Source organism: Amblyomma americanum, chromosome 5 (genome assembly GCF_052857255.1).
Source record: "Amblyomma americanum isolate KBUSLIRL-KWMA chromosome 5, ASM5285725v1, whole genome shotgun sequence".
In the NCBI taxonomy this organism is placed as follows: Eukaryota; Metazoa; Arthropoda; class Arachnida; order Ixodida; family Ixodidae; genus Amblyomma; species Amblyomma americanum.
In genome coordinates, this window is record NC_135501.1 from 168,033,595 (window position 1) to 168,177,101 (window position 143,507).

At 46.5% G+C, this 143,507-nt stretch overlaps 7 protein-coding genes and 3 long non-coding RNA genes across 10 annotated transcripts in view; 3 read left to right on the forward strand and 7 right to left on the reverse strand.

Moving 5' to 3' along the window:
- LOC144135242 (uncharacterized) overlaps nt 1–10 on the reverse strand; it is a 2,482-nt gene extending 2,472 nt beyond the window's left edge. The window contains exon 1 of the mRNA XM_077667976.1: nt 1–10. This exon is cut by the window's left edge and continues 2,472 nt beyond it. The gene's annotated coding sequence lies outside the window, so the exon portion shown is untranslated.
- An 8,228-nt stretch (nt 11–8,238) lies between these two features.
- On the reverse strand, nt 8,239–40,397 carry LOC144134322 (neprilysin-1-like). Its single transcript, XM_077667260.1, has 9 exons — nt 40,392–40,397; nt 39,396–39,575; nt 36,781–36,864; nt 35,961–36,123; nt 29,415–29,714; nt 26,434–26,631; nt 17,186–17,415; nt 12,813–12,956; nt 8,239–8,722 (listed from the first exon to the last, which is right to left on the reverse strand). Exons 1-9 carry the CDS (start codon nt 40,395–40,397, stop codon nt 8,369–8,371), a joined length of 1,659 nt encoding a protein of 552 aa, XP_077523386.1. The 3' UTR covers nt 8,239–8,368.
- A 4,819-nt stretch (nt 40,398–45,216) lies between these two features.
- On the reverse strand, nt 45,217–51,449 carry LOC144135243 (uncharacterized). Its single transcript, XR_013315414.1, has 3 exons — nt 51,349–51,449; nt 50,026–50,118; nt 45,217–45,449 (listed from the first exon to the last, which is right to left on the reverse strand). It is a non-coding gene; the product is annotated as an uncharacterized LOC144135243 (long non-coding RNA).
- Nucleotides 51,450–63,611: 12,162 nt separating this feature from the next.
- Nucleotides 63,612–64,943, forward strand: LOC144135245 (uncharacterized). The gene is made up of 3 exons (XR_013315416.1): nt 63,612–63,821; nt 64,604–64,675; nt 64,911–64,943. It is a non-coding gene; the product is annotated as an uncharacterized LOC144135245 (long non-coding RNA).
- A 1,327-nt stretch (nt 64,944–66,270) lies between these two features.
- Nucleotides 66,271–97,499, forward strand: LOC144134323 (endothelin-converting enzyme 2-like). The gene is made up of 11 exons (XM_077667261.1): nt 66,271–66,368; nt 68,078–68,382; nt 69,724–69,864; nt 72,211–72,387; nt 81,181–81,340; nt 85,763–85,867; nt 87,880–88,191; nt 90,635–90,775; nt 92,751–92,980; nt 93,472–93,585; nt 97,041–97,499. The coding sequence occupies exons 3-11, from the start codon at nt 69,757–69,759 to the stop codon at nt 97,389–97,391; spliced, it is 1,698 nt and encodes a 565-aa protein (XP_077523387.1). The 5' UTR covers nt 66,271–66,368; nt 68,078–68,382; nt 69,724–69,756; the 3' UTR covers nt 97,392–97,499.
- Nucleotides 78,841–80,469, reverse strand: LOC144135244 (uncharacterized). The gene is made up of 3 exons (XR_013315415.1): nt 79,743–80,469; nt 79,497–79,624; nt 78,841–78,980 (listed from the first exon to the last, which is right to left on the reverse strand). It is a non-coding gene; the product is annotated as an uncharacterized LOC144135244 (long non-coding RNA).
- Nucleotides 97,500–103,044: 5,545 nt separating the features above from the next.
- On the forward strand, nt 103,045–108,364 carry LOC144133005 (peptidoglycan-recognition protein SC2-like). The gene is made up of 4 exons (XM_077665789.1): nt 103,045–103,325; nt 104,661–104,858; nt 105,465–105,670; nt 108,187–108,364. The coding sequence occupies exons 1-4, from the start codon at nt 103,256–103,258 to the stop codon at nt 108,316–108,318; spliced, it is 606 nt and encodes a 201-aa protein (XP_077521915.1). The 5' UTR covers nt 103,045–103,255; the 3' UTR covers nt 108,319–108,364.
- A 10,499-nt stretch (nt 108,365–118,863) lies between these two features.
- Nucleotides 118,864–123,434, reverse strand: LOC144134324 (uncharacterized). Its single transcript, XM_077667262.1, has 3 exons — nt 122,954–123,434; nt 120,112–120,375; nt 118,864–119,097 (listed from the first exon to the last, which is right to left on the reverse strand). The coding sequence occupies exons 1-3, from the start codon at nt 123,188–123,190 to the stop codon at nt 118,864–118,866; spliced, it is 735 nt and encodes a 244-aa protein (XP_077523388.1). The 5' UTR covers nt 123,191–123,434.
- Nucleotides 123,435–126,413: 2,979 nt separating this feature from the next.
- LOC144135246 (uncharacterized) lies at nt 126,414–130,661 on the reverse strand. The gene is made up of 3 exons (XM_077667977.1): nt 130,290–130,661; nt 129,477–129,737; nt 126,414–126,918 (listed from the first exon to the last, which is right to left on the reverse strand). Exons 1-3 carry the CDS (start codon nt 130,524–130,526, stop codon nt 126,667–126,669), a joined length of 750 nt encoding a protein of 249 aa, XP_077524103.1. The 5' UTR covers nt 130,527–130,661; the 3' UTR covers nt 126,414–126,666.
- Nucleotides 130,662–135,114: 4,453 nt separating this feature from the next.
- Nucleotides 135,115–138,846, reverse strand: LOC144135247 (kappaPI-actitoxin-Avd3b-like). The gene is made up of 2 exons (XM_077667978.1): nt 138,694–138,846; nt 135,115–135,486 (listed from the first exon to the last, which is right to left on the reverse strand). The coding sequence occupies exons 1-2, from the start codon at nt 138,749–138,751 to the stop codon at nt 135,299–135,301; spliced, it is 246 nt and encodes an 81-aa protein (XP_077524104.1). The 5' UTR covers nt 138,752–138,846; the 3' UTR covers nt 135,115–135,298.
- Nucleotides 138,847–143,507: the final 4,661 nt, after the last annotated feature.

Genomic DNA, 143,507 nt, shown 5'->3' on the forward strand with positions numbered 1-143,507 from the left:
TTCCACTTCAAAACTGGGGAAGAAATAATAAGCGTACGTATAAAGAGTTATGAACTCATTAGCGGTGAAAGGTCAAATATGTTATGTCAAGTTTACAAAGTTAACAGCAGGAGTCGCAGACGATGCTCGCAGTGGACGAGGTTCAGATAGAGAAGCAAAATAAGCAAGTTTGCTGAGCTAGCGTGACTGCGGCTATCGCAGAACATGGCTAGATAGATGTCAATGGGACATACTTCTGTCCATCAATGAAGCTTAAACTGGCCTTGTGGAACACTTTCTTGAGCATTACGGTGCCTGTTGGCTGCGTAATTTTAATCTGAGCACGATCTTGAACCTTACTCACGCGAACTGAGCGTAAATGACATAAATATCAGTACTCCAGCTCGAAACTTCTTGCAGCGGACTGTAAGCCATGTACGCGGAGTGACAGCTTCTAGTATAACGGTGTGGGCGTTACGGTTGGGTGAATACTGTTAACCTTCGAAATCATTTTCTTCAGCTCACTACTCTAGCTCTTTCTCTTCCATCTTTCACTCCCTCCTTCATCCGTTTCTAAGGGCGCGTTTGAGGTGCCCTTGAAAGCGGTACATTGCTGCGCCTCTCTTTCTGAAAAGAAGTTTAAAAAAATGGAGGATGCTTAAGCTTCGTCTTTAAGAGTGAGACGCGACAACGTGTCGCAGCGTTGCCGAGGAGTACACGGAACGCCATCGACCGTATGGCGCGACGCGTGGCCCGTTGGACAATTTAAAGGAAGGACACCTGTCTCGCATATCTCGGCGGACACCCGAACCGGGCCGTAAGGGAAGGAAAATGAAATGAGGAATTGCTTCTAAGGAAAGGATATGACGCCTGACTCCCATTTCTCGCTGGACACTTGGATCGCGCCGTAAGGGAAGGGAAAATCGATCAATTAATCAATCAAACAACCAGTCAATCAACCGACCAATCAAACAAGCAATAAACCAACCAATCGATTGATCAATCAATTAATCAGTCGACCAATCAATCGATCAATTAATTAATAAATACATCAATCAATCCATTAATCAAACCACCAGCCAATCGATCGACCGATCAATTAATAAATCAAGCAATTAATCGGTCGATCAATATATCAATCGACCAATAGATCGAACGGTCAATCAATCAATGATAAATAAATTGATCGATCGATCAATCAATGAATCCATCAATCCACCCATTCATACATCAATCAATTAAACAATCAATCAAACAATCAATCTTTAACGCTATCGCGTTAATATCCCTTCTCTTACGGCGCGGCTCAGTTGTCCACCGAGATGCGCCATTTTTCGCTCACAGCCAAGGACGCCGACGAACGGTTTTTTGAAGTGTGACAGACCCGCCGCGGTGGCTCAGTGGTTAGAGCGCTCGACTACTGATTCGGAGTTCCCGGGTTCGAACCCGACCGCGGCGGCTGCGTTTTTATGGAGGCAAAACGCTAAGGCGCCCGTGTGCTGTGCGATGTCAGTGCACGTTAAAGATCCCCAGGTGGTCTAAATTATTCTGGAGCCCTCCACTACGGCACCTAATAATAATAATAATTGGTTTTTGGGGAAAGGAAATGGCACAGTATCTGTCTCATATATCTTTGGACACCTGAACCGCGCCGTAAGGGAAGGGATAAGGGAGGGAGTGAAAGAAGAAAGGAAGAGAGAGGTGCCGTAGTGGGAGGGCTCCGGAACAATTTCGACCACCTGGGGATCTATAACGTGCGCTGACATCGCACAGCACACGGGCGCCTTAGCGTTTTTCCTCCATAAAAACGCAGCCGCCGTGGCACCTCTTTCTTCCTTTCTTCTTTCACTTCCTCCCTTATCCCTTCCCATACAACGCGGTTCAGGTGTCCAACGATATACGAGACAGATACTACGCCATTTCCTTTCCCCCAAAACCAATTATTATTATCGAAGGGTGACACGACTATTTTAAGCCTTCCGCCAAGAACCGCATCACTGTCACATGAAACCAGTGACGCGCTATTCCCAGAGTGCGATGATATCGCGACGAATTGGACAGTTTAAAAATTGGTTATGAGTAAAGGAGCAGTAACTGTCTCACTCTTGCATCCTGCTGGACACCTCAATGGCGCCGTGAGTGAAGAGATGAAGGAGGGAGTGGGTGAAGAAAGAAAAGAAAAAAGAAGAAATCACCCTTGTGGAGGGCTCCACATTAATTTACATCCACCTGAGGTTCTTTACCTTACAGTACACGGGAGTAGCCGCCGCGGTGGCTGAGTGGTTATGGCGCTAGGCTGCTGGCCCGAAAGACGCGTGTTCGAGCCCGGCCGAGGCAGTTGAACTTCGATGGAGGCGAAATTCTAGAGGCCAGTGTGCTGTGCGATGTCAGTGCACGTTAAAGAACCCCAGGTGGTCGAAATTTCCGTAGCCCTTCACTACGGCGTCTCTCATAGCCTGAGTCGCTATGGGACGTTAAACCCCCATAAACCAAACCATAAACCAGAACACGGGAGTCTCGCGTTTGGCCTCCATCGAAACGCGGCTACCTCCTTCAGGGATTGAACAGACTTAATTAGCGTTCCTGACTATTCAGTCGAGCGCCTTATCAACTGATCCATCCCGCCGGCCAGCTCTATCGACTGGGCAGTAATACGAAGATATGGCGACAAAAGACGGGGAACTCGCCTGTTTCAGCATCGCAGAGACGAAGTCCTTCGGCTGAGGGTCGGCCAACAGCAGCTCGGGTAGTGCGCGCTTCCAAATAGCTCGCGGAGCACCCGCGCGAATTGAGGCGTCGTTTTTTTCTTCCACAATCTCACAGTTGTGATGTCAGTGCGAAGAAAAAGTAGAAAGAGAAAAGCAAAAAAATTACGAGACACTTTGGAAACTAAAGCTTTGAGAGATGAAAGTCGACCGTTCTACGACAATTTTATTTAAGCCGTGACGACTGCCGGTGGATGTGACGTCACATCGCTCCCGCGGCTATAGCTATACCCATATTATACATTTTTCGAGGCTTGTAAGTATTATTTACGCTTAATTACACATTTTTTTAAAATCTAATTTGACACAAATCCGACTTTTTCCCGGCAATTCTGTGACAATCTTCACTATGCCTTGACGATTTCCGGTGAATGTGACGTCACATCGTTTTTATGGTTATATCGATATCTAAATTATACATCTTTCGGGAACCTAAGTATTAAATACGTTTAATTACACACTTTTCTATCTGACAAAAATCCGACGCTTTTCCGGCCATTATGGGACAATTTTCACTACACCTTGACAACTTTCGGTGGATGTGACGTCACATTGTTTTTGTGGCTATGTGGACGTCCGCGCTATTTCAACGCAATTTCGACATTTTTGCCTATAATTAATTAATCACTCTACAGTCATCACACCTGGATTCTAGGTTCATTTTTTCCTCCTTTATCTGAAGCAACCATTCTTTTTCTGCTATCTTTTTAACTCCCGAGTTAAACGTGTGACACCCTCTGCGAACGGACGACAGTATGAGCAATTAAAGGCTTTCGCCTTAAGAAAAGTACTAGAGCTAAGCTTACCGGCTTAGCGCATTATTCAGCGAAAGCTGGTTGGAGTTAATAGCCACCCGTTTCTTGGCCGATCCCCCAGTGTGGGTATGTGCCATCTTTTGATAGGCTAACAACAACAACAACAGCGCCGTTTCTGGCAGGTACACTCTAAACAAGATATACGCCCATGCGGGAGTAATCTGTCACAGGACAGATTACTCCGCTTGGGACGTCCTTTCTTGTTTACGTAGTGTTGTACATGCATGCAACGGGGATGTTGTTGCTCTGTTGCTCTAGCCTATTACAGATATTTTATGCAAACGACAAGCCAACTTGACACAAATAGCTACTTGTCTTTGCTTTTTTATTTTCGCTCACTTTTAGCTCATTGGCTTCGCCTCTCTTCTAGAGCACATTTAGGTACTTGGTTTAGCCTCTCTGTTTCGAACACTTTGGCGATGGGGTTCGCCGTTTTGTAAGCCAGCACCACCGCCAGCGGCGCGGACTTGCATGTCCAGCTCAGGTATCAACGCGCCTTCGACTTCCCCGTCGGATTGGAGAATACCCCCGTGAATTTTCCAATAATAATAATTGGTTTTTTGGGGAAAGGAAATGGCGCAGTATCTGTCTCATATATCGTTGGACACCTGAACCACGCGTATGGGAAGGGATAAGGGAGGAAGTGAAAGAAGAAAGGAAGAAAGAGGTACCGTAGTGGAGGGCTCCGGAATAATTTCGACCACCTGGGGATCTTTAACGTGCACTGACATCGCACAGCACACGGGCGCCTTAGCGTTTTTTCCTCCATAAAAACGCAGCCGCCCGCGGTCGGGTTCGAGCCCGGGAACTCCGGATCAGTAGTCGAGCGCCCTAACCACGGAGCCACCGCGGCGGGGTCCGTGATTATTCCAGTTTCTCCTTTTTGTTTCTGATTCGAAGACGTAGCAATTTGCATCGGAGGTGTGCCCCGTCCGAGATGGTGATGAAGGACGACGAATTATGGATAGCGACTCTTTATCAGGAAACAAAGAGAATAACTGAAGTTTAAATACAGAACTTACGATATATGTTTACAGCAAGGTACGGCAAAAATGAAACATGGATGGCTAGGCATAGCTAGCCACCTCAAGCCATAGCGCAGCCACGGACGCCTCAAGCCATAGTCTGAACAACCGGACTGACTCCCGGGCTCAGTTTTAAAGCCTTGGTGTCCAGCCCATGTTCGAATCACAATCCAGTTCTTACATTCACTGCGCAAAGATGAGCACGGACACGAGGGGAGACACCACAAAGCGCCGACTTCAATAACGTTTATTGCTGTTCGCAGCGAATACATATAGCATACAGCGGGCATGCGCAGCAACGAAAAGGAAAGTCATGTGGGACTGGTAGCAGCGCCAAACCGCAAGGGAAGCACATCATCATAGGTACAGGAAAGAAAACATAAAGCTAAAACCTAAAAGTCAGAGCGCAAACAAGAACAAAAACATAATACCCTAGTTAGAAATTCCTAAGACACGACGCTCCTTATCCCTTAACGGTGCTGACACAGTAATCTCCTTTTTCTGCAATCTCCCCTGCCTCAACTATCTCCCTAGCAGTTTTGCTGACATACTTATGAAGGATTGTTGTTCTTTTCAAAAAGGGACCACGTTTCTTACGCTGTTGGCAATCACGGCAGTGTATGCCTAGATGACGGGATGCCCGGATGACACTATTGCTGTGTTCCATGAGCCTCTCGTTGAGACATCTGCCAGTTTGGCCAATGTAGGCTCGGCCACAGGGCAAAAGTATAGAGTATACTACGTCTTTCGCGCACTCTACAAATGGTTGCCTGTACCTAACAGTGCAGGAATTGCTCCCAGTAACGGTGGAATTTACCCTCTTGCACAGTCTCGACAGCTTCTCTGGTGCGGAAAACACCACATGCACACCTGCGCTTTTCCCTATTTGCTTGAGCTGGCGGGCGATGGTGTGCATGTAAGGTAGTACCGCCACATTTTTTCTCCAATCTGTGTCAGCCCCGCCGATGTCTGGTACTACTTCCCTGCTTTCTTTGAGCATGTTCTCGGCAACCGATAACAAGAGTGTGCATGGGTAGCCAGAGCCGCTTTGTGGTGTCTCCCCTCGTGTTCGTGTTCGTCTTTGCGCTGTGAATGTAAGCATGAAGTACCAACTGGCCCAACAACAAATTTTAAGCAACCACATCCAATTGCAGCTAGCGCCAACATGATTGGTCTCTTGCTGCATGCAACGCCCCGTTCAACTTTGCTCGGACTATTACTCTCTCCCAAAACATATGTGAAAGAAAAACAGAGCGTCAAATTATTTACAACCTACCAAAGCCATAGTGACGCCAACCGCGATTGGCCCGCCAAACTACCGAATTTCCTTTTCGGCCAGTGTCGTCCACGATCTGCCATCGAATCCGGCCTTCTCAACGCTAAGGTCAAGGGAACTTGGCAGTGTCGTTTCCACGCGTCTTTCTGGTAGAGGTCCCTCCTTCTACCGCGCTAAGCCGCCGCCATCCCGGCCCTTCCGTTTTCCCGAGAACCCGCCATGTCGGACTCTAGCTGCGTTCCAATACTCTAGACGTCTAACAAGACGTCTAGTGTGACGTCTAGGAAGCAGTCTACATGTCCATGTATTGGAACTTGTCTACTGCTCACGCCGCCTCGCGGCATAATAATGTAACTAAAGCTTATGAACAGTTGTACTACTATTTTTCACAAACTGAGCAATAACGATAATTAAAAACGTGTTTTCAACAAGTTTACACATTTCTTCTGCAATGACTTCGCGCGTAAACCGGACTGGTGGATGTGCCTATCGGTCAGTCTACTTGTAGCAGGCGGGGCCGCTCTCCGAAGACGACGCTAAAGAGATATGCGATTATTCTTTTATTATTGATGCTCAACTGTACATGCTCCTCGAACGTGCTCGTCCAGACGGTCCTGTAAACATAAGAAAGAATACGAAAGACTGTAATCAATATGCGCGAAATGCGATACGGCTAATATACACTGCAACAGGAAAACACATACGTGACATTAAACCTGCTGTCTGCCGTACGTGGCACTCGGAGACAGCGAGAGACCTAAATACAGCAGCGATCTTTAATCCTGCAAAGACTAAAATCAATTCGCAACATGCCGGTGTATTTGTTCTGAGTGTGTAAAGATAAAAAAGAATGCACGCGAAAGAGTTGATGCAACTAATACAGCAACAGGAGAACACATTTGTTAACCGTCACGCCAGCCGTCTTAACGCCCGTCGAGGAAACCAACGACAGCGACGAGTATTCTCTAAAATCAAGGTGCTAATTAAGATCCGGCATCGTCAGATGCCGGATCACGTAAACAGGCCTACAGCGTCCGCTGCTGTAGCAAAACTCTCAACTGCACGATTTTCTCCTGCGTGATTCACTGCTAGGAATCGCACGTCTACGAAGATTAATTAGCCACTAGTTTGCGTACCAAATAACATAATGTAATGACTCACGTTTTTCCTTTCCTATACTCCGTGTACAGTCCGACGCCCGCAAGAGCCCGACTCGCTCATCCGCGTACATCAGCTCCGCCATCTTTAGACAGCAAGTTAGCCTGCAACGATGTGGACTTCGGCGAAGCAGTCTTATGAGACTGCTTCGCCGAGAAATGGAACGCGTCCCAAGATGGCGGCTGTCCGGCTAGACGTCTAAGTAGCCGTCTACTTGGGAGTATTGGAACGCAGCCTCTGTGATCTCTTCCCCAGCGGCTCGGCTGTGAACGGGCCCGATGCTTACGCGTTTTTTATCTTTATTATTATTATTATTATTATTATTATTATTATTATTATTATTATTATTATTATTGATGAACTGACCGATGCATCGAACCCCGTCCGCAGCCTTCTACGTGCGCGAGTGTGTGCGACAGTGGCGCCATCTCTGGGGACGACGCGGAAGCCGTTGTTCTAGCGTACGGCCGCCTCGATCACGCGCGCGCAACCCCGACGCGCGCGCCCATCCAGGTGGCCGTGTCTAGCGTTTGTATGCCTGTCCTGTACGAGTGCTGAGAGCTCGTCTCGTTACATCTCGTTCGGTGCCTGGATGATCTCTTTCGGCTCCCGGATGACGGAAAATCGGTACCCGGATGTTAGCTCTCGGGTTTGGCTCGACGTCACCTCAAGGTCGCCTGCGGCCTGAGAGAAGCGCAGTGGACGGCGCATCTTCTTCAGGACCCATTGGTGTAGTAGTGCTGGTGCTTCGCCGCCTCAGGCATCTATGTCTGCGAGGTCATCGCGTGGGATATCTTCGATCAGAGGTCGGAATTGCTTGCGACATCTAGACCTACTATTGTAGCTGCTTAAGTTCACAATTCGTGGCATTGACAGAATTCCGCTGGCTGACAGTCAATCTAAGGAAAACCCGCTGCCTAAGTTGACTTAACTCTGAAAAATGTTCTGAGTGAACATAGCAATTTATAATACTTATTGACCCATTCGCGTGTTCTCAATTCTCTTAAGTACAAGAACAAAATATCGCACCTATGCAACAGAAGGGATGTTATGCAACGCATCCAAACAATTTAACATTGAACACTTACACAGTATAGCTAATGAACACATGTATATGGTGTAAGAACAAGAATGTACACAAGTACATGTATAAGTATTAAAAAGCACTAGAAGTTCGCAAGGTCTTCGGCGTAAGAAAATGAGGCTGATACTCAAATGTACAAAAGGGTGAGTGCGGTGAGGTCAGTTTACGGTAAATACTACAAAAACATCATCTTGCAAATAAGAGGGGATCTTACAGTGTGAACATTGCGTGACCACTGGCGTTCCTACTACGCCCGAACTACGGAGTTACCAAAAGTCGCACCTATTCTTGGGGTTCATCATGTCACCATACCTGCAGGCGAACGCCTCTGCAAACTCGGGCATGTTTTGTAAAGGCACTATGCAACGGGACCGGCTGTGCCAGTACCGGTTGTTGTTTGTTCGCATCTTATTTTCTTTGTCCGAGTGACACCACTTTATGCAGTGTGCCACAAAAAAAGTCTGCTCGGCGGTGAGCCCGACGTATGGCACAGTCCTTGTGCGCCGTTTTTCCGGAAGATGGCGGTAGGCGTCGTAAGCCAGGAATATGCCCGCGAAGTCTGCGAAGCCTTCCGAGTCTATATCATCGTCCAGTGTTCTTGCCCGCGCATCCGATTCAGCCTGCATGCGGATTAGACATTATGATAGCATTGACAGCGATAATACTGAACGTTCCAAGCCATATTCATACTACGAATGCCAATCATTCATGCGTACTGTTCACCTGATGCCGCTCTGCAAAGCCGTCCTATGTTGATCACAGAAAGCGCTTTCTAAATTTCCGAGTATTACCAGCTGATGGATGGATGGATGGAAAAACTTTATTCAGTGAGAGAATTCGAGGCCCGCAGGCCTCCCGAATCTCCGCGCGACCCCACTCACGGTCTAAACGTTCATGTGGTGTTGGTCCATGACATATGCGGCCTGGCTGACGGTGATCTGCCTGGCCACGTCCGCTGAACGTTGTGAGGTCTCCGAGCCCTCCCAGAGGCACCGGCCCGGCGGGGGGAGGGGACGCCGGACATGATAGGAGGATGTGGGTAAGGGTGGCCTTGGGGTGGTAGTGCAAAATGCATAGGTGGGTACCGGCATAAATTTAGAAAGATTGGTTGGTGTAGGCAGCGTTCGCGTCTGCAGGCGACGCCAGATTGACTGTTCTCGGGTAGTGAGGGATGGGTGGGGTGGCGGGTATATTAGGCGCTCAGTGCGGGAGTTTGCGGAGAGCTCAGCAAAAGAGTGCATACGCTCATGTTGACTAGTTGCGCTGAGTTTCTATGGGAAGGAGTGCTCACAGCGCGGACGAGTGTCCCTGTTTAACTTTTATATTTTTTGTGTGTACAGAACCTTGAGAAGATCGTTAATATAAACGATGTTCGTTCCCATGCCCAACATTCTCGGACAAAAATTTTGATTATTGGAAAAGTGTGAGATACTGTCATGTAAATATTGAAGGTGATGGTTCCTTCTTTCAATGTGTAACAAAATCTCTCTTTTAAAGTGTTTCCATCGCTCGCATCGAGTAGTTAAGACTGCCATAGAAAACGAACATTTGAGGATAGCAACAACATTAATAGCAAAAAAAAAGAATTAAGCCTGCCGACGGGAGATCTGCGGATATATTGATTGTTATAGTGAAATCTTACAATATAAGAAAAAATTGCATTTATAAACATTTTCCCGTTAAAAATGCTTTTATCCAGAATTATTGGGCATGAGTAGGTTAACAAATGTTTGCATTTCAGGGAGAGTCTGTTCAGAATCCACCTGAGTACCACCATGCTGGCAAAAAAAAAGTTTTGCTGCCTTCTCATCATCTTCTCATGATCTTCGCTGTCGACTAAAAATTTCTTGTGTTGTGATCTGTGGAGACAGGCGTTCACTTATAGCGGCATTACTTTGCTCAACAATAATGAGCAATTACACACCAGGTACCCAGATCCTTCAATGGAAACACTCTTAACAAAATACACATCAAAACTATTTGCCTCAGTTCAAGAGTTGCTGTGAAGCCCTGAAAAAGCCTTCTCTTTCGCGCCCATGTCCGACATTCTTGGACAGAATTTTGAATACTGGAATATCGTAAGATACACTTATAGACATATTCAAGGTAATCGTCCATTCTTCCAGTGCGTAACCAAATGTTTCTTTTAAAGTTTTTCCATCAATCGCGTACAGGGAACATTTTTGACGAAAGCAAAAACGCTAATGGCAAAGAATCGAACCCGACCCCGGTGGCTGCGTTTTTATGGAGGCAAAACGCTAAGACGCCTGTGTGCTGTGCGATGTCAGTGCACAGTGCAAAGATCCCCAGGTGGCCGAAATTATTCCGGAGCCCTCCACTACGGTACCTATTCTGCTTCTTTCACTCCTTCTTCCTTTATCCCTTCGCTTACGGCGCGGTTCAGGTGTCCAAAGATATATGAGACAGATACTGCGCCATTTCCTTTCCCCCAAAACCAATTATTAATTATTATTATTATTATTATTATTATTATTATTATTATTATTATTATTATTATTATTATTATTATTATTATTATTATGCCTATAGGTATATAAGGCAGGAGCCATACTGGGAGCTGAGTTTCAGCTGCCTTCCAATCAGAAGTGCATGCTGCGGGACGGCTGGCATGGTTCTATCTTGCCGATTCCTTGGCGACGAGCAGCTACCGACCTTTATGGAGGGCCGTTGAAATATTCTGCAGATGCTTAGCTCAGCCTGCAGCGAAAAGCCCCTGTGGTCATCGCATGCAACGTTCGTTTCATTGAGAGGGTGCTAGCATGCTGCATGCAGGCGTATCAGAAGCTAGCCACTCGTGCTTCGACAAATCTTATGCACCGAAATAGAGTGGGAATGCACTTTTCGCAGTTTAGGCAAGAATTTACTCTCGCGCGTTGTTGGAATGATTTAACACTGGCTCACGAAGCAGCCACTTGATGCATTGAGGTAACGACTATGGCTAGATTGCATGTTGGGACCGAATCGATCCACATCTCGAACCAAGAGAGTTAGTTTACACCGTTTAAGTAGAACGCCAGAAGCTGGGCTGGTTTCATATGAAATATGTGAGGGCACCTATGTAATTGTAGTTCAACAAGATTAGGTTAACGGCTGTCTGCAGTTGCACTATTGTTGCCTACATCGTCAGCCTGACAGACCCTTCTCTCTTTCTTTTCCTCGCTTTTTCGCGTCTAGATCTGAACTTTGAGACTGACCTTTAACCCTTACTTGCATCAGTCCTTTATACCGTGGGTATTCAACAAAAATCGAGCCACTTAGTAATAATTGGTTTTTGGGGAAAGGAAATGACGCAGTATCTGTGTCATATATCTTTGGACACCTGAACCGCGCCGTAAGGGAAGGGATAAAGGAGGGAGTGAAAGAAAGGAAGAATAGGTGCCGTAGTGGAGGGCCCCGGAATAATTTCGACCACCTGGGGATCTTTAACGTGCACTGACATCGCACAGCACACGGGCGCCTTAGCGTTTTTCCTCCATAAAAACGCAGCCGCCAATTAATTTCACACATTTATGAATTCGATCGTCTTCTGAAATGAGACGACGATTGCTTGCAAGAAGTTCATAATAGTGCGTCTCCGAGAGCATATCGGTATACTGCGGCCGGACTGAGAAGGGAAAAGGAAATCAGTATATTGCGGGAAATATCTATCCTTAATGTAATGCACTAATATGCATTCTATGTTCTTAATAATAAATGGTTTTTGGGAAAAGGAAATGGCGCAGTATCTGTCTCATATATGGCGGACACCTGAACCGCACCGTAAAGGAAGGAATAAAGGAGGGAGTGAAAGAAAGGAAGAAAGAGGTGTCGTAGTGGAGGGCTCCGGAATAATTTCGACCACCTGAGCATCTTTAACGTGCACTGACATCGCACAGCACACGGGCGCTTTAGTGTTTCGCCTCCATCGAAACGCTGCCGCCGCGGTCGGGTTCTTCATTGTTATTTGCCTGCATTTGCTGGAAAATAACACATGATTATTCTCGCAGGGTTGTTTTTTCGTCGAAATATTTTCAGTGGTATTACACACGAATATTGGAAAGGTTTTATTTTGCTACTTTTGCTGCAACCAAATTAATTTTATTACCGTAACAACTGACTGACATCGCTGAGAAACATTTTGTAGCGATAGCTATACATTATACGGTAGCATTTCGAGCCTTCAGCGTGGCGGCGCCGCCACCCCGTGGTTGCGTCGCCACGCTGTCACGTGGTTGGTCACGTGGTGCGGAGCAGCTGCTGGCGGCGCGGCGCCGTGGCTGGTCACGTGATGCGGAGCAGCTGCTAAGCGGAGCAGCCGCTGCTGCCGGGGGCGCGGCGCACCGGCGAAACCGAGCTGCAACAGCTGTGCGCATGCGCCGTGTTAAGTGGGACGAAGAAGGAACACCCAGAGAAACGAAGCGGCGAAAGACTGACTTTGCAATTCAACTCAGCAAGTTCCACTCGGCCAGCTGTAGCTATCGCGTCACTCCAGGTTTAACCCGAGCTACACCACCGGCATTTTTTTTCTCGTTTTATTGTGGGATGTAGCATTTTGCGCATATGACATCCCTTACTGTAAAAAACGTGCCAATGCATCGACGGTGTGTCTAAATTATTAAATGAATATTCGGCACTTCAGGAGTGCCCGTAAACATGCGAGGCTGATTTCACGCTGGTAAACGGCGCACATAGCGCTTTGCCATTACGTACCTTCTGATAGGAGGCACGAAGGCAGAGCACCTTCTTTGTATAAGTTTGCATCGTTTCCGTAGCCATGTAGTAGACCGGACGTTCTTGGTAGTCAACAGCGATGCCCCTGACGTCGAAGCCGTGCATTATTTCGTGACCGACAATCTGCGAACATTGTGCATAAGGGCAAAATACACTGCACTCCATCTCAATCTACAATGCGGGAGGAACCGCTATAGAACTGTTAGAAACAAGCAAAAAAGTGTCTCTAAAGTGGAATAATAATAATATTTGGTTTTTTGGGGAAAGGAAATGGCGCAGTATCAGTCTCATATATCGTTGGACACCCGAACCGTGCCGTAAGGGAAGGGATAAAGGAGGGAGTGAAAGAAGAAAGGAAGAAAAAGGTGCCGTAGTGAAGGGCTCCGGAATAATTTCGACCACCTGGGGTTCTTTAACGTGCACTGAGATCGCACAGCACACGAGCGCCTTAGCTCTTTTCCTCCATAAAAACGCAGCCGCCGCGGTCGGGTTCGGACCCGGGAACTCTGGATCAGTAGTCGAGCGCCCTGACCACTGAGCCACCGCGGCGGGGATAAACTGGGAGAAGAAACCATTCTGGAAAAAATTTGGCATTTAGCACAGCCTGTGCTGGAACTTCTGTGCACGTTTGTGTCAGTTGCATTGGAATTTTCGGTACATCAACCACCATCTTCGGCCTGTTAGAGTCGGAGGTATCTGCTATGTCTTCAAGGTGGCGACATTTGCATAAATTACTTTTTATTTTTGATTTCTATTTTGTCTGCGTTTCTGTCCAGAAACTAGATTGTTCACAAACTGGTGGGCACGTTGTGATGTCATAACAGGATCACTTGGCCTCCCTGAACCAATCAGCAAATTTCGACATCGGCGCGGTTTCGCTGTGACGACAACTGCTATTGCATCAATAATAAATTACTGACAATTATCACTCGTTTAGTCACGGGTTCGGACCCGGGAACTCTGGATCAGTAGTCGAGCGCCCTGACCACTGAGCCACCGCGGCGGGGATAAACTGGGAGAAGAAACCATTCTGGAAAAAATTTGGCATTTAGCACAGCCTGTGCTGGAACTTCTGTGCACGTTTGTGTCAGTTGCATTGGAATTTTCGGTACATCAACCACCATCTTCGGCCTGTTAGAGTCGGAGGTATCTGCTATGTCTTCAAGGTGGCGACATTTGCATAAATTACTTTTTATTTTTGATTTCTATTTTGTCTGCGTTTCTGTCCAGAAACTAGATTGTTCACAAACTGGTGGGCACGTTGTGATGTCATAACAGGATCACTTGGCCTCCCTCAACCAATCAGCAAATTTCGACATCGGCGCGGTTTCGCTGTGACGACAACTGCTATTGCATCAATAATAAATTACTGACAATTATCACTCGTTTAGTCACGGGTTCGGACCCGGGAACTCTGGATCAGTAGTCGAGCGCCCTGACCACTGAGCCACCGCGGCGGGGATAAACTGGGAGAAGAAACCATTCTGGAAAAAATTTGGCATTTAGCACAGCCTGTGCTGGAACTTCTGTGCACGTTTGTGTCAGTTGCATTGGAATTTTCGGTACATCAACCACCATCTTCGGCCTGTTAGAGTCGGAGGTATCTGCTATGTCTTCAAGGTGGCGACATTTGCATAAATTACTTTTTATTTTTGATTTCTATTTTGTCTGCGTTTCTGTCCAGAAACTAGATTGTTCACAAACTGGTGGGCACGTTGTGATGTCATAACAGGATCACTTGGCCTCCCTCAACCAATCAGCAAATTTCGACATCGGCGCGGTTTCGCTGTGACGACAACTGCTATTGCATCAATAATAAATTACTGACAATTATCACTCGTTTAGTCACAGAAAATTCTGAGTATCTTTGCACCAGACGCACGCCGAGTGGTACGCCTTGGGTTCAAAATGCCAGAGCCGCTTACCTCATGTTTCGCGTGTTTCATAAAAGCGCTGGTGTTCAATTCAGGTACGATTACCGAATTTAGGCGAAAAGTGAACGCACTCTCATTCCTCCCCCCTCCCCTTTCAGAAAAAAAAAAGCTGAAAGTTTGGAGGCTGGGATGCATTGATTTTCAAGTTAATAGGTTCACAAAAATTTTGAAAAGGTAGAAACGGGACTAAAAGCAGTCTGGTGGAACAAAAAAACTACGAGACGCTTTAGCAACTAAAGTGTTGAGAGGCGAAAGCCGACCATTCTGTGACAACTTTCACTATGCCGTGACGACTTCCGGTGGATGTGACGTCACACCGTTCCCGCGGCCATATCGACACCCGCGATATTATGATGCAATTTCGACGCTTTTGCCTATAATTTATTAACTTATTACTATAGAGTCATCAAACTTGGCTTCTAGGTTCATTTTTTCCGCCTCTGTCTGAAGCAACCATTATTTTTCTGCTATCTTTTTAGTTTCCGAGTTAAACGTGTGACACCCTCTGCAAACGGACGGACGACAGTGTGAGCCATTAAAGGCTTTCGCCTTAATACTTCTGCAGGCCCTACTCATCTTATGAATAAAACAAAAGGCACTTTTCAGCCAGTGACAACACAAATTGGAGGCCTGGGGTGACGGCTGCCACCTCAGAAACTTGTTGGTTGACAAAAATTAACAGGCTATTACGATAGTCGGTAATGGGAAATTTGACAGCACCTCTTCACACGCCACCAGCCACCAGGTGGCATGGCAGGTGACTTGTTACGTTGCTAGCCAGCCCCTGGGATTTTCCCGTTGCGTCCACCTTCCGGTTGTCCTTTTATCCGCTCTCGCCGTGGCTAGATGGCGCTTCGCTCTGCTACTACCTGCCAACACTCCACCTGTCAGGTGGCGCGTCTTACGCCGACGACTCAGAACGCAGGAACGGGAGCCTGAGAGCTGCGCTTAAAAGTAGCCGAGTGCAGAGTTTAAGCGCTGACAAGGAACACGTTTTCTGGTAATTTGGAGCCCGTGTAAGAAGCCCGCTTTCCATACCCTCTGGTGGATGTAGCGAGAGTTTGATGCTCCTGGCGAAAGGCTTTAATAATTTGTTTTATATTTACAAGCAGCAATGCCAAGGGGGCATTATACCTAAACCTAAAAATTAATTCTCTCCCTCCCTTCCTCTCGCCACCTCACTACAAATTACCTAGAGCCGTCCCTGTCTTGAACACGGTTTGCGTGTTGGAGCACGGTCAAGAACTTTAATCCGCGTGTATAACTCGCGTTCTGGACCGTAAAGCGGTTCAAAGAGAGCACAGCTAGAGTTCACGCTAGCACAGCTCACCACTAAGCCGAAGCTTAACTGTAAAAGTTGGCAACAATCAATCATTGACACGGTAGATCGAAGGGAGAAACCCTTCGTGACCAACCTGGTTATCTACTGTTTTCAGATTCCTCGCAAAATGATCTTATTGGCTCTTAATTCGTCCCATGAGGAACCTGTGGTGCCAAGGTGGCACTGCAATTGTTCCATTCGGTGACTCAAAACTGCTGTTGTCAGCCGCTTGGGCCGCTGCAAACGCGAGAACGCATTCTGCGCGATTAGATACCCGCGTTTGGCTGACAGCATTCATTGCCTAACTTCTCTCGGCGTAGCCCAGATAGCTGACGCACGGCACGTGCGCCTTCGACAGAGCGCAAAGGCTCACGCCAATAAGCGCCTGAAGGTGGCGCGGAAAAATACTAAGAGTACTACCCAAAACTGCTTGCTCTTCTCGCTAGGCAGTGTGTTATGGCGCTGCAATCGGCACCGGAAACTTCAGCGCAAGTTCCCCATAGATAAAGGTATAGAAACGTCGATATTTCACAGACGGCGTTGTTTTTTTGACACCCGAAAGAGGGCGCCAGCTAGCCTTCACTATCATCATCAGCTGCCTGTGCGTTAAAAGAATGGGGTGCTTTACTTATGCGACAGAAAATAAATTGCACTTTTTTTCACAGCCATACTAGGGGGAGGGGGGGGGGGCTTCACTGTGCAAGCGCCTTCAATACAGGAGTAAATACGGTATCTGGCTTTTCTCCATTGCGTAGCAGGAAAATAAGCAAGCAAATAGGGTGCGAGAACAATATACTCGTATTTCTACGGCTGTCCGCGCCGCCAGATGGCGGCAGAAGATGTGGAGCTTCTGTTTTCAATTACGGACACCAAGGCGACAGCATTGATGCTGCATAAATTATGATGGCGCATGTGGCAGGGGCATAACCCATGCCGTGACCATGGAATTTAATTAATGCCTGAACAATTTATTTCACCAGGACTCCTTCATTTTTTTCACACCTATCACAGAACTGCGGTATTGCTTGAGACCTATTCTACAGTTTCCGCAGTGTTGTTCTTAACGTCAGGCTGCAGACACAATGACCGACGCGTACCTGGCCGAGACTTCCGTAGTTGAACGCATTCGGAGCGTCCCTGGTGTAGACTGGCGGCTGCAGTATTCCGGCAAGGACGATGATATTGTTGTGCTGGGAATTGAAGTAAGCGTTGACAGCACCAGCCTTGAAGTTCCCGGTCGGTTTCCCCCTGATGGCACGATGCGTCAGGATGCGGAGCGAGTTCAGATACGGATGCAAGAAATTTCGGCCAACATCCGGATAGCCAGCTGCATGAACACCAAAGAAAAGAAAACTCAGGGGGGCACTTTGTTGACTTAAAGTGCGGTGAGGCGAAAACCTTTAGCGCTGTGTTCCTCCTTGTGTCACTGATGTGTGGTTAAAATGTTAATTAAGTATACAGTTGTTTATGAATCTTAAATGCTGGAGACACTGGAGGGCGTTTGGGAGGCATCCGTCTGGTTCCACGCATTTCCGCAAACACTCTCCAGCATCCCTGACAAGGAGAACTACGCATGCATTGGCAGGCAGTAGCGTAGTCGTTAGCATGCTTGGCTGCGGAACAGAAGGATGGTGGATCGAATCCAATTGTGCACCACAAAGATTTTTTTCTTATCGAATTGAAGAGCGTAACGGATGGACGGACGGTATGACGTCACTTCCGTTGTCGTGACTTCCGTTTGGCGATGTGACGGACGCACAGGATCTCGAGAGGGGAGTATGAGCCATTAAAGGCTTTCGCCTTATAAAGAATTCACTTGTATAACGCGCTGCCGTAGATAGAAGCAGTCGCCCGCCTGGTTTCCTCACGGCAAGACAAAATCATCTCCTACTGATATCCAGTTCGCCCTGTCCTGTACTAGTTTGGGCGATGGTACCCTTGCAAGTGTTTTAATGACATTTTGTGACAGAAATTCCTTGATTTAAACCTGCTTCCACATACTGGAGAATTCGCTCAAAACTTAAGGAGGCGAAGGCATTCGTTTGTGAAGCTCATTTCCTTTGTCTAATCATATTAAAGATTACCAGAAAATAACACGCAATAGACGCCACTAAATGTTACAGCTACTAGCTCTCTGCCGATGTTTCTTGAGTGTCTCCAGAACCCTTAATTAGCGTTCACTTTACTTAATTAGGTTACGATTTCGATGACAGCCGCGAAAGCAATATTAAGGTTGATATTCATATTTATGCGATTAAGTCTTTCCAACGTCCGTGTGTCCTTCCATATGCCCTCCTTGCTTATTGTAACACTCTAGTGTGCTTAGTTATTGTGGCGTTATGTTCCTGTATTGTGTATGGTTCATTATTGTGTGTACATATTACTTTGAGGCCGAGTTACTTCAGCTTCATATCGTCTGTGCACGCGGTTTCTTCAAATTTCTGAAGAGTAGTTGCCGGTGCCGCTACCGGGCTTCATCCTCTTACTTAATGTACATTATATATATATATATATATATATATATATATATATATATATATATATATATATATATATATATATATATATATATATATATATATATATATATATATATATATATATATATATATATGGGCAGTAATGGGCAGTATATGGGCAGTAATTGGAGATTCACAGACTAAGCACCTCTTCAACCACTTTGACGCCGCGAGTCGGTGCTCCCCGGCCTTCATTACCCAACCTGGAGCCAAGATCAGCGACCTCAAGAATCTACTGGACTTCGTTCCTTCAAGTGTGATCGGTGTGATTCTGCATTTGGGAACAAATGATCTCAGCAGCGACGACATCCAGACCACGATCGAAAGGTACGCAGAAGCCTTCAACATCATCCGCACTGAGCGATCCAAAATTCAAGTAATATATGCAACGCTGGTACTACCCCGCGCCCCTAACCGCCGGCGACGGTCCAGTAACTGGCGATTCGTTGATAAATTCAATCGCCGGGCTGAGAGGTTCAACTACCAGCTTTCTGAACTTTGTCGACGAGAAACGAAAGCGTTTTTCCTATCCACCATCCAGTGTCCTCGCAGCAGATGGAGTTCATCCAAGTTTTGGTGGAGTTTCCATCTTGTCATGGCATATTTATAACCTGCTCCTTGACTACCAGCGAAATTTCCTGATAGAATGGTAAGACCACCGGTCGGCAGGAGACGATTTCAGCCGGTTCCCCGCGCAGTGTCACACCCAGGTGCCTCGCACCTACTCAGAGGTTCTCAAGAGCCACCAGGAAGAATACATGCAAGCCGGAGACCAACGGTTCCCGACCATCGCGGAGACGCAGCGACAGGAAGAGGAGGGTAAAACAGGGGTCCTACAAGGGTGCCGCCCCAAAAAACCGCAAGAAAACTCAGGGCTCTTCTCCGAGATGGCCGGTGCAAGATCAACCGTGACCCAACGCAGGGCTCTACTGCCAACACCAACGCGGCAACCACATCTTCGCAAATTGGAGAGTAAGGTTGTCCCTGCTATCCCGAAGTCGCCCAGGGACACCACACGAGACAGCACCGCCGAGAGATCCACCTCAGCAACAAGCTTATCCGCTGGAACCCACCGACAACAACCACCATCTAAGGCCAACCATGTGCATACCCCCACCACTCCCAGCACAACACCGAAATCCGGAGCGAGCGGCGCCAGTACTCCAGCAAGCCCAGGCGGAGCATCAGGCCATTCTAGTGCATCGCAGCGTCAACTGGCTTCCACGGTGGAGGGCCAGGTTGATACGATATCCAGCCGGAAAGAAGAGCTTCCCAGCACCCCTCTATCACGCTACGATCTTCGAAAGCGCTGCGGTTCGGCACAACGGGTTCGTCAACAGTGACATTCAGGCCGCGTGAGTACGCCGACTCTCTCTCACTCATCCTACCGACAGCCTTCCTCAAATAACTCTAAATTTTTAAAATTAAGAAAAATTGTGGATAAACGAATTAGGCATGAACTACATATTCATAGCCTAAAGGCCTATCTTGAATCAAAAATCGTACCAAAAGGTTTACAAGTGTCGCTAACACCATCAATGGGTGACCTGTGTGAAGAGGAGAAGGCTAATTGGAATCGTATACTACAATCTGCCTCTTTAAATTTGCTTGTAGTTACCATTGGCCACTTTGAGAAGGCGTTGGTGGCTCTGAGAATGGAAGAGAGTCGTGCTCATCAACAAATTACCCTTACCGCGCTGGAGGCCACAGAGCTTATGTTCTTTGAAGAAAAGAGAGCGACTGAGGTACGCAAGACCAAACACAAAAAATTTATTCGAGACGGGGTTCCAGAACACGTGTGGTCAAAATCAATAACAAGCGAAAAAGAATCAAGAACGGAGGCAGCTACAAATATTAACCCCACTATTATAATAAACTCCAACAACAAATCCAGTAGAACGACACAAACGTCAACAGTTCAAGAAACACGCGTAGAACGATCTGAAATGACAGCATCTACTAATAATAATCTTGCGGTTCCAAGCGCCGACTTTGCTTTCCAGCACAATATTATTAATCTATCAACCAGGGCCTTAACGACAGAGGAAATATCCGTCCTTTCTCGAGGCCTTACATTCTGCCCTACCACCGGTAAATACAGCGAATTCTCGGTGTTAAAAGATTTGGACAACTTTGCACGAATGTTGCGACTCCGGGAATACTTCTTCGATCGGGCGCGGGTTACCGCGGATAGCAGAGAACTCGTCGTTACTAACCACCACTGGACTCCTAGTATAGGAAGGGACAAACACTTGGACATGTACATTAACGCCGTCCAGAAAGACATTATTTACGCCTACAAGAACCAAACTCCAGGGAGGCAGAACTTGTCTAAAAACGAACGGGATGCATTGAAGGCTCTGAGCAGAAGGACAGACATAATCATAAAACCAGCGGATAAGGGAGGTGGTATAGTTGTCATGGACAGCGAAAAATACATTGAAGAAGGCTTGAGACAACTCTCTAACATTAGTTTCTATGAACGTCTTGAAGCAGACCCAACTGCGCAATACCAACATTTTGTAGCGGAGACCCTGGGTCAACTTGCGAAGAATGGGGACATATCCCTACGGTTATCTAAAGCCCTCACCGCACCACACCCGTCGCCGGGCCGATTCTACATGTTACCGAAAATCCACAAAAAGAATAATCCTGGCCGCCCTATAGTATCTGGCATTGGCAGGATTACAGAACCAATTTCCGGTTACATTGACACACTAATTAGACATATTCCAACAACACACGCATCATACATACGCGACACAAACCATTTCCTTCGCGCAATAGCAGGTCTCAAACTCCCGGAAGGAGCCTTCCTGGCAACACTAGATGTAGTCTCTCTCTACACAAACATTCCTCATTCCGATGGCATTAAATCTCAGATCGAAGCGTATGAACAAAACAGAAAGGAGGAAACCCCTACCCCACGTGTTTTAGAAATACTGGCAAAAATCGTACTCGAATATAACAACTTCGAATTTAACAATGAACACTATTTGCAAATTAATGGCACAGCCATGGGTACAAGGATGGCACCAACCTACGCCAATATCTTCATGCATAGTATTGAATCCAAATTTCTGAAAGATTGCCCCATTAAGCCCACCCTATACAAACGCTACTTGGATGACATCTTTTTAATATGGACTGACACAGAGGAAGAACTCGTACGTTTTATTGAAAACTTCAACCTCGTCCACCCCAACATATCTTTCACTTACACGTACTCCAACACCAAAATTAACTTTCTAGATGTTGAGATTTCGGTAAACAAAGGCTCACTTACCACCGGTGTATATAGAAAACCGACGGACCGCCAACAATACCTACACTTCCAAAGCTGCCATCCTCGTCACTCTAAAACAAGCATCCCATACTCTCAGGCACATCGATTTAAAAGAATATGTTCCCAAGACGAGGACTTCGTAAAAAATTCCAAACGCATGCGAGAAGTCCTCATTAAGCAACGATACCCCCCCGCCATTGTCGACGATGCCATTGAAAAGGCATCTAAACTCAACCGAGAGCAAATACTGGAGGGATGTCGCTACAACGACGAAACAGACCACCGGGCCAATCTCGTACTTACATTCACCAGTAACCCGCCTAACGTAAACAAAATCCTCAGAAAACATTTCAACATCCTCGAACAAAGCGAGCGCCTCACGAAAATTTTCACTGCTCCCCCTCACGTGATCTACAGACGACCAAAAAACATTAAAAATATTCTTGTACACTCAAAAACAAATACCAGCCGGTTTTGGGGTGCCGGCCCTGTGGAAAAAGTAGATGCCAGGTCTGCAAACACATACAAACATCAAGCTGTGCAGTAAGCACAGCTTCAGGCTTCAAATGGGAAATTAATGGCAACTTTGATTGTGATTCCTGCAACGTAATATACCTCCTAGAATGCAGTGTGTGCAGTATGCAGTACATTGGACAGACCGTCAACCCTCTACGAATTCGCTTTAATAACCACCGCGCGCATATCTTATCATTACCCAACCTTCCCTTGTCAAAACACATTAATGAGCGAAACCACCCATTTGATGCAATTAAGTTAACAGTCCTACAGGGTGGGTTCCACAACACCCGGGAAAGAGAACAACGCGAGTCGTACTTCATTTACAAATTTGAAACAATTCCTCACGGCATTAATGAAAGTCCAGGTGTATTGTCCTCCATCCGCCCCTTGCAGGGCCGTTGCTGACATTACGAGAGCCAGCTTGACATACCTCGGTCGTTTCTTGCCAGCGACATCTTTTTCAAGCTCACACAAATTTCTTCATTCCCTACCCCATCCTGCCCCTATCTTCCCAGTTCGATTACCTTGACGACGGGGTGCAATTGAAGAACCCTTGCCTAATTGCTCACGCCATTCACATTTACCTCCCACACCACACTTGGCCGAACTCGGATGTTTTTCCACTTTTTTTCTTTTGTGGGTGTTTTCAGGCACAGTGCACGTGTGTGTAGTTAAGCTCACGGCGCCCTGATTCTACCTTGACTCGGGCTGCGGAAATGGTTCCAGATGACGGAAGTCTCCTGTCCTGTCTGCATTTTATTTTGTTTATTTGTTTACTTTTTCTGGCCAGGTCACGCGAGTGCAAGCATCTCCAATTTATATATGTTGGACAATTCCGCCACCGTCTGTTTCTGTACACCTTACTCGCTTAAATGCTCCCGCCATTGTCATTTAGCCGCCACACGACACTGGCATGAGCTCGGATGTTTTACTGCTGTGTGTCTGGGTGTTTTCATGCACAGTGCACGTGTGTTTAGTTAAGCTCACGGCGCCGCTGATTCGGCCTTGGCTCTGGCTGCCGAAGTGGTTCAAGATGACGGAAGCTCCGACCCTGTCTGCATTTTATTCTGTTTATTTGTTTACTCTTTGTGTACGGGGCACGCGAGTGCACGCGTCTTTAACTTTTGTGTGTAGGGCGATCCCGCCACCGTCTGCTCCTATCCACCTTACACGCCGCCGCTCTGTTGCCTTGATGGGTAGCCATTATCCTCTCCCGCTCCGTGTTTTCCTTTTTCTTGTTTCCCTCGTCCGGGGTCGGCTCCCCGCGGCTTCGGGGTGGGCGGCGGGGTACAACACGTTTTTCTTTTTTATTTGTTCCCCCTTTTTTCCCTTTCTATCTGTATCTTTTCTAGTATTCTTTGCCACCGTTTGTTTCTTTTGTTCATGTGTCGTACATGTGTGCCAGTGCCAACTCCTTAAGAAGAGGAAGAAGACCCCTGTAACTTCAGTCTTGAGAAAGGACAGGCTCTGTCCGAAACGTCGACTCAAAATAAATCTATGGCTAAATGAAGCGTTTTCAACTTTGAATTATATATATATATATATATATATATATATATATATATATATATATATATATCAGAAATATATATATCAAAAATCATTCTTTCTGTCATTAAGTCGTCTAAGTTGCATTGGTCACAGGACAGGCTCCAGAGCTTGAAACTGAGAAATTTCATGAAGCAAAGCTATCACAAGGCAATGCTTCGCATATCAGATTTTAAAAGGTTTTCTTTGGCATCTGCGCACTGCGACCTTTCGTTCAAGCAACGTTATTTCTCGCGTTACATATTCCTCCCTCCACAATAGTAATTAACGGATGTATTGGCCAATTGTAAGGTCTTTCCGGGGTCGCCTTTCTTGAGCAGGTAAAATGAAGGAGATGGAAATAAAGTAGTTGTATAGGTGACTAAGAAGCGTGACGCAGAATCGAAGAAGTTATGCAATTTTGGGAAAAATTACAAACATGCAGATTTGTCCCTTCTGCACATTTACTAAACTAAACAGGGACCTATGTACTATTTGAAATTAGCATAATGCAAACAAAGCACGCCTGCGAATAACACGCAGGGACATATATATGTGCCTGCGCTCAGGTGATGATGATGAGTAATTACACCGTCACTGAAATTACTCCATCTTGGAAGTTTCCCGTAAATACGTTTGACTAGGGTAAATAAGTCTGCATGATCTATAAGCAATTTCTGACATGTGGAAACTTCAAAGAAAATCGAAAACACATCATTCGGAGAAAACATTGCTTCTTTTAAAAAGCTAAGGTTTGTGTACTGTTTTGGAAATGTTGCGCCATTTTAGTGACATACAGCCGTATATTTAACGCACAAAGGCGTTAATTCATATAAGAAGCCCCGACAGGTTAGGGATTTCTTTACTGTCAATATCTTATTTTTTCAGGGAAGATAAGTATGGGTAAGCATCATGTTGCAGTTGTAAGGATTTACAGTTATAAGGAACAAAGTTCTCGAGTTAATCCTACATTCTGGACTCTGTTTTTCACGTGAATTACACATGCACAAGAAGCAACAGCAGCGTAGGGTGGCGGCGCAGAATAGCAACCGAAATGGCCATAGTTAACGGGACACTGAGGAGAAATTGAAGTTGGCTTGTATCGATAAAATAGCAGCTCCTGATCACAAAAACGCCACTCTTACTGAAAACAAAGCTCTTGTAATGTAGAAAATAGCAAGAACCAAAATACAGGTGTCGCCGCCGCAGGCCAATCTCGCAAGTACAAGCGTGATGACTTCCTAGGACAAGAGGCGCCACCTTGGAGGAATTTTCCTTACTTCATGGGGCAACGAATCTCTGAGGCTGGCAAAGGAACGTTGCGCACCGCATCGCTAGCCGTCAGAAATCACGGAGTCTGCGTTTACGTCACGTGTCGCGTCACTCCGTTCTGAGACGTCTTAAGAGTTGCCGTGGCATCATAAGTGTTCCCTGAGTTTGAATCAGAGCGGCGGGAAAAACTTTTTCATCTTCGAATCCAAATTTCTTTGAAATAAATGCATCTTTCGCGCCCGGACAAGCGGCAACGAAGCCATGAAATGCCGAACTATCAGATTTTGCTAAGAATAAAAAATTGATAGAGTTCTCCTCAGTGTCCCTTTACGTTTAATGCGATGAAGAGACAACGGAAGCATCCATGTCCAAGATTCGTGGACAAAAATTTTGAAGTTTGGAAAAATGTAAGATACTGGTATGGAAATATTGAAGGTAATGGTCCATTCTTGCGATATGTAGCAAAATCTTTCTTTTATAGTGTTTCCGTCGCTCGCATCCGGCAGCTGAGACTGGCACAGAAAACCAATTGGGAACGCTTTTTACGACAGAAAAAAGAACGTTAACAGAAAAAAAAAACGAAAGCCTGCCGACGGGAGATTTGCGGATATATTGATTGATATAGCGAAAGCTGACAACATAGAAAAAAAGATACGCTTACGCACTTTCCCGCTCAAAAATGCTTTTGTCCAGAATTGTTCGGTATGACCGCCACTTATGCCCACACAGAGGCGAATCCTCGCATAATGTTTCAAGAGACAAATAGCTCTTGTTTTTCAGATATAAAGGTGATTTCCCAGGTCTTAAGCCTGACGAAGCAGCGCTCTGACGCAGTTGGACAGGTCTGCTTTTGACTCATCTTGTATTAGAGTGGCTACAGCAGTGTCTGCATCTGTCCGTCGCGTACGTGCAATTAAAAGGGTTTTAAACGACGTGCGCGTATGCGTGTATTTCAGCATTTAGTATACATTTGTAAACTATTTTTGTTAATTTGGCTAAATCTAATGTAGCGATTGTGGCGCCACACAAGTTTGGCGTAAGACACGAGAACCATTTCAATGGCCATTGAGATTTGCCGTGTAGCAGCGACACAACTCCTTCGAGTTCGATGGCGATTGAGAATTTCGAAGACCCTCGATTCGATGGCCATTGAAACTCAAAGCAATGACGGTACACAAGGGTTCAAAGGACGAGTAGTGATGCAGGGCTGCGTAATGCGCACCAAAGGTAGCTTCAAATAGGGACTCGTTGGCATATTCCTGTGGGTAGCCCATGACGAGGCCCAAGACGTCGGCCTTATCCAAGGCCATGCTTCGAACGGGGTCCGTAATCCAGAGCGACTTCCTTAGGTTTCGGTAAAGGGCCCGGATCACGCGATTGGCCAGTCGAGCGGCAGTCACCAGCATTGCAGGCGGGACGACTGAAATACAGGGCGTTCGTTGTGGAATCGAACACGCGACATCAGGTGAAAAGACGAGAAGCGCTCAGCTGGACTGCTTGAAAGATTCCAATCAATCGTCTATAGACTGTCCACGTATTTCAAGCGGTAATGGTCACCTCTAACTTCTAAAAAAACGCGAAGAATCCTCAGACCACGAACAGAACAAGAGCTTATTTGTAGCGGTTTGAATTTCAAGCAGGGCAGGGAAGATGCTTTGAAACACACATACTGAGGACGGATTGGGGGGGGGGGGGGGACAATACGCGTTCACCCTTTTTTGCATTTCTTGCAGCCGCCTCCGTTGCAGAGAACCTGCTCTTTTGTACGTGCTTTCAGACAGCACAGCGTATTCAGGAGCACTGTGCTTGTATTATTATTTCTGACGGCTTTCATTCTGGCGTTTCTGAAATTACTTTGAAATTTATAAATGCAGTAAAGATACGCGAAGACAGAAAGGCAGATGACGGGAGTTGCAAGGTTAGTGACCTCTAAATTTTAGCAGTATAGCATGACGTCACAGCTCGTGTTTTCTTCAGCTCGCTGCACATCACGCGAAAATTGAAATGAAATTTTGTGCCAGAAGCCTCCAAGCAGCTGCTCCGACATGCGAAAGAATAGGCGACACTTCGTATCGAGAGAGAGCGGAAAGCCTGCACAGACTGTAATTTTCATCACAGGCATCATGATTATTTTTACGTGACTCTCATCCTAGAGATTGAAATTTCCAAGTATTTCTGCCTTGCTGCAGAACGCGCTAAACTTAACAAAACCTTACGTGTGGTCCTCTCTGTCTTTTGCTAATTACAAAGGCAAACAGAAAAGTACAGTTGCATTTTCTGTACGCATTAATGCAGACAGGCTCAGTGGCAACCTGCGTTAATAATAATAATAATTGGTTTTTGGGGAAAGGAAATGGCGCAGTATCTGTCTCATACATCGTTGGACACCTGAACCGCGCTGTAAGGGAAGGGATAAAGGAGGGAGTGAAAGAAGAAAGGAAGAAGAGGTGCCGTAGTGGAGGGCTCCGGAATAATTTCGACCACCTGGGGATCTTTAACGTGCACTGAAATCGCACAGCACACGGGGCGTCTTAGCGTTTCTCCTCCATAAAAACGCAGCCGCCGCGGTCGGGTTCGAACTCGGGAACTCCGGATCAGTAGTCGAGCGCCCTAACCACTGAGCCACCGCGGCGGGAAGCAACCTGCGTTACCAAAACGATCGCAACGGGCGCACTGTCGTGAGCCTAGCACTACCCCACGGGGTGACGGTCTCACGTGACTGGTCATAAGCTCTCACGTGACTGGTCATGCGATCTCGAGTGACCAAATATTAATGGTCTACGCTGTCACGTTACCAGATATGCCAATGTACACTGGTGAGCAGCCCTGTCTAGAGCGCGCCGACAGTGCTCTGCGGAGTAAGTCAGCGCCATCTAACGTTAGGCACTGGGTTTGAGTTATGCGTCCCGTGCGCATGCGCGGCAAAAACAGAGGGATGCCTGCTCATCGCTTCCTTGTCCAGCCCCCGCATTGCAAGTTCGTTTCGCGCCGCCAGGGCCGCGCTGCCTGCATTTGTGATGATGTGACGGTGGCCAGGGCGTCGTCTTGTTCCACGAGTGTAACGAGACGCCCGGGAAAGCAAACGCGAGTGATAGCGGATGATCGCGCGTTTCTGCATCTGTACGGATGCCAAATGCAGTGTCCCTTGTAGCTGATAACACAGCGCAAAGACACGCAGTCGAACAATACACCTGCAACGCATGGTGCGTGGTGGTAGCACGCTAACCTTGTACGGACAAAACGAAAAAGGACAACAAACAACCAACTAAGCCCCATTCCCTCACTCTTAGCCTGGTGCGCGTTTGAAACGCGCTATCATCCGCTCTCACTTGCTTTTGAAGCGCGCGGTCACCCGGTATCACTTGCACTTGCTTACCTAGGCGCCCTTGCGATTCGCGCGAAACACGTTGGTTTTCCGGTCGCTGTTACATATCACTCATCGCGCCCTGGCGGCGTGAAGCGCAAGAACTGACAGGACAGGATGCCGAGAACCCACGAGCAGGCACCGCTTTATTTTGGCCGCGCATGCGCACGGGACACATATTTCAAACCCAAAGCCTAACGTTAGATGGCGCTGACTTCGCAGAGCACCGCCGGCGCGCTCTAGACAAGGCTGCTCACCACTGTACAGACAATGCGAGTGTACAAGAGCAATACCTGAGCACCTCCGAGAATTTATCGCATGGAATACAAACACATGAATCTGCATGCCAACTGGCGTGAAATACATATATTCCAGCTAACATGCGGAAAATATGAAGAATTTGTGTGGCAACGGGGTGTGGTGTGGAGGTGACTCGTCGTCACTCGATCTCAAGTTGATGAACCTCGAAAACGCTAAAAGAACTTTTTCGTTCTGTTTTGTGCACTCTAGGTTACGCCGCCGCGGTGGCTGCCGCGGTGTCTGCGTGGTTATGGCGCTCGGCTGCCGGCCCGAAAGACGCGGGTTCGATCCCGGCCGCGGCGGTCGGATTTCGATGGAGGCGAAATTCTAGAGGCCCGTGCACTGTGCGATGTCAGTGCACGTTAAAGAACCCCAGGTAGTCGAAATTCCCGGAGCCCTTCACTACGGCGTCCCTCATAACCTGAGTCGCTTTGAGACGTTAAACCCCCTAAAACCATAAACCAAAACTCTAGGTTACCTGCATGATTCCCAGCCCACAAATGTTGCCGAATCAAAACACAAAACGTAGTAATACGCACGGTTGTTGAGATATTTCTTCGAGACGGCCAGTGCCATGACGTCAGAGACTGTTCGATAGCAGAACTCTTCGAGTGTTTCGCTCTTGGAGGCCGCAGTCTTTCTCATCTCCTGACCATGGGCTAAGGGCAGCAGCCGGTGGATGAGGCTCCAAGCCAACAGGAGTCCGGAGTCGCCACGCACCAGACGGGCGTCCTCCGTTATCAGCGCGATGACTGCCGGCGCGTTGTCCACCAGCAGGACCGGATCCTTAGCCTCGAACGTATTTCGCGAGTGAATCGTGATCAACTTCTCCCATTGGGCTGAAAGGAAATGAGTGGTCGGAAGCGTCAGTTTTTTTTTTCAGAGAAGGTGTTATAGAAGGGCCCACTAAGTGCTCGTGTTCAAATGAGAATCGCATAACCCTTACAAAAATTTAAACAGTCAATAGAACGTCCATAGACTTCTGTCTACAAACTCTATAGACTCTCTAAACAAAGACACGGGAGCGCAAAAATGGCAACACGGACGAGTAAGGGAACAGGACGAGCGCTGCAATTTCAACAGGATTTATTCGAGGAAGAGCGTTTATATAGCCCCTGCCCTTATCCATGCTCTTAATCGCAGTTGACATACAATCACCTCTCACAGATGTACATCAAGAAACAGCACTTCACTGTGGCGAAGAACAACTGACGTGTCACTGATGCAATAATCACCTCGCTTCTTGATATAGAAGGCTTCCACGAGCTCACGTTCGGTCTTATCTCGGCTTTTCAAGAGCACTTTGCATTGCGATAGTCGAGGCTTGCAGGCTATACGCTTCTCCTTCGAGCAGGCTTGGCAGTGGTCAGGCAGATGGGCACCTATAGCCTGCAACGGCAGATTGGCACCTATAGCCTGCAACGTGTAGCCTGCAAGCCTCGACTATCGGAATGCAAAGTGCTCTTGAAAAGCCGAGATAAGACAGAACGTGAGCTCGTGGAAGCCTTCTATAGCAAGAAGCGAGGTGATTCTTGCATCAGTGACAGGTCAGTTGTTCTTCGCCACAGTGAAATGCTGTTTCTTGATGCACATCTGTGAGAGGTGACTGTCAGTGGCGATTAAGAGCATGGATAAGGGCAGGGGCTATATAAATGCTCTTCCTTGAATAAATACTGTTGAATGTGCAGCGCTCGTCCTGTTCCCTTACCCTTACTCGTCCGTGTTGCTATTTTGGCGCTCCAATGTCTTTCACGAATACGAACCAACAAGCCCAGTTGCAAGTACTTCTCTAAACAAACCCTAGAGAACAGTCTATAGGCAATACAAATACTATAGACAGTCTGTAGACAATCTATAGATTTATGGCCATACACTTTTAGTAGACATTTGTCTATAGACAGGCTACGGACTACGAATAGACAAAGATAAAAAGCTATAGGAAGGCGATATAGTCTATAAGAAGTCTATAGATTGTCTATAGACCATTTTTATAAGGGAAACCCGTAAAGAAGACGTATTACGTTGTTCAAAAACAGCGGCCGACGCCGTCGCCTTTAATCGCATTAGCTTTCCAGGAGCTCCAAAAGCCTGTATATAAAACACAGCCGCTTGTTTCTACTTTCGCTTGCCGAAATGTAAATGACAGGCATGTGTAGCAGAAATGAAAAAAAAAATAATCACAATGGGGCTATCCTTATCGATGCAATGGCAAGCGCTTTTTGAGCAGAGATACCGTAATAGAACAGACCGGGAAGCTCACGTCACATAGCCGCCACTTCTACGTTTAGGGTCTCAGCCAATCGGTGAGGACCGAAGTGGACGTGCCCGCTAAAAGGAGATGTCCAGAATACGGGCCGTGGAGCGACTCCTCATTTGGCGGCAGAAAAACACGCTGAGCCGCGGACATCAAGAAAAGGGGGGAGAGGAACTAGTCTTTTGGGGGCTGAATGCGTTGTCGTATGCCTCAGTCCTTCATACGACAACCTGGACATAGCCTCCCAAAAGAAGCAACATTTTTTCAAGTGGTGCACTTTGTCTGTTTTACGTCTTCTGATTTCGAGTATGCATTTTTCGGAAAATGCCACGCATCCACTTGTCAGAATACACACAAATATTTAGGGTTTATGGGGTCCCAAAACGACTCAGGCTTTCTGGGACACCGTAGTGAAGGGTTTCGGAAATTTCGACGACCTGAGGTTAATTAACGTGCACTGACATCGCACAGAACACGGGCCTTTGGAACTTCGCCTCCATCGAAATTCGACCGCCATGGCCGGAATCGAACCCGCGTCTTTCGGGTCAGCAGACGAGCGCCATAACCACTGAGCCACAGCTGCGGCTGAAAACGTAAATCACAGAAAGTTTCCGCCACAGATATTTGTCACTGCTTTAAGATATCAAACAAAGGAAACATTTAGAAAAACCCAGTGGAAGCAGCTTTGTTATCGGCCCTAGTAGTCTCTCAGGACTTATTTTTATTGCTTGCCTAATGGGAAAATAGCCCCGCTAATTAAGTTTGTGCCAATTTGGCTGGTTTAAAAATTTTCATCACGACGGTATATATAGACAGAAAGCAGGTGGATGATGTTAACCAATAACCGGCTTAACTAATATCCCATAGTTAAGTTTTTAACTATCACAATTAAGTAACTGGCTGCAATTAGAGACTTGTAGACGGTCGTTAGAAATGGCCGCATCAGTTTTTAGAATGTCTGAAACAGGATTAGCCTTGACGCCATTGCACTACAAAATTTTGCTGTTTCGACTAGTTAGTCTACATGAACCGGAGGAATTTCTTTGCGAGCATGATTTTCGAAATGTCATGTATTATGGCGCGCACGCACGCACGCACGCACGCGCGCGCACGCACACACACACACACACACACACACACACACACACACACACACACACACACACACACACACACACACACACACACACACACACGCACGCACGCACGCGCGCACACACACACACACACACACACACACACACACACACACACACACACACACACACACACACACACACACACACACACACACACACACACACTCACTCACTCACTCACTCACTCACTCACTCACTCACTCACTCACTCACTCACTCACTCACTCACTCACTCACTCACTCACTCACTCACTCACTCTATCTCTCTCTCTCTCCCCACTCCGGCCTCTAAAATTGAAAGAGACGTACAACCTTAGCCATTGCATCATGTACAATTATATTTCTTAAACTGCACATACAGAAGATTACCTAAAGGGCAGTCAAAACCCCGTAGCTTCAGAATGGCAGTTTTAATCTGAACGAACAATAACTGAAATTCATCGTGTTTCCAAAGCTTAAAACAAACGACCAGAACTACGGCACTTTACTCAGCAAGGGCACAAGGGCGCGCTGCCGTCTCCTAAGCATGAGTGTTACACCGCGCCCTATGCGAGAAACAGATGACTTCACTCGAACATTGCTTGAAGAATGAATACATTTCCCTGAGAAATTTGGTATGACCAGTTTTAAGCGGAGGAATGCTAGCGAGGATAGATAAGGACCTGCACCATGAAATTCTTATCAAGCGATATATGAATGGCAAGTCCAGCGTACCCGCTGTAAAATAGTTCTTTACGAAGAATCCAACTCTTTTGACAGTTGTCCACATCTTCATGACGTTGGCTTTCCGGGCACTGTCGATACCTTCCCGCACTGCAGCATAAAAAAGGATTACTGTGAAACACCTTTGTGGAACTTGTCGTCAACAGTGCGGTTTTGTATCCTTCAATATAAAACAGGAAATTCTAAACATTAACAAGAATATAAATACGAGGACTAATAAATGAAACAGAATCTGAGCAGGCAAGAACCCAGAAAAATAGGTAATACTGGATTTTCACTGCCGTATATTGGAACACTTATTGCTGAGAATATCCAAATGCGCAGCCCGCAATACAATGTAGGAAATAATTCATAATTATTTTTTTACAATACCCTCAATTGCGGAAACATTGTAGAGGGGAGTGTGTTTGAAATAAAAGTTTTAGAGGGGAATGAATGCAAATACGTGGTAACATTTGCTAGAACTGGGAGAAATTGCTAGAAGACTTGCTAGAAGACTGCCAAGTTGTCGACACACAATTTCTAGGAGAAGTATTAATAACCGAAATGCAACCATACTAAGTTCAGTAACAACATAAACCGTTAACGACGCGACATAACATTGATAAACACAAAAGAATGAAAAATGCATAAAATTACAAGTAATAAAACAGCAACTTTAAGAGGGATATTTAACAAGGAATAGAATATGGTGTGGCAGATCCATTAAAAGAAAAAAACACCATGCCATGTACTATCACACTCATATTTCTCATTGAATAGCAAATTAAATTAAGTACTGAAAGTAAAAGAATGTGATGGCCGCGTTTAGGGAATATTCCGTAAAAAAATAAAGCCCTAAACGTTTAGATGAAGTTATCATATAATAAAGTGGATAATGCTTTTAGAAAACGTGCATATAGTTCATGACGCATGCGATATCGGCCGGGAGTCGGCTCCATCTTTTTGCAATACGCTCATAGGTATAATGGCGAAGACTTCATTGGTGATTTTGAAGAAAACAGACGCATTTTTTGTGTATCATGATAATATTAATGATAATTGGTTTTGGAGGAAAGGAAATGGCGCAGTATCTGTCTCATATATCGTTGGACACCTGAACCGCGCCGTAAGGGAAGGGATAAAGGAGAGAGTGAAAGAAGAAAGGAAGAAAGAGGTGCCGTAGTGGAGACTCCGGAATAATTTCGACCACCTGGGGATCTTTAACGTGCACTGACATCGCACAGCACACGGGCGCCTTAGCGTTGTATGTATCATGATGTCCATGATGGTTTGTCCATGATGGTTTTCTAGAGCGCAAACATTGGAAGACACAAGGGGCAGATACTCGCACTCTTCTATCAGCTCTCGCAGAGTAGCCGTCCTGTGTATTTCACAGTGTACGCTAATGCTACGGAAATGCCATGACTAAGAAGTAAGAACACACCCATGCCACAGTGCCCGGATTCCTAGCCCAGGGGGAGGGGAGGGAAAAAATTGCATTCTCTGGTTCCATTCTGCGTTGAAGTTATTTCGCTCCGACAAAAGCTCTCCTACCCAACAATTCTGGACAAAAGCATTTTTGAGCGGGAAACAGCTTATGAACGCAAATTTCAGTATAACAATCGATATATCCGTCGAGCACCCGATGGCAGTAAAATTTTTGTTGATATTAGCGTTTCTGATGTCGTCAAAAGTGTTCCCCATTAGTTTCCTATGGCAGGCTGAACTGCTCGCGATGCGATCGATAGAGACATGTTATAAGATTTTGTTACGCATCAGAAGACTGGACCATTGCCTTCAATATTCCCATAACAGCATCTTACAATTTTTTAATATTCAAAATTTTTGTCCGAGATTGTTGGACATGTGTACAACCAGGGTTAATAATAATAATTGGTTTTGGGGGAAAGGAAATGGCGCAGTATCTGTCTCATATATCGTTGGACACCTGAACCGCGCCGTAAGGGAAGGGATAAAGGAAGGAGTGAAAGAAGAAAGGAAGAAGAGGTGCCGTAGTGGAGGGCTCTGGAATAATTTCGACCACCTGGGGATCTTTAACGTGCACTGACATCGCACAGCACACGGGCGCCTTAGCGTTTTTCCTGCATAAAAACGCAGGGTTCAGAGACCGTAAAATATATTCCAGTGTTTAATCCTTTCGAGGTTGTTTGCCCTGTCACAAGCATCATTCCCTCAGAGATCAAGAATTCGTACTTCGGAAATGAAATACAAAGAAACATGGTCTACAGTGAGTTCACTATCCGCTGCGACCGCTAGTCATTCCCTAAAGAGAACAACGATAATTTCCTTATAGATAACTGCAGAAGAGCATAAGCTGCAGAGAGCCGACCAATTCTTCGAGAACTTAATGAGCTGTCTTTACTTCCTCATAGGCTAACTGCAAAGGAACACACACCGCAGTCAGTATGCTAGTGATTTGGAGGCAGACTGCATTCCCTTAACCACCAGTCCCTAAAAGAGCAAACAATACTCTCTTACACAAACTTTAACAGACGACAACCCGAATTTAGTATGGTAGTTTTTTGCAGAGTAACTGCTTCGCCATAATCGTCACTCTCTCAAAAGCAACGATTACTCCTTCACACTATACTAGTAAACTACATAAAATGATGATAATGAACAATTTCAATGGCGCAAAGCCAGCTTTGGCCAGAGCGCCATGGTACAAAGTGCTTTAATTACTCAAGGGGGTCAGAAACCCATTTCCAAGTATTTCACCCAGCAGAAGCCAAACACCAGGTAATGGGAAACAGGAAACAAGAAATGGGAAGAACGTAGTGAATGGGCCGGACCTCTGGGGCATAGTTGCGTCACTGCAGCGACCAATTTCTTAAAGAGCAACCGCTACTCGCTCAGAGACCGACTCGGAAGATGACACAGTAAAGGTTAGTCATACTACAACAGCTTTGGGCTAAGAGTGCATTTAAGTAATTTAGCCCGCCTTTAGGAAGAATGAATATACGCACTGACGTGCTCTGCTTTGACGATGCGTCGGCTGAGCACCGGAGTTTCCAGGTTAGGATCGTAGAGGTGAAGCATGGTCGCGTAGAATCCCGCCAACTTCCAGTCGTTTCGATGAGTGACGTAGTTGAGTTGCATCCATGCTTCGTCAAGTTTGTGGATCTCCACCTGCGATGCGTGGTGGGATCCTCTTTTACTGTAGCTTTTGACAGCGCAGGATAGGCGTACGGGCTGATTTCCACCAGGACACAAAAACACGTAACTTTAAAGAAGAGATCATTGCGAATGTCGCTGGGGTAATTATCAAGATCGCTTTTGAGAAAGTTGAGGTAAGCCAGGAAGTGGACCATAATACAACATTTTGGACGAGTTGGTTACCTACATTCATTATTACAGCGCAAAGACGGCACAGAACAAGAAGGGGACACAACAGCGCTGCTAATTAACTGTTTTGAACAAGGGAAGCTTCCTGCCTGCCTGTCTGTACTTTGCTAAAACGTCGACACCTTCAGAGATGCAACGGTCTGCTTCGGTCTTCTCCGCGCGTCGGGAAACTTGTTTTACCATAGCCAAGAGCTCCGGTCTCGATGCTTTTGGCTCGACCGCAAACTTGGGCCCCCGGCCAAGGACTTGCCTGATGTTGTCGGGAAGGGAGATGCCCTCCATGACGTGGATTCGTTGCCCGGTAACTGGAGTCCTCTTAGGAAGAAGTGCACGAAGCGCTGGGAGGGTCTGTTGCCAAAGGAACTCGGTGGTGCGGTCAATGGACCGTGATAAATGGTGCCACTGTGCATTCGAATGTTCTGGCCCAGCATGGAACTGTACCAAAACCTTCAAGCGCTCCTTGTGCGCTCGCACTTGCTGAAGCCATTCAGACCTGAGAATCTTGCAGTCTCCTCCCATGGCTAGCTGAAGGTTGTACGCCGCCAAATAAGGCTGATACATCAGGTGGCAGGATTCTCTTGCGAACGCAAAACCCGAGTGAACGTGCTCGGCAAGCCGCCGCGGCGACTACTGGTATCACTTGAAAGAGATCAGGAACACATGTAAAAGAGCCCTTTGTACTAGAAATAAAGTTCCATAATACAACATTTTGGGCGAGTGGGCACAGAACAAGAAGGGGACACAACAGCGCTGTGTGTCCCCTGTTGTGTCCCCTTCTTGTTCTGTGCCGTCTTTGCGCTGTAATAATGAATGTAGGTAACTAACTCCGAGGTAACTTGCCGAGGTAACTTGCCGAGCACGTTCACTCGGGTTTTGCGTTCGCAAGAGAATCCTGCCACCTGATGTATCAGCCTTATTTGGCGGCGTACAACCTTCAGCTAGCCATGGGAGAAGACTGCAAGATTCTCAGGTCTGAATGGCTTCAGCAAGTGCGAGCGCACAAGGAACGCTTGAAGGTTTTGGTACAGTTCCATGCTGGGCCAGAACATTCGAATGCACAGTGGCACCATTTATCACGGTCCATTGACCGCACCACCGAGTTCCTTTGGCAACAGACCCTCCCAGCGCTTCGTGCACTTCTTCCTAAGAGGACTCCAGTTACCGGGCAACGGATCCACGTCATGGAGGGCATCTCCCTTCCCGACAACATCAGGCAAGTCCTTGGCCGGGGGCCCAAGTTTGCGGTCGAGCCAAAAGCATCGAGACCGGAGCTCTTGGCAATGGTAAAACAAGTTTCCCGACGCGCTGTTGTGTCCCCTTCTTGTTCTGTGCCGTCTTTGCGCTGTAATAATGAAGAAAGGAAGTGGACGCTACCAGAGGTCAGCTCTGGTCTGAGATAGAGATGTGCTAATAGTATAAATTTTTAAATATGAAACCGAAAATCACCCTATTCTACTCGCTGTACGAATCAGATACTCAAGTTCACAAAATAATTCAAAACTGTTCAAATATAGTTCTTAAGATGGTTTATGGGGGTTTAACGTTCCAAAGCGACTCGGGCTCTGAGGGACGCCGTAGTGAAGGGCTCCGGAAATTTCGGCCACCTGGGGTTCTTCAACGTGCACTGACATCGCACAGTACACGGGCCTCTAGAATTTCGCCTCCATAGAAATTCGACAGCCGCGGCCGGGATCGAACCCGCGTCTTTCGTGTAATCAGCCGAGCACCATTACCACAGAGCCACCGCAGCGGCGTCGTTCTTAAGAGTATGAAGCAATAGCGTTAATGTGTTAATTCCAATATATGCGTAATTGATCGTTCTCTACTCTACAACCACTGGTCGTTGGGAATCCTCATTCCACTCCCGGCACAGTGGTGGAGCAGTTAAGCGATGTGTCACTGCCCCGGCAGGTTGCTGTTTCAAACAAAGCCACCGGTGGCTTGAGAGACGAGGATGCTGAATTGGGCGCAATGGAATGCATGCATTTCTGGACGCTTGAGAGACCCAGGTTGCTCGGGAAGAGCAATCTTGGTCTCATAACCTGGGTGAGCAACCTGCTCTTCCCGAGCAACCACTCACGACTAGTAATGAATTTTAACTGCCACCTGCTACGGTGGGCAGGTTGCGTTGACGGCACGAGATCACGTGATCTAGGGGTTGGTCAAGAAAGGCGACCTGCTAACACCGCTCACGCCGCCGCCGATGACGACAACGACGACGCCGGGTGTTCAGCTGAACGGGTCCTCTAACGCGATAGAACAGTTTCCGAACTTTTGGTATGACGAAGGGCCGCAGTCTTATTTGACGACTGCTCGGAAAACAGGGGCCAATCCGAAGCCGTAGAGCATGCCGTCGTGATCGCTGTGCCCACCAATGAGAGCTCAGAGCCACGACGCGGCCCGATGCCTTAAAGGTGCACTAAAGAGGAATCTGAACTCCTCTACACACACACACACACACACACACACACACACACACACACACACACACACACACACACACACACACACACACACACACACACACACACACACACACACACACACACACACACACACACACACACACACACACACACACACACACACACACACACACACACACACACACACACACACACACACACACACACACACACACACACACACACACACACACACACACACACACACACACACACACACACACACACACACACACACACACACACACACATATATATATATATATATATATATCACCAAAAATCACCAAAAATTGAAAAACATAACAGGATTTAATTCACGACGTTTCGGCCAGCCTGGAGGCTGGTCCTACAGCCGAAACGTCGTGAATTAAATCCTATTATGTTTCTCAATTTATGGTGATTATATATATATATATATATATATATATATATATATATATATATATATATATATATATATATATATATATATATATATATATATTATTGAAATAAAACAGACGTGGTGAGGAAACACTACTTTTCTTGACGTTAGCCAAGGAGAGTTTAGAAACTGATATCAACGAGCTGTGGTAAATCTTTGCGTACGTATAAGATGTACTGAGACGGGTGCATAGGTTCCTGGAACACGCCCAACTTGACGAAGGCTGGAAGACCATACACCAGGGACAGCTGCGCGATCCGATCCGAGACGTCGAAATTCGGGTCGAACTCCGTACTAGACGGGTCGAGGTCGAGCCGCTGCAGGAAAGACTTCAGCCACGGTAGCTGCGCGTGAGACAGCAAGAAACGCGTGCCAATCAGAGGGTTCAAGAGCGCCACGTGAAACCTTTTTGACAGCGAAGCTGTATACCTCTACCGTCCAAGGAAATTTTCGTGTCGTCGGTGTCGTCAGCAAAATACGCCAGGCTAAAAAGTGAATGCTACTTCGGGTGGAAAGAAGTACCCAACACCATATAAACGTATGTATAAGCATAAAGCAGTCGCAATGTTAAAAAAATAGAAAAATAAAATAAAACAGTATAAATAAAAAATAAAAAGCACGTAATAATAAAAAATATAAAAAATAAAAATGTGTTTATAGATGGTAAATCTCCTTTGAAAACAGGCATTCTGCATACTGTTCAGTAGGCGTTTTCATTAAGAAAAAACGCTAAACAAGCATCAATACCACATGATGGATGATAAGGCGCGTGTGAACGATGGGAACACCGTTTCACCAATGCAACTCAGCCAGCCGCCATTCATGGTTCATGCACTGATTTAACCTTAGCAAAGAACACCTCTACAGTTAGAACTGAAAATCTCAGTATATATCATACTGATCATAAAGCAGTCGTGAACGCCGTTGGGAAGTAATAAAGGGTAATATAAGTACATTTCACTTGTCTCTGTTTTCACCCTTTTTAGAGCCAAGAGTGTGAATTTTCAATTGAAGTCGCAATGGGTAATTGGGTGCCGTTTTACAGCTTCGCTGTCCAACCACCTTCACAGCATGGATTGGAGCCACAATATTTTTTTGGGGGGTCATATTTCAGCATCTGACCACTGCAGCGTTATTAGTCCCCCCCCCCCCCCCCTCACCTTCATTATTTTGAATTCCACTCTAAGGCTCTCTACACACAACGCTAATCTGAAGAAAAAAAATCTGCGTTTGGCATTAGCGGTCTCATTAAAGCTCGCTCATAATTTAATTGACACGAACCCTTAATTGCCACGAAAATTTCCTGTTACCCTTCTATTATGCATTTTTCAAGAGTCACAGCAGTTACGTAATTTTTGCATGGGGACTCACCGTTCCCTCATTTCATCTGTGCAACACTTACTAACCAGGCCCTCTCTATTGCCCATGCAGCTCCTCTGCTGATGCTGTTTCCTTGTTACTGGGTAACATAATCTCAATTAGCTATCTATTTCATTATCACCGTGGGATTGGGGTGTTTTAGCGAATAACGCGTGCACTATATCTTTTTGAACAATTATTCTACCCTATGTTGTATACCAATGATATTGCTAGGTTTACAGCTAGAAACAGTTTTATACTCCCGAATGGTCACAGTAACTAAGCAAAAATGACCTCCCATCTTCACGCCATTTTATTCGGAGCACATTGCCTTTTGCATTTAGAAATTTATATTTGTTTAGTTTTGAAGCGAAACCTTCACTGCGCTAGGCAAAGCCGATTTCGCCATGTGTTGCCGGTTGACTTTCAAGTGAGCCAGAGGTGAAGTGTGGCTATAGGCCTTACCACATGTGGTCCACCGTGGTGTTGCGCCACTTGACCTTTGACCTTTCGATTCGCCGGGAGAGGGCAGTAGAGTAGGCCGCAGCGTTCATTGGGTGACCAACCTCTCGCGATGAACCATTAATTTAACTGCCACCTGCCAGAGTGGCAGGGTGGGCGCGCTGCCTATCCCGTGTGCGGAATGCACTCAACGTTACAGACGCCAAGCCGCGTCTAGCTGCCCGATGCACCACAGCTTTCGCTCTCTAACCAGATTCAGCAGTAGTTAAATCGTAGCTAATTTTTTCAAGGATAAGCCAAATGTCCCGCCCTCTTCCCGATCCGAAAGAGAGGGCTATGCATACCTCAGAATTTCTCTCGTCGGAGCCTAGACGGACGCAGGCCTGGTATAAGCCCGCCGCCTTTTCCGAGGCACTTTGACCACTGGGTGGGATGACAGTGGTGGAAAGGATTTCGCTGATTCCTCGCTTCGTGTAATTGGTCAGCTGTTAAGTGGACGACAGAACAAGAAGTATCAACATGAGATAGTGAATTTTTTGTTTATATAAGAAGGGGTTGAGGCCAGTTGGTGGTGCATATTTATTTAAGAGCAGCGAATAAGAATTGGACGAAATAAGACGATAAACATAGACGCACTAAACAAAATCCCGAGGGACACTTAAGACTCGTCACGTGCTTTGAATGCGAAAGCATTGCCTCATCGTGACGTCTGTTGCGAGGTTCATTAAAGGTTTCTCTCCTTTTTAATGACACATCTCCTCATTAGCATACAGTCGTAAGTAATGTGACAAGATGTAAAGCGGTTTTGTGACCTATGAGTTGCGTGCTCGGCTAACAACTTTGGAAGAAATTGTATTTTTCTTCTTTGCTGTAACGTCACTCTCCTATGTTCTACTGATGACGTCATATGAGGGCATGGTGACGTCACTGAGGAATTTCGTGCCATGGACGGTGACAGACGGCGGCTTTTGTGCTAATGGGGCACATAATCCTTTCGAGTTGAATTATTTGATGTTTATTTGCTGGAGCTGCACATCGGCTGTAACGCGCTGCATTGGAGGGCTATGGATTATAAGATTTTTCTACAACAGCTCGCACCCTAAGCAGCTAAACTACGCGGTAACAACGGCGGTATACGACACTATCGGCCAGACAAGCACAGCAATGGTGGGAACGGCAACACGTTACCATATTGGCTGTATCAGCCGTACGGGCGTGCTAAAACTCTCAGATTTCGACCACCTGGGATTCATTCGACCACTGAGCCAACGCGGCGGCTGGACTTGAGGGAACGGAAGAAGCTAGTGAAGAGGCAGTCCATTAATTAGTTAGCGGTAAGAGGGAAAGTACAGGAATTCAGGATATCGCTGCAGTACAGATATTCGGCTTTAACTGAAGACGACGATCTTGATGTTCATACAATTAACGATAATCTGACAGCTATCTCCAACCCATGAGGGCGTCTAACCCTACCGACAGAATAGAACTGGAAGAGTCATCCAAGTTAATAAATAAGCTTAAGGTAGCCGACATAAGGGAGTTAAATATGGAGAGAATCGAGCATGCTCTAAAGAACGAAGGTAGCCTAAAAGCGGTGAAGAGGAAACAAGGCATAGGGAAAAACCAGATGTATGCATTAAGAGACATGGGGGGGGGGGGGCAATGTCATTAGCAATATGGATAAGATAGTTAAAGTAGCCGAAGAGTTTACACAAATCTATACAGTAGACAATGCAATCAGAATGTTAAAGAGAGAGACAGTAGCGCACAGCAATGCGTCATCCTGCCAGTAACGAAAGAGGAAGTAAAGAAAGCCTTAGGGAAAATGGAAAAAGGAAAAGCAGCTGGAGAGGATCAGGTAACAGCAGATCTGTTGAAGAACGGAGGGGATTTCGTGCTAGAATAATAATAATTATTAATAATTGTTTTTTTGGGGAAAGGAAATGGCGCAGTATGTCTCATATATTGTCGGACACCTGAACCGCGCCGTAAGGGAACGAATAAAGTAGGGAGTGAAAGAAGAAAGAGGTGCCGTAGTGGAGGGCTCCGGAATAATTGCGACCATCTGGGTGGTCTTTAACGTGCACTGACATCGCACAGCACACGGGCGCCTTAGCGTTTTTTCTACATAAAAACGCGGCCGCCGCCGTCGGGTTCGAACCCAGGAACTCCGGATCAGTAGCCGAGCGCCCTAACCACTGAGCCACCTCGGAAGGGTGATCGTGCTAGAAAAACTAGCCACCCTGTATACACAATGCCTTATGACCTCGACCGTACCGAAGCTTGGAAGAATGCAAGCATTATCTTAATTCATAAGAAAGGAGACGCCAAGGACTTGAAAAAGACCGATCAGCTTACTATCCGTTGCCTAAAAGGTATTTACAAAGATAACCGCTAATAGAGTCAGGGCAACCTTAGACTTTATTCAACCAAATGATCAGACAGGCTTTCATAAAGGATATTCCATAATAGATCATATCCACAGTATCAATCTGGTGAAAGAGAGAGCGCAGAATATAACAAACCTCTATATATAGCCTTCATTGATTACGAGAAAGCATTCAACTCACTGGAAACCCCAGCAGTCATACAGGCATTGCGTAATCAGGGTGTAGAAGAGCCTTATGCAAAAATACTGGAAAATATACATAGCAACGGCACAGCTATAATATTCCTCCATAAAGTCAGCAATAAAATGCCAATAAGGAAGGGCGTCAGGCAAGGAGACACGAGCTCGCCAATGCTATTCTCCGCCTGTTTACAGGAGGTATTCCGAGGCATGAATTGGGAAGAGTTGGGGATAAGAGTTAATGGAGAATACCTGAATAACCTGCGATTCGCTGATGACATTTTCTTGCTGAGTCACTCATGAGATGAACTGCAAATCATGATCAATGAGTTAGACAGGCAGAGCAGATCGATGGGTCTAAAAATTAACATGCAGAAAACCAAAGTAATGTTCAACAGTCTAGCAAGGGAACAGCAGTTCACAACTGGCAGCAATGGGCTGGAAGTGGTGAAGAATGCTTAGGGCAGGTAGTGACAGCTGAACGGGATCATGAGAGGGAAATAGCTAGAAGGATAAGAATGGGGTGGAGCGCATATGGCAGGTTCTCTCAGGTCATGAATGGCAGTTTGCCAATATCCCTCAAGAGAAAAGTGTGCAACAGCTGTAGTTTACCGGTACTCACCTACGGGGCAGAAACGTGGAGGCTAACGATAAGGGTTCAGCGTAAGTTAATGACAACGCAGCGAGCCATGGAAAGCAAAATGATAGGAGTAACGTTAAGAGACCGTGAGCGGGCAGAGTGGGTGAGGGAACAAACGCGTGTTGATGACATCCTAGTCGAAATCAAGAGGAAGAAATAAGCTTAAGCAGGGCATATAGTGAACTAAAGATAACCGCTGGTCCTTAAGGGTAATGGAGTGGATTCCTAAAGAAAGTAAGCGTAGCAAGGGGCAGCAGAAGATTAGGTGGGTGGATGAGATTAAGAAGTTTGCAGGCAAAGGGTGGATGCAGCTGGCAAATGACAGGGTTAATTGGAGAGACATAGGAGAGGCCTTTGCCCTGCAGTGGGTGTAGTCAGGTTGATGATGATGATGATTAGATTATTCACCGCGACAATTTTGCAGTAAATGTTTGCCCTAGAGACGTTTCGCCTGAAGGCCGCTTCATGCGCCAATTAGCCGAACGCTGCTTCTTTAAATTATAAAAAACAACATCGCAGAAAGCATTCAGTATTCAGAAGTAGTGTGTTTTAGTAATTGTTTCGATTCGCTTTCTTCAGAGAGGAGTAGCACAAAAATGGTCAAGACATAGGGAGCGTGTCTAGGTGTTTACTTAATACGCACAAGTTATCGTTCCCACGTTATTGTGTTTATTCTTCCTTTCGTGCGTTAGGATAGGTTGAAGTAAGATATTTTGTCATTAGTCCTGAGTGCCTAATTGATATTATTTGTTTAAGTAACAGACGCTATAAATGAACCTTTTTACGGCTTTTCTTTTCGATCAGGTGAGATCCACTCTGAACTAAGCTTTTTCTTGTCATTGGTTCGGGAGTTCTTGTATCTACAAAACCAGCGAGCCGAGAAACCGCTCACCTTCAATATGGCATCAATGCCGCCTTCGAATCTGCTGCATACGAATGCGTAGAAGTCGTCGCACGGGTCGTAGCTCCAATTCAGCGAGGCGTTGATCAACTCTGCGGCAACCAAATCACCGGGCGAAAAAGGCGGCGCTGTAGACTCCTGCTCCGTTTGGGCAGTGGTTGTTTCTCGGGAAGTAGGCTTAAGAGTAGGGGTCTTTTTTCGGGCGGTGGTGGTTCGTCTGGCAGTCGTCGTCTTGGGGGTCCTCGTCCAGTCAGGTACAAAGGGCCGCGGCAACGCTGTCGTGTACGCTGAGGAGGTGTAGAGAAGAGCAAGCCTTAGAGAATGATAGCACACAACACGGCCACACATTCGTTTGGCGGACATAGATAAGGACATGAGGGGACCGTCAGGTTATAGATAGGATATAGAATAAAATCGGACGACGGTTACCCCGCAGCAGATGCTGACCTCGAAGCCACTACAAAAATTTCTAGAGGTGCTCTCTGATCCGGAGTTCCCGGGTTCGGACCCGACCGCGGCGGCTGCGTTTTTATGAAGGAAAAACGCTAAGGCGCCCGTGTGCTGTGCGATGTCGGTGCACGTTAAAGATCCCCAGGTGGTCGAAATTATTCCGGAGCCCTCCACTACGGCACCTCTCTTCTTTTCTTCTTTCACTCCCTCCTTTACCCTTCCCTTACGGCGCGGTTCAGGTGTACAACGATATATGAGACAGATACTGTGCCATTTCCTTTCCCCCCAAAACCAATTATTATTATCAAGTCTGCTTAGGTGCATTAATGCGAAACCATTTCTCTTACTGCGTGTCTTATACCCCGGTCACACGGGCACTCTAAAGGCACTTTGAACTAATGCTCCTTTACGCTCCCAAAGGAGCACTACTTCAAGGGAGTTCGTCCGTGCTACACGGTCGCGGAACGACCTTCGCAAGAACTTTTTAGCGCCCTCTTCGGCGAAAAGCGTTATTTAAATTGCAAACCTACTGCACATGTAAATGCATAAATGTCACATGTTTTTTAGTAAATTAGCTTTATAACCGTATTATGTTAAAGCAACGCAATTTTAACTGCAATAATGACACGATTTTCCAAGTATAGAGCATAACATCACGGTGCTGGCCACACTGAGCCCAACTCGCTCGTATATCTGGAACGAGAGTATGGCGTAGTGAGACTGCCACAAAACAAATGATCTTATATTTTAAAACACCACTAATCTTATGAAGTGAATTTATAAAACGAAAATTGAACGCTTCTTTTCTCAATTTATTTATGCTGTTAACTCGCTGGGAGAGAGAGTACTCCCTTGAAGCCTCAAAGGACGAACTCGAGCTGCCTTGTTTCGAAGCTCCTTTGAGCTAGGTGTCCTTTGGCGCGTCCGTGTGGCAGCGCGCGTTCGTCCTTAGAGTAATGGAGCATTAGTTCAAAGTACCTTTACAGTGTCCGTGTGACAGGGGTATTACTTCCCTCATACGCGTCCGCCATCTCGTCTCCGTCATCTTGCCTACGCGCGCGCCATCTGCTGGAGCAGCGACGTACATTGTGAGGGGGGGTTTCAGTGGGTGACGCATGATGGCGCTACGACTGCATTTTTATTAAGTTCGCGCGGCCACGCTTCGTCCCACAACTTCCGTCCAAGGTGCCTGTCCACAGCTTCCGGTGACGCCACTCATGAGCCAATAAATGATTCTGTATTAGAAAGTGGCTGGTAATCGCAGAATAATAGCCGCAGCGCTGGGCCAATGTTGGGAAAAAAGAGCACTTATTTTGCATGTTTTTACTGACACATCCATCTCATTACTTTCAGTCTAAAGAGAGATTACCTCTCAAAATACACTACATGTCTAGATGTTAGAGCACTCCGTAGAGTAGAGATATAAACGTGTTTAGACGCTCTACAAGTGTTAAGTTTATCTCAAACGGGACAGCTTACGTTTCCAGCAACTGATTTCGTGTACACTGAGTTCACGCAATACGCGTATGATCATTCAGTGAACAGTAAATGCACACAATTTAATGAATGCACGATCTGCCTTGAAATCTCAAATATTTCCAAAAAATGTTTAGCATTTATGTAAACACATGAAAAAGAAACCACTCTCACGCAGCGGCCTTCACTGTCTATGCTTATATATGCGTGACACTGATAGAATTCAGTTAACATGCAACTGCATAATCGGTTCCCACGATGTGCCGACTCTACTGTGGACCAAACACGATGACTGCAACGTCAACAGCAGTGTCTGAATCATAGTCATAGTGTGTAACGTGCAAAGTTGGCTTGCAATTCTGAACGGCATTTCATACGCATGTGAGGGACCGTAGTGTGGTAATCAAGCTGTGCACTTTTTCTGCTTGTGCATAAAAAAAAATATTAACCGTCATTGTAGTGGGCTGGGGGGGGAAGGGCAGCCGCCTCCTTTCCTGACGCCCATGAAGATAACTATTCAAAACCACCACGCCACTAACCGATTAAATAAATATATAGCGTGCTGTAGAAATCTAATGCTAACACATTGTCCTCCACATGAATTGCATTGATCACCCATTAATTATTTATCCTTTAATGATCAAAGCCCGAACTCAGTCCGCTAATCATGAGGATAGAATTTCACAGAGACTGGTAGAAAGATATCTTACTTGCTGGCAGGATTCGAACCCAGCACCTTCGCATGGCCCGTGCAGCGCTCTACCGGTCAACTCATATCACACGGCGGTAGCTGTCTCTATCCTGTTTTCTGCTGTATTAGGGTTTCATGTAGACTTGTCTTGAGATTGCTGGCTTGCGCATGCACCCCGAACCATAGCTGCGTGGAAGGCACTTCCGGCGTTTGAGACGCCAGAGTCTCGAGGTGGCGAACTTTGACCACAGACTATGCAAAGCTGGACACCCTGTACCTGCTTAGTCCCTGTTACTTCGCAGAGGGAATAAATGTTATTGATTCTTAGCAGGGCGGAAAAGCGCAATCAAATTGGGGGGAAAAAAACCCAAGAGGGCAGCAAATATACCAACAGGACGGAGAAGGGGGAAACGAAAGCCTCAGCGAATAATACCAAGTTCTCTAAGCTAGAACAAGCACCTGACTTGGCATAGATTTTAATCCCACAATGTCATGGAATACCCACATTAGCAAGATATGCATCACCCTCTCTAAATTCATAGGTATCATCGCTCGTAATAAACATATTTTGCCCGCGAAAACGAAGCTCGACCTTTATTACGCTTTTTTCTTCTCATATATAGATTATCGTTACTTGGTATGGGGAAATACTACTGTGTCAAATACACAAAAACTTTTTACACAACAGAGAAAAATTCTACGGATCAGTACAAATGCTTCTTCTGACGCCCCGACTCGCCCCATAAGACAAAGGTATAAAATTATTCCGGTTAATAAGGTATTTGATTACAGGTTTGCCTGGTTTTATAAAAAAAAAATCAAGGCACGAAACGGCCCTTTTTTGAGCCGCATTGTTCCTCTTGTACCATATACCACACCCTATGCAACTAGAGACCATGGAATGCTTGCAATACCCAGATGCAGAACAAACTACGGTTGTGCGATGTTAAAATATATTCTTTCGAAATGTTTGAACACCCCTCTCTATAGAAATTTAGCAAAAATGACTTCTTCTGCACTTAGGGAACTGTTCATTGACTAGGTTGTATTTTGTTACTCTGTTGAATGTTTTTACCTGTCATTTCTCTTTTTTTTCTTCTTTCTCTAACAATGTCTAACAATGTATAATGACTCTCATGTGTAACTGTCTCTGCTAATGCTGCCGACTTCTACGGGTGACGAAGCTTGTCAAGCGGTCATTGCGAACCGGCTGTTTTTCTTCACCCACGGTTTTTGTACGACAAAAGCTGAAATAAACTTGAAAAAAATATTCAGAAAAGGATATTATACAGTGGACAGTCATTGCACAGTAAGAAACTTCCACTTCTTTGCGAACAGCATGATGCCGGACCACCGCACCAAGTGGATGTGCAAGAAATCCTCTTCCTAAAGGAGGGAGATCTGGGAGTTTGACTTATGCCACGGTGGAATTCACCGAGCTCATTAAACAAGTGTTAGGGGTGAAAACTAAGGTTTAAATGAATGCGAATCTGCTGATAGATGTCGAACCGGCCAATAAAAAGTGCAATGAGGTACTGGCGTATATTGCGTTTTACGCGGTCAAACACCACGACATTAAGTTCCCGGCTCCATTGAAAAAAAAAAAATCGTACCCAGAAATTCTGTACAAAAGTATTTTTAAGCGGTAAACGTTTATGAACGCAATTTTTTCATATGATGTAAGATGTCACTACAACAATCACTATTACCGCAGAGCACCCGACTGCAGTCTTGTATATTTTTTTTATTCACGTTTTTGCTATCGTCAAAAGCGTTCACCATTCGTTTTCTATGGCAGTCTTAACTGCTCGATGCGATGGATGGAAATAGTTTAAAACAAAGATTTTGCTACATATACGAATCATGGACCATTACCTTTAATATTTATATAACAGTGTTACAATTTCCCAATTTTCAAAATTTTTGCCCGAGAAAGCTGGGCTTGTCTTACCCTAAGCGTGTTTTCTCAACACGATTTCCTACGCTCCGCCGAATAAGCCTATGTCGAAGTCAGCGCTCGGAAGTGTTTCAGCACTGCACAGTCTTGGATTCACTGCCAGAAGGAACCCCACCAATACAGGAAGTGTCCTCGTTATGACATATTTCCTAGAGGGGCAGATGCCTTCACGCGCAAAATGAACGAGGCGTGCAAGCCACGGGGACAGTCGGCCTTGTACGGGTTCGCCTCGATGCGTTGCCTCTTGGTTTTCTGGACGCATTCCTTCAAGAGGGCAATGGGTGATTACCATTTCTTCCGTCGCCGTCAGCATCGTCGTTGTGGCTTGCTTCGTCTCTCCCGGGGGTCTCAACGTCAGCGTCGTCGTTGGTACGGTCGGCATCTGCGATGTCATCGCCGTAACGGGAGATTACGTGTCTGCGAAGCAAGCGCACTAAAACAGCACAAGTCTCCGTTTTTTTGTGGGCGCTGTTTTACTCAACCAAAGTCGGAAAATTCCAGGCTCCAAGTCAGTCTTCGACCTTTGAGTAACCTTGACGAAAGCGGCGGTTTTCTTGCAACGAATGGTGGTACACGAACAAGGCTACACAATCGAAGCGCTACTGACATCAGCGGTAAGTTTTTGCGGTAAGCGCAAGAAGCGATGATTCTGGCGACGCGATGCGGCGTACGGCCGCCGCCTGCCGCTGCATGCCACTAGCCCACTAGCCCTAAGCGACGAGGCTTGGCGGTATATAGCAGAGCATTTCAGCAGTGTTGGCCGGTTGCGACCGCTTCAGTGATCAGCCATTTCGCTTTATCACAAGAGGGCACCTGCCCTAGTACCACGCTTTTAAGGCTTAAAGAGCCCGAAGCATATAAAGGGTTGAGAACAGTTCTTTTTTGGTAACACATTGCGTTTTACGGACCCTTGAAGCAATGCATTGTGGTGCCCTAGATCTCTCAGGTGCTGAGACTTCTAATGAACGAGAGACTTGCCCAAAAGCCCGTTTTTCTGGTCCACAGCTCATACCACGTTTTTGTTGAACTGTTTAGATGCGTGGGGAATGAAGTCTCGGAACCTTCTTCACTGAAACAGCGCTAGCAATACGAACTTCGACCGCAACATCGATCCTAATACACGAATGTACCCACAACGCCGCCCACTATTGGCTAGTCTATGGGCCAAATTTTGTGCAAACCCACAACCAGGGCGGCGCGACGAGTGGCAGCGATTTCACACCCCTTATAGCTCATCGCGCGAAACCATCGCAGGGAGTGTCGCCGCGGATTTATCCGCTCACACGCTTAGCTCTTTACATTAATCGCACTGAGAACTGGGCTCCCGCAGTTCCTGTAGTCATCGATGTACGCATTGCATTACTGACGTGAATAAACGCAAACCCCGGGCTACGAAGCCACTGCATTATTCCCTCGACAAGAGATCCTGGCCCCATACGCAATTTCAACGACTCCTTTTCCCTCAGCTAGAGATACACTTTCAATTCCATTTGAATTTCGAGGATTGGGCCTGTACGGTATAGTGGACATCGCGTGTTTCCTTTTGAGAGGTTGCGGGAGGGATGGTCGGCTCGCACCTGTAAATTTGATGCCATTCATAAAACGTTCTTACCGCTGCGTGTCACTTCAAAAGTGACGAATCCGGCCAGACTGACAACTCCCACTGCTATCAGGGAGAAGATGATGACGGCTGATGCCTTGAGGTCGGTGTCCTTGTCTCTGCATAGGTCGTTTTGAATTACCTTTACGTGCAAGCGTAGAATAGAAAGATAGGAATGATTTAATAGACACTGTGAAATATATGTCACTGACAAGGAAGCTGGTCCAGCATATTCGGCTGGGTGCAGCGTCAAACTAGTGAACTTAAATGACCGATTATTTGAAGGCTTGTTGAGTTCATCACACTCAAAATTGCTCCAAAAACTTCTGGAATATTTTTCTCACTGAAGACGCCGACAGGCTGCAGGCTGAGTCCATCTTAATTGTAAACATTTGTGATTAATTACCCAGCCTAAACTACTTGCCCGAACACTGTAACCCGGTAGTCGGAAGGCGCGTCAACACCATCCAGCAAATTCACGCTTCCAGTGAAACCTTTACTGTTATTTTATTGTTCTGAGAAGAATTTCATCACTAATTAAGGAAGCTCCAGATCATTCAATTTCGATCCCACACTGTCCTTCAATTCCCCTAAGTTTACTTCCGATGTTTCATCACACTCAGCTGTAAGTGCATGCGTGTGTTCCAAGTGCTGGCATGTCGTAGACTGAGCTACAAGCTCAGCTCTATAGTGTTGATAAAATATCCTCGAATAGACAACTTAATGAACACTCCTTGTACTTACAGTACACCTCCTGACATGTGAACGACCAGAATGGTAAGCAGTATAGAGAAACTCCTGTCACGCCATGTTCCAAAACCTCGTAACAACCACGTAGTATTTGTTGACGCTTACCCCAACGACACCTAATGATATAACCAATATACTTCTCAGCATCCGTATGCAAAGTTTTAAGTCACATAGTAAACCTCATGATCACAACCGGTGTTTTTCCTGACGACCTAAAGATCTCTACAATATTTTTTTGTTTTTTTAACGTCCCAAAGTGCCTCAGGCTATGAGGGACGCCGTAGTGGAGGGCTCCGGATAATTTCGACCACCTGGGGTTCTTCAACGTGCACTGACATCGCACAGTACACGGGCCACTAGCATTTCGCCTCCATCGAAATGCAACCGTCGCGGCCGGGATCGAACCCGCGTCTTTCAGGTCAGCAGCCGAGCACCAAAGCACTGAGCCACCACACTGGCCTAGGTCTCTAGACTAATATATAAAGGTGGCGACAGAAGCGAAATTACTAATTGTACATCCATTTGCGCTCAGCCTATAGGATCTAAAATTTTTGAAGCAGCCTCTTTAGATTTTTGAAAAATCGTTAGTTAGAAGAAGCAGTGCTAATAATTAAAGAAAACAATGATAATACTGAAACAAGAAAATACACGTATGGTATGTTTTTGAATTTCGGAAAACCATTTGACTGCGTTCAACACTCTGTTATCCTACGTAAGTTATACGATTACAATGTTCACGGCATTTACTTCGCACTGTTTTCTAGTTATTTACATAAACGTTTTCAGCGTTTTCAACAATACGGAGAAGTTGGCCATCCAAAAATATGCTGCCATTATTTATAACTGCCATTGCTGCCATTATTATAGTTATACCTGCATGGTAAAAGATATCAACATATCTACTTTTTATTCGAGTCTGTAAAGCTACGCTCGTCTGGGGAACTACGACTACGGTAATTACCGAAAGTTGATTAAGTTAAAAATGAAGTACTCAAAGCAATTGAAGGATGTCTATGCCTGCCACATAACTCATCGACAATGCCTCTTTTCATTAAAAATGTGTTCTCAAGTCAGATAAGTCATATCTACTTCGATTATTTCAGCATACAGAAACAACTATAAGCCTTAATTCCTGACAGTTTCTCCACAAAAAAACACCTCAGAAAGGAAAGGAAATTAGTTTATAAAATCCGGTCTAATTAAGCGAAACAGACATTTGATACCAGGTGAATACATTTCTAAAAAAATTTGCTGTATATCTTCACTCCATTTCTTTTGCAATCCGGCTCAGCGAAAACATTAAACAATTCTTCACATCATTTCTTGCACAAATCGGTTCAATGAAAACATTACACAATGCTTGATAAGTAGTCATATTGAGTCTTTCTAAACTGGCACTAGCGATTTCCTTGCAGTTTCTGTGCGTGTGCTATGAATATCTGCTTTGTTTGAAGACTGTATACTGGGATTACGTTGCGACATAGTTATATGTTTTGTGAACCCTTTGCAGAAATCGCGGGTCTGATCCCGGCCGCGGAGGTCGAATTTCGATGGAGGCGAAATTTAGAGGCCCGTGTACTGTGCTATGTCAGTGCACGTTAAAGAACCCCAGGTGGTCGAAATTTCCGGAGCCCTTCACTACGGCGTCCCTCATAGCCATAGGCGCTTTGGGACGTTAAACCCTCATAAACCAAACCAAACCTTTGCAGAAATACGTCCTTTTTTTTCTAACTTACATTTTGACTGTATCAACATTACAAAATGGATTTTTTGTCACTGTCTTTCGGTCTGCACAATGGAGCTGAGGCCTTCATGAGGCAAGGCAGCCTTTTGTCTCAATGGCCGCTTCCCAGAGAAAAAAAAGAAACAAAAAATTTAATTAGAATTGGAACATGTGCACTAAAAAGTGGTCATGCTGTATATCATTCGCTATAAGGATATTTCGCTTGTCTTATCAATCTTGCCAAATATTAGCGTAAATATTAATATTACCGTAAATATTACCGGTCGGTGCAACGCGCAGGTTTCTTGCCCACTCCTCGTGTTTGCCGCTGCATTTGCTTCCGATTGCAAATGCCACGTGGCCACGTGTGATACGACCTCACGAAGGTCCTCATTGTTCATTCGCAAAGCACCTTTACGAACCCTGCGATTCAGTGCTGAATCCCATAGCAAGAATTCTGCGACTGAGCCTCCTCCAGTCGTAGCGTAGGGAGGCGAAAATCGCAGCAAGTGTAACGGGCCTACACTCTAAATGATCCTGTGTCCTTTCTTATTAACGACCACATCTAGTCCACGCAGTGACTTCTTATCAGCTAATATACTAACTACGGGGCGAGGCAGCCCTGCGTAGATTTTAAGGAGAATTTGTTTAACGCACAGTGGCTCCCGGGACAGTTCTCTGCGAAGACCACAGCAGGCAGGCATCTCCAGGCGGCGACATTGCGTGGACGTGTGTGATTTTGGCCCTGCTCGGGGCTTCAAGTAAGTGTTTTGTTGGGGATGTGGTGGAAGAAATCAAAGAAGACTTACTCGTCTTTGGCGGCTGAAAGGCGACAAGAGAACAGGTTGAGGCCACGTGGAAGATGGTTAGAAAAAATTGTGTTTTTTAGGGAAAGGAAATGACGCAGTATCTGTCTCAAATATCGGCGGACACCTGATCCGCGCCGCAAGAGAAGGGATAAAGGAGGGAGTGAATACCAATCTTCAGTTTACATCGTGGAAGGCTATATACACGCGCGTCTGGAAAACTGGTCATCATGTGACTGTTTAATTTACATCGAAGGTTGTTTCACACATTTAAAAGATATTACGGCGTGAGCCGTTACACGCAGCCCAGTCTTGGCCTTCGGGTATAACTAAGGTCCGTAAATTTGGCACCACATGTGGCAAAATCAGCAATTGCTGTCCCGCGGTACGTGTACCGCGTATTTCAATGGCGGTTGCCAGGGGGCGCAACCACCAGAGGGCGCGGAATGTCCGCAAGGTGCCTGATCCGCTAAGGGCGCTTCAGGGTGGAAGCTTCAATACGCACGCACGCACTTCAGGGTGGAAGCTTCAATATATACGCACGCACAAGCCCAGACCACGGTCCTTTTGCCGCAAAAGGACAGTACTGTCAGCGCACTGAAGAAGGGAATGCAATCTGAAGCTACGAGGAAAGCAGCTAAAAACGGAAAGCCAGTACGCGTGAGATTGCCGCGTGCCGCGTTGCCTCGACAGATTTGCAACCGATGACAGATCATTCCGTATCTTTTAACTAAGCCGTAGGGTGGTTAAGCCAACGCAAAAAAATTGAAAGCCATAATTTTTAAACCGAGTGGCAAACAGGCTATAATGCACCATCTTTTAACACTCGGTACTGCTACTATTGAAGTTGTCAACCAACATAGGATTTTAGGAGTGACATTCTCGTCTGATATGAAATGGACACACCACATCGATTTCTTGCGCAAATCACTATCATCGGCTGCGGGAGCACTTGCCAGATGCCGACATTATCTCCCGGAAAAAATAAAGGTTCACATTTACCACGCATTATTCACGTCACATTTAAACTATTGCTCGCTTGTTTGGGGAACAACAACGATTAGTAACATTAACGCAATTTTCCTTCTACAGAAAAAAACTCTTCGTAATATTGCTAATGTATCGTACTACCATCCGACAGAAGAATTGTTTGTGAGGTATAAAATAATAAAAGCAAAACATTATCTAGAATTTTGTTTACTGCACACTTTCTTTTACGCAAATAATGCCCTTCAAACGTTTTTAAAGAACACCGCAAGTTTACGTAAACAAAAAAGCGATGGTCGTACTCGCAGTTGTGACAGATGGTTTGTACCACACCGCCGTACCGATTATCTCTGTCAGTCCCTACAGTACCTACTTCCATTTCTTCTGAACGATTATGAAAAGAAGGATGTATATTTCGAGACCTACAGTAAAAAACAACTGCGACAGTATTTTGTAACCCACTAAACAATCTGTCTACAATAATCATGCTAACTTTGTATTGTATGTCAATTCCGCTATGTTTTCTGATGTTCAGGAAGAATTGAGGCCGAACGCCGATCACCTGAAATTCTCATTAACAACGATTGTTTTGTTAATAATTGTACTGTATAGTTGTTCGAATGATTGTTTGAAGATATGTACTTACACTGTAATTTAGGTTGTAACCACTGCTGCCTTGTATGGGCCCCCAGGCACCTTTCAAGCTGTCGTAGAACAGCTTTTACGCCTGGGGGCCTTCAACCTCGAGTTGAAATAAATGCATTGAATTGAATTGAATTAATCAATTTTTTTTAAATCTGCAGCCTAGTTCTATTTAAGTTGAGCTTTTTACTAAAGAGTTTTACAAATAGTTGGAGGCCCTTAGATATCTCTTAACTGCGGGAAGATAAAAAGCTTAAGGACACGCGACCTAGGTGGCGATGTAACGGACGGACGGTCACCGCGAGTATGCGCCATTAAAGGCTATCGCCTTAAATCTTCCAGTTACTAGCTGGAATCTCGGTGGTAATCGATGAAAAAAATTACGGGGAAGCTTAATTATCCTTATGCGATGACAGCGCGTTAGAGTTAGGTCTTTTCCTTGCTTGAGGGCCAAAATTACCGGCTTAGCGCATTAATCAGCGAAAGCTGATGGACATTGGCTGACTGGCCCTCCACTTTCCACAGCAGCCACCCGCAGGGTTGTTACTCTGGCAAGCACCCTCAGGTTGCGTTTTCCTCCGGCTTAGTCTGTCGTCTGTTGTTGCAGGGAAGAAGGAAAAGGAAACTGCACAGGCCTGCCCACTGGCTCAAGCCGAGCCACAATCGCTACCACGTGCAGATAGTAGAAGAGTTAAAAGATGGGATAGAAAGACAGGATAGTAAAGACGCGCTAAAGACAAGGCCGATCCCGGAGGCAGTGCAATACCGGGCCAACCGGTGGCGGGAGTGAAGCATCCTTCAAACTCTCCGCCACATTTCCAAAAATAAGTCCAATTGGGCCCGTAACAGATACTCTACGGGGTCCTCAGATCCTATCCCGGCTGAGTCACAAACTCTTCCAGAAGAGTTTGTCCGGCTGAGTCACAAACTCTTCCGTTAACGGCGGCCACCTTCAATGTTTTTCCCGTCGTAGCCATCTCCGGCCTCTCTCTCTCCTCTCTCTTACAAGTGGAGAGGGTGATTTCCCTGGATCCACTTAGCCCCCTTCCAACCGCGCAGGTGGCAGGTCGTCGGCAGGTGGCAGCTGGCAGGTGGTGTACACAACACTACAACGCCATACACCGCTTTTTCTAACCGTGGGGCTTCGAATGGAAAAACGTTAAAACTGCTATAATGTGAAATTTAAACCAATCGTGAAACAATGGCTGCTGTTGTCCTCGTATACAACACGGATTAACGAGCAACTGCAGGTTTCTGCAGTTCAAGGCGGAGAATCCAAGGGAACAATTTCAAAACTGGCGCAGAGCCTCGTGGTCTGTAAGGCTTAGGAACAGCTTCATCACACTAGCGTTTATAACTGCCGGAGAACTACGATAGCCTTTTCATACCTTACAACTCGCAACTGCGCATGAAAGTTCCGCGGAGCACTACAGGAGACCGCTTTCAATGGCGCTAAGGCTCCCCGTACCGCGGCACTGCGTAGATTAGAGGCTATAGATAGCGTTCTATATAGTCTTCCCCATTAACAGACACATGCAACTCTATATCAATTGGACATAATCGTTTTTCTTTATGTTTTAGAACACGCACAAACGCGCTACGAAGGCAAATAAATTTCGGCTAAATTTGCGTTTTTCATACTATCGTCAAGGAAGACAGTATGATCGCCTATGATGCTTTCGATCGCCAGTCTAACAACACTTACACGAACATATCCTTCGCGTTCTGCTCATAACTGGACGGTACCTTTCGTACGAACGACGTTTGGCGAGCAAATGCTTGCACCTACTGTGCCCACTCTGTTATACTATTTTCGCCAAAATAAAGTTAACAATGAAAACGTAAATTCATTCTTTCTTTCGCAAATGTAATTTTTCTGGTTTTCGTGAAGTGCGTTTCTCCTGTGTCTTTTAGATTTTTTTGCGGGTTTGTTGCTATGTACAATTGCTGTTATTCGCTGATCATGTTTATCATTCATATTGTGTCTTTACCTTCAACAACGAAAAGACTGAACAATGCGTAGTAAGAGCTACAATGTCTGTAAATGTACTGGGATGTACTGCCCAAATTGTAAGTGCACCAAATGTTACTACCGACACCTCGCAGTTTTTCCATGTAATGGGGCCCGAGCGCCGTCAAGTGAATTAACGTTCACTTTTTGTCTCGGGTCCCTCATTTCTTACTGAAATGAAAGTAAACTTCAAACTTCAAACAAACAATAAGTTGTACCACAGAATCATTGCTGGTTCAGATTTACTGAGCTGTTTTTTTGCGGCACTCCTAGTACATCAATCTCTCTCCAAATGCAGTGACGTCATCTGGCAGGGCATTCGTCCCATGGCCCTAATCGGCGCTGTCACCTGTAATATAGTGTGTAAAATTTGCACTCAGAGAACGGCCCTTAGCCTAAGCGGGGACCTATTCGACTGACATAGCTGTCAACCTTGGTTTGCACGTTATAGCCCGGCATCGCAGGTGGCTAAGGTGTGCAAGCCTATTTACCGTGACGTTATGAGAATAGGCCGGCGCCATTCATTTTGAGGGGAATTCTCCGCTTCGTTCTTGAGTTTTAACCGACTCTACCCGTATTGACTTCGCATTAAACCTTGGATTAAATTTGTGACAAGGGAAAACAACTGTTGAGGGATCATGGTAACACCAAAAAGGACCTGTAAGAACCGGGTGTATTCCATGTCTAAAAATGCTAGCCAACAAAAATGTCAACACGAAGCAGGAGTCTATATCTCCAGATCACTTTTTTTTTAATACAGCATTACACAGGAAGAGGTATTACACAGTGCGTGCACAGAACTCCTAACTACTCTTTACAGGAAAAGATGTCCACATGCCTTTCGTACTTACACGTAGCTATCGGCGTTACTGGAAAATATCGTTGGCGGGGGCCAGCGATGAGAGGCACATCGGATTCGATCTGCAGCGCATCCTCTGAAACCGTAAAGAAACAAAGCAAAGCGTGTAGGCAGAAAAACAATCAAATACAGCATATTCAAAGAACGAAAACGTCAGAGAGGTAAAATTTAGTTTATACGGACTAATGCGTAAGCATTAAACACTTTTTAGCATCGTGACAGAGCTAAGAAAGGAGTCTGAACTGAACCATTAGGCTTTTCGCAGCAAAATCAGCGCCGAAAAAGTAATCGTCTGTATAGTGAGCCTGCACTAAATTTTTTTTTTATGGTTATGTTCCAGTTCAGTAAATTGGACACGCTAAGTGACACACATAGCAAGGCTGCCAACACTTGGAGTAGCATGCCAGGTTAACAACCGGGAACACGAAATCACACTAGAAATATAAATCTCGAAACAGCACCATGTACACGACGCAATCAACGTTGTCACATTCACTACATATGCAAAACGCAGCTTATTTCACTACTTTCTCTTTGTGTCTAAGAATTACCACGAAAATTGTCAGATGTTCAATTGACCCCTTACAAGAACACTCGGAAACTCGACAAAGCATACTTTGGGACCCCTAGTCCTTCGCAGTGTTGTAGGCGTTACCAAAAAAGTATAACTAAATACGTTACTTGTTACGCTAAAAAAAAGGAACGCGTTACTGCCCTACGTTACCTACAAAAAAGGTAACGCGTTACCGTTACCGTTACCGAAGAAAAGTATCGCACGTTACTTTCCCGTTACTTAATAGCCATAAATTTTAATCAGGGCGTCTTCGCTTTAAGAACTCACAATAAGAATTTCATAAACCTCATATTTCACATAAAACTTCTAGCCCAAACAACGATTTTACTCGAAATCCTGATTTAACGAGAAAACTTTGCACAAATGTGCAGGAGCTGAGAACTGTTGTAGTGGCCTAAAGCTTGTAATAAGGGACTAATTACTAATTGGCATCAGCCCAAGCGCAGCCAAACGGCTACAAAGGAAAGCTATACAGCTTTCTCAGCCGTTTGGCTGCGCTTGGGTGGATGCCAATTAGCAATTACTCCCTTATTACAAATCTACTCCACCTTGGGGGTTTCCCCTAGACATCTGACCAACAGTGGCGGAAAGTTGCCTGTAGAGTTACATGTGAGGGCTTCTATCTCTTTGACACATGGTGAAGCCATTTTCTGAATGCGGCATTAAACATAAACTGACACTTCATCCTCAATTATAACTTCACAAATAAAACAACGCTGAACTCTCGACAAATTTACAGTAATTCTGAAAAATGTGATGTTAAAAAAGCTCGGCATGCTTCCACTCTTTAGAGAGTTGTGTGTGTGTGTGTGTGTGTGTGTGTGTGCGTGTGAGTGGTTTCGGAAGGGGAGGTAGGTGAAGGCAAGTGCGTGGATGCGTGTTCGTGCGCGTGCTTCGTGCTTCATGGCTATTATGTGTTTATTTAGTTGGGTGCATCGTCAAGGGCAGGTGTTTTCTGGTATATGTGCGAGCCGCAACAAGGGCCGTCGAGAGCACCTGTACACTTTGATAATTTACATCACTTTAGGTGCTCTGCGCTTTATTTTTCTAAAAAGGGGGGTGGAGTGGGTCACGACTGGAACAAAAAGTAACTAGTAACGTGACACCTCACATTAGCGAAAAATGTTAATGTAAGTACGTTACCCGTTACAGTTCCGAAATGGTAACCAGTACGTTACTAAGTTACCGAAAAAAGTAACGCGCTACCGGTAACGGCGTTACTTGTAACGCGTTACCGCGAACGCTGGTCCTCGTCACAAAAAGTGCAGAGAAAGGTTACATTCTCGACACCACCGTGCGCAGCCGCAGGCGTTGCTGCCCAATAATTCTGGACAAAAACATTTTCGAGCCGGAAACCTTTTATGGACGCAATTTTTTCTTGCAATGCGAAATTTCACTGCAACAATCAATACATCTGCAAATCACCCGACTGCAGTCTAGAATTTGTTTTTCCTATTAACGCTTTTGCTATCACCAAAAGCGTTTCCCATTGGTGTTTTATGACAGTCTTAACTGTTCAATATCATCGATGGAAACACTTAGAAAATATTTCAAAAGAATGAACGATTACCTTCAATATTTCCAAAACAGTATTTTCCAATTTTCAAACTTTCAAAAAAATTTTCCGCGAATGTTGTACATGTTTTGCGTGCTACAATAGGAAAAAGTGAAATAAATAATGTTAGTTTATGCGTATAGCGGCAGGCTAATAACGCAAGATTGGTTACAAATCAGGAAGCTGTGTGAGAAGTATGACAGCGTTCGCCATTCGCTCGCAAGCGGTCTGCTTACCTGAGGGGGAGGCAGAATAAAGGCGCGGCGTTAAGGGAACGGCCATGAAATGACCAGCGCCCGGAGGGCCGAAGACTGGAACGCTCCGTACTCTGGGACGGGTAGGGGGGGGGGGGGGGGGGCGATGAGGCTGGTCGAGCAACGACAGCGAATGGTAGCGATTCCCTGCAATGAACAAGATGGCTCAGCTGGCATGGGTCAACGTCGGCCCACTGCATAATATACACACCTTCAATTGTTCCTGCGGCCGCAAATGCTGGTACACGTCGCCTGAATCTTAGAACGCCGTTTTGGGATAAGACCACGGCAGGAACAAAGCTCACTGGAAAAAAAAATTCTTCTCTTTCCTCTTCATAGATGACAGTGCAACACTGATGGCACCTCGAAAGAAGCCGAGGTAAAAGAAATGTTTTTTTTTAAATAACTAGATTGCCGCCGCATGTCAACTTTGTAGGCTGCCTAATAAAGACCGTAATAGATTTCTGCTGCTCTTGGCATCGCTGTTAACTATTTGAAAAGTGCGTTTTAACCGCTAGTATCATCATTATCAATGTACTCTATTATTCCCCTTAAAGTATGAATTTTTCATTTTATTATCGTGGTTTAAATTCCACCATGTCAGTGTCGTCCTTCTCAAATGACTAAATCAAATGGTTGCTGAAAGGGAACCTACAGCCTGGGTGAGACTGAGCCTGTTGTAAGCTGCCGGTTTACTTTGTGATCATCGTCATCATCCTGACAACAACCACTGCAGGGCAAAGGCTTGCCCCATATCTCTCCAATTAACCCTGTCCTGTGCCAGCCATGCCCCCTTATCCCTACAAACTTCTTAATCTCTTCCGCCCACCTAACTTTCTACGTCTCGTGCTACGCTTACTTTCTCTTGAAACCCAGTTCGTTACCCCTAATGACCTTCGGTTATATTGCCTTCGCATAAAATGCCCTGTCCAATCCTATTTCTTCCTCTTGCAAAAGCACGTCTTGATTTCGACTAGGATGTAAGTTAGAGGCGCTTGCTCCCAGTGGCACTCTGGTCTTCTTCTGTGTCTTAAAGTTACACCTATCATGTTCCTTTCCATAGCTCGATGCGTTGCCCACAACTAATTATATTAATTAGTTAGCCTTGCGATTATTAACGCGCTTGCGTTAATGATCCCGTTCTGGCGGAAATCCGGCGCCGTTATCGGTGTCGGCGCTGTAAGCGAAAAAGTCGGTGGTCTGCCACCTACCACCCAGCTCGCGTGATCTTGTGACGTGATGACAACCTGCCCACTGTTGGTCGGGGAGAGAAGCCTGTGTCTCACAAGCCACACCGGTGGCTGTGTTTGAGACAGTCACCTAACGAGGAAGTGAAGCATCGCTTGACCGCTGAACCACTGCGCCAGGAGTGGTGTGAGGAATCTCCGCGGCCTATGATTTTAAAGTAGATAATGCCCAATTCCGCATATATGGACATGTAGGCCGGACCTAGGTGGCAGAAGAGTATACTTGCGCGGGAGGGATCTCTATGTTATTCTACTGCACTCTTAAGAGAAGGTTAAGCGTTATGTGATGATGAAAGAACAGTATCCGTGCCTGTGAAGTGGTACGCAAAGAGGACCCCAGCCCCATGAAGGGACTCAGGGGGCGTCACACCCATAAGGTGAAGGACAAGTGTCCCTCAAGTTTTCCCCCGGGCATGCAGATGCTCCAAGTAACGACACAACCTGCCAAGAAGGACTTTGTGCGCAGAGAACTTTTGACAATGACGTTTTAGTTAGGTGTGATAGTGCTTCAAAACTGTTCAAATGTCCTCAGATGCAGACTAACGCTTCAAAAAACATTTTCTATACTCGCGGACAGCTTTTTTGGCTATGCAATGGAAGCTACGAGGGCTAGGCGCAAGCCTTTCACAAGCACGCTCTTATCACGCTCTCAGCGTTTACGCTACGGGCGCGCGCCCATAGCTTCCGCAGCACAGCCACAAAAAGCTGTCCGTGAGTATACGTAGTCTCAAAGATTTTTATAGTTTTTTTTTCATTACTGCTTGTCTCGAGATGTGATCGAGGACCGCGCGCTGCAAGTGAAGAAGAAGCTGCTCGTGAGGAGAAGAAGAAGAAGAATGGAAGTGTTCTTCAACGGTCTTCCTTCGCACATTACTTGATCAGTGCCAAAATCATAGCGAATGCATCGTAGTTTATGTTATCTAATATATTTCCGAGGCTGTCAACGACGACACTCCGGTCTTCTGGATCTAGTCATTTTCCCACAGCCTCAAGACTGCGTGGAAGAGTCTGAGGTCCACTGTCCTGTACTCCGCCAGACTCCGATCCCCCACGCGAAGCCTCTCGGCACGAAATCAGGTGAGAAGACGTAATATGAAGCATCATGATTGAAATAAAGCGCGTTGGGTGGGCTCATTAGTCCCGGGGCTCAATGGCCTAGGCTGCAGTGATACCTCGGCTCGTCAAAAGCTTCTGTCGGACATGGTCAGGTTCCCACAAGGCAGCCTTCTAAGCAATTAACGAGTAATCGGCGAGGGGGGATAACTGGGGATTAGAGGAGCAGGTCCATACCTTGCTGTATGCTTCTGCGTGAGCTCCGCCTTAAAGGCAGTTAGGGGAGTAGAGAGAGGGGTACCAGCTTTGTAAAAGTGCTAGGGTGCGAAGTGTGTTGGTGTGTAAACTTCGGTATATAGTGGCCTCTAAGGTAGTTAGTGTTGAGGGGGTGGAAATGTGCTTCGTGTGAGACGGTAGTAATCTTGGACCTAAATCAGCTTATGTGAGTAGTCGCGAGGAATACGCATGATCAGGGGCTATGGGGGCTCGAGGAAGGAGACCTCGGGTGTTTTGCGGGGCGGCAAGATTGCCGGTGATCACCGGCAATCTTGCCGCTCGTGATTCCGAAACATCAAATGGTCGACCATTTGAGGTTTCGGAATCACTAGCCTTGGCTGGTTTAAAACTCACTTGGCCCACCTATCATAGCAGAGAGGGCAAAAGCGTGTCCTTTCGCTTCACTTGAAGGCTTTACTCTTATAACTAGCACATATCTTATGTATGCTAGACGTATTTAGCTATCCACCTCAAAAGAAATAATGACCAGAAATCGTAGTTTCTCAGCAGTGCTTCCTTTTGACTTCCAGGACACGCTGGCCTCTTTCGGTGCACCATGCTCTTTAACGATGACGTCGCCCTGTACGTGTCCCCTGTGCAAGGTAAGTCACGAACACGCCTATTTGGGCTGCAGCCTAGTGTGTCCCAATCGTGCAGTAAGCCTTCATGGATGCCGTGTTTCCGTCAGTGAGGCAAGAGTTCATATTTTGCGCTTACGTTTCAAGGTTGCGCTGGCAGATACAGCGTCCCACGGCTCTACTTGTAGATACCCTATTTCAGGGTAGATGTGATCTTCCCTTGAAGTCAGTGGTTCTGCACACTTCCTTCTGTTTCCAGGCGTCAGCTACACCGAGTTTTCAGAGATTTTGTGTAAGTACTTTTACATTAACTTTATTAAGCTATAAGTACACTGTTCTCTTCTAAGGAATACTTGTAACAGTTCAGTTCCACGTGGCATCCATCTTACTTCATCGCTAAAGACCTAGCGAGTATTGCAAGGAAGCAAGGCCTAAACCAGGTGGCAAAGAAGCATATTACTCACGTTGCCTTCCAAGCTGGCGTTATAACTTTGTCGTGCCGAGTAGCGGCACTGCGCATATGCAAGGGGGAGGTTGGCTGAAGTCATTCCGAAAAGCACAGTATCAACTGGCTTATTACTCTTGTAAGCCTCTTTGGACTTCTTTCACATTTCAGCCGCCGAATACGAGTAAGTTTTCTTGCGGCCTTTCCCGCCGTACCACTCACTTTCCACGCTTAGCTATGGATAAAGCAGGCTAGCTTAAATCCGCGAGCAAGTTTCAATAAATGGTCGGCCTGCGATGTTCCCCTTCAAACATAGTACGCCCAGTAACGGAGACTACATGTGTTCCGAGTACCGTGCACTATATACCGCGACCGCTTATCAGGACATCTGCCTGATGCACTTGACGCCTCGGTGCCATCCGCGCATGCGCACTCACGAATAGCAGCTGAGTACAAATGATGACAGTACACAGTAGGCACTATGCTAAAACTCTTCAATGTCTTACGGATGCGACCTCTGAAAGATGCACTGCAGTGCACTGCAGTGCCGGCAGGGTTTATTGGAAGGAGCCGCAGCGATTGTAGTTCATTTTAGCGGCACTTCTCACGAGTGAACAGACCTGAATAGACCTGTTCTAGAAGCATTAGGCCTAAGCAGATGAACATGGTTTGAGTACCGACACACATTGAGTAGAATGCAATTTTCCTGCACAACCATAAGTAACTCGAAATACATCAGGTCACCGTTCTTCCTCCATCCACTTGCTCTCTTACGATGCTGCACCGACCATTCGTATTGATGGTGGAGTGGCCGATGTGCGCCCTCTGAGCAGCGCTACAGACTCCGTTGAATCAGTCCTTGGTGCACAGCCAAGAAGCATGTTTCGTTACCCCTATTCAGCTTTAACAATGAACAAAAGCGTTCGGCATAACTGTTCATAATGTAGGCGAGAGCAGCCCAAGTTCTTTCGCGATTCTTATAGCGGTCTAGACTGCCCTCAGGCAGCACAGGTCCAAGCTTTCCTCCTCTACACAACTAACGTCGGACAGATTTGCACCGTCCACGGCGCCCTGCCGCACCGATGCCCACAACCCCAACTCGAACTTATTCAGAACTTTGAAGCGGGCTTATTCAGAACTTTGAAGCGATTCGGCACTGATATTGCAGGCACTCTGACCTCAAGACGAAGACCGTTGGCTTCATCTATTGCCTGCTTCTCATCGCAGCTTTTGGAGTGGCCGCTATTCTCTACGTTGGAACAGTGATAAGTGGTGAGAAAGCTATTGTGAGAGCAATCACCAGAACACCAAAGCAGTACAGCCAAGAATTTTCGTATTGGTCAAGAGGCAAAGTGCAAAGCCTTTAAGAGCGTGAGCTCTTACTATTTACGTTTGTCAAGGATGCGTCTGTCTGCAATGAAGGCCAAATTGACCAGAACAGTTACCACGTGGCCACACTATAAAATGACTCATTGAGATTAAGCCCAAAATATGCGTTGCATTCGCCCCGACGACCTTTCCACCCCTAACCCATGCATTCCAAAGACTCCTGACGGCCATTACGGCCGAACCGTTTGTCGCAGGGGGTTCCGGATGATGTCAAACGATTCGTCGTGTTGTGATGCACACGTTTATAAAATTTATTAACTGATATAACGAGGAGATATACCGGATTTAGTGAAGGTGGCTGTAACTAGCAATAGTAGCTCAACACCCACGAGGTGGTAGATGGTGCTCCTTGTGTCTTAGAAGGGATGTTTCTGGAAAGGCAACATCCGCGGATGTTTGGATTTGGTCTTCTTCACGTTTGCTGAGCACACTGATGCAGACACATGAAGCTCCCGTAGCTAACACCATTAAGTTGAACACTGAGGCAGTGTTGGCGCAGAACTTTTTTTGTGTGCATGGCTATATGAGGTTTACTGCAAGAACCGAAGCCGTTCTTCTGGCCGGGGTGTAGACCTTCACATGACAGAACTGTGAAACTGTCATACACTATCAGATTATAATCGTAGCATCACATTTAATCGGTTCACCGCTGCATTAAAAGAATTGTCCGCTGCCGAAGACGAGCATACAAAATAGCATATTCTTGTAGATTTTCTCCTATGATATCAAAAGCACGGGCTGAACTGAGAGGTTTGGCAGGAATTGATCATTTTAATTGGCAAAGAAAGTTTGGCGAGAGCCGACGATTGCACTAAGCTGTGTTAAAAATTCATGACTCTTCAAGTGATCCGGCTGCGTCGCCTGGAGTTGAAATGCTGAACTTTATGAACAGGACCGAGTGCAATACATAGCGGTATGTTTGTTATTTTTGCTAGAAGAAACTTCATACGCCCTAATTGTGTATTTAGAAACTTGTCATCACTTGCACAGTTGAACCTTGCTTCTCTTCATTTCTTGTAATGTTTTTCAAAAATGCAGGCTGGCGCTGTGCTATCGGCAAAAACGGCTGCTGAAATCTGTAATAGGTCTCACCGTTTTTGTTTTATTATTAGTATTTTTACAATCGCCTTATGCTCTCAACTGTACTTGTCACGATATATATATATATATATATATATATATATATATATATATATATATATATATATATATATATATATATATATATATATATATATATATATATATATATATATATATATATATATATATAATATAATATATATATATGCTATGGTCAATGTCATGCTCATTCACAACAGGCAATTCACGACACATGAGGGTCAGATATCTAAACTTTCTACGACCTCGACATCGCAACGTTAAACACGGCAAGCAAATCGCGATGATCATCCTACGGCATGAGGTGTTTTTCTAGATAACCTTCACGAAGGTTGGGAACTGAAACCGTGGATCTTAGGGTACCTTGTTCTGATTAGTTATGATCACATCTGCATGATGATGAAGACAATTCTACAGGAGGTACTGTTGGCGTATACCTTCGACGTATACAGACGATATCGTAACTTTAGACGCAGATGACAGCACCGGAGAAGGCATTGACGTCGAAGTCCTCGGAAGCAAAGGGGTGGGCGGTGCTGATTCTGTGTCCACTGGAAAGGGACGAAGAAGCCCACGAGATGTCATTACAAGAAAGACCACCTGCGAGCCTACTCTGAAGCCTACTCCACCCGCTCCCGCTACTCCCAGTCCAGACGGCGGTCGGCTCGCTTCAGAGTTGCTCAGGGCTTCGCTCAATTGGAGTTACGCTCCGTGCAACGACTTTTACAACTTCGTGTGCAGCAGATTCGATGGGGAAGCTGGCGCCCTTGCTAAGGTGAGCCCTCTCTTGGTCCACTGTCTCCGGTGTGGGCTGCGCAAGCAGAATAATGCTGATCTAACTGTGGGTCATGAATACTATAGCGTTCAAAGATATGGGACCCGGACGGAAGGCGGCAAGACCCACCAGAGACGCCGGCTGGCTGACTTTTTTGTTTGCATAATTTTTTTGTGTGATTATTTGTACCGCATTAATCTAAGCCGAGTGCTTCGCGTTGAAATTGTTAACTGAGCTTGTGTCTTGTACGCCTAATTTCCGTTCACGTACACCGAACCAGAAAAAGGCGTTAATCGTTACACTTCTGGAGGATGAATTCATTGAAAAAAAAGTACACCTTTTGCTTTTGACTTACGCACGCGGAGATTAATCGCATTTCGTAACAATGAAGCGTTTCCTTTTCTCTTGCTTTGACATACAAACATCGTAACACAAGTTGTTTGCAGGTGGCCTATCTATCCTAACCAAACCTGTTACATTTTGAAATTCTGGAGGCTCACATACTGTGCGCTATCAGTGCACATTAAAGGACCCCAGGGGGTCGAAATCAAAGGAACCCTTCACTACGGCGTCTCTCAAAGCCTGAGTCGCTTTGGGACGCTAAACCTCCATAAACCAAACGAAACCAACATTATGAATGCACGCCAATCATGCGACAAGTTCGCCCAACAAACTGTTAGTGTCGAGCTCCAATGATGCTGCGTATCGCTCCTGTAGCCTGGCGACCGCCACCGGCGGTATCGTGAGCTTCTTGTGGCGCAGCGCCCCGTGACAGCGCTTTAAATTGCACAAGAGTGATGCCGTTCGACCAAGAATAGCGGTTTAAGCGCGCGCAAACCACAAGGCTTGTTTCGCCAGTCTTTTCTATTCCTGTGTTTCCATCGCCATCTCTTTGTCGTTACGCCACAATTTGTGTACCCAGGAAGCAGCTGCAACATTCCTGTGCAGTGGCATGAGAGCTGGGGAAACGACGTCGAATTGGGAGAATGCCGCTATAAAAATTGCCTGTAGACAATCTACAGACTTCTTATAGACTATATTGCCTTCCTATAGACATTTTTGTCGATCCATAGTCTATAGAGTGTCTGTGGAAAAAGGTCTGCTAATTGTCTGTGACCATAAATCTACAGATAGCCTGCAAACTGTCCGCAGGATTTGTATTGCATATAGACTATTCTGTGGGATTTGTCTATAGACGGTCTGTAGTCTTTATAGATAGAAGTTTATGGACAGTCCATAGACTGTCTAAAGACACTGTTTGAAGGGCGGAGTCATGCACAAGCGTGTCTTGGTGTCACACGCGACCTCTTCTAACAGCTACTACTTTCTGTCGTATTTCAGCTAACAGCTAGCACAGCCAAAGCAATCAAAGACATGCTGCCCACCATAGAGGTTCCGCCTGGAGGTCAGAGCGCCACGGAGAAGGCGGCCGGCTTGTTCCGGGCGTGCGTCCGCCTGGGATCAGACCCCACGAACTCCGAGGTGGGGGCTTTTGTATAGTTTCGAAGTGAAATGCACTGCTTCAAAGCGGGAGGGAGACGAAAGTTTGACAATAAAAATGATTATAATAAAGATAATTGGGAGCATTCTTTATTTGCGCCAAGAGAATGGAGGCGGCCATAATAAAGGTAAAGTTTTGCTCGGCCAGTCTGAAATACGACACAGCGAAACAGAACATAGCATTGCCATAAATATAAACGTGTAAAACTTTAAAACGTACATGTACACATAATTAAGAGGCGAGGGAGGTCACTATGAAATGTTTAGGAAACACGATTACGTACGTTTGTTTTTGCTTTTGAATTCATAGTTAAATGCAGGACACCGAGAGTTTGCCACCTCAGATCTTACAAACACCTTGTTCGACTGTCCAGAGCAAATTCGAGACCTCCGCCTAATCCCAAAAATAGTGTGGGTTGAGAGCAAAAAATATTACGACTTTTAGTAATTAAATAAATTGTTGGTGGAATGTATTTCTCTTTACAAGGACTCCTGGGATCGAAGCAGCGATGCATTGTGAATACGTAAGCAGGCCTTTAAGAACTTCCGGATGCGAGAAGGTTATTCTGACAGCAATGTCAGTATAGAAGGCCAGGCTTGAGTGTAATGAGAGTATATGCGTTTTCAGCGGCTTTCATGCCTCGTCCACCATAAACAAGGGCGAACTAAACGTATCTAAATTGGGGGTTGGGTGTCTGGCTCGCTTTTCCCTCTTCAGCGGGTGTGTCGGGGAACACTCATGAGGACTGTTACCGTGTGGGTGTCATAAACCTGCATAAACATGCGAACCATTGCGTTCGATGCCCTTAGGTACCCATAGAGATTGTACATATATGGGTACGCATCCCTAGTACTTAGAGGGTGCACATCACTACTGCACCCGTAAAATACCCATCTGTAGTGTTTACAGAATGCTACGCGTACTGGCTTAAAAAGGAAAGTTACTCTCTTGGGCAGTTAAGAACAAGGCTTCCGCTTCCCTAGATCCCACTAACGTTGATTGAATTAGGTTTTACAGCGAGAGCTGTTAAGCGCCCGTTCCAGGGTTTCGCGTTGTAGTAGTATGTCTCAGTCGTCGGCGTAACCAGTGGGTGCGTTGTCATGGGAACCAATCGGATGGTGGTAATCGTTGAAGGATGGCTGTATGACGTGAGTGGAGGAATCCGTAACCGGGGGATGGTTATCGGGATTGAGTCTGCGTCGCTTAAGTTAGCGCTTTACAGCGAGAACTGTTAAGCGCCCGTTGCTGGGATTCCTGTCGTTGTTGGCGTAACCAGTGGGTGCCTTGTCATGGGAACCAACCAATCGGAGGGGGGCTGTAACCTTGGAAAGAGGAGGAGGAGGGTTACAGTGGCAGGTGTAGGAATGCTAGAGCATAGGAATGCGTGACTGGAGAGTTGTTGCCTTGGAAGGAGGAGGAAGAGAGCGGTGAGAACGGAGGAAATAGCACCATCCATCAGCGGTATCTGCTGTGAAACCAAATGCCCGAGGTTCAGGTCATTGGTGGCGTCGCACCTAAAGTGACGTACTGTGGAGGAGAGCTTGTCGAAAAGCTACTATGTGGGAAAACTAAGAAATGTGCTCTAGAAATATATATATAGTTACAAGTGGACGAATCATGAACGAAGAAGTGGCGGTGCGCTGAACAACGACGACGTTGACAGTTGGTAGCTGGGCGCTCGGTTCTGAGCTGAGTGCTGGCCATCTCAGAGCAGCCGCCAATATAGACTTACCGCCGTAACATCCCCGTAACATCTTTTGGTGGAGGTCGCGGGTTCGAGCCGACATGCCGACGACCCGTCGAGACGACGGGCCGAACCGGCGAGATGACTATATATATATATATATATATATATATATATATATATATATATATATATATATATATATATATAGAAAGATAAACGTATTTGGTTGCTAGAGGCAAAAAGAGTCTTGAGAAAGGACAGGCTCTGTTTGAAACGTCGACTCAAAATAAATCTATGGCTAAATGAAGCGTTTTCAACTTTATATATATATATATATATATATATATATATATATATATATATATATATATATATATATATATATATATATATATATATATATATATATATATATATATATATATATATATATATATATATATATATATATATATATATATATATATATATATGAAGTCGCTATCATGTTCTCTACCTCAACATATCGTAAAATTTAAACACCTCAAAAGCTGTCGCTTAATCTCGCGTTAAACAGCGGCGACCAGCCTGTCAATTTTTTAAATGCCATTTACTTATAAAACACTCGCTGAAGCTCCGGTTTCTGCCTCATCATATGCAGGCGGGATCGCTAAAGCGTTTCTTCGCCAAGCTCGGCCTCGACTTGTCAAAGGAGAACATCGACCCGCGGTTTGACATCGTGGCACGGATCACGCAGCTCTCCCTGGAATACGGCTTCCCAACCTTCGTCAAGTTGAGCTCCCACAATCAGCCTCAGGACAACGAGAAATCTTTAGACGTACGCATCCGTCTACCCTCTGAGATGAATTCAACAAGGCTGATAATTTTAAGAACGGCGGGCACTCCGATGCGCGGTTTAAGAAGCCGTATGCCCATCCCCGAGTGATATTACATGTTTAACCCTAAAGGTACGCTTAAGGAAAACTAGGCTGCCACCGCGCCGAAAAAAAAAGTCAGGACAAACCCCAACGTGAAGCATGCGGATACACGCTCAGAGGAAAACCACATCCTGAACAAAGCACAGAACTTGAGAAAGAGAGAGAAAAAAAGCATTTCACGTTGTTTTACGCCCGACATTTTAGCTTTCACCCTAGCTTAATTTTAGAATAAAATGCTGTTGCAGAGTCTTTAGGTGCTTAAGCTCCTCGAAGGAGGTAGCCTTCTGAATGAATTGCGTCTGAAAACTTTTGGTTCTTCAGTAGAATACATAAAGCTTTGTTTCACGCATCACAATTTCAGCCGCTTATGCACTAAATACCCAGCGCAAAAACTTTATGCCTACCTTTAAGAGCACAATTCTGTGGTATTAGAGATTGTATCCGCGCTGTAGTCCTTCTGTTCGCTTTACGGACCGTCCTCAGTGTTTTAAAGGTAGCGCGCCCTGCTCGCTGCACAAAGGGCTATATTCTGTTCATGTTCGACGAAAGTGCTTTTTCTTTCTTCGAAATCACTTTGCCACTGCGTTTGGATGATGTCGCCACCCTCTAGCCCAATGGGATTTGTACTGACATCACAACTACGTCATGACTACGTCATGACCCTGGCTTCACAATGCTGCGTGACATCTCTCAACCAGTTGCCACCCAGTTGCTTTTTCGAAATGCGGACAGACGGGCAGGTTCCTCAATTCCATGTGCAGGTTGCCACTTGCCACGGTATGCAGGTTGTGATAAGGCAATGCCCCTAGATGGAGAAGGCCTGCTCACTATTTTTACGACGATAATGGAGTAGTCGGGGAAAATCGAGCCACGGCTAGGGAACGAGCGGCCATATATACAGCTTGGCAGTAGCTGCAGGTTGTGTCGTTTCGTGCACGTACGCTCTCATTCAGTGCTTTTTTTTATGCCGGAAAGCCTTGTCTGCCGAAACACTTTTTGTTGTCATCGAGAAAAAAGTTCGCAGTGCATCTATAAGGGCTACCTGTTCGGAAATGAAGGCGCGCACTTCATGGCAGCAAGCGACGGAGCGTTCTGGAATTAGGCCTACTGCACGCCAACCAATGCCAGCGGTGTTGTAAGTGAATGAGTAGTTATGAAAGCGCAGAAAGAAAGTGAAATATGCGTCGCTGTGCATTACTTCTTTTTGGCGACGACACTAGCATTTCACGTTCCAGGCAGGTGCTTCAGAATGAAGGAAAAAGCAGCCTTACTGCAGTGGTGTGTTCCCGCCGGCTTGAGCTGCTGTCGGCCGCGTATTTTACGGAATTGCTCGAAACAGGTTTAACGACCGATTACCAAGGTGTGAATGGTGTTACGTGCATTGCCCGTTAATGCACGTTGTGTACAGTGCTTGTGACTTTGAAACTGCCCTGGAGTACTGTATTTTTCAAGTATGTGACGAGCTTCAACACTCCGCAGTGTTCGTCCGTGCGTTTGTTAGGTACTCGTGCTTTGTGTTGCGTTGAGATATGCGAAACTCGAATTTTTTCTGTGTGATAAATATGCGAATAAAGATCGCCACTCCAATAACTGACACTGACGCATATTCCCTTGCTTTTTTCGTTTGTCGCCCGACTTATGCCAATGTTAAGAAATGAGAGGTTTGTTTACAACCTGATTTGAGTGTGTTGCTCTTAGGCATTTTTTTTTTGCTTGCGCTCTGCACGTCCTTCACAGTGTCCATGAATGACATGCAAAGTGGCAGTAACGAAAATACCCTCCGTTGTTAAAATTTGAATTAGTGCTTGCCCTGAAACAGTGCTTATAATCCCTATAAACGCTTGTACCTGCTTTCTAATGACGCTCCTAATACTTCTCACAGAGTGAGTTAGCTGCATAGCCTTTGATTGAAACGTGCTTGTTGAGTTGAGGCTTACCTTCCAGATCAGTAAGGAATGCGGCAGGAGATCTTTCTGTCACGTGCCATGTTGCTGTGTTGTGTTTGAAAGAGCAGACAAGCACGAAGTGATTCTTGAGTCTTATAAATTCGCAGTTGGTATTATCCGGAGTTTTTCGGCGCAGATGACTGAACGGGTTTGTTCGACATAACTTTCTAAGAGACCAGAAGAAGGCACAAGTAATGAGGTGTGTCTATGCAACCACAAAGTAATCACGGAATCTGCACGTTTTCACTGAGAACAACGGCGGCTTGGAAATACAGGAAAGAAGCAGTGTGAAAGTTTCTAACTTACCTGGTTGTACTTGGTGTCCTTCCACAGAAACGGGGATGTGCGTGTTCTTTTAGTACATGCGACCGCAATCCACAAAATAAGCTGTCGCCTATTGAAATATTCGAACTTGTGTCGTTTGAAAATCGGCAAAAAAAGACCAGTGACATCGGTACACCGCGGAAATGAGTGTCGTGGAAGGTTATAGTACCTGACCGGCCCAGTTAGTATTTGTCTTTTTTTTCGCGTGGCTGGTTAGACGTTTAAGTTCACCACAGAAATCGAGGAGCCAGGGCGAAACATTTGCAGTTATGCCTTCACTCAAATGTGTATCGACCGCGATCAAATGTGATCACACAGATGTGATCACACAGATGTACACAGATGTGATCAAATGTGTGTGTGGAAGCCACCGCGGTGGTTCTGTGGTTAAGGCGCTCGGCTGCTTACCCGAAAGACGCGGGTTCGATCCCGCCCGCGGTGATCACATTTCGATGGAGGCGAAATGCTAGAGGCCCGTGTACTGTGCGATGCCAGTGCACGTTAAAGGACCCCAGGTGATCGAAATTTCCGAAGCCCTTCACTACGGCGTCCCTCATAACCTGGGTCACTTTGGGACGTTAAAACCACCAAAAACCATAAACAAAATGTGTATGTGCATCGACAGTACTCAAAGAGTTTGTGTGGATGATGCCTGATTTGAGAGATATATCTCCTGCATATTGTTCCCATTCAGCTTCTTAGAGCATATTCCTTCGCATCTCATTTTCGTATTCAACTAAAACCTGCGTTCGCAACCGTGAGTTCAGCTCACAACAGGAGATAGACGAAACATGCGACATGTGCGCTGGTAGTTGTCAGCAATGGTGCTTACCTTTGAAGACTGCGATGGTATATGTATCTCTTGCGAGGAATAGCCCGCAGCCACTTGTAGGGCCATCGGGCTAATTTTGCCCGGCACAATGGAACACAGCAGTGGAATGGCATTGCCACACTTCTTCAGGGGCGCGATTACGGATCAGTCTCAAAAAACTGTCTCAATATTGAGACAGTGACGTCAAAATGACGACACCGAGAAATGCCGACCGCCGAATCGGCCAATGCGGAGCAAGGAGGCGGTGGGCTCCGCCCCGAAACCACTAATCGCACGACAAGGGACCGTAGACTAATGTTTTGCAGTAAAAACGCAGTGATTAAAAACGAGTAATGTTTTATTTTGCTAAGTAACTGTATTTCAAACCCAACAGCACCAAGCAAAAAAAGCAGTGTTTTCATTTTTGCAATTAAGTTTGCTGTTCAGTCACTTTTTTTGCCGCGAAGGTGTGCTGTCAGCGGTATAGCGTGAACATGTTAGTCTGAAAATGAACAGAAACGCAATGAAGAAAACAAGCAACACTTTATTTTGGTAGTAAACTGTGTTGCAATCTCAACAACACGAGAGAAAATTAGAAGTATTCTCAGTTTTGCAATTAAATTTGCTGCAGGTTAACTTCTCTTGCCATGAGGGCGCGCTGGCAGTGGCATAACGTGAACATGGCGGCCTGCAAGAAAACAGCTGATTCCATGGCTAGTTCCTGTTTTTTCGCGTGTCGTCTAAAATCAAGGTACTTTGCGGATGTCTTAAGTGCGCAGAAAAATCTGATTGAAGGCAGTGAATGCTACGGGCCTGCCGAGATCAACTTACAAGCAGCGCTCGACTCGAAAATCGACGAAGACAACTTTAGTCTGTGTTCTCGGTCGGCGCCTATCGATCACCGAGTGACGTGTGGTTCTGTTTATTTTCTTTAGAAAATACCAGAAAACCATGAATCATCACATAGAAGCAACTGCCGACAGACAGGTGCAGCTGCTGATAGCTTGCAATCTCGGTGCGGGAAATGAGAGCCGACACGGCCTGCCTCTGTGGCAGCACTCTTCTGCCTCGTAACCAAGTGTTGCCGCCCACATCGGGCTAAGCACTTGATGTTCCGTTTGTATTTTTGTAGCTCCGTTCGGTTTATGTTCAGTTGTTGCCGTAGCTTCTTTTTTTTCCTGTGCAAGATGCAGAAATTGTGATGTTTATGCTCCACTTTGTTTAGAGAGAAAGGAAGCACTTGATAACTTTGCTATTGTCACCGAGGAGAGAACGAGCTTGTTCCATTAACGTTATTTACTGATCATGTAGTAGATCCAGGGTCAACCTGGAAAGAAGTAGTTTGCTTGTATAGAGGCTAATTGCAACTGGGCAGAAAGTTGAGCAAGTTTGTTCATGTTTGCTGGTACACAGCGCTTGATTTGCATATGATCCAGGGCAGTGAGGTAGGTAGGACAGGGCAGTGATGTATTTTGCTCAGCAGGCGGAGTGATGTTGGTATAACTGGGTTTGGTGAGGGCAGTGTTTGAAGGGCTCTAAATACTTTGCATAGCTTCTAACATGCACTTCCTTTCAGGTCGGAAGACCACTTGTTTTTTTTTTTAAATTATGGTCCATCATATCTGAGACACCCTGTATACAGGCCACTCCAGTTTGAAAAGGAACAGCCAGTTGAAAATGACTAGGACATTAAATACCTAGGCGAAAAGTAGCTTGAAAGCAGTTGCACTTATCACACATATTATATGATAGCACAAGGAGCTTGTCCGGCCATTCGGCATTGTCACCGTCTCGTGTCATCATGGACAAGACTTCATAGCCCTGTGTTACGCAAACCAAGCTAGGTGTCAGTTATGGGGCAATAACACAGTGCTCAAAATTTCCCACAATGGAGCTGCCTGTATATTCTTAGAGCTGTAGAGCATTTCCAGTAACGGTGTTGCATGATTTTTGATTGTAAACTAACCTCTAATCACAGACAATCTCCTTGATGATGTGTCTGTCACACATCTTTGTCTATCAGTGAAGATGTTCTAGTCATTCAGCAGTCATTGTAGCCACTGCACCTTACAATGTTTATTATGCATTGTTGTACAGCAGTTTCCTTGCAGTAGGTACAGCTTTTAGCACAGAGCTTTTAGCCACACACCATTACGCTAAAAGCTTAGCTTTGGTATTTACACTACTTATATGTGCCAAAATGTTTTGTAGTCCGGAAAATGCATCATGTACACTGTACTATGCCATATTTATTGTACAGGTAGCCTCTGTATGAAAGAAAACATGCACTTTGAACTCAATTCTTCAGATTTTTTTTCTTAACTGCACTCAGAAATGCCATACGGTAATTGTACATCAAAGTAAAGTATGCTTGTATGTACACTGCCTTTTCTGCAATAGAAACACTCGTGTCAAATGCTGTGCCTAAAAAAATAAACGCGCTTACTGAATGTATGATACAATAAAAAACAGCTTTTTGATTCCAACAAGCATCACAAATATTTCATGCCTTATTCCAGCACTACACGTTTGGTTCATGCATGTTCGTCACACAGGTAATGACCACAGGCACTCCACCAAGCTGGAAGGAGACAGCAGAGAAGGGGCAGGTGGGCTAACATAAGCATTGACAAAAGAGAGTTCAAAATGATGCTTTTCAGAAATTGGGCGAGCTGCTTCAACACCTTTTCCGTCTTCAGGAAGAGACTGTGCAACATGCTGCTGAGGGACAAACACACTGAAAATGAAGTGGCAGCCGGTGGGGGGCACTTGTTTGTCACTGCTGGCTTCTCGCTGCACACAGGTTGGCCAAGGGCACAACCACATCACACAATTGCTCACACACTTGCAGATGTGTGTTGTGCAATGACACAAGGAAATGACAGTGGCAACAGGGGAAGAGTGCCTGATATGACTCTCTATGCCAGCATGGTGAGTCGTCTCTGGACGCTAGATTTTCCATCGCAACTGCCGCTGCACCATCCCTCGGTACGCCTTCCTCTGGAGACGGGTCGTCCTAGAGAGGCCAAAAGTACAGCACCGCATGCTCTTCGCAGGAGGCAGGTGAGGAGGGATCCTGTCTGTACGAGGCAGCCACCATTTAGAGGTGGCCCGTTGTTATCTGGGTCAGAGGCAGTGTCGCCTGCACCCTCTGCTGATATGGGCACATCCAAACAGAGGCTGTGAAGTGCAGCACGTGCGGTGATGATGCGCACTGTCCACTTCCAGTGGCACTGGTGCATCCGGTGCCCTTGAAAGCAACGGAAGCAGCTCTTCGGCTCACCAATACAGCGCTCAGCCACAAATTGTGTGAAAGCATGTGGCGTGTTGTACAGGCCTTCTGCTGAGTCAGGTCTGTAATGTCGTGCAACTGGTGCAGGCAGCCATGGCTCCAGTGGGTAGACATAGTCTCCTGCATAACAAAAAATGATGCGGCTAAGCATGTCCTTTCTCAGTGATCTCAACAGCATTACAGGACACTCTGCTATACAGTAGAAGACTCACGCCAAGTAGCCCACATCCAGGCTTTGCTGAATATGACATTCAAGAGCATACATACATGAAGGATTTAGATGTATAAGTGAGCACTACTGTAAGGTCAGTCTTTTACCACCATATTCATATAAATGATGCGCTATGATTGCCTACAAAACACAAGCACTGTCAGGTGCATTTTGCTTTGGTTTCTTCAACAGGAAAGGCTATGCATTTCAACAATGTAATATGTGTCCTGTGCTTCTGCTGCAATTATATTTAACAAAAGGAAAGGGTGGCAATACACTGTATCATACTGTAAAGTGTCTGCATTTGTGTAACTGTCCAGACTGATTCTTGTAGCTTTAGCAGATCCGGCCAAATGCATAGTGCTGGAGCTCAATAGATGTGACTGAGTTCACCCGACGGGTGACACGGCTATTTTACTGCTTACCCAGAAAAAAAATCACCGTCGTCCAGCAGGCCTTCCTCCGCCTAGGAATGCCGCCAGACAAACGCGTCGCGGAAGGATCCGGGTCAGCGCGAGTCCACGGCCAGGATGCACATGTTCGCGCCACAGATCTGAGAAAAAACAAGCACAGCCCGTACTCACTCTCGCTGCCGAGGCCCGCACTTGTAGCTCATGCACTTGTAGCACTTGAACTCATGCGGTCAAAAACAGTGGCCGAGGTATACTCACTATTACGTCCGCAGCGTAGAACCGCTTGCGGCTCGTTCGCAGCACTGCCCCCAGACTCCTTGATAGTGATGAGTGCCCAATCGACACACCGGACGACGCCGGAGATGCTGCCGCGGCGAACGTTTAGGCAAAGGACGCCCTCCTTCGCCGCCGCCTTCTCCTCGGGTCTCCTCGGAAAGCGAACACCCCCCTTCTGTTACCCAACGTTGACACTGGTCTCCGCTGCCCGCCGCAAAGGCTTGTTCACAGTCGGTTGGGCTGCGCCGACGTTTTCTTCATTTCCAACGGCGCCTTGAAACCCACCGGAGGCGAAGAAGCGCAGCGCGCACAGCACCTACCGCTCCACTGACAGCGCACTCACCCGCGCACTTCCCAGTTCAACGGCGAGTTCGTCGCACAGACACTGCGCAGTCTCCTCGAAATAACTCTCCCGCGCGTCAAAGTCGTCTTCATGCACCCTCCGACACCGTTGCTCGCGCGGTCACCCGCGTATACGACGATGTAAACAGCCGCCATTTTCTGTCTCAAACGTGTTGATACTACTTTTTCCAGTCTCAAAAAATCGTCTCAATCTGCCCGCATAATTAGATGGCCAACGTCACCACTTCTGCGCCATTTACGACGTCAGTCAGTGACGAAAAAAATCAAAATGGCCGCCGACCAATAGGAGAGCGGCAAATGATATACTTTTTGAGACAATTTCGATTGAGACTGATCCGTAATCGCGCCCCAGTCTCGTTCTTCGGCACGCCGAGAAGAAATGAGGGCCAGACATTTGTCGGCGAAAGCGGCGGGCGGTTCCAAAACGAATGGCTATGTTCATGTCACGCGTCACGCGATATGGCGATAAAAGTGAGCCCCGAGAAGCGCTGCGTCAGAGCAACGGTCTGCCTTCTTGTTTCGCATGACACGGCGCAGAAAAAGCGGCTCAGGTAGTTTTAATCGCGAGATGAGTGATAACCATCTGCGGAAGCCATCGTCTTCCGAGTTGGCTGACGCTGAAGCCGCGACCGCGAAAGCCACTCTCCCTCGCCGCGGCAGGCACCGACTACCTCTGTTACGTCAGCCGCGTGGAGAGGAGGATGTGATCAGGCCTTCTCTATCTAAGGGGCATTCGATAAGGGGACGCGCCTTCTCTCCACCAATCATTTATTTTCAGCCTGCTTTCTTGTGACCCGGATGGACGGATGCCGGCTGTTCTCAAAACGGCGCCTCTAGTGTTATCCATTTCAAACATCATCTCTAAAATAGTTATTCTGGCCATAGAGGGTATGTTTACTGTTCGCAGCGGGGAAGGAAGTCAGGCGGTACTATGACAGCAACGGTTTATGCAATATCGATTTCTAGTTACATATGTATAACTCAGTTCTAGTCTTCGCCATTGTTGCGCAAACCTGAAAGCGTTTAAACGCGCGGGATTGTGACCGCGCTATCACAGATGCGGATCAACAAAGCGGACGAGGATTGGATGCGAGGCAACCACGCGTCGTACAGACCTGTGAGGTTGGCGCGGGTCTACTCCAACAGCCTGCTCCTTTACGACTCTCGCCTGGACAGTGCGGGACTCGCCGACCGCATCATCAAGGCGGAGGCTATTGGTGCGTACGCCTCTCTGCCCCGCTGTTGGGCGATGAAGTTAAGATAATCCGGTCCGGACGAGTTTTCTCCTCCACAGGACGCACAAAACTCCAAGGGATGTTGACATAGTAAGCATCTTTAGCCTACCGTGTACCACGTTACCGTCACCGTTACCGGAATCCCGCGCTCCATCAGTGCGCTATGGCCTCAGAGATCACCCGCGAGCGAGCGAGCGTGAGCGAATAATCTCGGAGGCTATAAATGTGGATGCGCAGGTCGCTCTGAGGGCGCCAGATGGCGCCAGGCGCCCGGTAGCAAAGCGCAAGCCTATTGGAAGCACAAGAAACGTACACTCGCCAAAGAAAAATATTTAACACATGACGTTTCGAGACCCGTACGGGTCCCTTGTTCACAATGAGGATGGGCGGAATGGGCCGCCACTTATAAGCGGACTTGACTGCACAGTGAGTGGTGTTACGTCTCGCCTACAACGCGCGGTATAGCCGGCGCGGATGCAACGGACGCCGCGGCTTCGTTCATCGCGGTCGCAACGCCTCCCGCCAAGCGCGTCCAGGCAGGTTTCAGTGCCTCGTGTCGTCGTGCGTGCGTGTGTGTGTGTGTGCATGCTGGTGCCCACGCTTGTCAAAGCGCGGCAGCCGGGGAGAGAAGCTCCGCAACTGGGAGGCGAGGAGGTCTGACCGGCGCCGGCCAGGCGGACGCGCACGTCACGCCTGAACATGTTCAAGCGTCGCCGTATCGGATGACTCTTCCCAAGCCGCTCCTTCTTGCCCTCGACTCCGAGGGTATATAAAGGGAGCTGCCCCGGACGCCAACGAGAGACTTCGATTTCTTCCTGCGAGTAACGTGGCCGCCCTGACCGGCTGCTCTTTTGCGATGCCAGAATAAACAAGTTGTTCTGTTGCCAGTCGACTCATCCTTTGCCGGGACCTTCGGATGTTTCCAGCTTTGCCCCAGGCCGTCAGGCCAACGCTACCCTTGGGGCCTGCAACCCTTTTGCAACAGTGGGCATAGATATCGGGGAGATTCCCTCTCGTCCTGTTGATAGCATTCTTGGTCGTCTGTATGTAAAATGATTCGAGAAGTAATCGTGAAGATAAAGGTTTCTTCGTGTCCAAGATTGTGGCGTTCTCCCAGTCGAAGGAGTGCTGCATCATTTGGGCATGCTCTGCAAGTGCGTTGAAGGAAGTGCGACCTTTCTTGACGTCATTCTTTTGATCCCTTATTCTTCTTTTAAAATCGCCTGGCTCGCCAATGTATGATGCATCGCAATCCCTGCAGGGGATCTTGTATACAACGCCGGGGTAACATACAAACAGAGCTAAATACAAACAGGTAAATAAAAACATAGCTTCAAAGACTACTAACGGATGTTTTCAGATTTGTTCCTTCTGCGAAAAAGTACCTTTACTACCAGCTATTGTGTCATAACGGCTCAGCACCCGCTATTTACGGCTTACCTAAAATTCATAAACCGGACATACCACTCAGGCCGATAGTTGACTTCACGCGTTCTCCATTGTATAACCTATCCAAGTATCTGCACCAGGTTATTGGACCTCTTGTTGGACGTACGCCGGCATACGTGAAAGATTCCGCTGATTTCGGTGCTAAACTCAAGGCCGTGGCGGTTGACAACGAAGACATCATGGTCTCGTTCGATGTGAAATCGATGTTCGCATGCGTTCCAGTAAACTTCGCTGTTGAATGCTGTGAAAGGGCACTGGAAGAAGACCCATCACTTCCATCCCGTACGCCTTTTGAAGCAGTTGATCTGTGCCGCCTCTTAAGCTTCTGTCTTCAGAACACATATTTTGTGTTCAGCAACGTATATTACAAGCAGGTGTTTGGTACGGCCATGGGTGCATCTGTGTCCGTAACCTGTGCCAACCTCGCGCTGGAGTGTATTGAAAGTTCGGCCCTACAATCGTTTCATACTCGTCCAAAACTGTTTTTACGATATGTGGACGATTGCTTCTGCGTAATTCAGCGCAAGGATGCCAAACCTTTTTTGGACCACCTCATCTCTTTTCAACCAACAGTTCAGTTCACAATGGAAGAAGAAGCCGCCGGAAGTATTGCTTTTCTCGATGTTCTCGTTCTCCGCACTCCCGATGGGCTCGCCACTACCGTATACCGAAAGCCCACATATACCGGCAAGTACCTCGATTTTAAATCTGCCCATCCCATAGGCCACAAACGCTCCGTCGTGTCTGCTCTGTTCAAGCGAGCTGGATGTCTATGTTCTAGTCCTGGCCTTCTCTCTTCCGAGCAGCAGAAGGTTCGCGTCGACCTTGAAAATAATGGCTACCCCCGTCAGGTGCTAAACAATCAAGAACGACGCTGTAAGGAACCTGCTCAGTCCCAGTTTGTTGGGCAACAGAAACGCGCGACTGTCCCGTATTCCCGGGGTACAAGTGAGGCTCTGGCGCGAATATTTGCCAAATACGGCGTTCGAATTGCGCACGTACCGTCCAGCAAGCTGAAACAGCAGCTGTGTCACCGCTGTGAAGGACCGCCTAGAGCGCACATGTTACCCCGGCGTTGTATACAAGATCCCCTGCAGAGATTGCGATGCATCATACATTGGCGAGTCAGGCGATTTTAAAAGAAGAATAAGGGAACACAAGAATGACGTCAAGAAAGGTCGCACTTCCTCCAACGCACTTGCAGAGCATGCCCAAATGATGCAGCACTCCTTCGACTGGGAGAACGCCACAATCTTGGACACGAAGAAACCTTTATCTTCACGATTACTTCTCGAATCATTTTACATACAGACGACCAAGAATGCTATCAACTGGACGAGGGGGAATCTCCCCGATATCTATGCCCACTCACTGTGCAGTCAAGTCCGCTTATAAGTGGCGGCCCATTCCACCCATCCTCATTGTGAACAAGGGACCCGTACGGGTCTCGAAACGTCATGTGTTAAATATTTTTCTTTGGCGAGTGTATGTTTCTTGTGCTTCCAATATGCTTCCCCCTCTCCAGACAGGATTCTGTCGAACCCTTGATTATATAAAGCGCAAGCCTGCCGCATCGGGGCCAATCAGTGCGTGCTCACCGGCGGTGTACGGGCTCCCGGTACTCCGGTAGCGTTAACACGGTACATACAGTATGCTACAGGTGTCTACTGTTACATGAGCTTGAGCGTGAGGTGTAAAGATCATTCTGTGAAAGAAGAAGAGGGAGGTTATGTATGTGTGTCGAAATCTGTTACGCTTAAAGGCCACGCGGGCCACATCGCCTATTTATAATTAACGGATCACGCGAGTCGTGGACCATATAACCCTGCTATGCGATGACGTCATTCCACGCGTTAAATGACCACGTGAGTTTGTGTAGGGCCTGGCTGAAAGTACCGGCTGCCCGAAAGAAGGAACACCGGCAATGAAACTTTTCCTTTTGGTTCAAAGAAATGACAACGACAGCACCACTGCTGCACTCGATGCCTTGTGTAACGCTGACAGGAAGCAGATCTTTATGAAACCACAGTGCACTTTGTCGACGGCACACTGTTTTCAGTGCAAGTTTACCCCAACATTGATTATCCGAAAATATGTCACTGTACTTTCTCAATCCGGAGTTTCCGGGCTCGAACTCGACCGCGGCGGCTGCGTTTTTATGGAGGAAAAACGCTAAGGCGCCCGTGTGCTGTGCGATGTCAGTGCACGTTAAAGATCCCCAGGTGGTCGAAATTATTCCAGAGCCCTCCACTACGGCACCTCCTTCTTCCTTTCTTCTTTTACTCCCTCCCTTGTCCCTTCCCTTACGGCGCGGTTCAGGTATCCAACGATATATGAGACAGATACTGCGCCATTTCCTTTCTCCAAAAACCAATTATTATTATTATTTCTGGTAAATTATCCAAGGCACGTGGAGGACATTGTGCTTGAAGCTTCACAAGTTCGCGAAAAGCCCGATTCGGCCCATAACATCTATAAAGATGTAACTGTACGAGAAATCCGGTATGCCAAAAGAGCAAAGAAATTAAATCTCTCTGAAATGCCGGCTCGGCAGATTGAAAGCGTAGGAAGGTGCGTACGCATGCGGAAACAGCGAATTTTTAAGGGGAGACGAATATGAGGAGGTAAAACAAGCAGAAACAACTGTGCAGTAAGGTACGACATTTTATTTGTTGCAAAACCTCTTTCATTTTATCTTATCTGCTCCCACGACCAGCTACAAAAAGTATGATGCATGTACGGCCGAATGGCACGTTATACGAGCGTGCTACTGCCGTTGCTCTTGCAGCTTTCATCACCAGCTATGAATTGAAGTTTACCGTACGCGAATGACATAATCGGCTGTCACGAACACCTGTATAGTCGAAAAATATTTCTGAGAATTCTACTCCGGCATTTTTTTGTGCGTGGCAATAGGGGACGTTTTTACAGATCCTGTCCCGTGTTTCACCGCAGTGCTGGCGTTCATAACGGCTATCCGGCGATCTTATCTGCCACCTCCCATCAGGGCGACGACTGTGCGCGGAGTTGGAAGGTTCACGCAGGGTTACGTCTCCGCAGGTTCGTAGCCTTCTCGTGTGTAGTTAACAGCCGTTAAACTGTGCGTTTACTGATTAATTTATTCATTATTTGTTGATGATCACGCCATATCGTAATGGTACAATACAGAAATAGAACCCCTACAGTGTGGAACTGTAGTAAAACTATTAAAGCGAAAACCAAAACGTATGGATACGAGACTTAGTTACTTCGTGGCACCGGGTCTTAAGAGATAACTTTCAATTAGTGTAACTATGTTTTAAGACTGCTGTGGGGGGGGGGGGGGGGGGTGGGGGGGGGGGGAGCAATAGTAAAATAGTTCCTAGTGGAAGACATCCAAGATGTCGATGTTCTTGGAAGTTACAAGAATGAGTAGTAATTCCGTACCCAAGAACACTAACATTGCGGCGGTATTATTTCTATAGTAGGATACAACTTAAAAAAAAACAGTAGTTGTTAACGCTGGACCACGATCCGCGGCGTACTGTATTGCTCCGCTAGCCAGTCACAAAAGTAAACAATATCAGCTGTTTAATGTTTGACTTTATTGAACGAGCCAGGTATCAAATTTTTAGAGCTTGTAACTTTTTTCTCGTGATTAGCTTCATGTTTAGATTACGTGAGAAGTTTTAACAACGGACTACTTTTTTGTCGTGGAGGAATCCTGTACGCCGGTCCTACATGTGGGCTGAGCTTCACTGCAGACTTAAGTTGTATCCGACTACAGACAAAATGTTGTATTCCTGTCACAGCGAAAGAGATCGGAGCTGCTCGTTTTCTACGGTCTTTTATATCATGGGAGAAAATTGCACATTTTTTACTAAAGGCCTTCATGTGCCGGATTTCTCATCGGTGTTACCGAGTCGTAGATTGTTCGAGGCGTTCTTTCAATGCTTCTGAGGAAATTTAAAGATGCCTTCTGGTTAATCATTGTGCCCCTCATTTTCAAACAATCTCACTCATGCAATATAGCATTTCACATTGTGGTGTTCTGTAGCCTCGCCTTATATATGGTAGCTTATTAAAACAACGCCAAGATTGCCCGGGGCCTTAATTGATACAGCATAAAAAGGAAATATTTTAGTAATTATGTAAAAAATCTAGGGCTGCTATAGATTGCTTTTTTGCGGTGGATTTCTTTCGCGCAGGCTAAGCAGCTTTGTCTTTTTAGTGTTAACTGTTCCAGTGCAGCTAGCAGGGCGCCACTGTTCGCCCTTGCTTAAAAATGTTTCGATTCATCGATCGGGGCTGAAATGCTCAAGCCTGTAAAATAAAGTGCACTTCGTAGCTCAAAATTTAATGGAGAGCACGACGAATTTCAAGGCTGCCTCTTACACGTATACATCACTCATAGAATTTATCCAAGCGGCTTATGTCTTGTCTGAACGCTGCCGGTGTGAACTTCGATTCTGGCGTAGCATTTGAAATTTGCCGTATTCATTGTCGTTATTTGGTGTCTGAGATTCACGCCCTCACTCTTTACATGCCTGCGTAGAAGGAACCCCAAATAACATAAATTTAAGCAACAGCCTTCCGTCATACGAAGAATCCCTGCATCACGTGACACGTCTTCTTTACTAACCATCTAAACTTGCACAGGAATGTTTCGTCCTCAAACTACCTAATGCTTCGGACGCTCTAATGTCTCTGCGAAAACAGAGCCGAGCGCGAACGTTCTACAACTTGTGCTCAGTGCCATTCGTTCCACCGATGTGGCAGGTGTATCGAAGTGACGTTTCTCAGCAGTCTATATTGGCGGCTATCCACTGCGACTGTGTGGTCTCCCCGCGTAAATTTCCTCAAGAACACAATGAAAGAAATGAGAGAAACAAATCTAATTATGCGTAGGCAATGCGTTAGCATTAGCGGCTGTTGATACGCTTATTGGAAATGACGCCACTTCTGTCTGGAGCCGTCACTTCTCCCCAGCTAGTGGGAATCCTCCCGTCTGGAAGGGCAATGCTCCAGTCTGCATGATGACATGGCCTTCTGTTTATATCTTTACAAGCCTCGTAACCGTGTGTCTCCTGCAGAATTCTGGGTGTCGTACATCGGACATAGCACGGAGTTCACGTTCAAAGCCACCGACACGCTGTACGTACGGGAAAACGCAACAGGGCTCGTGGTACTCCTATTGGACGACACCCGCCTGTCACGCAACGACTCTCGGCTCCTGCTGGCCTGGAGTCTGCTCCACCAGCTTCTCCCATACGCCCACGGCCGCAAGATGGTAGAGCTGGCTCAGAGCCGATACCACACCCGGAGAGATCCTGTCGGGGAATTCTGCTACGCTACCGTCTCCAAAGTCATGGCGGTTGGGGTCTCGCAGCGATACTTCAGAACCTGTGCGTATACTCACTTTTTCTCTGAATGCGGTCTTAAAAAAACTGGAAAACTTTGAAATTACTGCGGCGACCCGGATTGGAGAAATGCTAAAGCAGTGCGTTGCATTTATGTATAGCCATGCAGTGACGTCAGCGGATGTGACGCGACGAAAATTTCTATAACGCGGGGTTTTTTCCAGGACGCCAGCACGCGTTGTAGTCATTTGTTTGTTATTTTTCATTTTTTGTTTTCATTTCATTCTCTTTTATTTTCAATTTTTTAAATTTTATTTATGTTTTCACGTCCAGATGCTATGTCGACGTCCGTAGCTATTGTAACGTCCAAGTGTAATTTTCGCGTTTGATTAATTAATTAATTAATTGCAATTCATCAACGAAATTTTTCCCATAGGAAGATCTCATCACGCACTATCTTAAAAAGTCAAACTTTTTCACATTCTTCTTTATGGGACGGCGCAATCGTGCGGACAATCTTTACTGAGGCGACATAACCATCTAATGCTTTCGCATTAAAAAAAATATCATTGTTGTGTACACACGAAGTGTGGTTGTTGCTATGAAAGGGGGGGCGGGGATACTAGTCCCGACGTATGTTGGCCCTTTGGGCATCACACACGAAGTGTATTGCTCTTGCTTGCGGCTACCTTACTCCTCCTTTCAATGTGACCTTGTGTCCGTGCTGCGTATGCATGCTTATCTGATCTGGCCGCCTTCGATCAATTCTCAATTGGAAGCTAAGCCCGTGTTTTTAAGTGTGAACTCAGTGGATATGTCGGCTTCAGACTGCGCCGACTGGTTGGAACCCCAAATGCGCAGTTGACAGCTTTAAGACGACACCTCTCCCGTAGAGTTAATATACATGCACTACTGAGCGTCTCCACCCATTTGTGGAGCCATTATGGTAACGCTTCTTGACTGTCTACCGCTCTTACGTGGTGCAGAACCAGTGGCGTAGTCATCTGGCTAAAACATTAATCGTTCCAGATCTTGCGGTTCTAACTGGCACCATGACGGCCCATAGAGATACGAAATTCAGGTTCAAATGCGGCATTGTACAGCAGCGTTATTGACATTGTCTTCAAGCCGACATGAACGATTGTTGATCAAGTGCGTTGTTATGTTGTGTCTCATTCGCTACCGCCTTGGCCAAACGTAGTCAAGCAACGGGTTTTGATTCTCAGCCGTCTAGTTAAGCACTTACGGCTCCAGTTAAGCTCTAGGTATCCACTGTGTCAGTTCCAAATAAAATTTTACCGTTACACGTAAGTTGCAGTTAAAAATTCTGTTACACCTATTATATCTGGAAGCAGGCTTTTTGCAGCTTTTTTATGTGGAAAACATGGCGCACTCGAATTATGTCCGACTGCAGACAGGGCAGTTTTATTTAAATATTCACTGCGCGTATCCAAGCTTCGATTTTCGGTTTATAAAGTGCTCTATAAGCACTGCAACGTGTCTTGTCTGTAATGTAAACTGCGCAATAAAAAATTCGTATGCGAACGTACTTCGCGAATTTTATTTAGCTGGCTGTCTGCGTTCGGTCAAGACTAGCGTGTAACAAGCCACAGGGAGCACACACCCTGTAGTCGAGTTAAAAAAAATTAGGGCGATTCCTGCAGCCCTTAAAATAATGAGCGAGTGCCAGGAATTCGTCATATGCAGTTGTGAACGGAGATTTGTCCTCTCACATCTCATAAAGCAGAATAGCGGTATAAATGAACGAGGGACCGCCCCAGATACTGCCTGAAATTTCGCACAGTGGAATCATAACCCAGCAATTGTGGACAAAAGCATTTCTGAGCGGAAAATTTCCATTTATGAACGCAACTTTTCCACATAATGCAAGGTTTGACTATAACAATCAATATATCTACAGATACTCAACGGCAGTCTTGAATTTTTGTCTCCTATCAACGCTTTTGCTGTCGTCAAAAGTGTCCGCCTATGATTTTCTATGCGAGTCTTAACTGTTCGATGAGACCGATAGAAACATTTTAAAAGCAAGATTTTGCTGCATATCAGAACCATGGACCATTAGCTTCAATATTACCGTAAAAGTGTCTTATAATTTTGCAATTTTCAAAAATTTTGCCCGAAATTGTTGGACTTCGTTGATAGACAGAGTCAGGGTTGGCAATTCTGCGAGAAGTTGGCAACATATGACGTGCCGAGTTTTTTCGCTCTATGCATTTGGGAAGACTTCTCAGACGCAGGATACTTTGCATAGTCCAAGGTTTCATTCCCTAGCGATATGCTGCTTAGCAGACACGTGGAACTCAGTGAGTGGTGCAAGCATAACTGAACCCGAATGCTGTCCTTTTTCATGATGGCGCCTGGACCACAATGGCTGTCTCCTTGGTCGCCGACGTAAATGTCGTTCGACTAGTCGTCCCACCGAGTGCGCGGGACTCCGCCACACGAATGGTTAAGAACGTCGCCACAGCCATGGAGTACAAAATCAACGAGACCGACTGGATTGATGAAGGAGTCTGGTGCCTCATGATTGAGAAGGCCAAAAAGCTGTTCGTAAAGATAGAGTACCCGGAGGAGCTCGCCAGTGAGACCCTGGCGGACGCCCTCTACGGTGAGACTTCCGCCATGCCATTGTTGCATCGTCCACCAGATGTCGCGGTTAAATGTAACCATGTTTTTTTTTTTAAAGATGGATTATCCTAGGGAAGTGAAACTAGCTTGCTTTTTAAATTTTATCTTTTAAAAACGTGACACTGAGAAAGTTGTAGACCGTCTTGAAGTATTCCGGACTGAAATGTTTGCAACAAGACACGCAAAAGGTTAAAAGACGAGAAGGACGAAGTGCAGATCATCAGCTGTATACAAGAAGCAATATGAGGACAACAACAACAACAATTACAACAACAGCAATAACAACAACAACAACGTAAAATGTAAATCATATGAGAGCGCCGGTTAGAAGCGTAAATGCAAAATAAACCACAGGTACAGACATGATACATGTAGGATAAGTGTAGTGTACGAAATTCTCCTATCTCGCGGTGGAAAATACCGAGGGCAAACACGTTTCATAAAAAACGGATTGAATAAACGCAAAAATGTCACAGAAAACAAAAATCTGATAAAAAACCTTGTTGGTCATCGTATGAGACGCTAATCCATTTCTCCTTTTGCAAGCGGGTTTTCTGGCCAGCCCGGGGAGCCTATTCACGCCAGAAATTTTAGAAACTTTTTTAATACGATCATCTTCAAAATGCATCAGCTTGCACTCACTGACCCTGGCTGAGGAACATTAGAGGCAATGCAAACGGGCTCCACATAACGCATGGTGAATAACAAGAAAGCTGTTGCTGATATTGTTGATCTGGCTAATTGTTGCTCATCTATGCCGGGCGATTTTGTTTAGCCTTTACACATTTTTATTTTAAAAGCTGCGAGAGATACGTCTATGTGGTCTGTTGAGCTGGATTTTACAGCCGAGCAGACATTACGCAACTTATATTGATCAATGATTAGATGGCTAATTCACGTAAATAAACTAATAAAGTTTTTATTTTTACCTTAGGCCAAGGTTATAATGCTAAATTTATGGCTGACAACACCGAAGGTGAGCCATGTTTTTTTTTAATTTTCTTAACTGGAATGTGGTTCCAAATATCGAAAATCAAAAATACTCAAGCTCGTTGAGTCGGCTTTCTTCCATTGCACATTTATAAAATGGCATCACTTACAATTTTTATGCATCGTATACAGGCACACTTGGTGTATTTGATGACGTGCAAGAAGTTAAATTGATTTTGGCGACTATACCATGCCTGGCGACGCCGTTTTATAATTAGGAAATGCTGGTTAGCCAAATCAAAAAGCTTCCAAATGCGTATTTTTGACTTCAGATATTGCGAACCCAATTCCGATTAAGAAAAAAAAACAGGGCTCACCTTCGATGTTGACGGCCATCAGTACCGAAATATAGCCTTGCTGCCTAACATCGAAACTAAAAAGTTAGTTAACTAATTTAAGTTAGTCATCTAATTATTGATCTTGTGACGTTACCGTCAAGATTGGAAAGGCGGGGAAGGGCGCTAAACGTTTTTTAGGTGCACACGTCTTCAACATCTGATGTTTATACGGTTACCTCGCGTTTAAAAACATCGCTTTGTGCACCAACAAATTCAGGAATAACACGATTCGTGACATTCAGTCCATTGATTTCATATAGAGTCAATTTAGTAATCAAGCCATCGTCAAACCTATTGCATCTTTTATTTTCAAACGTATTCCAAGGTCTTGCTAGTTGTCGGTTGATTATGACTGTATTCGCTAAAGGGATTGTGTCCTCGAAATGCATCACGATTTCTTAACCGATTGTTTCGGTAGAAGTATACTTTCCTCTACAGCTTTGAGCTCGCCGTTTTGTTTTTGAGACGTTGTATTTGTTTTCTTGCTTTCGATGGCTTTCGGCTTATTTAAATTTATGCAGACATGAAACTTTTCGCTTAACTTTTCGGAGCATCACAATAGAAAGCGTCAGATCATATTCAATGAAAATTGCTCTATCACGTTTGTTTTCACCGAAATGAATGCAGCGAGCATTCCGGATGTCGGTGTGGATTTCTTCCATCCGTATCTGGAGTCGCATCGCCTCCTGACCATTCGTGACGTCAGGGGGAACGTCGCTGGGGACATTAATACAGCCACGGCCAACGCTGCCTACAGTTCGGAACTACACAGCGTTTTTATCTATGCGGGCTTGCTGCAGCCACCGGTATTCATCAACGATGGTCCAGCTGCGATGAACTACGGAGGTCTGGGACAGGTACATGCATATATGTATAGCTGTGCGTAGCCTTGTGCATGTACCGTGGTAACTGCAGAGAAGCGGTCTAACGCCCATGGAGTGTTAAAGTATTTACAGTGGTAATGCAAAAGCTCTTGTGTAAGTGTGTGTTTGTTTGTTTTGAGAAAGCCCTTAAACATTTTCGCGAGCCGAACGACACAGTAACGACACGGATCGAGCTTCCTGTGTATTTCGTCCGCTTTGCGCAAATCCTCCCGATATTTGAGAAAATGCCCAACCGACACTGGCAATATCATTTCCTAAATATGACTGACGTTTCCGCTGAGGTAGAACTTTTATGCATCCAGAACTGATTCTAACACAGCCCCTATAGGGGTGGTTTGGCACTCAAGAAGCGTACCTGTCAGTCGAATTTTGCCAACTTTACCGTCCTCAATCTATTTCGCGTCTGTAAGCAGCGGTTAGTTATTCCAGAAGCGCTAACTTTGCCCTTTTAACGACGTTCGCAGATTGCCAGCCACGAAATGATGCACTCCTTGGACGCTAGCAACATCTACTACGACTACCGGCGGAATAAGGCCTCTCTGGGCAGCACCCAGACGATGAAACTGTACACAGCGAGGGTGCTTTGCCTTCGATCTTCCTACCTAAAGGCAAACAAATCCCGAGCCTCTTCAGCGCAGCACTTAAGTTGGCATAACGTATTCCCGTATCCCCCAACGTGAGAGGAAGTTTGCATCAAACAAGTTCTCTTACAATTATGCAAATCATCGTTAAACTTTTATTATTCGCACGCATGAGCAAGCAAATACCAACGAATTATTCGCTGTCATACGGGAATAAAACTGAGCTGAACTGAAAGCGAACCGCAGTAAAATGTTACGAATATCCAAACTTCAAAATGTCGCAATATTCTGTATTTGTACATAGTGTACGTATATTGCTGCCCTAACCATATCCTTTCTTACTATCACCCTTTCCCTGTCTCTGTCCTCTCCCTGTCCTTTCTCAAGTGGTTCAGGTTTCGATGGCAGGTGCAGCGGCTAGCTAAAGACTCTTTTCCTTCCATTGTTATCTTTATTAATAGCCACCACCACCACCACCAACAACAACAACAACAAATGTCGCATTTCGGCCCACCTAGCAGGCAAAATGGAACAGTGCATGAGGCTGAATAGTTGAGTTGAGTTTAATGGCGCATTAGCGACTAAGGCTATCATGCGCCAAGCTCAAAGTATAAGAAATTGTTTACTGTAGAATTTTACAAAGGTATAAAAAATATGGCGGTGTAGAATGCCTAAAAGATTATACCCTTCTGCCCAGTATTGAGAGCAAAACAAGATATTAAAGGTTTCAAAGGAGGCTGGGTACCCTCATCGGCCGTCCTTGGCTGGGCAAGGACTGGAGGCCCCCAACCAATCAAAATAAAAAACCTCAGCCCTTTTCTCTGGGATGCGAAAGTGGCCGAGGTGCATCAGTCAATGTACTGGGTCATGTTTTACATATTTTTAAGAACACCAGCTTCTGTTAAAAATCTAAAAACGCAGGATATGTCCACAACTGAATCTTCGCCTAAAAGCAGTGATGGATGAAAAGGGATGCGTTGGTTATAAAACGGAGAGAAGCACTTTTTCCGTAGCTTTCTCATTTTCCAACATGAAATTAAAATGTGACTGACTGTAAGTTCATCTCCACATGCACAAACTGGTTTGTCTTCTTTCGTTAGCAGGAAGTTGTGAGTAATGTGTGTGTGGCCTACACGAAGGCGGCAGATAATAACTTCGTTGAAAGCATGAGGCTGAATAAGACACCCTTCCAGAGCTAAGAAAGTTCTCATCGTGGCAGTGAATTCATGCAATGTTGGCTCCATGGGAGCCGACACAATCTTTTTCAGCCTATACACCGCATGGCAAGCACTGCATCCAGACAGAACCTGGCATTGTTTTGTTTCATGACCCGCTACAGACAAGGCAGTTCAAGAGCCAGGCTTTGTGTGTGCCCTGGCTACGCAGTTCTTTCGAATTTCTTCCAGCTTTTGAAACTATTGTACTGTTTGAGTGTCACAGCTGTTGCTCTTCCACTCAGACCTGTCCAATGGACATACGATTTGGTTCGATTCGCAGTGCGGGAGCACCACCTTTTTAATATGAGTGTAAGCCAGACCGAACAGAGCTTTGCTGCATTGTAAGAATGCGGTGTACAAGTAGATGAACTTGCCCGTCGGAAAGGACGCCCCACTCAGATTACAAAGACACTTAATGCATTTCCTATTTGTAATATTCTTTCACTTTCTTCACTTTTCCGTGGTGGACGTCTTTGGGAACACTAACGCTCTTGTTGGTACCGGCGCTGCTTGATGCTCTGCAGAGGTTTTTTGATGCCTTCTTCAAGCCAGTCGGTGCTCTATGTTTTACTTTTTGTAAGTTCGAACATTTCTAGAGAGCGAAATAGCAAGGGTAGATGTTTGGAGCATGCCACGAAAGCATTATCTTAACCTTACGGGGTTCAGAACACAAAGATGTCGCGTTTTCTTCAAGAGTCGCTTGGTGGTAAAATAAATCTCTCTTATGAATACGCGGCGAAAATATTCGTTAAAATTTTGGATATCGTATGACTAATCCCAACGTGTAATAACTAAGACGTTACGTTAACGCATGACGTTTTTGCTGTCGAGCTACACAGTACCGAAAATTGTGGCCTACACAAATTCACGCTTCTTTGACCGCATTCCCGTTAACCATGGCTCTCTCCTTATCTTTTGTTACCTGCTTGGAAAATAGCAATCTCGTAAGCCTTAAGAGAGTTTCTAGACGACGCGGCGGGTAATGCTAGATAAGTGCGCAAAGAATTGGTTACATGTTTAAAAATTAAGGAGCACGGAGCACCGAAATTTGGCATTTTGCTTTATGCTGTTCTTCGCACCAATCCTCCCTAATTACACCCGTGTCTAAGGTCAAAGTGCATCTGGAGGAAATTGGCTGTAAGGAATGAACGCAACCGCATTCCCGCACCCAGATCATTTGCTCGTTGGCAGGACACGGAAGAATAATACAACTGAAAAAAGCAAGGCGTCCATTGCATTTAGTCTTTTGGCGGGTTTTGCCGCACAGGTTTCACTGGTCACTTGATTATGACACCATTTAGTGATGTCATAACGCTCTAATAAACTAGTTTCTTTTTGAGCAGGCAACGGAAGAGATACGAGGGACTCGTTATGACATACAAGACGGCGGCTAACAGCCACCGAAACCAAGAAGCATAGAGGATCTTACTTCTTTAATTTGTGGTGTTCGCTAATGAGAGATTAATAGGGCGATTATTTAAATATAATTGATTAGAAAGCAGAAAAAAAACAACCACATGCCGCCGGTGGGATCCCAGCCCATGATACCACGCGAAATTCGCAGGTCGTGGGCTCGGATTCCACCGGCGGCATGCATGTAGTTGTTTTTCTTGTGCTTTCTAATCAATTATCTTGATGTATTCACCCTATTAATCTTCCACTTAACAACAACACAAATTTAAAAAATTTCCTATGCTCGTTGGTTTCGGTGCTTGTTGGCCTCCGTAACGTATATCGTAACGAGCCCTTATTTTCCCGTCGCTTCTGTGCTCAATAGCTACGAGGGCCTCGATTCTGGTAGGCTTGTGGCTATGGGTAGCATATGAGGGTTCTCGCACAGCTTCCGCCCTCACTGTTCGATCACGTTTCACGTGGCACTCGCGGTAATACAGTACGTTCTACGTCCGCCGCTATGGACGAGGGTGGCGCTGGTGAACACTCTCACGGTTAGGTTACACTACCCATAAGTACCCCCGAAAGCAGAATACCGTACAGCCGTCGCCGTAGCTCAGTTGGTTGAGGGCATGTAGTGACATGTGGTTGCTTATTCTGCTCTTCTCTAATAAACTGTCTTTAAGTATTCATCCCATTAATCTCTCATTAATGAACACCACAAATTGTTGACCACCGTCACGTGGTTTCTTTTTGGTATATTAAAATGACCATTGGCCGCCTTGATGTTCGGGATATCCTCGATTCCAGAGCGATCATGACGCTTCGAGCGCCCTCTTGCAGGCTGAATCAGCATCACGGGCGAGGACGATCAGTGACGTCACCGACTCGGAAGGCTTCGTGGACTGGGCGGGCATCCAGATAGCGTACGCAGCCTACCGACGTCTCCCGCTTGGCGAACTCGACAGGGGTGTGCCAGATGTCGGCCTCAGCGCCGAGCAGTTATTCTTCGTGTCGTACTGCCTCAAGTGGTGCACCGGTGTTAGGGGAACCCGACGCGACCCCAGAGGGCGCTACTGGCACGGCCGCTCTCGCTGCATGGTGCCCCTGCAGAACATGCCTGAATTCGCCAAAGCGTTCAACTGCAAACAGGGTGACGTCATGAGCCCCAAGAACAGGTGCCAGTTCTGGTAGGGTTGGCATATTACGGAAGGGTAACCTCATTCGACTGTAATAATTTAACATAGCTAAACTAAAACCTTGATAGTTTTACCTCAGGAATAGTAATCTTCGGCTGTTGTAAAGGCACGTGTTGATAGTTTATTATTATATATTTTTCCTTCATATCGCTCTTGTCAGCGTCGTGTGCTCTTCCCTCTTCTGTGTATGATTTGGCGTTAATATGTGTATATAGTCATGCTTCTTTAGAGAATAAACAGTTGTTAGAAAGCGCTTGTCTTGTGTGTTCGTCCCTTTCCCTATTTTGGTAGCGCTCACCAATGCCTTCAAGGATAAATATCTAATACTTTGAACTGTCAGTGATTTGTCAAATATAACCTAACGCTTATACTAAAGCATTGATGATAGTCTTGCTTGTGTGAAGTTTTTATGAAAATTTTGTAGCCTACCGCTCATGCAGGCTGTGTGGTGTCCTTTCCATATAGCGGTGTTCACCTCGTGGTTGCATACTACGTTCTAAAGTGTTGATAATAGGTGGAATTGTCTACTTGCATTGAGATCGCTTCGCTAACGAGGTAAATTCGTCAGTGAATAATGATCCCGGCAAAATAGCTCGAATGGACCCAGGGTCGCTGGCTAGTCTACAGCATATCAGAGGGAGAAAAAAATTGGGTAATTAGAAAAGATCTCGTTAATGATCATCGCACATCTGCAGCAAGAGATACTAACAAAAGAAAGATAAGCTAATGGAAGCATTTTTCACCCAGAAAGCTGTTCATGAAATATCAAATCGATTGAGATGGACGGAAAAGTACAAAACCAACGTTGTGAGTCAAAAGAGGGTGCAAAAAAAAAAATTTCAGGAATCAATGATTTTCACCATCACAAACTACCTCAAGCAAATCAATGCAGTAGTATTTATGACTTGTCAGCACTTCAGAACGTTCAGTTAAGTATATCATCATCGAGTTACTTGTGTTTCCCACTGCATATATCGTGTTTTTCGTCTAGGATGTCTTCGAATTTTTATACATCGGTTTCTTTTGAGCTAAAAGGTTTTTTTTTTTGGAATAGCATTACCAGCAATCCAACACATCAGAACACAAAAGGAACGTGTAGGCACACAAAAGGAGGGAATTAGTAGGCTGGTTAACAAATATTGATGAGAACTTTTTAACTATTACTGTTAATCTCCTTATTTATTTAAATGCACGCAGCCCACCGTAAGTATAATATTCATATCGGCTTTTAGAGTCTCGAAAACGCTGTTACCATCGGCGCTGTCATTAAAAAAATTTCCGACACCACGTCAAAATACAGGCGTATATCTCATAGAAATAGCCAAGAAGCGTTGCGTCACAGCACCAAGGGTGAGTGCGTTCTCAAAATTTTAAAAACTGCTATGATTATTGTTTAGGCTGGGCTACATGCCTCTTAGTAAATAAGCAGACTAACTAATAGTTATAAAGTTAACTAATAAGATTTGTTAATCAGTTTACTAGTTTAATCGTCTGTATTCTGATTCCCTACACCGCCGACAACGCAATGCCCAAAAACACGCCCTTCTAGCTTGAAAAAAAGACACCGGTATTTAAAAAATACGGAAGACCTTAGCCTAAACGGCTGGTATTTGCACACACCATAAATTATATGACAGGCTTAAAAATGCATGCCGTGCTGGCAATAATAGGATGACTAATAATAATAGGCTGACTAATAACTGAGCTTTTCATAATGCGAAGTCGGCGTGGTTTGCAAGTTTCCTCTGTCGTGTGGGAAAGCGCATATCGGCCAGACTGGTAGGTGCTACAATGAACAGGCTAGAGAACATGCAAGATCTGTCAAGTGCACTTCTGGAGAAACCTGCCGCAGCATTGTGAAAACTGTGAGCCGAGAGGATGCACTACCTCTCTTGATGAGACTGTTTCCTGGCAAGAAAAAATGAAGAACTAACAAGAGAAGTTTTGGAAGCAGTGGCGATTGCGAATCACAATGATTCCTGCATCAGCACTCCGTCCCTCGCACTGACCGATAAAGAGTTCAGTTACCGCTTTTAACCTTTTACCTTACTTCCGGTGCGACCCTTTACACCCCCCCCCCCCTGTTTCTTTTGTTTGTTTGTTTAATTTTCACTTTTTTATGGTTTTTACCATATTGACGTGACTACTACTGTTCGGCCGTTGATGCGTAGCATAGCTTCCCTTCTGTTAGCTCCTCCCCTTCATTTCACTATATATGTGCCCGTTCGCTTGAATAAAAGCTCAGTTGTTAGTGAGCCTCGTGTACGTGTGTGTGAGTGCGTGTGTGTGTGTGCGTGCGCGTGTGTGTGTGCGTGTGTGCGCACGCGCGTATGTGTTGTGTGTGTGTGCGTGTGTGTGCGTGTGTTTGTGTTGTGTGCGTGTGTGCGGGTGTGTATGTTGTGTGTGTGCGTGCGCGCGCGCGTGTGTATGTGTGTGCGTGTGAGTGTGTGTGTGTGTGTGTGTGTGTGTGTGTGCACGCGCGCGTGTGTTGTGTGTGCGTGCGTGTGTTTTGTGTGTGTGTGTGTGTGTGTGTGTGTGTGTGTGTGTGTGTGTGTGTGTGTGTGTGTGCGTGTGTGCGTGTGTATCTGTGTGTGCGTGTGCGTTCGTTCGTGCTTGTGTGTGCGTGTGCTAGCGTCCGTGTGCGTGTGCGTGTGTGTGCGCGTGTGTGTTGTGCGTGTGTGTGTGTGCGCGTGTGTGCGCGTGCGTGTGTGCGTGCATGTGTGCGCGCGTGTGTGTGCCTGCGTGTGTTTGCGCGCGCGTATGTGTGTGTGTGTGTTGTGTGTGGGTTGTGTGTGTGTGTGTGTGTGTCCGTTTGTTGACTGTCGGTCTCCAATGTGTCGCACCAACTAGCTCAGACACAGCTTCTGCTGCAGTCACTTGAACAATGCACTAGCAAAAGTGGGTCCTTTTATAGTTTGACTATTGTACTTTCTATATTTAACATTTTTAGAATTTTACCTGAAGGGAACTTTTCTCTTTACCGTTTCAATGCTATGCGCAGTGACTCGAGCTTAGCGCCTCCATTGTGCAATGTTGTGTCTGCGAGTATATTGGCGCGATATTTGCTTCACCTCTCATCCATGACGAAGCTGGACAACCTTATCGGTATATCGATAGTTTGCTGTAAATTTTAATCATAAAAGCCCATTACACTGGCGTTAATTATCTCTCGGACGAGAGGGTCCTATGGCGTACTGTAGATGGTGTGATTCTGATTCAGCTCATTTTTGAATAGTTAGCAGGAAAAATAGGTAATTATTTCTTAAAACCATCTTTTCCCATGTCACTAATTAGCCAGGATCCCGTTCTTTTTGTCTCGAGTTTCAACGTGACACAGGTTATAAGCACATGGAATTTCATTTATTTATTTATTTATTTATTGTACCATCAGGGCCATAGGAATTGCAGAGGGGAGTGGGTTAATCAGGATAAGCAACAATGAATAGAATACAGTGAAAATAGATATTACAAAATAAATTTGTTCAGAATATAAGCCGGTCTGGTCAACGTATGATTTTTCCAAGCGTAGATCATATTTTATACCTCGATGTCTGAAATAAAATTATTGCAAATAAATAAATAAATTCCCATGCTCTGCTAGTGTGCTCGTTTTTGTTGTTGAGACTTGGAGCTGAGTGGCTAGCTCTAGACTGACTTGTGGTGTGAGGGCACGGGTTTTCCTTTTTCTTCAAGTTTTTGTGTAGTTCTGCCGACTTTTTGTTTTTCTCTGTCTCGCGTTTTAGAAAACATGTTCATGACTCTTACTAAAAATGACACTGAAATTTTCGAAACCATAGAGAAGGAATGCACCGGCCACCACTGACCAGAAAGATAAAAAATAGTTGCCTGCTTCGGGTTCATGCACTGCCTTCATCCCAATACGGGGGGGTGTCTCAGATTCCTTGTGATACTGGTGGGGTGTCTGAGACCCCCCTGGCTTTAATCCCTGAAGCACTGAAGGGTTGATTGTAGCGTCTGTTAAGGCTGTGAAGGAATTCCTTGCATGCAAAACTATCGCAGAAAATAGAGAAGCAATATTATCAATGCAAGAGATATAAGACAAGCGGGTGACGAGTCTATCCTTACATCATAGTCTGCACTCTGAAAGAAAAAAAGAAGCTGGTTTGTTACGAATACACCACAGAAATGCCTGAAGTAAGCGTGGAAGGTCATTCCTATTTATTTAATGTATGCATTGGCCTTACGGTAGCATTTTTACTTTCCCGTGTTCGCGGTTTCCCGTTGTCTCCTCTCTTGTGTTTCCTTATTTATCTCCGTCCTTACGCACAGGTACAGCTCCACAAAATTCAGTCTACACCTGCTTTTCGCCTAAGCATATCGTATGCACACACGCACCTGTGCGGACAATAGCGTCGTAAAATGGGACAACGCAGCTTAAGCAGCAAGTGCTGTCATACACAAACTTCTGTAGAAAACCCTAAATCGCGAATCCAACTGTGAGCTTACAGCTTACCTGGAGAGCACAGCACTAACCACGTGCTTGCAAGCAAGATGACAGCCTGGAAGAATATGTGGGCCTTCATGATAGCCCTGTTAACAGAATCGCAATGCTTAGTTATCCTATAGTGTATAAGCGATTAACCGCACTGCATTCAATACAGCGTAATTCTGGAGTATCATGGATTAGCTGGTAAGAGCACTGGGGTCTTTCTTTTTGGTAACAAATCGTTTGGAGCGGATTTTTCATTAAGCATTCTGATTTCTGCCAAATCGTTTGTATCTGCATTCCTGCAGACACAAACGTTGAATTATTCCCTCTACACCCTCGCCAAGAATTGCGAGCAAACTGGCCCAAACTGCTGTTTTACAGGACGCAACATGTTCGGGGATGGTTACCGGCTTTGAAGCGCCCATGAAGCGCGCGAGCACCCATAATACGTACCCCCTTTGCCAAAAGTAACACATCAACAGGTTTTGTTCTTCTCAGCCACATAACGGAGCCGTTGCGGCACCCCCGAAGACCGAAAGGTGTCAGAACGTGAGGTCCACGGTTCACCTTACATTGCACAGATTCAGAGCTTAAGGGCTGTCATAAGTGCTTAGCGACGCGGCTAAGAAACAAACCACCCGTCTGTGCCTGGTTACTTTGGCAAAGTCTGCACATCGTTTGTCCGTCAGTCGCTGCCGGAAGCAGAGGTATTGGTGCCTTCGGCAGATATCATGCGGTCGACCGGAACGCAGCAGTGGAAAGGAAGAGCTAGGAGGGGGAGGGCTCATCCTCTCCCGTGATTGTCTCGACCGGCCGCCCAACTGCTACCCGTTTGTTTCACCGGGAAATCCCCGGTGACTCGAGTGTGAGAGGAAAGTGTTATGGGAAAACACAGCTGGGAGTGGTTGCTGGCTCATTCGAGCTTCTATAATAATCAGGCGCGCCTGTCGTCCGCAGCGACGCACCACGCTACACGGAGGGACGCCGACATTAGCAACATCTGATCGTGTGTGCCGTGTCGTTACGTTCATGGCGTTTTGTGTGCGTGCGCGCGTGTGGGGACACACCTCGTCACGCGTGTGATATGGACTGTGTGTACAAGTATCTACGCGCTTAGCTGCGATGGCGAGCCCGACGGTATCTCTCTCTGTGTCTTGTGACGCAGCGGAAACGAGTCGCATTTCACACCATTCCGGCAATTTGCGATTGTGAGAATGGTCCTGTGTCTGATACGGGGGTGTGGGAAAGAAACTCAACCGGTATCAGATGTCTCGTGTGCAAAACCGGGCAGATTTGAGTGATGAGCTCTGCTGTTTAGAGAGGAGTCGCTTAGCCGGAGGTGCCGGGGAGACACACACCCGACCGGCTCATCTGATCGCCGTTAGCAAGCGTCGGGCTTCGTCGCAAGCATGCAGAAAACCGGCAGCAGCCTTCTCGCGTTTGCAGCGTTGGGAGCGGTGCTGATAGCCACGACAGTCGGTGAGTACGGTGATTTGCTTCTGAATTCGCAGGCTACAGTTCACGGTGACTACGGCAGCCATCGATACCAAGCGTTCATTAATCAAGGGCGGCTATCGAGTGGACAAATCGCCCGCCACTTTATGCGTACATCAAGAGTCTTTTGTCTTACTTAACACCCGAACTCGCCCGCTGACTAAAGAATTGACCTATACTGTTCAGATTTTGCTGAAGGCAGTAAGCATTCGGGATCTGCCCGACAGATAAGGAGTGAGGTGGACAACTGACATGAGCAGCGTTTGGGAAGCTCAACTATACACTGCGAGCTCTTCTAACCGGCAACTGGTTTTAATAATATTTTTAACGCTCCAGTTCGCATACTCAAATATTTAGGTGTACCAATCCTGAATTAAAACTATCTCATTAGAAGCGCCGTAGCACGTCCCGTTAGCCACCCATTGAATCAAAGGGGTCACCCTTGTCTTTGCGGAAAGACCACTCTTCAGGCACGTATAATCTGCTAAGCCTTATGGTACCTTTGCTGGTGCTTCTGACAAACAATTTCTGATTTTTTTATAGCCGCTAACGTGGAAGACCCACTTCACGCAACAGAATTGTAACACATGAATCGTGTTCACAAAATCAAACATTTCTCATAAATGGAAGAGGTATCAAGGGGCAGCCGAAGTAGGAGAGTGCACGCTTGCGGTGACATAATTTAAAGAAGGAGCAGATTTACTTGGGAAGACCAAATCAGGATGAACTTTAATGGCTCGTGGATATCTAATTTGGTACAGAGGCCGGTGTGTGCGCGCTCGTCCTTAACATCCTTCATAACAATGAGAATAGGAGCTCTTTAAAGCGCCACGCCGTTTATCACGGTGAGCTTCAAATACGCAGGCCATAGTTTCAAATCATCACTGGGCACTAAAAGTAAAGGTGCAATTGCAAATGTCTCGACGAGCGTTGAAAAAGCGCAGAGGGTGGAAATTTACCCGAAGTCCACACCACTATACGGCATTCCTGGGAACCCGCGGCTTTGCTCAGGCCCACGAAAATCAATCAATCAAACAATCAATCAATCAATCAATCAATCAATCAATCAATCAATCAATCAATCAATCAATGCATGAAAAGCAATGGTTCTTGCAAAGTACCGGTTTTCACCACAGTCAGCGCATTCAACGAAACGTACGAAGACGCGCACTTATTTCTGCCTTGCCTGCATAGAATTCTGTCTTTCTGCTAGTGTTTGCCCAAATCGATCAAAACCCAACGGTTCTGTCGAAGCAGTATCCGAAACCATTCCTTTAACAATGAACTCATATTATGAATGCACTGCTCACTGGTGCGCAGAGGCCCAACAATGCCCGGGCGTGGAGATCGTTCCACGCAGCGGCTGGGGAGCGCGGGCCCCTCGCAGCCGGGTCACCATGAAGGACCCGAAGGCTCGGTACGTCTTCATCCACCACACCACGGGACCCCAGTGCAGGGACAAGGCCAGCTGCAGCCGATCCATTCGCGGACACCAAAACTACCACATGGACAAGAACGGTAAGTGTTGGTGCCCGCTGGAAAGCTACAGGATTTAGAGCAGACACCCCACCAGGGAATTTGAAATTAGAAGGGCCTCACTGGCGTCCTGTTTCGCTTTAGCCTACTTTCTTTCAATTCACCTGCATTTTTGTAGACGTCCACAGTTTTCGTCCCTGATCGCGCCACAGCTTAAAAAGCCTATCGGGCCTAGTGCAACCTCGTCTCCAGAACATAGCTCTTACCTTGATATATCTTCATTCATTCTGCGGGCGCCGGCGGTTCCAGAATTCGGATGGGCGATTACAGAAAGTGGTAACTAGAAAATATGTGCCTAGCTGGCATGCAATCAATTACAACAATTTTAGTATAATGAAGAAGTTCATGCATCAATTAAAGAGGAAAATGATCATCGCTAGCTCCATAATCTCATAATTATTTAATCGCAGTTTTGCTTCAATGCAGCGCGATCTTTCTCAGCGCAATCATTTGTCGGATGCAAGCATGTGTCTCATTTTCGCATAAACCTTTATATGTAATCACCCCATCCGATTGTTTTCTTTAAGACGCTGTAATTCACTGTAACGCCGTGTTACATCAGCACGCAACTGGTCGTCCTTTCCGCAGGCTGGCCGGACATCGGCTACAGCTTCCTGGTGGGTGGTGATGGTCGCGTGTACGAGGGCCGTGGCTGGGGCCGAGTGGGTGCCCACACTAAAGGCTACAACAGCAACGGCATCGCCATCTCCTTCGTCGGAGACTTCACCACCGCGACGCCCAGCAACAGCATGCTTAACGCGGCCAAGAACCTCATCGCCTGTGGCGTCAAAATGGTATGCTGTTCTTTTAACGCTGACATCTTAAGAAGAAAAGCCATTGATCGCCAACTTGAATGCTTCCAACACGGGACATTCCATGCGAAGGATATGGTTTTGCTTCCCACTTAATCAAAAGTATGCCCCTACAGAACTTAAGAACACCATCAAGTTGACCGCTATCCGCTTCATCACGATCGTCTGCTGTGTCTGCGTGGTGTCGGTATTTCCCTGGTCAGCGACTTCTGATACATAACCTGAAGAAAAAAATGCGGAGAGTTTTTACAAATCCAGCTTCTGTGATGCCCTCGATTGTTTGAACGACTGAAAAATAGTATTACAGTCGCTTGTTGCTAAAGTTGCACTCTTGACAATTATTTCTGTTTTGATTGGATATATCGTACACTCCGGTTCGGGGTTTAACAACCTGCCCCGTCTAAGATAACGAATCTTATGTTTGCGTGCCTTGTCTGTCGACGTCCACACAAGAGAGATATGATCAAGACGGAAATCACTGCTCTGCAAAGGTTATTGCACTCAGTTTGAAAGCAGAAGACGAAGATAAAGAAAAAGAAAAGCTATCTCCTCCATGTGCTTCGCCCCTAGCTATCGAGCAATCAATGTTGTAACTGGAAATCGACCGATGTTTACTTACACCAGCAAAGATAAGACGACCTATTAACAGAGGAAGACTTTGTATGGGAGGTTTCCAACAGGAAACTAGCATTAAGGGACGTATGTCCAAAAGCCTTAAAGACAACCCGCACTGTTGCAGTCTGCTAGCGGTTAGTAGAGAGAGGGAAAATGTTTGACTAACTACGTTATTAAAGGGCGTGACCAGAATTTGAGTGGAATGCGGGTGTCTGCATTATATTTAACATAAAACGCGCTTTGATCGCGAATTCAGAGGTTCATAAAATTCTGAATAGTGATTAGCTACACCATCCCTCTGGTCCGAGTATGAGATATCACAGCAAACGCTGTATCTGCGATGTCCCTCGCGACCTAAATGAAACTCAGTCCGTGATTACGTCACCACTGCCTGTGGGTGCCTCGCCCACCCTTTGTGGTATTTGGGTGGGACGTGTGATTCATTTCGCATGTCGACCAAACGAAGCACTTACCGCGATCACGTGACCATTTTATGAACGGGGTCCGTACCTCTAGCATCGTGCAACTGCGTTGTCATCTTCTGAACCGCGTAGTCGTGAGACGCCGCTGAGAACTTCGAAACACATTTGTAAGAGTTATGAGTAGGCCATGTGCATTCTAGTTTTATGTGAAAACAGCGATAAAAATCCGTCGGTAAAAAAAATCGAATAATTTAAAACTGAAACTACCTGTTTCAGGACATATTGAGGCTAGTCAACGGCAGATTTCTGCGAGAAAGTGCCGTTCTGCTTTCCTTCTTGAAAGTGCTGAAATGCTGAGAAGGTACATAGCGAAGTGTCGCCTGTTTTTTAAACCTACGTCAAGAAGAATATTGCCCCGCAGCAGTATTCTTCGGGTGACTTAGTACCCTCAGAAAGCCGTAGGCGTAGTACCCCCATGTCGGAAAAAGGTGTCGAGTGTTGGCGTCGGCGACCTTTTGAAGTCTGGCAGCCGGAGCGGCTGGTTGGGCCGCTCCGGCTGCAGAGATTACAAGGCCTAGTTATAGCTCATGACACCGGAGATTCTACGGCCTAGTTATAACTTGCAAGCAATGATCGGGTGGGATGCGTGGTCTTAAGACGCCGCTAGAAGCATGGAAACCCTGCCAGAGTGCGATTTTGTATAGCGATTGTAGGTACAGTTAAGGCGCAGCGGGGTTTTACAGCGGATGGGCACCTCAGATATACCCAAGAATAGATTGATGAAAAGGTAAAAAGAGATTTTTAAAAACACAACTTTTTCGTTTCGCGACTCACGCAGCACATATCACCAGCGCCGTCTATGTTTTCACACTTGTGTATGGCCCTCAATTGAGATTTCAAAGTGACGTATGCCCTTGAAATTGCATGTACCTGCACCAGTCACTCTCTCCCAAAAGCGGGTAGCTAAGCTGTTGTTGTCATTGTATTGCAACCGTAGTGGTAGGAGTGTCGATATTCGTAGATCTGCGCACAAACAAGCTCATTAATCGGTGCAGTTGCCTGCCATCTAGACACTCCAGAAAACAGGTTTTTACTCTTAATCCAACGGTATTTCAAAACAGCATACGAATCGCAATCCCTTGACATCAGTGTCAGTAGAAACGAAACGAGACGCCGACCAAGAAAGCTACAGGCCAAGATTTTGAAGCTTCCGCACGGAAACTTTGTTTTACATCAAAGATAAAACGAGTTTAAAAAAAAAAACCTAGTTAGCCGACCTGTGTCACAACCTCACAAGATTGGTCCAACTATGCATCGACGTCATCATTGTGCAGTCTTCACTGGACATTTGCTTTGTGTGGATGGCAGGGACCGTGTTTTCTCTTTTTTTTCGCGGCAGCTGCGAATGCTATAGCTCTTCTGATCAACACGCTTTCATTCGCGTCCCTTCCGCTGTTGCAGGGCAAGATAAGGTCTACGTACTCCCTCCATGGTCATCGCGACGCCAACTGCACTGCTTGCCCGGGCAGTCGCCTCTACGCCATCATCAAGAAATGGGCCCGTTACGGCGGCCAGCTCAAGAAGTACTGCTAGTAGTGACAATCTTGAACCAGAAATAAAACACAACCAAAGAAAGAATTAAAACCTACTTAGCAATGCTGGGCTGGTACACATACAAACACACCTGTCTTAAGTGCAAAAATAATTTTTTCGGAACACACGAGCTGCAATTCTCTCCTCGAAACAGCGCAGTTCTACAGATATTTCTTTTCAAGTAACGAAGAACCATTCCTGGACATCACCAGGTCCGATTACTTTGATGATTACTACGACTCTATGGGCGCCATGTTACACCAGCGCAAGCTGCCACATTCACGTGCGGTCTCAGAGTAGCTTGTTTTCCTACCCGACGCTCAACGTGTCGAATGGCACATCGCCTTCTTCGGGCAGGTAGGCAAGCCTCAAGGTTGTCCGCTTAAGGAGACAACTTGAATTCACCGCTCGGAGGCCAGAATGCGGAGATGCTGGATTTCGATATTAGTGGTCATCCCAGCGGGACTTTCGTATCACTCTTGGTGAAATAAGCTAAGGACGATGAGGAAAGAAAGGGCATAGTTGTTTCACTCAGAGTGGGAAGCTAAACCAAGCCTTACGTAAGGTAAAGGATGAATGAGGGGGTAAAAGGGGTGAGAAAGAAAGCATTGCAGGGGCATATCATGCCGGATTAAGGAGTCTGGGGGGGGGGCGGTTCCTCCTTGTCCAAAGCTTTCAGCCAACCGCGACTGCGGCGGCACTCACAGGTACCGAGGCATACCCTGCAAGCTCTGGCAAGACCTACCAGCAAGACCACGAGACGCGTTGAAACTATAGTCGGTTACAACTTTAACCGTACGAGGAGGCCCTCCAGCTAACTTCTTAATCCTATATTCATTATCTCGTGGTTAATCCCCCTTCAACTGCTAGCAAGGCAATGCAGAGGGCTGGCAAGTGCAAAGAGATTAACTCCGGAATAGTCAGTATAAAGAAGACATCACGAGTTTCGGTTGTCGCCATTAGCGGAAGGGCCTCCTCTGAACGACATCATTCGCTTTTTCTTGAGTTGTATCCGATTATAAATAAGTAACAAAAGGAGAGTGGACGAATTGGGCACCGTTAGGAAATCAGACCTTATGGCACCTGCCATGTCCATTCCGTTTAAATAGGAACTGTTCACCTGCGTGCAGAAAACGGGATGAGCGCTCATTTCTAAAGCTGGGCCATGTCGACAGGCTCATTATCAGGAAATGACGCCTATTTCCGCTTAAAAATGGTTGTCTCGCGTTTTCGATGCGAAAAATTACAGACAGCAACCGCAAGCAGAGCTCAGCATGACACGAGCACAAATTACAGCGTGGCGAGGCAGTTACCTTTTTCGCTAGCAAACTATGTTCTCATCCCCAGCATTCACATATACCCTAAAGCGCTTTCTTCTCCAGCCTCCTCTTGTTTACGCACATTTCTTTACAGCGTGCCCTACCAGCACCTCGCTGAAAGCCAGGTCAAGAAAATGGAGACAACACTTAGCACACTTGATTAGACGCACCAGGCCTTTTCACCTACACCTCCAACCAATGACTCCTTCACATGGCACTCATTTGAACACTGAAGGAACTAATCAGACCACACAGAACACAAATAGGCATCTCGCCATGGTCTGTGGTGCATGGTTTATGCTTGACGTCTGCCCTCGTTGAATTGAGGGGTCATTTTTTCGAGGATGTTGGCAGATTTGATAATGTGAGGAAGTGTGCGCCTGGTGTCGACTTGCATTAGAATGGTGTGAGAGATATGCATGTCTTAGAACGTAGGGACCCTTCTTTTTGTCCAATGTTTTTACTGATTAAGAGCGTACAGTAAACGCATATAGTGAAATGGTACTGAATAGAAAAATATTAACCAGCATGGAGCATAGAATGCAATAATCAGCATCCAAAAAATACCGAGCAGACATATGTCTACACGGCGCATGGAAAGCAAGCATCGCTAGACACAGTCTCTCAAACCAGTCGCCACAGCAGCTGGGTATCTGGCCACGAGGGAATTGAAGCCAAAGAGGCGTTTCACTAGTTCTCCCGTGACTTAGATGACCGACCCAATCCAATAGCCAAGCCTGACGATGGCGGATGAAGCAGAGCTGTACAAGCAACAGGATAGCCGCAGGCTACGAACACACGACAAAAACAGTTTTTGCTTAATTCAAAAACTTTTCATGTGGCATAAAAAGAGGCTGTCGACAAGCTGAAGTATGTCATGACGGCTGTTCTTTTCCGGAAACCTCAGCAGGAACTGGCTCTTAGCGCTACCTATTAGCCATTAGCCTGCATCACACTCGCATCTCAAAAAAAAAAAAATCTCCAGTTCTTCGCGAAATCAAGGACTACGTGCTCCTTATACAACACAGACTTTATTTATTCAGTGTCCTGTCAAAATGCGCGTCTCTCTCACCTTCAAGACCTTTTCTGAGTATGTAGCAGGAGAAACGTAAGAACCTACACTCTAAGGAGTGAAAAGGGAGTAGACCCTCCTCTAGCCCACTTCCTAATAGGGGTAGGGTATGCTATCTAACCTACGGTGTAGATTACCACCATTAAAAAGCGTGAATACTTACTGTTGGCAATGGAAACAGATTCCCTCCTCAAAACATGCGAAATTCTTGCAGTTACGAATATTTTTACTCAGCTTTCAACCTACTCTACTAGCTAACATGACGATCCCATGTGCTGCGTTTAAAAGTTTCTTTCCATTGCTAACTGTTTTAAGGTACTATGCTTCGAGGTGAGAATATGCCCCCGTTTCCAGCAATAAGCATTCTGTATATTTAACGATCGAAATCTACCCACAATTTGCGCAGAATACCCTTCCCCTTAAAATATAGTGTGCTGGAGTACTGCTCACTCCTTTTCAGTTCCTTATAGGGTAATTCATGTTTACAGCGTAGCCGAAGCGGACATGACTTTGCGCCCTTGTTTTCATTACAAGCAAAAACTCAATAACATGACGCGATGCCATGTAGTGCCCAGGTTTTTGCCTTGACGGCATGTCGGATCACCCGAAAATATGCAGATTGTCCTGCCGTGTTGCATTCAGCCTTTGGCACGGTCAAGCCACAGTCCAGCTGCCTAGCCTGCGGCTGCTACCAGATGACTTTGAAGCTGGACTGCTATATTTGTGCTTCTGCATAGCTTTGAGGCACCGATGATGGTTACCAGGACCACCGGAGCGCACAGCCAAGTCCATGGGAGCAGTATAGTCGACAGGAGAAGAGTCTCGCCTGTTAACAGGCAAAAAGAAGACAGATACCTTGTACAGAGAGATTCAGAAATTTGCGCAACTTGAACAAGGAAGAATTTTTATCCGCTTAGGCGCCGATGTACCCGAACACTTGTGGGCACACATTGAAAGATAAAGCGAGCTTTGTTAGTTTGTTGCGAGCATGTAGCGAGAGGCCAACGGCGACGAAACGAATGGTTGGGTAAGTTTTAAAATTTGAAAAAAAAACAGAAATTTTAAAATTAGTGTCAGCGTGCGAGCAGTTATATGATAAATGAGATTGTCGTGACTTACACCAGTGATTTACCAGCAGTAGCGCTGCAGGAAGTAAACGATTACGATGGGCCCTACGCGTGTCGAACACACTGCGACGTCTGGTAACGGAATTCCAGAAGTATCGTTAAAAAAGCACTAAACTGGGACACGAAGTCCAGCATGATCGAGACATTATTCTCCCGAGATTTGAAACCCTTCCTTTCTACCGAGAACAGAGCTTTGATAAGCCACTAATTAGTCGCCTAAAAGTGAGAGGCCCTAGCGATGACCTTTGGTAATTCCGGTATTTGCGCAGGCCTCGTTGAGTGCATCCACCGCCCGTAAGGCCGGGTACTCACTGCGCACGACTAGCACGTATGTTACACATGGAATAATATTTCGACGTGTACATGAAGCGTCGTCATAATAGCAGCGGTGGAAGTGTTGTTGACACAGAAATGCGAAGCGTCACCCATTTTGAATAGTGCACTGTTGGCTTGTTTGAAGCGTTCAGACGCGACAACTCCAAACGCCTAAGCCAAGCACAAGCTCTCCAATTCGTTCGCACTATTTCTGAAAGGTGAGGCCGACATATGCATGATTAGTGACAAATAAAATTTCCTTCCATGGCAACATGGCGATGCCATCTGCCATCATCATCATCATCATCATCAGCCCTACTACACCCACTGCAGGGCAAAGGCCTCTCCCATGTCTCTCCAATTAACCCTATCCTTTGCCAGCTGCATCCACCCTTTGCCTGCAAACTTCTTAATCTCATCCGCCCATCTAACCTTCTGCCGCCCCCTGCTACGCTTACTTTCTCTTGGAACCCACTCCGTTACCCTTAAAGACCAGCGGTTATCTTGCCTTCGCATTACATGCCCTGCCCAAGCCCATTTCTTTCTCTTGATTTCGACTAGGATGTCATTAACCCGTGTTTGTTCCCTCACCCACTCTGCCCGCTTCCGATCTCTTAACGTTACACCTATCATTTTTCTTTCCATGGCTCGCTGCGTCGTCCTTAACTTAAGCTGAACTCTTTTCGTTAGCCTCCACGTTTCTGCCCCGTAGGTGAGTACCGGTAAGATTATGCTGTTGTACACTTTCCTCTTGAGGGAAATTGGTAAACTGCCACTCATGATCTGCGAGAATTTGCCATATGCGCTCCACCCCATTCTTATCCTTCTAGTTATCTCCCTCTCATGATCCGGATCAGCTGTCACTACCTGCCCTAAGTAGACGTATTCCGGCACAATTTCTAGGCTCTCGCTGCCAATTGTGAACTGTTGTTCCCTTGCTAGGCTGTTGAACATTACCTTGGTTTTCTGCATGTTAATTTTTAGACCCATCGATCTGCTCTGCCTGTCTAACTCGTTGATCATGATTTGCAGTTCACTTCCTGAGTGACTCAGCAAGGCAATGTCATCAGCAAATCTCAGATTATTTAGGTATTCTCCATTTATTCTTATTCCCAACTGTTCCCAATTCAGGCCTCGAAATACCTCCTGCAAACATGCGGTGAACAGCATTGGCGAGATCGTGTCTCCTTGCCTGACGCCCTTCCTTATTGGAATTTTATTGCTGACTTTATGGAGCACTATAGTAGCTGTGCAGTTGCTATATATATCTTCCAGTATTTTGACATAAGGCTCTTTTACCCCCTGATTACGCAATGCCTGTATGACTGCTGAGGTTTCCACTGAGTCGAATGCTTTCTCGTAATCAATGAAAGCTATATATAGAGGTTGGTTATATTCTGCGCATTTCTCTATCACCTGATTGATAGCGTGAATATGATCTATTGTAGAATATCCTTTACGAAAGCCTGCCTGATCATTTGGTTGATTAAAGTCTAACGTTGCCCTGACTCTATTAGAGATTACCTTAGTAAATACTTTGTAGACAACGGATAGTAAGCTGATCGGCCTGTAATTTTTCAAGTCCTTGGCGTCTCCCTTCTGCCATCTGCCAATCTGCCAATTGATGATAAATTTTGTAACAAAGGGTCGTGCGATCGGTGGAAAAAGCTGCTTTGTTTTTGGTTGCTTTCATTGACTGGCCAAGAGATACAGCGTTTTTGAAGCGAAAAGCTTCACTACGCTAGTCAACACCGCGCTTCGCGCGAGCCGGCGTATGTCGGAGCACCAGTGACGTCACACATGGCGCAGGTGGCCGCCGCCGATTCCGTTCTCTCTCACTCTCTAGTCACTACTGCGCATGCGCCACTTGTAGCACCGAGCCACAGATTTTCCGCCGCTACGCAGCGCCATCTGCCAATTGATGATAAATTTTGTAACAAAGGGTCGTGCGATCGGTGGAAAAAGCTGCTTTGTTTCTGGTTGCTTTCACTGACTGGCCAAGAGATACATCGTTTTTTCTTGCTCATTGGAGGAGTGACGACACAGAATTGACGTCCCAAGACAAGCGCTTTGTAACGGCCTTGTCGGGAAGAGTTTGGGGATTTCATTTGGGATTTTCTCGGCAACACTGTCACCTTTTCGAGCGCGCTTTGACAGTGCCCCTGAAAAGTAATTTGGGGATTTCATTTGGGATTTTCTCGGCAACACTGTCACCTTTTCGAGCGCGCTTTGACAGTGCCCCTGAAAAGTAATCTACAGAAAAAACCTGATAATAGCTTCTTCCTTCTGTTCAATTTTCCTTTAGTGCCCCTTAGGGTGTCGTAAGAGATAGCGGTACGTTTTGCACACCAATGCTGGACTGCGACTAAGCGACCGTAGTTCATGTGGGTCTTATTGCTGCAGAACTCGCGGATGATCTACCAGAGGCTCCCACCACAATTCGTCCACCCACAGTCACGCTAAGGTAAAATCTTGGTAACGCTGGGAACAGGGCAGTGATGTTGTGCATCGAACTTCCCCGCGAACTTCAAAACTGGGTGTCTGGGATCGACTGGCCTTGTCCACCAACGTGGGACACGTACCAACCTCCATTGCAAAATACGAAATACATGTTCACTGCGACAACACTGAATAACCTCTTCATTCCCTCCTGTTCCTGGCTTATCTGTACCAGCCCCCAACTATACGAATTCTTCAACGTATCGCCTTAAATTCTCAACTCCTGCCCTTTTTTTCCTCTACCGTCCTGACACTCCCCTGAATGCCACCATTGCCTCTAAATCTATTCTAATCTTGAACATTTAACTTTTTCTGGCCCCGCTGGCATTCAACCTCCACTGTACCTATACCCCTCTCCCACAAAATTACGGGACTATCTTTCTTCGGACCAGTTGACAGGCCATTTCACTTAGATGGCTCTGGCGCGCGATTTCCTCGACACTTAATGCTGCATCGTAATGATGTTCTTTGTGTACGCTTCCAACCCTTTTTCTCACACACACAAAAAAAAACGTGAATGGCTCAATGGCTTTTGGAATTTACGCATGGCGCTTAATTACTTCCACTGTCGCGGAATTTCAGCAACCGTGATGCAGTCGTTCGTGGTACAGCGTTCCCGGTGGTGTCATACAGGGGCGCGCGTGTGTGTACACGGGCGGTGTCATAAATCTCACCACCTCAGTTCGCAAACTGCAGCCAAACGCCTACATCCTGCGTCCACGACACGCAATCTCGGCCAACCTCATCGCCATGCAGCCAGAGGGTCCGAACATTCGTGATGTGATGTGCAACCAATACGCAGACACAAAAACTGGTAGAAAATAACTTTAATGCGTGTACAAATTCTGGGGCTCAACGGCCCCTGATTTTCCATTTAAACTGCGCGCGCTCTCTTCCAGTCATCTAGGTGCGCGCGCATGCAAAGCAACTGCGCATGGCGGAAGTGTTGCTCGCCAGATGTGGCGACCGCTGCGCTAAGGCTCGATAAGGGCAGCAAAGCGGCACGCGGGGAAGAAATGAAGGAAGGAAGGAAAACGTTTATTGAGCTCTAGAGTGTAGGTGAGCAATTTGCCGGAGTCAGGTGTGTCGTCCGTCTTCTTAGCAATGGTCGTCTGCCCCTAGTCCAGGGCTCCGCTGGATGCCGCTGCCAGCTGTGCTCGCCGGATTAGCCCAAGTTGGACGTCCTGACGGTCGCTGGAGAGCATTCCTTCCCATTGCTCCGCACTCGGGTTTGGTATTTTTGGTGCCACCTCTATTTTCTGGCAGGCCCACGTTATGTGATAGAGCGTGGATGTTTCACGGCACCATGGACATTTGTCTGTGTATAGTGTGGGTTGTATTTTGTTGAGTGTATTTAGATTCGGGTATGAGCCCGTCTGTAGCAGCCCCCAGGCGACGGCGTCTTCCCTGCAGAGAGATCTATGTGGTGGGGGGTACCGTTTCCTGCAGCCCTTGCAGTGGTTTAAGATTGCCGAGTAATCTCTAGGGACAGGTTCGGCTTTCTCGAGGTCGCTTCTGGAGGGAGCTCGGTAGAAAGTGTACCGTCGAGTTACCCTGTCGACCGCTTGGTTGCCTTCCACTCCCGCGTGTCCCGGCGTCCATACTATCGTATGTTTTATTGGTTCTTCTTCTTCTGTGCTTCGTTTGGGTCGGTCCCCAGAGCGGAGTATGCGGAGCGCTCTGTGACCTATTCTGCCTAACATGAAGTTTCGGCATGCCGTTTGAGAGTCGGTTAGTATTATTAAGGATCGCTTAGTCCGGTAGCCCTCCGCTGCTGCTAGAGCGACGGCCACTTCTTCAGCCTGGACTACCGTGCAGTCCCGTAGCAACGCGCTGATGATTTCCCGCATGTCCGAGTTTATCACAGCCGCTACCGCGTTGGGGTTGTTTTGTCCCATCCTTCTGGAGTATGTGGCTGCGTCCACATACACCGTTGTTGCCCGGGGGGCTAGTGATTTTTGGATGTACTCGGCTCTCGCCTTTCTGCGTTCTTCGTGTAGGTTGGGGTCCATGTTCTTGGGGATGGGGGTCACTCTAACTGTGCCCCGTATGCCGTCCGGGATAGTCGCGGTTCGCTGGATTTATTGTATTTGTTCGTTGCATCTCAACTTCTGCAGAAGCTCCCCGCCAGACGGAGTCTGCTGTAGTCTCTGCAACTGGACGACGTGTTGTGCCTCTCTCAGTTCTTCAAAGTTGTTATGAAGTCCTAGTGCTAAAAGCTTCTCTGTGGATGTGCATTGCGGCAGATGGAGTGCTGTTTTGTATGTTTTACGTATAATGGCATCAATCTGTTGGATTTCGCTTTTGATTGGGTTGTAGTATGGAAGACTGTATGTGACTCGGCTGATCACCAGGCTTCTGACCAACTTTAGCGTGTCTTCTTCTCGCATGCCCAAGCGTTTATGGGAGACGCGCGTGATCATGCGGGCAACTTGTAGGGTGCAAGCTTTGAGTAGAGCAAGTGCATGTGTACACCGTTGATTTGATTGTATCCACATGCCCAAGATTCTTATGAGTGTTTTCTCTGGTATGGGTTTTCCCTCTAGGTAGACGTTGAGCCTAAGCTCGCCGCTGTTCGGGACTCTGCGGTTTTGTTTCCCTCTCCAGACTCTGAGCAGTTCTGATTTTTCGGAGGAGCATGCTAGCCCTCTCACTGTTACGTAGTTCTCTACGCAGGTCGCGGCCTCCTGTAGTCTTTCTTCCTCTTCCTTTAGTGAGCCCGTATTTGTCCAGATGGTGATGTCGTCGGCATACATGGCATGGTGTATTCCTTCGACTTCCTTAAGTTGTTTTGCAAGGCTGATCATTGCAATGTTAAAAAGCGTAGGTGAGATGACCGAGCCCTGGGGAGTTCCCTTGTTAGGGGTGTGGAACTTCTCCGAGCGGAGTTCTCCCAGCCCTATCGTCGCTGTTCTATCTGAGAGGAAAGCTTTGATGTAACCGAAGACCCTCCTGCCGCAGTTCAGGTCGTCCAGGCCTGTCAGGATGGCATCGTGGCTTACGTTGTCAAAAGCTCCTTTGATATCCAGTGCCATTATTACACTTTGATAACGTAACTTTGATAACGTGATAACGTTTGATTACACTTTGATTACACTTTGATTACACTTTGATTACACTTTGATTACACTTTAATATTTGATAACGTCCCTAGGGACAGAGAGAACGTAATAATGGCACTGGATATCAAAGGAGCTTTTGACAACATAAAAGAACGGAGCCAAGCATGCGCGACCTCTTGGGACAGCGCAATTGGCTAAGGTTACAAGAAAACAGGCGCTGCACCTGAGAGCGGCAGATCAAAAACAGGTTGATCACGGCGGGGCCTTCAAAACATTAAGCGGAAACAATGCACCCAGGCATAGTAATAAAACATTGAACGACTACGATAATGCTTTCGCATTGCCTCACGTAAGTAGTGTCCCTGCAGAATATTTAGGTCTAAGTTTACGTGCTTAGCGCATTAATCAGCGAGAGCTGATTGGCATGAGCACCCGCCGCGATGGCTAAGTGGTTATCGCGCTCGGGTACTAAGCCGGAGTACACTGCAAAGGTTCGAACCCAACCGCAGCAGCCACGTTGCGATGGAGGCGGAACACAGAAGGCGCCGGTGTGCTGCGAGGTGTCAGTGCACGTTAAAGATACCCAGGTGGTCGACATTATTTGGAAGCCCTCCACCCCTACGGCAGCTTTATCTTCATTCACTACAATTTTCCTCCCTTAACTCACGGCGTGGCTGAGGTGTCCACCGAGAAGTTAGACAGTTGCTGTGCCACTTCATATCCTCCAAAACCACTACCTGCCACTCCAGACCTCTGGCTGCTAATTGCTGTCCGCTTTCGCTGGTTAATGCGCTAAGCCGGTAAGTTTAGGCCTACTAATTTTAGAAAAGGAAAGACAAATATCTGTCTCACATCACCGCGCCCTTATAGCACGAAGTAGGTGCCCACTGACCCAGTGAGTCAGTATTTCATCAAAACTGAAGGAGTTTAAACTCTCCGTTGGTTTTGAGTGTACAAAGGAATGACCTACTGTATTTCATGCAAAAGGAGAATAGAGGCTGAGCACGATCTATCGTGCAAGCTTTCTTTATTTGAGGCAGAAATTAGGAAGCAAAACGGCATGATGGCAAGTCAGGCGTGCTGAGGCTTTGGCGATGCGCCATGTTGGACCTCTACAGAAGAAAGAAGTGTCCGCCTCTCTCGCTCTGAGCCTAGCCTCTGCGGCGGTCCAGCCACAGTCCAGTTTCTTCATGTGCGGGGGGTTGCGGCTGCTGAGGTATTTGCGGGGCCATTGGCGCCTCCATATTCCTGGTTCTGTATATCTTCGTGGCGCTGAGGATGCTGACCAGGAGCACGGGACCGTACCAGAAGACCCATGTCCACAGCGCAGCTGACGCGTCTCCGCCGATGTTAGAGTCCCCAGATGAACTGCGTCTCGGGTGGTACTGCGAGGAGGTGGAGAGTGTTAACTAATGCCATGCACCGCCACCAGACGACCCCGCCAGATGACACCACCAGATGGCTTGTGTTAGCTTGTGTGTTGTGGACAGTGTGCTGTCATAACACCAGACAGAGAGAACGAGAAGTCCTGTTTTTTGTGTTTGTTTCTTTTTGAGGTTCGGCAATCCGTCCAAAAAAGCGGTGTAGCACCATGCAGGCTGCGTCTCATCCCTCCTCGCCGGACGAGTCGCTTTAGCCGCATTTTAAGCCTGGGCACTGTGTGCTACTTAATAACTATCATCTAGAGGGTATGCATCACGTGGGAGTGCATGGTAACCGAAAATCATGTGATTTGGGATTAATATCGGTCGCAGAACTCAATCCTGAGGACGAACGGTTAGCCCCCGCATAGACGCGTACATTAGGCATTAGTGCATTAGTTCCTGCGTATTTGTAGCATCAGTCTTTTAAGCTGCTAATGGCTATGATGTAGCATGGTATGACATGGTACGGTATGGTATTGTATGATATGTTATGGTATGGTGTGGTATATGTGATGATATCTGTTGTGTGGGCTTGAAAATCCGGAAGCAACACATGTTATGGCAAACGCCCTACTGAAGGGCTCCGGAATAACTTTCCGTTTCCTCCAAAACACTAATACCTGTGGGGGCTCTAATCCAATCTGGCAAACTTAGCAATCTGCACCACTTCATGCATAAACCCTTCATGTAATTCAAATGGAAGGCGTATTTTAAAAAGTAAAGTCAGTGCGCCCTTGCTTCTGTTGAAACCAAAACAGCACGAGAAAAGGAATTCAATTATAAATAATTTAGCGCGGCCGGCGAATTCTAGGCTTCAATCTATTTTATAATGTCTCAACTCCTTTCAAAAGAAGAAAACATGAAAACGAAAATATGGCATTCATCCTCCTGTAAGGGGTAGAACGTTTTCCATGCCTGAAGGTTCTCAACTAGCACGTTTCAGCTCGTCTGAGGAATTGTGTCGTCGATGCCCACCAGCTTTTTGGGGGTGTCCGGACCGGAACAGGGCGGCATAGGCAGGAGAACGGGCAGAATGATGAAGGGTGTCACCAGGACCGCGTAGGCGACGAGCAGAAGAGCATTCTGCTTCAGGGAGCCCAGGACCTCGGGAAAAGCCAGGAAGAGGACGGGCATGAGGACAGCGAACAGTCGGACCTGCAGCTGAGAGACCAGGAGCGCGGGAAACGCGTCCCAGCTTCCGTTCCACGTGTCCACAGAGGCCTCCTGGTCAGGCGACGGCTGTGCAGACGCAGAAATTCGGACTTCATCAAACCGCAATCTCCACGAGCCGAGAGAAGATTTCTATAGGAAGAATTCGTTCCATACTCCTCCCATACCTGTGTGAACAAAACCCTTAAAGAGTTGGTTGGGTTGCAGGCAGTTACATTTTCCAGATTCGAAATGATATGATGCTGTGGACTTCAACAGTGGGATGACTTGAAGGGCATTTCTTTATTTATCCCTGTGCCAAAATTGACGAGACCATGCAATGGTATACCCTGAGGTCAGGAAACGCGTACGAGCAAACGGCCTTCTAAAGCTCATTACCGCAGCGCAAAAGTTTACAAGCTAGCTTAATTAACACCCAAGATATCGGCGACAAAAAAAAGACGGTTGATTTGCGGAGTTAGGCAAATGCGAATTAGATGCTCTAGCACTTCGGTTTCCACCTCGGGACAGGTATTTAGATCCATTGTTCACGAGTGGAAGTTGTTCGAATAACCATAATGGGTCATATATGCGGAATTGACCGTTATTTACTTTATATTAACAAATTGCAGCGACTACTCATGACACTCATGCGCAGTGGTACAGCGGTTAAGCAAGGCGCCACTGCCCTGCGATGGCAACTGCTGCCATTGTTGGGGCTTGCAATACCCAGGTTGCTCTCCCGAAGCAACCTGACGCTACCAACCTTTAACTGAGCTGCCATTTGCCACAGTGAGCAGCTTGACCACAACCAGGTGGACAGTGTCAAATTGGCAGCTTGCCACAAAGCAGGCTTGAGGCAAACACACAATGGCTAAATGCCAAGAAAGGCCACTATGAGGGCTAAAGCACTAAAATAGCGCTGCTCGTCGCCCCCTCTCAACTCATACGTGACGACGCAGCAGAAAAAAAAATAAATAAAAGAGGTCGCGACGGCATTCCTCCATGCCCCATTCAGCCCTATCCACCTACACACCACCTGGGTATGCCCCGTGAGATGGCTCGCCCATACAGTCCACTGAGGTCATGGGGGTAGGGTATGCACGGTGAGGTGTCGCCCTAATCGGTTGCGAGCTACAGCGAGCAGTGATTAAAGAAATTATCTGCAAATTATAGGCTCCACACAGAGCTTTTCAATTTGACTCGAATACTGACTAAGACCTCTGCAGATTTATTGCACTAGAATATGACTGTTGTTGCATTTGGGTTGCAAGCCCCAAGAGTAGCGTTGGCCTGGCGGCCTGGGGCAAAGCTGGAAACATCCGAAGGTCCCGGCAAAGGATGAGTCGACCGGCAACAGAACAACTTGTTTATTCTGGCATCGCAAAAGAGCAGCCGGTCAGGGCGACCACGTTACTCGCAGGAAGAAATCGAAGTCTCTCGTTGGCGTCCGGGGCAGCTCCCTTTATACCCACGGAGTCGAGGGCAAGAAGGAACGGCTTGGGAAGAGGCGTCCGATACGGCGACGCTTGAACATGTTCAGACGTGACGTGCGCGTCCGCCGGGCCGGCGCCGGTCAGACCTCCTCGCCTCCCAGTTGGGGAGCTCCTCTCCCCGGCTGCCGCGCTTTGACAAGCGTGGGCACCAACATGCACACACACACACACGCACGCACGACGACACGTGGCACTGAAACCTGCCTGGACGCGCTTGGCGGGAGGCGTTGCGGCAGCGATGAACGGGCCCAAAATGACCGCCACTTTGAACGAAGCCGCGGCGTCCGTTGCATCCGCGCCGGCTATACCGCGCGTCGTAGGCGAGACGTAACACTGTCAAAATCATTTCAGTGTCCCTCCAAGGTACAGATGGTTAAACAGGAACCTAAATATAGGCCAGTGTACAAATAAAGAGCATGCAGTATTCACAACTCAAGTTGCCTTTGAGTATGTCTTTTAAGACACACGATCTGAGTATACCTAACACTTTGCATATGTGATGTAATGCAGAGCAGGGTAAAGGAAGACAAAAACTAGCGTATGTGGAAAGGCATGAAAAAATGTTAGCCACAACTGCGGCTGGAATGAGTAGAAAAACGAGCTAACCATAGCTCCTGCTGCTTACGATCTCTTCTTCTTTCGGAACTCACTACCATTCGCGTTACTTCGCTGATAATTTTGTGATGTCTGGTTACAAAGAGTTGGAGTCGAGCAGTGGTAATCATCCACCATTATACTTGTACACATTACACTGGAAACAGCCCTCGCGCACCACACATGAAGGGAACGCATTTGAGGCTATTTCGTTGCTGTATTGTTTCCTGCGCTTGCTACAGGCTACATTAGTATCAACGAGGCTGTGTGAGCTTTTGGGCCTACATTAAACTCTGCCTACCCTCTCCAGGAGGAAATCTTATGGGGTCGCTGGTGCTATGACAGTGGTCAATGGTGCGATGCGAGACATTCCACCTTATGCACATTAGGCACCTTATCAACGTTACATCCGTCAATGGGCAAGCGTAGGAACATCCCAAATGAATATCCCTCCTCCCCTGCTGCCACCATTTGCCCTTTGCTTGGCGAGAATTTCACATATGGTCCAGTGTTCATACCACAACGCCCATCCGCAAAAGGTAGGAATCGCCATAAGAGCCGCTACAAAACGCACTCACCATGCCGTATATGGCGAGTGTGCAGGAGATGCTGATAACCAGAGTCCCGATGACCTGGAAGATATGGTAGCGGAGTGGCTTGGTCGCCTGGCCACCATGCATCTCATTCAGAGCATCGACCTGGCGCCCATCATCTTCCTCGCTCTCCTCATCTTCTTCCCACTCCTCCTCTTCACTCAGGTCATACTCCGGGTTCACAACAGCAAGTTCCCCAACAGCCGGCTCAGCCACCTCCATGTCAGCGCTCTCTTCGGGGTGGAAAGTCAGTCCCAGCCGTGACCGCAGTCTTCTCTGGTCGCTCTCTGAAGTACGCCTTTGCCCACAGCGAGACTGCAATCAAGTGAAGGTGACAGAGTGAGGTCACGAAGGTTAACATCCACTAGCTTCGAACGGCGATTTCGTACCTTGTTCCTCTTTGTCTTCTTTTGGAAAGCGCTGCTTTCCATTATCTTTTTCTTTCAATGCAGCCGTGTTTTAAAATACTTTAGCATTGATTATATCCATGCATCTCGGCGTCCATGACATCTCTGGTTTCCTGCCTAAGCACAAGGATTTTCTAGACACAGGTTGGCCTTAAATAATGTCAACTGCAATGCTATCAGGATGGGCTTGGAAGAGAACGATGATGAAGTGAAAGAAGTAGTCAACGATGAAGGAGAATATAGCCTCGATTCCTCCACAATGTGAAAAACCTTCGTGAATGTGCGTGTGTGAATACATTTATTGAAGAGAATACGGTTAGTTGCTTTGGACCTCACTCAACGAGTCCATTCGGTTTTGCCGGCGCTGTCCAGCTATGGCACAGCGGAGGGCCATGAAGGGAGGAGGAAGTTATCAACAGAAGAATGTGCATGCATTTCACCAGTGGGCTTGTTGAGCATTCGCGTAGTTACTAAAAATAATCAATTGCTATCTACAGCTTACAAGTAATTAAAGCTCATCACACGTGCTAAACATATGCACGTAGTACATCTCGAGGTGTAGAAACAGCTCTAAAGAGACGCAAGTCACAGGAAAGAAGCCGACCGGACGCGCGTTTACTGGGAGCTGAACAACTTTTAATAAATTTCGAAAAAGGCGAACATCTGGAAACTAATGAAATCACCATACAACAAGTAAACTACATCAGCCATTCCTTGCAATTAGGGGAAGTAAAATATCTTGAATTATTTTGTGGTGATTGTTTGGTGCTCATTTGTGAGCTTTCTCCTTTTTTTCGTGTAAGCTATTTCAGAACTTCAGTAAACGTTCTTTAGTTGGGAGTGAGCGCGCGACCTGCCTATTTCTTCCTTGTACCTTACATCCCTTTGGCTCTGTTGCTGTCCTTTAAGATTATTTTTAACCAACTAGCGAGCCCTTTCATTATTCATAAACTAGTGCGTTAGCAGCAGGTTCCAAGAAAAAATTCTGCATCTGATCTGTTTGATGCAGGAATACATTTTATAGAAAACGCCACTGGCGCACATGGCCAAATAAGAACCTATAATCAATGAAGGAAATGCTAATTAAAGGCTACAATATGTGTCTATGTCTGATATTTGTTTAGTTTTTATTTATTTCTTCAAAGGCCCTCGGTGTGGGGCATTACATGAGGGATGTGCATGACAGCTATAGAATTATGGCCTCGATGGCAGCCTATAAATGGATAGCTTTAGTGTGGCGTACGGCGTTTGGCGGCATACTGTTCCAGTTCCGGGATGACTTGAGAAAATATTGTGGCTGATGAGCGGTGATCTTTGCAGCGGGTGCACAGGCGGCCTTGAGGTGGCTATTCGGCTGGAAACAGGATGAGCTGGTGATGTGGTTCATACTCCTAATGGTGGATGAGAAAACACACGATAGAGGAAAAATTTGTCGTCGTGTTTCAAGCCTATCTCTGTAGCTTAAAACAAACGTACAATGCAATATGAGCGAAAAGAATTAATCGAAAGGGCAGAGCGATTTTTCACCTATTCTAATATTTAAGAGAGGTTAGAATGGTGAGGGTCTCATACTGCTGACCTGTGTTATAATTTGGACGAACAAAGGTCGGATATGCTAGTAATTTTATGGATGAGGATGCGAATCACACATTGGGACCAAAGAAAAATTTGCGGTGGTTTAGCTCTCGTTAAACGTGTAGTGACGCGATAGCTACAGCTGGCCGAGTGGAACTTGATAACGTGACCAACCACGTGACGAAGCACGTGATCAGCCACGGCGCCGCGCCGCCGGCAGCTGCTCCGCACCACGTGACCAACCACGTGACAGCGTGGCGGCGCAGCCACAGGGTGGCGGCGCCGCCACGCTGAAGGCTCGAAATGCTACCGTAATGTAGCTATCGCTACAAAAACATGATGTGGTTGGCCTGGTTAGTGATGTTCCTGATATGGGATGGCCGTGTTATCTTGTGCGTTACCGTAATGTCCTAGCACTTACACGGCGAAACTAACTATACTTCAGAACTGAACAAAATGTACTTAAAAGAAATGCACGAGAACCTGCGAAGGAAGAACATCCAACATGTTTTGGCTATACTAACTGACATTGATCAATTTTTGCCCCAAGCTCCGATTAGAGGGAGATCTTGTTGAAAGGCGGTAATGCTGTTAACGATGGAGCGCTAAATTACGCTAGCCATCGGCAGATAGTCGGGTGTTACAGGAAATATTGCCAGGAAGATCATGAATGTAGATTAAGAAGAGCAGGGCTTCAAACCAGAACCCCTGAATAACTGGAACATGGGAGGAGGAATGATTCTTAGTTCAGACCAATTTTTCTCTATAAGAAACGAAGTTGGGAGCCCGTTCATTTACTGAATAGCTAGATTTCCGCACGAGAGAAAAAGCACTGATTTTATTTCTTTTTCTCCTGATCTCCTGTGTATTCAGCCGTGCTACTTTAACGATTCAATATCTTTTCTTTCCGCAATTAATAGGTTTGGTTTGGTTTACGGGAGTTTAACGTCCCAAAGTGACTCGGGCTACAAGGGATGCCGTAGTGGAGGGCTCCAGAAATTTCGACCCCCTCGGGTTGTCTAACGTGCACTGACATCTCACAGTACACGGCCCTCTAGAATTTCGCCTCCATCGAAATTCGATCGCCGCGGCTGGGATCGAACCCGCGTCTCTCGGGTCAGCATCTGAGCGCTATAACCAGCGAGCAACCGCGGCGGGTTGCAGCTAGTAGCCCTGCTTTTCCCTGAGTCGGTAGAGAAACCTGGGCAGGCGAAAATCAAATCAGGACGCGCCTTGTGTTGTTCTGAGTGTGCCCTACAGAAAGTATTGTATAGCATAGTGTGTGCGGTTCAACGTCCCGAGGCCTCGCATGGGCTCTGGCAGGCGTTTTTAGTGGAGGGCTGTGGAATAATTTGGACTACCTGTGATTCTTTTTTTAGGCGTCTCGGCTTTGCATTGCCTGATTTCACGAAGGTGAGTGGCCCTGCCATTGACGACCACGACAGTGCAGCTGCAGTGCAGGTGACGTCGGAGTTTATTTGGAATATAAATAAGAAAACAAAAGCTCTCAGTGCAGGTGCATCCGTGTCCTCCGCGACGAAGCTGCCACAGACGTCCAGGAAAGCCACGCCTGGCACCCCGTCTTTGGCATTCAGCCTCTGGAACGGTAACGCCACAGTTCATCTTCATCAACTGCCAGCAGATCCAGCTCATTTGGCACCTCCGCCACCATTGTAGCTGCTATCGGAGCCGGCACTGGAGTCTCTATGGGAGCTGCTATCGGAGCCACTTTCGGAGCCGCTTTCTGGCAGCAGGCTTTGGAGGCTCTATAGGAGCTGCTATTGGAGCCTCTGTCGGAGCCGCTAGCGGCGTCGCCACTGGTCTCAACTTATTCCTGGCTCTGTACAGCTTCGCAGCGCCGATGATTCCGACCAGGAGCACCGGACCATAGCGAGACATCCATGTCCACAGCGATGATGCTTCTTCACCGTGCACTGAGTCTGCTGAAGAAACACGTGCTGGGTCGTGCTGTAAAGAAAAAAAGAGCCAGAAAACTGGACATTCATCATGTCGGGAAGGTTTCTGTAGTTTATGTGACTTAAATAGGAAAAATATAATTCGTTGAACTGTAAAGGCACCTTTACCGAAAGTGGCGCTCCCGTGCCCTTTGTAGGATTGTGGCAACGTTACAATCAGGACCTCCGTATTCACCCTTAGTTTCATTGCAGGACAAATGCAGGTCCCAATGATTTCCAGTTGGGTCCTATATGCCACCTGCGGCCAACTCATTCCCGCAAACTTCCTAGTATTATCGGCCCACCTGTACCATACACTAATTGTACTACAGTCGAGTAAAAGTCAGGAACGAAGTGCATAACCTCCTCAAAGCAAGTCTTTAACCTCATATCGTTGGCCTATTCTCACGTCCGTCCCGATAAACTGCCCAGAACCTGCCACAACCACTAGGAAGTGGCTGGCAGGTGCAAGACGATTGACGGTGACGTCATGACAATAGGCCGACGTCATTGGTTGGAAGACATCCTTTCCCTACTTAAAAATGTATATAGGTTTGAACGGGTCAGCAAATAGGATTATGGCACATTTGGTTTGGCTTTATAGGATGGACGTCCCAAAGCGGCTCAATCTCTGAAGGACGCCATAGTGGAGGGCTCCGGATAATTTCGACCCCTGGGGGTCTTAACGGGCACTAACAATGCACAGTACACGGAATTTTTACATTTTTCCTCCATCGATGTGCTACAGTAGTGGGCGGGTTCGAACCCACGACTTGCATGCACTGTGTGATGTAAGTGAACGGTAATTAACTACGGGTAATGGTCGTTATACGGAGCCCCCCACTAAGGAGTCACTCAAAGGCTGAATTGCTTTGGAAGCCTCGTCCTATAACGTTAAACGAAATGTGCCATAATCCTATTTGTCTCCTATTCAAACCTGTATACATTTTTCAATAGGGCTGGGTTCGATCTGCCGTTTTATTCTTTGGTTGTATACGACTATGGTGCTCAAGAAGACAGATGAGTGTTATGAGAAGTAAGTCACCGTAAAAACGCACAGTAAGGAGGGTGCAGGTGTCCCCGTTCGTGTTCGCAAGCTATTTATTTCATTTATTTAACACTCTACGCACAGCGCATTTTGGTTTGGGATTACAGTGCGGAGGAATTTATGACATAAGCAGTATTACAAAGTTTCAGGTAAAAAGAAGAGATTGCAGGAAATACAATGCAGTATAATTTCAAACCAACAAACAAAAAAATTGACTATTACAGTAGTGAGGAAAGATATTCGTTTGGCATTGTGGGGACGACTTCTTGGGCAACTTGTTCCACTCATTTATTGTGTTCGGGAAATTTACATTTTTAATAAATCTTCTCTATTTTATTCCTTTCACTTTAAAGGTGTGGTCACTTTTTGTTGAAATGTAGTAAGCTGAAAATAAATATTTCTCACGCTCACTACCGGTTTTGCGATGAAAAATGTTACGGAAGAATTGAAGCGTAAGCAGATACCGGTGTTTCTAAAGTGCGTCCAATCCTGACTAGTTCTTCGCTGACGACACACTGAAATTCCTGATGAAAGCATTCTGAACAAAATGGACAGCTAAATTTCGAACCTTTTCTAATTTATCAATTTCAGTTTTACATGTAGGGTCTCATACTGTACACGCGCACTCCAGCAGAGCCCTTGCATTCGTGGCATATTGCACTTCTTCAGTGTTTAAGGGAAACACTTGGCATTTCTGCGCAGAAAGACAAAAACACGACCTGCTTTTGAAGTTGTGTAGTTAACGTTCCTGTGCCAAGACAGTTTACTGGATAAATAAAGCTCAATATATTCGTATTCAGTGGCGTACAATAAATTCGCAGTATTAAAAATATTATCAAAAATTATCCTGGTAAGCCGCTCATAACAACTGCGCCGTTACTGCTAAGACGCCAGGCTAGAGGCAGGTCGTGGAGTGGGAGGGAATTGTGTTTAGTTTAGTGCGGTGTACAGTAAAAGTGTCAGCGTTATATATAGAACTGCCTAGGTGGCCATTTTCGCGTTGGGAAACATGTCCAGCTGGCTGAAGGGAGCGAAGCTAGCTCCACGACGCATTTCCCTTCTCTTTCTCTGCATGTGCGACGTGCAAAAAGGACAAGTGGTACACCAAAGTTTTTCTGAGACAAATGCCAAAACGCGTCCATGATAAAGCGGACCCCTCTAGAGCCTGGTTTCCCAGTACCTGCGATCCTCGGGCAAATGGCGTTGTACAGCATGCAAGGGTACACCTCTGAATTCACCCAGAAGGACACGCGATATGCTACACGGCCACTCTGTTGGACATACTCCCTTGTTCATTCATAAGACGCAACTGGAGGACTACTTCAACAGGAGGGCCCAATTTACCATCTCTGTCGTTCTTACTTCTCCATATGCCCTTTTTGTCTCTTGCTCCTTTCTCCGCATAAAACATGACAACTGACAGGAGTGCTTCCGCACTCTCGTCAGTTTACATTAAAAACCTATTTCTCGCTCCCTTTTCCCATATGACAAAGGCGAAGCAGAAGTCTGTCCCTGATGCCTACCTGCTCGTTGGAGGGGCCTGGAGAGGAGCATGGCTCGGGCAGGAGAAAGGGCAAGAGCACGAAGGGTGCCCCCAAGAGGGAGTATACAGCGAGAAGGCACACATTTCGCTTCAGTGGATGTGTGCCTTGGGAGCTCAAGGACCCGGAGAATGCAAGGAAGAGCACGGGGACGACGATCGCAGGAACTCTCAGCTTCAGCAGGAATATCAGCAGCGCGGTCAGGGGATCGTGGCGGTCGTTCCCCGAGTCCAGGGACTCCTCCTGCGCGGGCGGCGGCAGTGCACACAGAAGGCCTCCGATTTCCCCCAAAAGACACCGTCGCAAGCTGAGAGAACGCTTGTGCACCACAACTAAATTGGCGCACGACCCGTATCTTTGCAAACAAAATTCACAGGCACAACTTAATTGCCTTAGGTGCTGGCAAGAAGTTGTGGCAATGTGGCATTAGAAGCTCTTGATGGCTTTATCGAAAGTTACGTTAGTTCCTATCTGGTGGCGTCACGTCCCTTCGACCAATATAAATTACGTAACGGACGGACGACGTTTTTTTTTTTTTACCCAGTTCGGCTTCTCATGTTATCACTTTAAAATATGTCTACTCAGTGTTCTCAACAAGTGTGTGTGTGTGTGGGGGGGGGGGGGGGGATAGTTGGATTTGCGTTAGCCCCTTAAACGTCAAATGCCGGCAATGGTGGCTGTATCACATGTTATTCGCGACAACCGGACATACTGACTGCAGTTGGTTCCATGAAAGGGAAAGAAAAGAATGGCGGCCGTGGAATCCATGGTAAATCTGTGCGGTGGGCTACTCACCACGCCACTAATGGCGAGTGTCCAGGACAGGCTGATCATCATGGTTCCGACAAACTGGAACATCTGATACTGGAACGGCACGACCTCCGCCTTCTGCACCTCCACTGCCGCGGAGTCCTGCTGCTCGTCTTTCTGCTGTCCCCTATCCTCTTTCTTCCTCTGGTCCCCTTCACCTTGACCGAGCTCCTGGTCCGCTACGTTCACCGCAGCCCCGAAAGCCGGCTCAACCGCATCCATGTCGCAGCTTCATTCGCGGTAGTCAATCAGCTTCAAAACTAAGCTTTTGCCTCTGCAGCTCTCTCCTGTAGTGCCCTTATGTTCGGACTTGCGTGTAGGAAGGCTGGGGACGAAGCGAGATCGAGGAGGCTTCACTGATGATGTTGAGGCTTCACTGCCCGCGAGCAGCGACGTCGTAGCTTGATCTTCCTTTTCTTTTTCGATTGGTAGCTCCTTTTTCTAGCTTTCTTTTTTCTGTTAATGCACGAGTACATTAAGTGACTACATTCGGGGACCTGGGCGTGCGTTACGCTGGCTGTTTTCTGTCCGAGCTGATAGTTTTCCTAGCCTGACGTGAGTCTAGAAGAAGACAGAAAACGGCGTTATTAAGACGTTATTAAGAAATAAGAAACAGATGCCGATGAAGAGCAAGAGAGATAGAATAGTTTTTATTGAAGAAAACAAATCATCACAAAAAGATTCTCCGAGACGTTTCCTGCGATTTTTTGTTCTATGCACTTTGACGGAGGTCCTTTTTTTCTGGGTCCTTAGCCATGCAGGTATTCATTCAAATGAGGTGGCTGATTACTTAGCAAGGTCGGTTCTTGACGGGTCAGTGACACATCCTGTCTCGAATTTCAGCCTCCTGGCGATTTTCAGGTTTCAGCGGTTCCAACACATATCAGCCAGGTTACGTGATCCCTAACTAAATACCACTGATTATCAGAACTTAGCATATAATTGGAACTTCCATTCATGTAAAACCAGGCTGTGTGAGGTATCAATGACGCCGTTAATTTCGGTGCAGGATTCCGAGTTTGAATTTGTATCTATGCAGGTGTGGGTTGACACCGACAAACCTATGTGACGCATGCGGAGAAGTTGAATCTGTAGACCATTTTCTTCTCTACTGTCCACAGTTCGCACTTCAAAGGAAGATTCACATGGAGGTTCCTGTCTCCAGATTAGGGCTCCCGTTATCTCTGCTAGTGTTATTATCGTTCGGTGCAAGCGCCAAAGGATTTGCATTGGGTTGAATTTGTGGGATTCTCCATGATTACATAATTGCAATTGGTAGGTTGGTTTGCTAATTCTTTTAAAATTCTGCGAGCTCTTCTTTTTCCACCAAAATGCTGTCTGTTATTTTACTATATTCCTCTGTCGTTTTTATTGACACATTTTTCAAAGTTCACTCTTGGTGCTAAAATTTTGTCGTAATCTCCTATGAAAATTTCCTTGTTTATGCCACCACACCATGGACAATCCCTCATGTGGGTATGTGCCATGCCTTAAGAGGACGAAGAAGAAGAAGAAGAAGAAGAAGAAGAAGAAGAAGAAGAAGAAGAAGAAGAAGAAGAAGAAGAAGAAGAAGAAGAAGAAGAAGAAGAAGAAGAAGAAGAAGAAGGAAGAAGATGCTTTCTGTAAGAGAGCCTCCTAATCCAGCAATCGTCTAAAGGCAGCCTCAGAACGAGTCCGCCAAACCACGGTGACCTGGTTCTCTAGGTCCTCGGCCTGCAGGGCCTCCACCTCGGAGGATGGGGTAGGAATGGAGATGACTACCCTAGGTGACCGAGGGAGATCATTGGTATGTAGACTATAATCTCTTCAGTAGGAAAGAGAGACAGGAAACTTTGTTCGGTTATAGCCACGGAGGGAGCATCTCTTAATTAAGAACCCCCGGTGGTGGCTGCGATGTCCCGCGCTGAAGAAGCACCGGCAATGTCGACAACAATGTCTTTCTTACCCGCGGCCACATTTTCGTAGGCCGCAGAAAAATTTCTACCATGCCCACAATTTCTTCTATTTCCATTTTGATCAGAATTACATCGTCAATGTTCGATGCATTACCAGTGCCCCGAAATCGGTATGTGGCACTTCCCGTCTGAGGACACGAACAATAACAGCCTTCCGAGGAAATGAAGAGGTTGTGTACACGAGATGAGAGGCGCACAGAAATGCAGTGGTCTCGTCTAGGACTTGATAAGACGGCAGTTTCTTATTATTCAAAGCGTGTTGGTTACTCTGAAAGATAACAAAGAGCTTTCAAGGGAACGGACAAATCTAAGCTAGTGCGCATTGTTATGTGTGCTGCGAGCGTTTCACTGCTGTGCAACCCACATTTGACAGTTTACTCGGGGTGTAGCTTTGGCCAATAAACCATATGTCATTTATTGTGTTTCTCATAGATTTCTGCGAGGCATTTCATGTTCCCGGGAAGAGCAAGCTCTTTGAAATCAATAGTTTCGATAAACCAATTTGATGTGTTGCCGAATATCAGCCACAACGCAAACTGGCTGTGGTTCCGATTGGTTTTATGCGCATCATGCATCGCTAGTTGCCTCATGATTGCCCCACTGCCCGGCTCTCCGCCTATGCCGATGCAGATTTTACTTCTTTCCTCTGGCCGGGGCCGGTTCTCGCGCTCGGCTCGCTGCAGGCGCCGAAAGCTTCACTCATTCTCCACACAGAGACACACGCCGGCATTCTAGCCCACTTGGCAGTGGTACTACTCAAGCAGAAGAACCAGAGGAAGCAAAATTTATTGAATATTGAGACCTTATGGAGGACACTATGCCCACGGTCTCTGTCCTATAGTTTTGTAGCGATAGCTACATTACGGTAGCATTTCGAGCCTTAAGCGTGGCGGCGCCACCACCCTGCCGCTGCACCGGCACCCCGTGGCTGCGCCGCCACGCTGTCACGTGGTTGGTCACATGGCGCGGAGCAGCTGCCGGCAACGCGGTGCCGTGGCTGGTGACGTGGTTCGTCACGTGGTTGGTCACGTGACCAGCCACTCGGGAAGCTGTAGGTATTGCGTCAATCCAGGTTTAACCAGAGCTAAACCACCACCATTTTTTTTTACTTGTGGACTGTCGCATTTTAGCATCCATGTCTGGTCTCCTTGTGGGTCTGCCGTCAATAATATCCACACGTCCGCCCACTTCACCTATATGCGCAACTATATGCGCACGTGGAAAGGATAATCTATCCGATCTGTGCGCCTGGGCTTATTCTGTGCACTTCTGTGACCTGCGAACGTTGCGCCACTGGCCAAAGTGTTATTATTGCGGTTGAAGGAAGAATGTAAAGGGAATTGCAGGCGGCTGCCCACTGGCTCGAGCTGAGCCACAATCGCTGCCACGTGCAGACAGAGCAGTGTTGAAAGACGTGGAAGGAAAGATTGGAAGAGGAGACGCGCGTTGCAAACACGCACCCGCGCGTATGTGACGACGCTCATTTTGTGGGCAACGTCCCGTACAGAGCTCGCGTTTTAAACATAGTTTGGGGTGAGCTGTCGCCACCTGGTGAATAGCAGCAAAACGTGCTGCACAGCTAAGACGGACGAGGGATATGCCAATCTCGGAGGCCGCGCATCTGCAAAAGTAGTGTGGCGTACTGCCAGTAGATGGCATCATCAACCTTTGCTTTGGGGCTTTTACAAGGGACATGCTTAACTTGAGGAGGGTAGGGGGCTAGGGCACCTAGAGCTTCGATGCTGGGTACATTGCGCACAAAAAGCTATGCGAGACAAGGAAACGGTGGAGGTTATTCTTATTTAGGGTAAGACCTGGAAAACGCAGCACCCGGGACCACCAGAGCGGTGCGTGGCACATGGCGTTTTGAAAACACTAAAAGATGCAATCAATTTTCAGAGAGATGGTTGGTTGGTTGGTTGGTTGGTTGGTTGATTCGTTGGTTTAGGGGGTTTAACGTCCCAAAGCGACTCAGGCTATATGCATATATCGGCACCTGGTTGCAATTAAAAATTTCTAGCCAGCAGTCTGTAATAGCAATATCAATTTTTAGAATTTTGAAAACTCTTTACTCTCGCTTTTGTGGCTCCACTAATTTGGGCCATTTCTTGTGACACTCGAAAACCGCGCGCTTGCGGGCAGGCGCAAAGCGACGTCAATCAGATCCCGACACTCCGCAACGCACGTACGTACCACGTGACATTCTTTGCCCCGCCCGCGGTGGAGTGGAGAACTGGCGAGGAGCGGGGAGCCTGACTACGCAAATCGACCGTCATTTTTTTTTTTTGTTAAGCATATGTTCTGCGGGCGAATTTTCTCAGATTAGAACACCTCAAAAGGGGGGCTGTTCTGAACAAGCGGCTCTCATTAGGCTGGGGCCAATTTGAGCGCGACCTTGTGCCATAGCCGGTTTCATACCATTTTCTGACGCGGTTAGTTATTTAAGGCTGTTTTAAAATACAAGGCGAAAATTCAAACACAGGTGCTTCTATGATACCATCTACACCGTAAAAAACGCTGCAATTCCGGTTCTCAGGGCAGGAAGTCTGGGCGAGCGGCTTTATGTAGCCTTTGTGGTTAAAGTACAATTCTTGAGGTACAGCCTTTGCCGAAAGTAACCGGGCTGCATGGTTTGCTTCGCATTCGAATAGTGGAGCCCTTACGGCTTCCCTAAAGACCGAAACGGTCTTGGAAGATGAGGACAAGAGTTTTCCTTACCATGCAGAGAATTGGAGCTCAAGGACTGGCATAATAGCTTCAATATACGACTGAGAAGCAAGCCGTCTAGCCTCGTTACTTTTGGAAAAAACTGTACATGCACTTCTTTTGATAAACTGAGTAGGCACAAGTCGATGCCACGTAGCAAGGAAATTTATTTTTGTTGATTGGTACTTTTCCAGCTTAATTTTTCTTGGCTGTTCTGCGGGAGTCCGAGCAGAAGGAAGGACCGTACACTAAACTCGTCGAGACTGGTGCCTCGCCCGGTCTTCCGGAGTCCCTGCTACCACAGCTCCTCCTCGCGGCTGACGTGTGCAGTGGTCACCCGGCAGCGTGGCACCGGTCCATGCACTCGGCGACGCTGGAGAAGCGGTTCAAGTTGCCCCCCAGTCCGCCGTAGGAGAAAGGCCGGCACGCCTGGGCGGACTTGTCGTAGAAGTACCTCGTGTACGGATCGGCGCACTGGCCCATGTCCAGGGGCAGCAGACAGGAGCCCCTTTGACCAGACACTGCGTGCATTCGTAGTCCCGCGTGTAATGCTCATCATCATCATCAGCAGCAGCAGCAGCATCACCGCCGCCCCTACCACCACCACCACCACATCATCATCATCATCATCATCTTCCTCAGTGTTCACCAACTTTCGTTTGTTCTGCGCAATTACGGTTATAATTTCTGTCACACGTGTCATTTTGAAGTGCACGATTTCTTTCAAAAACTCTCATTAAGAAAGACCTGGGTTCGAATCCCCGTATTTTCGAAAGATTTTTTACGTGGAGGTTCTCGTGTTACAGCGCCGACAACGCCGCCAACGCCGGCGCCAGCTTTTCTGCGACACGGGCTCATTAACGCTGTCGCGTTAATATGGATACTCATGCTTGTCAAAAAATGATTTTCTTGGTTTATTTCTTATTTTATTTTATTTTTCTTATTTTATTGGTTTATTTCTTGGTTTATTTTTTCTGTTCTTGGTTTATTTCTTACCCGCTGCGGTGGCTCAGTGGTTAGGGCGCTCGACTACTGATCCGGAGTTCCCGGATCCGAACCCGACCGCGGCGGCTGCGCTTTTATGGAGGCAAAACGCTAAGGCGCCCGTGTGCTGTGCGATGTCAGTGCACGTTAATGATCCCCAGGTGGTCGAAATTATTCCGGAGCCCTCCACTACGGTACCTCTTTCTTCCTTGCTTCTTTCACTCCCTCCTTTATCCCTTCCCTTACGCGCGGTTCAGGTGTCCGCCGATATTTGAGACAGATACTGCGTCATTTCCTTTCCCCCAAAACCAATTATTATTGTATTGTTATTATTATTATTATTAATTTATTTATTTCTGACCCTGTAAGTTTTACAATTGCAGGTCTATCGTGCATACCGTTTTCTGTTTTGTCATATATGTGTAAGAGTACGTTTAGCACAAATATCTATATGTGAAAACGCTCTGTGTGAGAATACAGCTCAATTTTAGGGAGGATCTCTTTATGAGGGTCCTAGACGATGCAGCTGTACTCGAGAATAGCCCGGACATATGCTATGCGCAGTGTAGCTTTAAAGTTGTGTGAAGCGTGCTTGAAATTCCTATTAATAATTTCAGAACGCGTGCTGAAAGCACTGGACGTGGCCTTTCCATATTGAAGGGACACTGAGGAGAAATTGGGCTACGGTATTCTAACGACACAGAGATCACTCTAAACGAAAACATAATTTTCATATAACTTAGAAAAGACGAACACCGAAATACAGCTCTCGGGATCACCTGTCGATTTCGGGAATAAATTGTATGCCTCGACATGGAATTTTTTTGCTCGGATTCTAGAGTTTATTTTCTACACCGCCATCCATCTCAATACGGCGGAAACCAATCGCTGTTAGTGTGGGAGTCACGAGTTTTTGTTTTTTTGCTGCAAGACAAACTTTACCGGCATACTAAAAACTCAAAGAATTAATTTATTTCACTGAGCTTGAGCACAGCGTCATCCCTTATCAGCTATCGCCTGCTCATGCGCAGATGACGTCGAGGGGCGCGCACCAGGCACTGCGCAGGTACATATATTAGGTTGGGTCAACCTAAAAAGATTGAAAAATAATAAGCCCCTGCCTGCACCACTTACGCACAACAGGCTTAATCTAATTTGAAAATAAATGAAAGGCCCGAGGACAACATTAATAATTTTACCACCCGCAAATGGGGAAAATGGGAAAAAAATTAGGAGGGGGAAAACTACACAGGGACCCACAGCCGGGGGAGCGGGCCCGTGGAGACTCCCCTGATCTCCCCTGAGACGTTGCGGAGAGGATGGATGAAATGGATAGGTTGTATGGTCGGCGGGAAAGGGATTAAACATGCGTACGGATGAGAATGGGGACAGCGAGTTTTTTGCTCTGATCCTTCGAATATCTTGGCTCCATTGCTGGCCTGCCTGGCCAGGACACCGCACCGCACCGCAGAAGCGTATCACAGTAGCGAAACGCGAACCGCCCTATGCTAAATCTCTCTATTTACAAGATACCGCGGACTGAACGGAAGTGTCCAAACAGGAAGAGAATATAGAAATAAATAGAACGACTTTTTGTCCCAGTCGGTACAAACAAAACAAGCAGTTAGCCGTGCCAAGTTTGTACATTTTTGCAGGAAAAAGAACATAAATGAGAAAGAAGGATGAACGCAAGCCATAACCCTGCATGCAAGCAGGTACGCAGCGAATCGAAATACGAACAAAAACCGGTCAGGATGAGTAGTAACTATATCATGCGAAGTTTGCAGCGGCACCTTCAAATTGTTCTCTGTCACATGGTCTGGTTGCCTCCTCCAATCTGCAATTGACCTTGAAAGGCAAGATTTTTTTGTTACGATATTAAGTGATGCGTATAGTTATTGTCGAATATATTTTTGTGGTTAATGATAGTCTGAAATATGTAGCTCTAAATACTGGCGGATTTGATATAGCCATGTAATTTTGATGCAGCCGCATGCGTTTCATGTCCAGCTTTCTTGAACAAGAACTTTCAATATTGCAATGTTGTTTTTTTCCGGTAATGGAAGTATTGAAAGTAATGGTACATTGTTTCGACGCGAAGCAAAATGTTTCGTTTAACGTTTTTCCATCGTTCGCATCGAGCAGTTAAGACTGCCATGGGAAAGCAATGGGGAACGTTTTAGACGCTATCAAAAACGTTAATAGCAAAAAAAAAAAAATTCAAGCTTGCTCTCGGGAGATCTGTGGATCGATATATTGATTGTTATAGTAAAATCTTGCATTATATGAAAAAAATTGCGTTCGTAAACTCTTTAACGTCGAAAAATGCTTTTGTTCGGGATGGTTGGGAATATGTACAAGAAGTCGAACCTGTAGTAACAACGGCTTCTTGGCATATATAGCTTATACTTCTTTGCATCGACTATCGCTTTGACGGTGATTTTACGTCACAGGAGACGGGAAATACGTCATAGATGCTTGTGCACTCTAAACAGACAGGGGTAAGGAGGGAGTAAAGAGGAAGTTTGTTGTTTTTTATTTTTCTAACAAGCTTACTTTTTGAGGTCAAAAAGCTTGTTTTCTGCTTCCACCCTGTAACGGCTTCCACCGGCCAACAGTATTGGAAAATAAATAAATAATAAAATAAACTGTCCTCAAGCGCCCAGCCTTTTACAAAAGGGAGTGCGCTAAAGGACATCTTACTCCCTGCTTACTCCCATATAGGTGTATTCGAGTGTGTATACCTGAAGCAAAAGCGCTGAGCAGAATGACGATCCAACGCAGCGTGCGAAAGCGAGCCATGGCCACAAGGATTGCAGGTACTTGGACCGCTATCTGCGAGGCTAGCCGCAGGTTTGGCTCTTTCGATGCACCTTTGTTAAGCGCCTTCTGGTGTCATTTTGCGCAAACAGCTGCTTAGCGTTATAGGAATGAGAGCGTAGTGAAAAGCTTGCGACGTCGCAAACGTGCCTAATAACATGTTCCCGAAAGGAATCCAGCCTGACCGTATAGGCATGCATTATACATGCCTTAGCTGGCTTTGTCTGAACATTGGCCTTCGCTTTTCATCCACTGTCTATACATTTTACGTAAGTGAAAGGCTTACAGAGCTTAACTCGGGAAACGCACGCCCTGTGCGCTGAACTACACGGGGCTTCTTTGTGTGAAAACTTAACCTATCTGAAGGAGCTTTTGAAGCATTCTTTGCTTCTGTACACAATAAAGCGTTCGTATGTCGTGTGTGGGCAAAATTAACGATGTCTAGGATAAACCACGCTTTGGTCAAGCACTGTTCTACATACTAACAACCAGTGTATAGAGTCATGGAAAGAAAAAAAAAGTCTTCGTTTCATCAAATTCATGGAGGAGCAGCGCTCACGTTCTATACAGTCTTCAGGTCGCTCTTTCACAGCTCCTATTCTATCACTCTATCTATCACTCGCTCCTACTCTCTCGCTCGGAAGTGCATGCGGATGAAATAACAGCTATATATGACCTTGCGAAATACCTATATACACTTATTATGTGTTGACTGCGCTCCTTCAATGTTCAAGGATGTCGCAAATGCATGTTTTATATGTTTGTGCCTCATCACCTTGTCCTTTTGGGCTCTTATCTACCTCGGGAGCTGTGTAACGCAACTGTTATAGTCCTCCAATCCTACTGTACTAATATCATCTCCCTCGCCTAGTAACCGGTCTTAATAATGACTGGGGCATGGCTTTGCCTGAGCCAGCTATCAGGAACGAAAAAGAATCATAGCTGGAAATAACTGGGATATAATCTTCATATTATCCAAGCCCAGGAAACGCTGTCGAGGTCCTGGCTGGAAACCCACCGAGAGCCCCTCCCTATGCACGAAATCTCACCTGCACTTGACACCAGCGCCACCTGCCAGCAGCGCTCGTCAGTCTTCGGAGTGTTAGTGTACACTTACAATCTCTGACGATGGAAGCCAACAGCGTAAAAGTTGGTTTTCTCTTCCCTGCCTCCTGCTGAACACAGCCAATGTGCTCTATCACCCTGTACAGACTGCTGGTCGCTTTACACGTGTATGGCTGGAAGGAACCAGAGAGAAAGCGGGAAATGAAAAACTCTTACACGATACCGCCAAAAAGGTAGGCTTTTCTCCTCGCACGAAAGACAAAATAGTAAGACACAGCGAGAGAGAGAGAGAAAGAGAAAAAAAAGAAAAGAAAAGAAGAAGTAAGGCCAGCTGGATGGCTGCATTACAACAGGCAGGAGGTATAAGCAGACGAACGAGACAACGAGAAAGTCGTGGAACCCGAACAGCGCCGTAAATTGGACACGGCTGATCGGTCGGAGGTGTGAAAAACAACGTTGCGTCTTCTCTCTTTTTCTCTCCATCTCATTCTGCCTGCTTCCGTCCGTGAGTGCCGACCGACACACGTCGGTCCAATCCATCCGCCCGTCCATCCGTCTAGTACATGCCCGTCGCAGCAACAACAGCCGCCGCCAGCGCCGCCTCGTGACGTTGCCGGGAAACAATCTGCGCCTCCGCCGCAGCGGTCGGCTGCTGTACTTGCTGTTGGCGGTGCCGCCGGGTGCCGAACGAAATGCACGCTGTTCTTCTGTGATCCACAGAGAGAGGGAGAGAAAGATGGCGGAGAGGAGGAAGTGAGAAAGGAGGAAAGGCGCGCGATCGACCGTGGGCGGTGATCCATTATCGCTGTGGCACGTGATTGACACCCGGTCGCGGCGTTTAACACCTCAGCCCGAACACCTTTCTGACGGACGAGCGCGCGGCCTACTCGTCCCCTCGTTGAGCGTCGCCCTAGGCGCCGAGACGAGCCATTCGCTCGCGCACGGAGGCTTAGGAGCAGAGAAAAAAATAAGAACAAAAACAAGAAAAAGAAGCGCCCGGCGCTATATGGTTCGCTGGAGATGAGCGAGTCCCCCCTGTGGTGCGACAGAACTCGAAAAGACTTCTCACAAGCCACGCAGCTGCGACACAAGTAACGAAGGTTCGCGTCCTCTTCTTTTGTAGTTGCAACGGTATTTCTACACCCTGCCCCCTCACCACCTCTTCAGCGTCTGTATTCTGTTTTTGTGTGCCTCTTTATCGTATTATCAATTCTTGCATTGCAAGTTTGGTCACTCATTGTCACGTTCAGTTTCTTAGTGGGAACATTCACTGGGAACAATATGCCGTTTTTTACAGCATATAATACGCATTTAGCCCACGTGCTTTATACGGAGCGCTTTTTTATACCACACCCCGGTGGAATGGGCATAGGTGCCTTGCATTCAGGCAGGTGGGTCTAAATGGCCTACCTACTGCGACTGTTGACGTCCCACGAATCGCTTCTATACGTCTGCAATCTGAGGGCTAACAGCTGCTGAATGCGGCTTTCTACGTGACACAAGTTACAGAGAGAGTTTTATTCGCAGCCATCCATCCAGCAGGGGTAAGGTTAAAAGGCATGAACTGGGCCACTTTGCACTGTAAAACATGAAACCACGAAAGAAAAGGGTCATCACTAAGTCATTTGCACTGCATTCCTCCTGTGTCGATCCTGCGTTCAAAATGAGAAAAGGAAACATCTGTTTGGGGCAGCAGAGATTTTGTTCTCATCACCGGCTATCTTAACGCGACTAAAATACTTCGGTCCCAATGGGCCTTCTGCATTTCCACATGGTCCACTGTCAGGACCTCGTGTTTAGGTATTAACGAGGCATAAATGCATAGAAGCAGTTTGATCCCCAGATAAAATTGCCCATAATTCGAGTCGTCCACACTAACGGGGGCCGTACTAACAATGCGCGACTGCACACATTTCTTGCCCTATGCATTGTCTCCAATCTGCTCTTCTAAATAATCATCCCGTTATACGCGCGCAATCTCGGTATACAACGTACAAGCCCCGCTGAAGCGGCGGGATAACTCCCGAGCACTTCTCAATTCGTCTTCGATTATCCCTTGTCACATATTTTCTTTCTCTTCTCATCCCCGACCGCGTCAGCTTCTCGCTCTTTATCGCTTCGTCTACCGTAGCAGCTTTCCCCATTGACGCCTCGCCGCTGCATGGATAGATAGGCTGCCCGGCGAGTGGCAGCCGTGGTGGGTGTTGCTCGTAGCGCCCCCTGCTGAAATCCCCCTCCATTTCCTATCGTACGTGTACGCCAGCTTAAAACGCGCACTGCACGCCTAGTAGTACTCGCGCTGTCTTTATAACACGCCCACAAACGACACGCTGCGCTCTCGGCGACACATAAAGATGTCACTCTCGTTTTGAGCAGCGTGCCGCCTCTGGTAGGTGCATGCATACAGGCGTCTTTGCGTCTCGGGGATTATGGAGCGCGGCTACACATCTTAAAAGCCTCGGCGCTCGAATAGTAGAGAGGTTGAACCTCGCTTTGCGGTGGGAGTATACAGTGACGCTACACGCCGCCTTCGCTTGGCGGCGCTGGTGTCAGGAGGGATGGCCGCTTATCCAGTCCATGTGGGTGGGGTGTATACCCGGCGTGCGTGGCCCTAATGTTCTCAAATGACCCGCTAAGGAGCGTGATTGAAGCAGGGGGAGGGGGGGGGGGGGTGGATTTCGTGGGCGCGCGCACTATTGGGAACTGTGACGACGAGAAACGCGATTGTCTGAACGCTGCCGCGTGGTCGTGCTGTACGGCGCGTGCCCTGGGCAATCTCTCTCGATGTCAAGCTGTCCGATTGCTGGGCTCGGTCAGAATGGAAGGGGTGTGGTCACTCTATGGAGACAGCGAAAGAAGGCTTTGGTAGTCTTAGTGTAGTTGTACCCCTCTGCGGTGTTTGGAGCTACGCAGCTCAGGTTTTTGTACTGTGATGTGCGGTCGACAGTCCTACGTCGCAGTATGTGTCCAGGGCTCACTTCACACAGCGCACATGGTGGAGCTGGAAATTCGTGCATTGAGCTTGACGCATGCAACGGCGTGTTCGAGTGCGCTAAAGCGCGAACACTGCAGCCCGGTCACCGCTATAGCGTGTTGCACGTTATGTTTAATGAGGCTGCATACATATCGATCCTTAACTATGACACCAGGGGATGTATATTAGAAGCCTAACAGCTTCCGAAATTTTATTTCAGCGAAGAATTTACCGGCGTTCTTGATAGATGAACATTCGTGACTTACAATATCGTGTGTCACTCCCGTTCACTGCATTGTTCACGGGAAACAGCACGTGTACGCGCAGTGTCATGATGGTGAGAAATACGCCATTTTGATTCACAGGCTAACTTTCGCCGAGCCGCAGTGTAATTCAGAATAGCCACCCCCTCGGCTGCCTCGGCCACGAAACCCTCCAATAGCTACCAGGCATAGAAATCCTATTTCAAGCAGGAATTGACCACGTACACATCCAGAGCAGGTCATGAGATACCTTGAAGAATAAATGGCACGTCCTTGAGAAACAAAATGACACGTGCCAACTGAACAATGGTTGTCACTGCCCTAAACAAACATGCTGGCACGGAGGTACTCCAGATGTCACCACATGACTGCCCAGCCATGCTAGTGCTCTGTCGCGTGGAATGGCACGTGCCAACTGAACAGTGGTTGTCACTGC

Coding starts and splice junctions, on each gene's coding strand:
- LOC144134323 (XM_077667261.1), top strand. CDS start 69,757: ATGCTGCCCACCATAGAGGTTCCGCCTGGAGGTCAGAGCGCCACGGAG. Junction 85,868..87,879: donor GCAGGGTTACGTCTCCGCAG/GTTCGTAGCCTT, acceptor TGTCTCCTGCAG/AATTCTGGGTGTCGTACATC. Junction 92,981..93,471: donor ACTACGGAGGTCTGGGACAG/GTACATGCATAT, acceptor CGACGTTCGCAG/ATTGCCAGCCACGAAATGAT.
- LOC144135246 (XM_077667977.1), bottom strand. CDS start 130,526: ATGGATGCGGTTGAGCCGGCTTTCGGGGCTGCGGTGAACGTAGCGGAC. Junction 129,738..130,289: donor CACTCGCCATTAGTGGCGTG/GTGAGTAGCCCA, acceptor CCGCCCGCGCAG/GAGGAGTCCCTGGACTCGGG. Junction 126,919..129,476: donor CAGGCCCCTCCAACGAGCAG/GTAGGCATCAGG, acceptor TTTTCTTTACAG/CACGACCCAGCACGTGTTTC.
- LOC144134322 (XM_077667260.1), bottom strand. Junction 26,632..29,414: donor GAAGAAATATCTCAACAACC/GTGCGTATTACT, acceptor CCTGTATTTCAG/TCGTCCCGCCTGCAATGCTG. Junction 8,723..12,812: donor TTCGTGCCTCCTATCAGAAG/GTACGTAATGGC, acceptor ATCCGCATGCAG/GCTGAATCGGATGCGCGGGC.
- LOC144135247 (XM_077667978.1), bottom strand. CDS start 138,751: ATGGCTCGCTTTCGCACGCTGCGTTGGATCGTCATTCTGCTCAGCGCT. Junction 135,487..138,693: donor GCTCAGCGCTTTTGCTTCAG/GTATACACACTC, acceptor GAATGCACGCAG/TGTCTGGTCAAAGGGGCTCC.
- LOC144134324 (XM_077667262.1), bottom strand. CDS start 123,190: ATGGAGGTGGCTGAGCCGGCTGTTGGGGAACTTGCTGTTGTGAACCCG. Junction 120,376..122,953: donor CACTCGCCATATACGGCATG/GTGAGTGCGTTT, acceptor GCGTCTGCACAG/CCGTCGCCTGACCAGGAGGC. Junction 119,098..120,111: donor CGGACACCCCCAAAAAGCTG/GTGGGCATCGAC, acceptor ACCTCCTCGCAG/TACCACCCGAGACGCAGTTC.
- LOC144133005 (XM_077665789.1), top strand. CDS start 103,256: ATGCAGAAAACCGGCAGCAGCCTTCTCGCGTTTGCAGCGTTGGGAGCG. Junction 104,859..105,464: donor CTACCACATGGACAAGAACG/GTAAGTGTTGGT, acceptor TCCTTTCCGCAG/GCTGGCCGGACATCGGCTAC. Junction 105,671..108,186: donor TCGCCTGTGGCGTCAAAATG/GTATGCTGTTCT, acceptor CCGCTGTTGCAG/GGCAAGATAAGGTCTACGTA.